The sequence below is a fragment of the Triplophysa rosa genome, linkage group LG7 (genome assembly GCF_024868665.1).
Source record: "Triplophysa rosa linkage group LG7, Trosa_1v2, whole genome shotgun sequence".
NCBI lineage: Eukaryota > Metazoa > Chordata > Actinopteri > Cypriniformes > Nemacheilidae > Triplophysa > Triplophysa rosa.
This window is the reverse complement of record NC_079896.1, coordinates 9,254,247-9,398,425: the sequence shown is the minus strand read 5'-3', so window position 1 is coordinate 9,398,425 and position 144,179 is coordinate 9,254,247. Positions and strand designations below refer to the sequence as shown.

The 144,179-nt window shown below is 38.4% G+C and overlaps 5 protein-coding genes and 1 long non-coding RNA gene across 31 annotated transcripts in view; 4 read left to right on the top strand and 2 right to left on the bottom strand.

Annotated features, from left to right (window-relative positions):
* The window catches only part of kank4 (KN motif and ankyrin repeat domains 4), a 50,896-nt gene extending 6,032 nt beyond the window's left edge, over positions 1 to 44,864 (bottom strand). The window contains exons 1-5 of one of the 5 annotated variants that reach the window (XM_057337075.1): positions 44,057 to 44,864; positions 9,034 to 9,094; positions 6,401 to 8,791; positions 4,389 to 4,482; positions 1,185 to 1,418 (exon numbers count right to left, since the gene is read on the bottom strand). In XM_057337075.1, coding sequence (XP_057193058.1) covers positions 1,185 to 1,418; positions 4,389 to 4,482; positions 6,401 to 8,791; positions 9,034 to 9,049 — 2,735 coding nt within the window. In that variant the 5' untranslated portion in view covers positions 9,050 to 9,094; positions 44,057 to 44,864. Of the gene's footprint in view, positions 1 to 1,184; positions 1,419 to 4,388; positions 4,483 to 6,400; positions 8,792 to 9,033; positions 9,095 to 9,970; positions 16,014 to 16,173; positions 16,243 to 43,388; positions 43,789 to 44,056 lie in introns of those variants that run through there. The other 4 variants (XM_057337076.1, XM_057337074.1, XM_057337077.1 and 1 more) reach the window with 4 other exon arrangements.
* A 915-nt stretch (positions 44,865 to 45,779) lies between these two features.
* Positions 45,780 to 50,647, top strand: usp1 (ubiquitin specific peptidase 1). 2 transcript variants are annotated; one of them, XM_057338621.1, is made up of 9 exons: positions 45,780 to 45,860; positions 46,305 to 46,483; positions 46,566 to 46,692; positions 46,814 to 46,909; positions 47,135 to 47,298; positions 47,400 to 48,061; positions 48,244 to 48,408; positions 48,529 to 48,730; positions 48,967 to 50,647. In XM_057338621.1, exons 2-9 carry the CDS (start codon positions 46,317 to 46,319, stop codon positions 49,724 to 49,726), a joined length of 2,343 nt encoding a protein of 780 aa, XP_057194604.1. In that variant the 5' UTR covers positions 45,780 to 45,860; positions 46,305 to 46,316; the 3' UTR covers positions 49,727 to 50,647. The 2 variants fall into 2 exon arrangements, with proteins under 2 accessions (XP_057194604.1, XP_057194603.1); XM_057338620.1 differs by having other exon boundaries at positions 45,794 to 45,920.
* A 46-nt stretch (positions 50,648 to 50,693) lies between these two features.
* Positions 50,694 to 97,679, bottom strand: dock7 (dedicator of cytokinesis 7). Of its 18 annotated transcripts, none has more exons than XM_057338600.1 (51): positions 97,551 to 97,679; positions 95,271 to 95,373; positions 94,895 to 95,070; positions 94,738 to 94,806; positions 93,336 to 93,465; positions 93,003 to 93,215; positions 92,595 to 92,680; positions 92,447 to 92,513; positions 91,375 to 91,524; positions 90,944 to 91,024; positions 90,670 to 90,832; positions 90,439 to 90,581; positions 90,167 to 90,260; positions 89,791 to 89,953; positions 75,636 to 75,753; positions 75,428 to 75,498; positions 75,018 to 75,156; positions 74,593 to 74,694; positions 73,602 to 73,688; positions 73,283 to 73,514; positions 72,948 to 73,112; positions 72,650 to 72,819; positions 71,158 to 71,250; positions 70,245 to 70,334; positions 69,812 to 69,907; positions 69,590 to 69,730; positions 69,202 to 69,315; positions 68,932 to 69,099; positions 68,181 to 68,332; positions 67,859 to 68,028; positions 67,602 to 67,741; positions 67,334 to 67,516; positions 66,969 to 67,125; positions 66,756 to 66,852; positions 66,228 to 66,245; positions 63,978 to 64,074; positions 63,757 to 63,891; positions 63,424 to 63,576; positions 62,261 to 62,419; positions 62,082 to 62,182; positions 61,773 to 61,965; positions 58,420 to 58,563; positions 58,162 to 58,293; positions 56,824 to 56,838; positions 53,059 to 53,184; positions 52,885 to 52,974; positions 52,555 to 52,791; positions 52,322 to 52,465; positions 52,094 to 52,200; positions 51,761 to 51,928; positions 50,694 to 51,119 (listed from the first exon to the last, which is right to left on the bottom strand). In XM_057338600.1, the coding sequence occupies exons 1-51, from the start codon at positions 97,586 to 97,588 to the stop codon at positions 51,077 to 51,079; spliced, it is 6,423 nt and encodes a 2,140-aa protein (XP_057194583.1). In that variant the 5' UTR covers positions 97,589 to 97,679; the 3' UTR covers positions 50,694 to 51,076. The 18 variants fall into 18 exon arrangements, with proteins under 18 accessions (XP_057194583.1, XP_057194585.1, XP_057194588.1 ...); XM_057338602.1 differs by having other exon boundaries at positions 68,193 to 68,332; XM_057338605.1 differs by having other exon boundaries at positions 53,059 to 53,193; positions 66,969 to 67,104; positions 68,193 to 68,332.
* Positions 75,942 to 79,226, top strand: LOC130557120 (uncharacterized). The gene is made up of 3 exons (XR_008963272.1): positions 75,942 to 77,673; positions 77,814 to 77,860; positions 77,970 to 79,226. It is a non-coding gene; the product is annotated as an uncharacterized LOC130557120 (long non-coding RNA).
* angptl3 (angiopoietin-like 3) lies at positions 83,287 to 88,685 on the top strand. Its single transcript, XM_057338622.1, has 7 exons — positions 83,287 to 83,835; positions 84,385 to 84,495; positions 84,591 to 84,708; positions 84,789 to 84,902; positions 85,010 to 85,105; positions 87,186 to 87,458; positions 87,678 to 88,685. Exons 1-7 carry the CDS (start codon positions 83,317 to 83,319, stop codon positions 87,851 to 87,853), a joined length of 1,407 nt encoding a protein of 468 aa, XP_057194605.1. The 5' UTR covers positions 83,287 to 83,316; the 3' UTR covers positions 87,854 to 88,685.
* Positions 97,680 to 97,846: 167 nt separating the features above from the next.
* Positions 97,847 to 106,739, top strand: atg4c (autophagy related 4C, cysteine peptidase). Of its 4 annotated transcripts, none has more exons than XM_057338625.1 (11): positions 97,847 to 98,174; positions 98,928 to 99,050; positions 99,163 to 99,246; positions 99,383 to 99,616; positions 101,142 to 101,466; positions 101,697 to 101,767; positions 102,767 to 102,927; positions 103,202 to 103,280; positions 103,968 to 104,044; positions 104,590 to 104,709; positions 105,380 to 106,739. In XM_057338625.1, the coding sequence occupies exons 2-11, from the start codon at positions 98,975 to 98,977 to the stop codon at positions 105,539 to 105,541; spliced, it is 1,389 nt and encodes a 462-aa protein (XP_057194608.1). In that variant the 5' UTR covers positions 97,847 to 98,174; positions 98,928 to 98,974; the 3' UTR covers positions 105,542 to 106,739. The 4 variants fall into 4 exon arrangements, with proteins under 4 accessions (XP_057194608.1, XP_057194607.1, XP_057194609.1 ...); XM_057338624.1 differs by lacking the exon at positions 97,847 to 98,174 and adding an exon at positions 98,500 to 98,569; XM_057338626.1 differs by lacking the exon at positions 97,847 to 98,174 and adding an exon at positions 98,524 to 98,594.
* Positions 106,740 to 144,179: the final 37,440 nt, after the last annotated feature.

Below are 144,179 nucleotides of genomic sequence, written 5' to 3'. Positions count from 1 at the left end.
CAGTTCTCTTTTATCCCGTTGTTTAAATAGCAAGTGCATTTGCACTCATTTGTGAGCCTGTGGGTGTGCTGGTCTAAAAAAGAGGTGTTTTCAGGAGCATTGTTGGCGCGTTGCTATTTTGAGGAACTGAAAATAGACTGCGCACTTAAACCTGGTCTAAAGTCTAAAGTCAATGGAACAATTGATTTTTTATTTAAAGAGCGCGTTAGTAGAAAATGCGTCTCTGGGCGTGTCCACAACGCGCTTTTACTTTACTTATTAGACAGAGGGAAGCGCAGCAGCACACAAACATGCCAAATATAAAAAATAAATGGAATACAACGTAAAATATTATTATTGTGTAAATAAAGATAAAAATACGGGTTGTCCTGTGGATGGACGCATCTGCTCGTGCGTGAGGTTAAAGCGCACGAGCAGATGCGTTTCCACTCTGGAGAAGCGTCAAGTCTTCGCTCTTGCAAATTCCGCCGAGTAAATAGCGAATCTGCCATGGCGCGAGCGCAAATGCAACTTTAGTCCTTGTATATATAGCCTACCACAGTGTTTCATGTGTCTGGGGTTGGTTATTGAATGTATGTATATGGGTTGCCTAGTCATGTTTTCTGTATCTCGTTTCATGTCATGGATTATTGTTCACGTTTGGATTTATTAAAGATGCTATTTGCACTTGGATCCTTCGTCCAGTTTCATGTTTTGGGCAACGTCCTTGTGTGAATCGGGTAATGTTAGGAGACTTATTTTTCATGTACTTGCTCAATAACTGATTCTTTCTTTTAATAAAAAAAAAGGTTACGGATTGCAGCTTTAATATGACAAATTAAATAAGATTATATTCTTTGTGATCCATTATTGTAGATCATTAGTATACCCCAAAACATAAAATTACTGAAGCCTGCCTTCTGAAACCTTATATCTCCATATTTGTATTTCCATACATGTTTATTTTTTTGCCATAAATCATTATTATTAGTCACTCTTTATGTTTGTAACTGGGTTTTGCAAATATCTAACCAATAAAAGTGTTAAAACGTGCTCGTCAACTTTGACAACACAGTATTTAATCATTTACAAATGTTTCCAAACCCTGAAAAACAGTGAATCTGGACATTCAATGTTTCGGAAGGACAGCGAAGAAATACCATAGTCACTTCAGCCCTTCTTTTCATCACGGCCCTTCATCTCACCTCACAGGCTGCTCCTCCTGGGGACTCATGGCTTTTTGAAGGGCATCAGGCTCCTCAGAGCCCTCTGTCACCTCGGCCTGAACCCCTTCACCTTGCTCCCCAGTAGCAGCAGCCTCCTCCTGGGCCGTTCCACTCTCCTCCCCGTGCTCCACCTCAGCCTCCGAGCTATCCACCTCCTCCCCCTCGTCCTGAGCCTCCTCCCCACCGGAGTCCTCACTGGAGGTGGTCTCATAGCTGGACACACAGATAACTTAAGTCAGGGGGTTCTTTTCATTTTAACCTCCTTTTCAATCTTTCAATGATCAGGGTTTCCTGTCGGTCAGTCAGTCTAATGTGACCACTAATATCACTTGTAGTGTGAGATCCAAAACATACAGCAGTTTATGTGTATTGAAACTGTCTTGAATTGAAAATATCTTGAAATGCATGGTTGAGTAAACACTTAGATTTAGTGAACACAGCGGGTTCCTTACCGCTAATGGCAAATGAATGTAATTAGCCTGTTGTGCGCGGACATGCAAAATGTGAGTGTTTATACAAGCTGTTTAAGTGAGAGGGGTTCTTATGTGATGAGTCTGTATGAAGAATGCTGCTCCTTCATGGATGTTTTTAGATATGCAGGGGGTACAGCATTCCCACAATTCCTAAAGGAAAGGGATGAATGGAGGTCTATAGCTGCAGGTCAGGTGACTATACATTTATTAGCGTGCTGAACATGAGGGCCCCTTCGGAGTACTTCAGATTAAAGACAGGGGCCCATGCATAGGTTGTTTGTGACAGTAAAAATATTTTTTCACTCTCTCTTTGATATTTATCAAAAGAGGAGCACAAGGACTTCAATGTCGCAAATTGCTCAGCTGCTACCATCAGTAGCCATGAATCACATTCCAAATGTGAGTAATATAATATTTTATTTTTTACAATGAAATGTAATGCAAAATTTGACAGATAAGGATCAGTGAAACAGCTAGTGAAAGACATCCAGCATTTTCATACTGCTGTTTGTCCTTGGCTGACAGCACTAAATAGCACTAAATAACACAGTAAAATTATATTATAGTGGTTTGGGTCAGAATGTGTGTAAATTCTGAAATCACCAGCTGTCATCTCATAACAGGAGCGCAGGGCCTTCCTACGGATAATCACAGACTATCAGACACAATCCAACATATCTGCCAGCACTCCCACACAATTTTCAAAGATACAAAAACAACAATAAAAAATTCAAAAGCTAGCACAGTACTTATTTACTACTGCAAAAGTCACAATTTAAAAAATGATTTTTTTAGCATGTTGTGTCATAAGATGACAAGATCACTTTAAATATCTGTGAGTTGGGAATTAATTAAACCCTTGCTGTATAAGGATCTAAAGCTAAAGAGATATTAAGCAATATTTAATTAAAGATATTGAGTAGAAGGTTTCATATATGTCGAATTCCCTCACTTCTGTTCATTTGCATAATGGTAAAAATTAGGGCTGTCAAGCGATCCAGAATAAAAGTTTGTGTTTACATAATATACTGTATGTCTGTGTACTGTGCATATTAATTTAGTATTTATAAACACATACATGCATATATTTAAGAAAAATAGAAACATAAATAAACATTTGTACACAGTACAATTTATTGGTAAATATAAATAAATACATGTAAGTATTTCTTAAATATATATACACATGTATGTGTATGTGTTTATAAATACTAAATTAGTATGCACAGTACACAGACATATTATGTAAACAAACTTTTATTTTGGATCGCGATTAATCGTTTGAAAGCGCTAGTAAAAATAAAAAAATACTTTGGCTCACTGCTTTGCCCTGTTCTGAATTCCAAAATGTGTAGTGGTTGGGGAGCTCCACGACAAGGTTAAATTGATACACTCTTGATTTATCTGATACACCCTGTTCTTTCTGAACAGACGTACGGAAGGCTGTTTGTCCAACTCTATCAGGATAATTATCTTATTGTTGAAGGGTGGTCAAATACAGCTGAGACAGAACCATCTCTGCTGCCAAGCTAAACAAATCATTCAGCACAAGGTCACAGGCAGATAGACAGCAAGCGAGAGACGGACACAGAGAGGGCACTTTGTTCTACGTGTTGTCTCACTGGGTATCACTCATCATGCTAATGCACTCACATAAAACAATGCGGACACCTCATGGCCTGTTTCTAACAGAGCACCAAGATGGATGAAACAGATTAAGGGATGCAGATGGATAAGCTTGTCATATTGTTATTGTTTTTTTTGATGCCACGGATGCTGATGAATCATCCTCCTTAATACTTCACATAAAACACCATCAACTGTGATTTTAGGGGAACTTTTAAATAAATCCATTTAGAAGTTGAAAGTATACCACCAGCATTGTTTGAAGAGATTGTTTATCAAAATCGTTTAATTTAAAACATGGGTTTACAACAATTACAGATCAAGCCCCATTTCCTATCTATACTGTTAGGCACAAAAAAGGATAAAAACAAAAAATTCTCTGTAACGCTTTATAATAATGTAATTACATTATACTGCTTAACAGAAGTTATAAATTTAGTTAATAGTTGGAACTTAGAAATGTCATGGAAATTTGATGTTTTATACAGTCTGATCTTCTGTCCTGTCCTTCAGATGAAAACCCTAGACTTTTCCACACAGATGGTGATTTTGTGAAAGCATTGCCATCAGCCATTTAAAGGGACACTTCACCCAAAAATGAAAATTCTGTCATCATTTACTTACCTTCGAGTTGTTCCAAATGTGTATAAATTTCTTTGTTCTGATGAACACAGAGAAAGATATTTGGAATAATGCTTATAACCAAACAGATCTCAACCCCATAGTAGGAAAAAAACAATGGTAGTCAAAAGTGCCCCAGAACGGCTTCCTGTCCTACATTCTTCAAAATGTCTTTTTTTTGTGTTCAACAGAACAAAAAAATTGATAAAGTAATTTTTCCTACTATGGGAGTCAACAGGGGTTGAGATCGGTTTGGTTATAAGTATTATTCCAAATATTTTTCTCTGTGTTCATCAGAACAAAGACATTTATACACATTTATATATTATATTTGGAACAACTTGAAGGTGAGTAAATGATGACAGAATTTTCATTTTTGGGTGAAGTGTCACTTTAAAACAGAAAAGTTTGTTTGCATGCAAAAACGCATAAAAATGTGCACATAAAATTAAGAAAGTCATACCCTCCGTTTACGCCAACAAACTTCAAGTTCTTCTTGGCTCCCCCATTGCCCTGCTTGTCAGGACAGTCATTCTTCTTCATGATAGATTTCAGGCCTGATGTGGGGGAGATGGTCAGATATGTGAAATCGTAAGCCAAGCTTGCACCTGTTCATCCTCCCTAACTCAACTCTATGAACTATAAAGTCCATTTGACCCACCTGAAAATAAAGCATACACTGTAAAAAATGGTTTGTCAGATAACCTATTTTAACTACATTAAGTGACGAACAAACATTGTTTTAAATAAGTAGATATACAGTACTGTATGTATAATCTTGTATAAACATGTTTCTGCTAATCTACAGTAAAACATACCCTAAATAAATCCATTAAAAACAAAATCAACCTTATTAGAATTTGTGCCTGTTGTTATCTGATTGTCATTTCTTTGAATACATCAATTTCAACGATTAATATGCATATTCAGTTTATAGAGGTTTGCAACTATTTCCAAATAATCTCCCAGAAAGAAAAATGACACACAAATGCTGAATCGTGAAGTTGCTGTGCTCGCATTGCACTCATTCATAATGTAGTGCACCAAGCTGTCAAAACAACTGTTTCAGCCTCAGAGGAACTTATGTTTAATTACAAAATGCTCCTAAAAATAGAGCACATCATTCTCGTCTGCCAGGAAAAACTCTCAACAATCATATCAAGCATTTAAAAAGGTACGTATGTGTTTATATTCGTGCAGAAAACAGAGGTGCATAACATACAATGGAGCCTGTGGGTGCAATTCCGACAAAATACATCAAATAGTTTGGAAAGCTTCTATTGTTTGGCAAAAGCTCTTAAAGTCTCATGAGACTCTGTGCATTCCACTAGAAACATGGAGAAAACCTTGAATCAAAATAAGTCTAGACACTATACTTGTACTAATATGTTCAACCTATCCTCCAACCCATACGACCATATAGGTAATTTGTTCCAGGCTTCAAATACGACCTAAAGGAGCATTTTTTTAAATTAGTGGTAATCAATCATCATTTTCTTTTGGAGGACAGGCTCATTTCAAAACCTGCATGACTCTTTTTTCTTTGGAACACAAAAGAAGATACTTGATTTTTGAGAAATGTCTCTGTACTTTTCTGTCCATACAATGGGAATCAATAGGGTCTAGTGTAATTTGGTTACCAATGCTCTACAAAATATCTTCTTTTGTGTTCTGCAGAAAAAAAGAAAGTCATACAGGTTTGGGATGACATGAGGCAAATTAAATGCAAGTAAATTATGTACAAATTTTTACTTTTCCACGAACTATCCCTTTAAGTGACCACAAACCATACAATTCTATGGAATTGCTATCTAATGTAGAAATCAAGGACCTGACAAGGACTGAAGATTGTTAAGTTAAACAACTGTGGTTGCACAAATAGCAACATATGCCAATATTTATCACCACAACATTTTACGAACACTGCAATATCAGTGTCAAACACTTAAAAAATAATCTTGGCATACAGGAAGCAGCTTCTATAAACCAACCTAGAGTTTCTAAAGGACAGATGCATCTATAATCTAATAATATAAAAGATGCATAGTTTGAACTTGTTAGTGTTCCAACCTGACTTTGTCAAGCAACATATGTTCTAGCTCTGGAGACTATTTTCACTGACTTCGCCTGACTCTCAAAACCTGCACATCAAACTTAATGAGGCTAAGGCCTATTTCCCACAACTCGTGTTTGCAGCTCGTAAGTGTGTATTTAGTGGCTTTTAAAAGGTTACAGAATTCACACAATTTACTTGTGCACGATGCTGAGTAGCAGAAGCTTGCCAGTAGAAACAAAAACCTCATTGAAAAAACGTTGCTTTCGATTGATGTTCAAAACGCTTTTGATAAGATTGTAATGTACTGATTGTACTGAGCTGACTAAAATTTCCATCAACTCTCATTTAATCTTAGTTAATTTCCTAGATACTTACTAGAAAGCACATACATGACAAAATGGAACAGAAGTTCATCCTACCTGATTGTCGTGCTGCCCCTCCTTTCTGAACAGGTGAGTAGAAAGCCGACAGTGCACTTAGGGAACCTCTCAGGTGGCTTTGAATGGAGCTTATTTTGGAGGTGTGAGGTTTCTGGGAGCTCTCCCCTTTTGGATCTTGCCCCCCACTTCCCAGGCTGGCCCACTGCTCATTAAGAAGACCCTGTATACGATTAACAACCTGGCCGATCGCAGCAGGAGAGGCTGTGGCTTCAGATGCCCTCTGAGACTGAGATTCCTGCCCTTGTGTTTGCAAACCGGCACTTTTTTCTCCTTCACCTTTATCCGTTACTGTGCTTTGAACACCTGCAATCCCAAAAGATTGCGTCGCTGGGACTGTGGGCTCAGAGACCTCACTTTCACTGGCCATTGTCTCAACCATGGCACTTTCTACCATCACAAATTCTTCATTGTCACTCTCTGCAACCACATTTTCACTGACTTCCACATCTCTAATTGGACTTGACACATAATCTTGAATATCACCCTCATTGATTTCTACTGAGTCTGTCTTCCCTAACCGATCGGAAACTTCCTTAAGACTGCTAATTTGTAGGTCATCCAGGACTTCAGTCTCTATTGCCCGGTCACAAGTAACAATCTCTACACCCACAATTTTCTCTGATGTAGTGACTTGGGCTAAGATTTCAATATCTCGTGCTTCTACTATATTTGTCTGAGTGCTTGAGCATTTAGAGTCTGCTTCTGTGGGACCATCAGCTGGTTGAGGTTCTGTTGAGACAGCTTTCTCCAGGACAATTTTGCTATCTGTACTGACTGATGCATCACAGGTGACAACTGGTTCTGGAAGTGGCTCCATAGGACCTTGAAGATTTTGCTCTTTTACTCTATCAATCAATTCATCTATCCTCTCATCCTTTATCTTATTCTCATCCATCTGCTCTCTTAATAAGGCATTTGTCTTTTCCAATTCATAACTAGCTTTGCTTAGACTCTCTTCCAACGTTTTCAGTTTTACTTGAAGCTGCTTCTGATTAGTGAGAAGCGTCTGTTCACCAGGTTGAGCAACTGTACTTTCATCAATTATGATTACACTTTGTCCCTCAACAGTCTCTTTTTTCTCCACATCTTTTTGAATTGATGTACATTCAACTGTAGCACCAGATTCTGAAATCCCTTCCAATACTGTGGACTGCTTTTCTTCTAACAAAGTCTCTGATGAACTCTCCTGCTTGTTAAATTCCTCAGAAAGACTTTCTAATGCTTCTTCTTGAGGTGTGGACTCTTGCGAAACTCTGTCTGATTCATCTGAATCAGTTGGGGTTTCCGCTTTGTCTATGAGTATCACTGGGACGGACATTGGAGTCTGAACTTCTTCCTTTTCTGACTTTGTCTCAGTTATGTGTTCACGTTTTTCGGATTCCTGCTGTACGACATCCTGTACCACAGGAGTTTGTTCCATTGCTTGTTGTTCTGTGGTTCCGTCTGACTGTAGTACTGCAGCAGCAGTAGTGATTAGGGAAACTGAGGGAGCATCATCCTGCTCAGTTGTAACTTGAGGAACGGTATTGTCTTGAGATTCAATCTGAGGAACCTTAGTCTCCTCCAACGGCGAAGGGCTCACTTGCTTGGATTGGTGTTGCTGAATCCTTTGAAGCAGCTGCTCCCTCTCTTCTCTAAGAGAGCATATTTTAGCCCTGAGCTCGGGGATAGTCTTGACTTGTTCCTCTAACTCACGCACCCTTTTTAACGCAGCTGTGATCTGTTGATGTAAACTGGCTCTGTCCTGGGGAATACTGCCTCTCCTGTCACTTCCATCCACCGGTTTGAAAAGCTTCTCCGTCGAGCCGTTTTGTGATTGAGAGTTCTGTTCATCAGTTGAGTCTGAACCTTTCCTGCGGGGGACATTAACAGGCATGCTGGAGGCTCTTAACAGGTGAGGCCTAACGTTAAGGCCCATGGGTGCTTCACTGGATGTCTGTAGTTGAGATTCTTCCCCAGACTTCGGAGAGGGAAGAAAACCACTCGCAGGAATCTTTGTCTGACTGGAGGTGGAGGTTCCACTACTGCTACTACTAGTGGCATCACTGGCTCGGAACTCAAAAAGCTGCTGGACTTCAGTAACACGGGACTTGGGTTTTGACCCTAAAGTGGAAGTATTGGCCCACGTGTCTTTGGCTAGTGGTCGAGCACCATGCCCGGGTAGGCTGAAGTTGCGTGGCAGTGTGCTGTACTTTGGGCCCCTGTTTTTGCGCTGGATGTGCACCCTCTTGATTGTGTTACCCTTCTCTATATCATCTACGTATTTCAAAAAGTCCAAATCCAGGTGAAATCCATAGGGTGTCTCTACAGAATATGGCAGCTGTTTTCTCTGCACCCCGCTCTCAGAGGCTTTAGAGGGAAAGCCATTTGCTGAAACACAAGGTACACAATCAGACGTTTTGCATTCTCTGTTTGTAATTCCATTTGAAGCAGACATTGTAATATGGAGCATATGGAGCGTAATTAGACCAGACAGCAAAGCAGCTGATGATGTTATTATTACATAAAGATTTGGAAAGCAGGAAACTCAAATACTCTTTAGCCTTGTCATATGTCTGTTTTAAGAGAGGGCAGAATACATTTACAGGTTTTCAATGGGAAATAACTCTTACCACTTTTCTTGTCCATTATTTCTGTTTTAGCAGTGTCATAGATGGAATCTGTTGTAAACCTCTGGAAAGATCAAAGACACACATCATATCATCACCTAATGCTAAAACGTCATGTGACATCAAGTTCCCTGTGAGAAATACAAAATGCAATCCACACTTCCTGTAGAACACCAAGGGTCACTTAAAACCCCTACGCCACTAACCCCACAGTGACATTGCAGTATATTTTATTTACTCCAGATGGGAACGCTAGAAACTGAGACAGTTTTTGTGGGACTGATTTAGGCAATGGAAAACTATTTTTGCCATTTTAGATTTAGGATTCTTCAGGGAACTACGTAAGACAGCTCATCACAATACAATCATGTTAAAACAAACTGAAAACAGCAATAGGCTTCACATCTGGAGATCTAATTTCTAAACTAATATGTCATATTTTGAAGTCACACTAACTTACAACAAAAAAAACGTTGAACGAAAAGACAATTGCAATTGACAAAAAGGTTCTTAAAACAGATGCCACAGAAGAACCATTTTGGCTTCCCAAAGAATGAATTTCTCAAAGGTTCCTATAAGAACCATTTCTTTCTTACTTTTTTATAACATAATCTTTTTGTACAACAAAGAACATCAGAAGACCTTCACATTTTAAAAGTTATTCATGGAACTACTGTATTTAGCCAAAAATGGTTCTTCTATGGCATCATGAAGCATCCTTTAAAAAAATAGTTTAATTCCCCATGTCTTTGATTTAGCAAAAATTACTTTTTAAAGAGTCATTAATTTTGTTATTCTTGGCAACAATCAGATAATATCTCATATAATTTTAAAATTTGTTTAACTTAAATTATTAGTCTTGAGATGTAATGACATGTAAATGGTGAAATGATACATGTAAATGTAAAGGTTCTGTTGGTGAAGAAGACACTTCTCATACCTTTTGCTTACTGGAACCACAGTAAAACCTCTCCGGGCATGTTTGCAGAACTTAACTATGCACAGCGCTTATGGGAGAACGATTACTCAAAGATTTGTCATCTGGCTCTGATTTCAATGTTGAAATCTAGGCCATGGGCTTGGAATTTGGACTAAGGAGGGTTTTGGACAGTTTGGAAAAAGGATTTTCTTCAAACGTGCTACTTTACCATGTCTCAAGAAAGCTGGATCATGGGATAGCTGCTGGATGTCCTTACCAGGAGGTAATGGTACAGATAGAAATATCTAAGCTGACATATTTGGTAAAAATCATTCCTCCGGACAGCTCAGAGTTGATGTTTGCATTGAACTTTGCCTGTGAAGTTGTTACTTGTTTGATAGATGTATTTCAGAAAGCACAAGCAGGGATAGAAAAGTGCCTGGGTTGCTTTTTTAGAAATGGCTTCGAGCCATGGTTTGGTTGGGAACTCAAGCCCTAAGCATTCTGAAGAGTGGAATAACAGAGTGCCAACACAGCATTTGGTGATGAGAACATCAATCAACTTCCTACCGTGATATCCTTACACAATAGATTTACTTTAGAAAATAAGGTTTTAAATCAATGCTACTGTGAAAGAAATAGGAAGTTGGGACATAATGTTTAAAGCCCCAAGGTTGTAATCAAAGCAAAACTACAAATGCCATGAGCAATCACCATTGTGCCCTTGTAATAACAATGCAATCGAGTCCTCCTGGAAGTTCATATTTACGAGCATTGAAAGTCATAATCACACCATGATGTGCATATAAAATATTATGTTCGTGAAGTATGCAGAGGGGAACTGGTAAACCTTATAGATTTATAGGGCTACTATAACAAAACATAAACCAATGGATGCATACCTAATACTTAACATACATTTTATAATTTTGGGGAAATGTAGTTTAGCCACTCAGGGCTGTCAGCTTTTTGGTAAGTTTTATCTTGCATAAAATGCCAACAAACTACATTGTATGGTTAACTTTCACTATTACAACTTATTGTTATTCATATCAAAATAGTTTCTGCTGTGATCCTTGACACATCTCCAACTGAGACATCTGGAAGAGATTCCAACTAGTTAATATATCTTGAATTTTTGCAATTAAATGCGCTCATCTTGTAAATATGACTATTCGGACATTCATTTAATGCACAATAGATGCACTGAATCTGATTCAGGACGTCTAAATCTTTCTGTAGTTTAGGATTCCATGTTTGGGTTGCAAGCCAGCAGTTGAGTATGGAGTGCTATATGACAAATAAAAAGCCTTTATTAATAGTAAATTGTGACAGGGCAACAGGTCTTACAAGTTACCCTTACATTGAGAAGGCATATTGGCCACTGAATTGTAACCTAAAAAAGCTACAAAACCATTGTCAGTTGTTATGATGCTAAAACCTCATTGCTACGTTTGTAATTAAGGAAATATCGAGCATCTTAATTAGACTTGTCAGTGTACAGCTTGCATTTATCCCCAGGATTCCGCTCAAAGCAAATCCATATAACAGTAGGAGTTTGAGCTTGACTGACAGTTGAATCCCCAGAATCCGACACACTGCAGCAAGCATGGAAAATGTACTGCTTCTTAAGACCTCCTGCGGAAGGAAGGAATAAGGCAGTGACGGCAGGGGATAAGGGGCATCCCCAACCCAACAAATGTTTAATGCGATCCAAATACACTGGCTGTCCTTGAGTCTTAATTAGGCAGAGCTGGAATGCGGCTTGTAATTGCTGAGGAAAGTGAGGCCTGCTCCCTTGTCAATTATCCACATGGAACAGAGGGACACAACACTGCCTATTTAATTAGATACTGAAAAAGAGAGAGTGAGAAAGCGGGAGAGAACAAGAGAAATGGCAATGGTCACTGGAGAGAAATTACTTTAATAAGAAGACCTTAACACAATCCTCTGTTGGCCTTACTTGGAGGAATCGCTTTAAACTTATCAGCGGTGATGCTATTTGAGTGAACACAGCTCTAGACTTCATTAGTATATGCATGAACGTCAACACCTTTATTTATTTATTCCTTTTTTTATGGGGCACCAGTGGCCCACTTTGTGCTCTAAGACACGCCTCTTTCTCATCTGAGAGGTGCAACTTGATTTGAAGGAGCAAATTTAGATTTTGCTAGTATTTTAAACATGCTATTATCACTTTTTGGCATAGTGCTTGATGCTTGTATGTTTATTATTTTGCGAACATTGGATAAAAGGGATAGTTCACCCAAAAATAAAAATTCTGTCATCATTTACTCACCTTCGAGTTGTTCCAAATCTGTATACATTTCTTTGTTCTGATGAACACAGAGAAAAATATAACAGTTCTTAGACCCCATTGACTACCATAGTAGGAAGATTACTTTGTATTTTTTTGTTCTGTTGAACACAAAAGATATTTTAGGTTTGGAACAACTAGAGAGTGAGTAATTCATGACAAAAAATTTTGGGTGAACTATCCATTTAGTTAGTTTAAATATGCATACTTTACATTTCAGTTTAAACGTTTAGGACATTTTTCATGGTCCTAAAAACTTTTTGATCTGATGAGTGCTTAAATAGAAATATAAAAAAAAATGTGCTAACATATAGATGGGAACTCATTCAATACTTTTTAAAAGCATCCCAGGGAGAAAGACCTCAAAAAGCTAGTTGAAAAAATACCAAAGGTGGTTACTTTAAAGATACTAAAATACCGCAGTTTCTTATTGTTTTCCTCACAATATAATTCCTGTATTTACAATTGTTATTCTACAGTTTTAATAAGTTTACTATTATCCCAAAATGTTTAAAATATAATAATGTAAAAATCTACATGATGAGTGAGCGACCTTAAAATTTTGAGCCATAGTGTAAATCAAAACAAACATTTCTTAAATGCTGATTTTAGGTTGTCCTATGCCATCCTTATAACTTTAAGTTAAAGGAATAGTTCACCTTCAAAATAAGAATTTTGTATTTTGCTTACATGCCCTCTTGTCATTTCAAAACTGTATGACATTCTTTCTTCTACAGAACACAAAAAAGATATTTTGACAAATGTTGGTAACCGAAAACCTGACTTGCATTGGTTTTGTGTCCATACAATAGAAGTCAATGGGGACCAAAGGTTTTTCGTTACCAACATTTTCAAAATATCTTCTTTTTGTGTTCTGTAGAATAAAGAAAACCAAACAGGTTTAAAATGACAACAGTGAGTAAATGATTACAGACTGTTCTGTTCCTTAAAGTTCATGTTAAGCAGTTGCATCTTGCAAACAAAATTCTATTTGATTACACCAACTACCCCATGCACATTATAAATATAATTGGTAACCTTTTTATCCTACTTTAGTTCACAGATACCCTAATAGGCCATGTGTCAGTGAACATTAATGCAAACTCACTGTTTGTTTAGCTATTCACAGTAGATTTAATTGAATCTTTCTAATCAAATTGGAGCCGAAGGAACGGAAGTGAGGGAAGGAAGGAAATCAATCTCATTTGCTTTCTTCGTGACTGTTTAGACACACACACACACACACACACACACACACGATCCACCTACAAGCTCAGCATCTCGCTCTCATTAAGAGTGCTGAAGCCTTGAAAAGAAATCGAACCAACCACAGCCACAAAAGGCAATAGAAACCGCCTGAACAGCCAACAAAACAACATCTGTGGGCATTCTCAAGCATGCCAGCTGGACAAGCCGGGAGAGATTGTTAATATTCCACATGCCTGTTATCAGTGATACTCAACATAACCCTGAGAGCTCTGGTTTCACAACACAAACACACACGTACAGTAAATGCAAAAAAAAAAAAATTCCATACATATGGCATGCTTATATTAAACATTTTCTGGTCCCACTGATCTCCCCCACTCAGTAGCTCACGTCTCTTCCATTGCTCGCATCTAATGACAATAAACAGATAGCAAGGGGGCTGTCTGGCAGGAAGCAAAGGCCTGCTGCTCTTCCCCTCTTTGATGGAAGGTTCTAGATCTACAGTCCAGCTCTGCAAAGCTTCAGACATCTGGAGGAGGTAGAGAACACACAACATCTGTCCTACTGAGATTGGAGGCCAACTCAGGAATGAAGGTTGGACCACCGGAGAGAAAATGTTTTTATACAGCTGTCCACTAAAGTATAAATACTTACATACACACGTGGAAACAGATGCAAATACATTAAAACTAATGAATGTGTATTCATGCATGGCCACATATCAAGAACAGGTCTTGTTGATAAAGGTCCAGTATAGTATTTTTTGGAGGATCAATTGACAGAAATGCAATATAATATACATAACTATGTCTTCAGAGGTGTATAAAGACCTTACATAATGCAGAGTTGTGTTTTTATTACCTTTGAATGAGCTATTTCTATCTAAATACACTGCGGGTCCCCTTGCATGGAATTAACCATGTTGTTTCTACAGCTCTAACTGCTCTATAGGGTGTGTTTCGTAAATACGTAAAAAATCTCCTTCGGCAAAGAAACGAAAACGCAACGACATCTTAGTTCTGTGTCAGCCCCCGTAGTGCTTCGAAAGGGAGGGGTAAGGGGTGGAGTGAGCCGTTGGTTGCAATTCGCAAACCTGACCGCTAGATTTCTACACTTGACCTTTGGGAGACATTGTCAGTCAAGTCCTATGTCAAAAGTGAAAATATTGAATGATGGGTATTAAAAACTTCCAATATCAACATATTTAATTTTATTATAGCTGGCGAATAAACAAGTAAACATAACAAATCTAGACTGGCGTGTTTAAGTTACTACATAATGTTTATTTATTGCTGTTTCATTAAGTTATATTTGTCACAATTGTTTCAGTACTAGAATCTTACCCCATGTACTTGCTTGCATTCTGATAGAAATGCAAAGGTCATACGTTTGATTCCCAGCTTAACGCATACAGTATATAAGCTATACATACTGATAAAATGTATAGCCTGAATGCACTGCATGTTGATTTGTATAAAGTGTCTAATATAAATGTAATTAAAGTGTGACAACATGCGGTGCTATGTTCAACAGCTGAGCATATTTGAAAACTGACAAAAAATAAACCTAGCCTGAAAAATATTATTTGGAAAAAAAGTGTGACAACAAGCCTCGGTCACCCCTATACATTTAAGTGAATTACTTCCTGTTTCGAAAGCTGTAAATAATAGCTTTAGATTATCCCTCAGCCGTGTGCATGCTTGCTTTGGGTGACTGCGTGGGAGCAAATGACAGGAAGAAAACGTGCGAGAAATGGAGAGAGAGCTTTCATTAAGAATGTGAAGCAAATGTCGATAAATTATTCAGTTAAAAGCCTGTTTGTAACGCTCTGAGCAGAAGTGTCCTATGTTCTTATTAGCACAGAGCTAAGATAGCAACGAGATGTATGAGACAGAAACAGAGAGATAAAACGTCAACCCAAACGTACACACGTAAGGCTATAAAGCATCTGCAAAGCCTGCAATGTATTTCAAGGGTGTTTTCTCAGAGCGACACACAGAAAACGGCAAATTGAAAGGGGGGAAGGGATGGATGGATACAGGAAGATGATGAGAGGGGTTGGTGGCGACAGACATGAGACCGGAGGAGGGGTAATCGAGCTCCAGCGAGTGACAGCCAGGTGCAATCTCTGTCTGTGTGGATCAGTCACATCTCACAGAATGCAGAACAGCGCATGCGTACTTCCAGATTCCAACAGAGATAAGACACATGCCCCACGTTGAATAATCGCTTACAAATGCCGAACATGTTTATAGCTGTGAGAGTCCGACAAGTTCACCACCTCTGCCAGGCTAATCGACCACCTCTCCCAGGCTAACCACATACAAATAGAAAACACCCCCTGACTCGTACCTCTTCTGTTTTTGCAATCACTCTCAAAAACACACACACATACCAAAACAAATGCACAACGCTCTCATTAGATTCCGCTGAAAGTCAATTCTAGCTGTATCAATTCCAGAAAAACAACACTTCTCCGGCAAGAGAAATCTATAAGATCCCAACCACATACATAATACACATACATATAATAAAGGAGATGAGCTGGCTATATTCCAGAGAGGGAATACTGGTGAAGAAAAGAGCCTGATAATTATTTCTGCACTGCAGCAATAGCAACAGAGCTGCTTAAAAACCAATCGATCCAATTCCGACTCTGTCCAATCACAAGAGCGTTATGACAGGCTGAGATTCTCACCTGCATCGATGTGCTAGAAGCTTCCCGGAGCGTGCGAGAATGAGTGAATCATGGCAGAGAGACAGAAAGAGATGGGGGAAGAGATAGAGAGAGGGAGATACAGAGACAGCCCCAGAGTGATGGGGGGGTGGGAATTCCTCTTACCTAGCATGTGCAGTGCTGCTCCCTCCTGTCAACCCAAAACATGCTACACCCCCCCTTCCTTTCTTTCTTTGAACTTCAACCTGACAATGCAAGAGCAATTTAAGAGCTACAAGGAATGTGTTTGGTTATGGAACAAGGAGGGAGAGAGAAAAGCAGACACAACACAAACATTTTTCTTAATCAGTATTTCGGTCTTGCTTTCCAGTAAAAATGTCTAAGCAGCCTTTAAACATGATATATTTACTTGAGAAACAAAACTGTCTAAAATAAGACTAGATTATTTAGAACTCAGTTTATTTGTGTTACACTATTGACACTGGCAAACATGTCTTAAAATCTTAGACATTAAGCCTTGTTTTTAAAGAATAAATCTTGAATTAGTTCTATTGTTTGTTTTTTCAGTTGGCAAATACAGTTGGTGTGTGTGGAAGGGATAGTTCACCCAAGAATGAAAATTATGTCATCATTTACTCACTCTCAAGTTGTTCCAAACCTGTGTAAATTTCGTTGTTCTGTTGAACGCAAAGAAAGATATTTGGAAGAATGTTTGTAACAGATCTGGGGCACTATAGACTTCCATAGGGAAAAAACCTGCTATGGTTGTTAATGGTGCCCCAGAACTTTTTTATTTTCCCACATTCTTTAAAATATCTTTTTTAATTTTAGTACAATTTTGGAACAACTTGAGGGTGAGTAAATGAAGACAGAGTTTTCTTTTAATTTCCTTTAAGCAGAATTCCACCAATATTTTGTGAGATTAATGCCTTCAGCAATACAGATACAGTATTGCCAAGTTATGGTCTTTTATGCCGTAATATATTATAGTTTTCTATCCAATTTATGTAAGATATTCAGATATTTACCTGAAAACACGACAAACATTCTGATGAAGAAAATCTTTTTGCAGCGATACACTCTGTGCAATCCGACAGACTGTTCAATTTGCCATTGTGAGATATTGGTCCTGAAGGAAAATGAAAAACTGACCAAATGAGAAAAAAAAGAGCAGCAAAGATGAGTCAGAAAAGTAAGAAAACAGTCCTCACACCCCAGAGCTGAATGCAGATGAAATGACACAAACATCAGAGGTCTTCTCTTTCTCTCTTCTCTTCAATTACTCTCTATTTACCCACTCACTAACTTCCTCCACTTCCTCCACTCAAGTTATCTCTCTAGCTCGCTCTCATTGTGGCATCAGAATTATGTCAGAACCATTGGTGAATCCCGCCACAAAGCAATAGAATTATTAGTACTGGGTGGAGGTTAACCATTAACAATGCTATCTCCACCACAACTTATCTTCTCACAACACTTGGACATCAGCTACAGGCTTGTTCTAGATATTTTTATCATCCATGTGGAGACAAAAAGCATGTTTTAGCTGAGTACACATACAGTACATTATGAAATTGTGGATGCGAGCCCATGTCAGCCATTGAACATTCTGTCCACATCTTGAATTAAAAAATCAAATTACTGTCTATTATCAGGGCTGTACATTGCGACATACGTGCTATGGAAAAATCGGTCTGTGCAGGACGCGTGCGATACAGTTTGGCAGGTGCATTAGACAGAGCTGCGTTTTTGTGTGAAGTGCGTTTGTCGTTGTGCTTGTTTGTGTGTGATATTAATCAATGGTGCACCGCTATTAACTTAGTTTTAGTCTATTTTGCTAGTTTTCCTGCTGCATTTAGTCCATATAACTAGATGCGTGCTTGCGTACGCGGAATCCTGTTATGTCATCTGGCTGTTCTGTGTGTCTAAGTGAATGAACTACACAGTTTAACCTGCAACATGCATGGCGCTGTAGATTTGTCTGCATCTGTACTGTGTGAGGATATACGTAAACACATTAACTTCATCTCCAGAGTTGCTCTGAGAGTTTATTTTACAAGCATTTTACTGTTTGAGTGAAGCTATCGTCAAACATACTAAAACTCAAGTGTCTTCCCGACGACCCGTCAAAATAAAAGTCCCGTTAACATGAACACTCAGATGAAAAAATACTGTCATGTACTATAGTATTTGCTTTTGAAAATTGTAGTACCCTTGTAGTAAATTGATAAACTGTGTACTATAGTAAGGTTCAAAAACACTATAGTATCTAGGAATTTTACTGCAGTTTACTGTAGTATACACTTTAGTGCCCTACAGTAATTTATGTGGTTATTTATTTATTTATTAAAACAAATTTAGGTAAACTAAAAATGATATGGCCCTAATGTTCGTTCACGAGAGCACTTCGACGCATGCGCATTTGGTGGGGGCAGATGCCGGCCTTCTGACTGACAACCCCGGAAGCGCAACTCTGTGTTTACAAGCAGACGCACGCTGTGTATAAGCTGATCTTCGCAAAATGTCTCATGATTTCGATATTGAGGAAGACTTGCACTTTTTTGCCCAACCGCACAAACCAAATGCTTATGCGTCGAAGTGCACCATAGACTGACAAGACAGAGGAGAATATATTGATTGAAGTCGTTATTTTGGTTTGTTTTTCGCACATAAAGCATTCTCGCCACTTCAAAAAATTTCAATTGAGCCACTATGAGCAGATGGACCAATTAAACGATGTCTTTAGTACTTTTCTGGACCTTGACAACAACTATAACCATGATGTCTATGAGGAGGCCTGGAAATCTCTAGGATGTCACCGAAAATATCTTTATTTGTGTTCCGAAGACGCCGGGAGATCTTAAAACATGTTGAACGTCATGTGGGCGAGTAATAAATAACACAATTTTGATTTTGAGATGAACTTTTCCTTTGATGACAATTGTCAGTTACCTGCCTATTCATGTGATGAACTGCACTTGCATGTTTTTTTTGATGAAAACATTTTTATACTTGTGCTACAACTGTTTGGCCTGTGCTACAAAAAAACTTTAAACCTAGCACCAGCGCTATGTGCAAAAAAAGTTAACTAACAGCCCTGTCTATTAAACTGATTTAGATGGATTAGTTCATAGATGGTAGAGCAGTGCATGTCAATGTTTATTACTTATATATTGCCTCAGAAGTAGTATGATGGTACCATGGTACAGTACGTTGATGGTATCATATAACATGGATGCCATTATCCTGAATGAACATTTACCATGGTATTTATTTACATGTAAGAACACTGGTAAATGAGGGATTATGGAAGGCTGCAGCAGCAGACGCCGTCAGTATTACCATGGTACCATGTCCAAATAACGTAGTACTTTTTCTGGTGCGCATCTGTGACATATAAGCCAGTTTGTACTCATGTCGCAAGTCGTGCCATGCCATTGCGCTTTGCTTTTTCATTTGACATAAACAAATTGAAGTGGCCCCTTAAGGAGGAAGCTATTAAACTGTGGCTGAGAGGTCTGTCTAATCAGAGAATTGAGATGGCCCTGCCATGACCATATTTCACCAGGGTCCAGGAGTGAGTCATCGCCCAGTGTCAGAGCCGAGATTAAAACCAGACTTGAAAAGGGCCCAGCATGTGCAGTGAAGACTGGCAAAAAAACACACACCCTGTAGACATAAAGTGCTCTTCCTACTCTAGTCTACAGTCTTGTCCAGACGCAAAAAGAAGTGAGCGTTAACAAACACATACTGTAATGCTCACCCACATCTTCTCACTATCTCTGATGCAATCAAAAATATCATACACATTATCAACTCCCATACAGATCATCTAGTACGTGAATAAGAAACCCTTTGAATTTTAACCCTTTCACGCATAGAGGTCACCGCAATAAACAGAAAAAGTACAAACAAAAACTCTTTAAAATTGAACGTAAAAAAAGTTAAAATCTTGTTTTACATTACGAGCTATTAAAACACACATATATATGAAAATCCTGAATAAGCTTGTCATAAATTCGTGCATAAAAGGGTTCATATTTAAAATGCAGGGTTCATTCCATGACCTACCTAAACAGAATCTCAAGACCCGCTAAAATTTATTTTAAAGGGGTCATATTGCACGGCTAAAAGAAATATTATTGTTTATTTTAGATGTAACGCAATGTGTATACACCATTTAAAGTTTAAAAAATATTGTATTTTCCACATACCGTGCATGTTTGTATCTCCTCTTTGCCCCGCCTCTCTGAAACACGCTGATTTTTTACACAGCTCATCGCTCTGAAAAGCGAGGTGTGCTATGATTGGCCAGTTCACCAGTGCGTAGTGATTGGTCAAATACTGCAAGCATTTCACGGAAATGTAACACCTCTTACCATATTCGGAACATCAGGTTCCAAAGCAATTGTACTGACAGACGATACAATGAGATTTACAATTACGCCCACCTTAACTACGTGTAGATTTGGGCGGTCTTAGTCAAATCATGTTACGAAGTTACATAGATTCGCCGGGGTGTGGTTACACGAGGCGTTTCAGGCAAGTCTGGTTGAGCATTCGCTTTTAGATAGAATGCATCCCACACTTTGTTCCCACACTTTCATTTGTGCAATTTTACGTGTCTAATACATGCATGGGCAACTTATAACACACCAAAAACACAGAAAAACACATACTTTCGCCATATGACCCCTTTAATGGAAAAATAGAAAAATTGTCCGTATCATCGTATACATAAAATATAAGTTTAATTGAAATATTACATCACTTTATGGCAAAATATGAAAATGTTCATTGCTTGTCATTTATTAGAGTAAACTGTTTAAATATAATTCACTGCAACAACTTTTACACAAACCATTTTATCCCATTGTCCCAACCCACAAGTGGCCCGATGTACATTTTGAAAACCACTGCTCAAAATAATTCGAATAAATCAAGTAGCTAAAATGATTAACAAACCAGCATCATCTCAACTTCCTGTAGCTACTGAAAAACCTTCCAACTACACTGTCAACATGCACAGAGCCGTGAATGCCCTCTGCTGGCTTTAACCACAATCCTGTATCAAATTCTGCTCTCTGCTTAAGGCTTCACTGCACACTGGCATCTGTGTCATGTGGCTCTCTGAAGACATGAGAGGAACTGATGTTAATGCTCACACAATGTGAAGTGAGCTATGTGAGCATCCTCCAAAATTAGATTACAGATTATATGGCAATACTCATCATCTGCTGAACCTTAAAACCCTGTCCGGGTGGAGTGAGGGTGACCAAACAAACTCTTTAACTCTTACACTGGGAACAAAGTTCCCGCATGATGACATAAATGTGTTTACTGAGAGTGTTAAAATGTTAACTCTTAAAAGGGATAGTTCTCCCAAAATAGAAATTCTATCATCATTTACTCACTTTTATATTTTTCTGAAGAACACAAAAGAAAACATTTTGAGAAATGACCATACATTATGACCATACAATGGAAGTCAATGGAGGCCAATGTTGTTTGGTCACCAACATTCTTCCAAATATCATCTTTTGTGTTCTGCAGAAGAAAAATGTTGTGCAGGTTTGGAATGACATGAGGGTATATAAAGAATTGTAAAGAAGTTGCATTTTGGGTGAACTATCGCTTTAAGAAGAGCAGTTTCAAGACCCTCAAGCAGAGGGAGGAGAGAAAGGAACCCTGGCATGTGACTAGCACAGACTTTCACAATAAAAAGGTGAAATGATGTGGAGTAATAAGGGCATGAAAAAACTGAACACATGAGCTACACATGAGAGATATTGAGAGAGGAGCGAGACAGACATAGCCACAGGTGAAACAGACTTCGATTTTTTAAAATCTTTTAACTGGCTTTCCCTATTCAACTAAGGTATAACCTCTCAAATGAAGAGAGGCGCGAGAAGGAATGTGAAGGGTTGCGCTTGTGAGAATAGCTGCAGCTGAGGAAGAAGCGAGCATGTGATAAAGTGAAGATTGAGCGGGTTTCCTGAAGAGTGCAGTGTGAGAAAGACTGATAAGAACCTCGGCTGTTTGTGTTCAAACTGCCATGTCTGAACCAGGACACAGACTAATGAAAAGTCTGAGAAAGAGAGAAAAAACACAACAATAAAACAATGCGGCCCTGTCAAGAGTATCTTGCAAAGATTTAGTTATGAGAAACTTGTACGCAATTTGTACGCATAAACATATTACAAAAAGATTAATGTTGTATTGTTAAACAAACAAACCCCAACCGTTATAGACTTATCAGCCACCCTTAGGGACTTTTTGTTTGTTTATTTTAGGACATTATTTTTTTTGTTTTTTTTATAGAACATGATCACTAAATGAATTAATGTTGAACAGTAAAGATATTTTTAGAGCATAACTATTTAAAAGATCCCATGGGTAAACTCAAATTTATACTGTATTTATCCTGTATTTACTCATAAAACCATGCACAGGATGACGGAATGCAAGTGGTTCAACAGAAGCGTCCCCATCTTCACATCAAGATGACATGAGCTGACAAAATCACAAGAGAAATAAGACACATTTGACCAAGAAAAGGGCTTTTTTCATGCAGCATGAATAAGCAGCAGTCTATCATTCAGAAAACATGACATGTTCTCTCGTGCCATCTGTCCACCATCAAGCAAGAGTAATGGCACTGACTCAGCACATGCTGAGTAGAATTTTAACTTTGCCAGAGGAAAAAGATCCGTGATTTTTTCACTTCAGAAGGAAATTTTAAAGAAAACGATTTCCGGGGTATGTGTAATATGTCTTAATGGATAGTTCAGTCAAAAATGAAAATTCTTTCAAAGGTTACTCTCCCTTGTGTTATTCCAAACCTGTATGACTTTCTTTCTACTGCAGAACACAAAAGAAGATATTCTGAACATTGGTAAACGAACAACATTGACCCCCCAATGGAGACAACGGACATGGACACAAAACCATATTTCTCAAGGCAAACTGTAGTAGTACATAAATGTAATAAATACAAAATATATTCTGTATGTTACTGTAGAAAATATAATACAGTTTATAAATATATGAATATATTGCATTATAAACCTGTAATATAAATATATAAATCCATTCATCCAAAACCATTAATATTACCATTATGAAAAATGTGACATTAAATTTGATAGTCCCTATATTTCTTATGCCAAAAGAGAGCATGAAGATCTTTCATAGTCTGTGAGTTGTTAAGTTATCAAGTAAAAAATGTTACAATTGGTTCTTGTGTCTCCTCTACTTAATAACGTATATGTTCAAGCCTTCACCATGAAGAAAAGAAATGCCTTGGGCCACACATACAAGGGTAAGGGCAGAATAATGAAAGTGTGTGAGAGATGGGGCTGTCACTCAGCTGCGATAAAGATGCTCGCAGGAAATATGACTTGATGTCAACAGATGAAGAAAGGTGTATGTGTGTGAGGGAAAATGCACATGTTGCGTGGCTCATTTTTCCATCCCTCTAGCTCGATTTACTTCTTGACATGATACTGCAGTTTATTGGCCCATTCACCAAAAGCTTACTGTCACTCTTTTCTTTATTCTCTAGCTTTCCTATATCTGTCGCACTCAGACTCCTACGGTCTGTCCATTACTCACATTAAAGGGGTCATATGGCGCGATTACATGTTTTTCTGTGTCTTTGGTGTGTTTTAAGTTGCCCATGCTTTTATTAGACACGTAAAATTGCAAAAATTACTACCTAAAAGCGAATGCTCACCCAGACCTGCCTGAAACGCCTCGTGTAACCACACCCCCACGAATCTACGTAATTTCGTGGTATGACTTGACTAAGACCACCCAAATCTATACGCAAGTAAGGTGGGCGTACTTGTAAATCTCATTGTATCGTCGCCGAAGCCATGTTGTGGAGAAGCTGTGTGTTTCATTGCGAAAAGAAAGCCTCTTTGTTTGCCCTTCCAAAAGATGAGACAACTAGAAACGAATGGTTACATTTTATTTACAATACTGTTTCAGAACAGTATAATACGAATATTCAAGTGTGTGCAGCGCATTTCACAGATGATTGCTTCATGAACCTGGGAGAGATCAAGGCCGGCTGTGCACGAAAGCTTTTGTTAAAAAGTGGGGAAATTCCAACCATTACAACTTCGCAAGGACAGTCTGGCGCAGCCTGTAAGTATATTTTCATTGTAAAAGACTCTGTTACGGACTAACGCGAGTTGAGTTTGTCATGTGTTTGTAGCGCATGTTGTTTTTTGTGTGATCTGCAAATGCACGCACTCGTGCAACGTGAAAAAAGACAACATAAGTCCTAATAATCAGTAATTATGTTCCAACTAGAGGCAACAAATGTCGTGTTTATAAAGGGGTTTATTGTCTTTGTCGAGTTGCGACGAGACATAGCGTAACACTGGTTGATCACTAACGGCAAATATTTATAACGTCGTATATAAAAGGTAAAACAGTTAGCTATAGTTTATCTATTTAACATAATATATTTTTTAAAAACCTTACCAATCCTTTACATCCTGCTCAAGTCGCAAAGTTGATATATCGGCTTGATCATCTTCATTTTCCGGATCAGATTCGGGCTCGAATTGATAAGGAAAGTACCGATGACATTTTATCACCTGTCAGTACAATTGCTTTGGAACATGATGTTCCGAATATGGTAAGAGGCGTTACATTTCCGTCACACGCTTGCAGTATTTCACCAAGCACTACGCACTGGTTAACTGGCCAATCATAGCACACATCTCGCTTTTGAGAGCGATGAGCTTTGTTAAAAATCTGTGCGTTTCAGAGAGGTGGGGCAAATAGGAAATACAGACATGCACGGTATGTGGAAAACGTCTTGGTTACGGATGTAACCTCGGTTCCCTGATGGAGGGAACAAGACGTTGTGTCGAACCGACAGAATGGGGTTTGTCTTGAGAACCTATCATCTTCTGAGTATTTAGAAAAGGCCAATGAAAATTGGCGAATGAAATTTGCATGCCGGGCTCCTCCCCGGATGTCCGGGTATAAGAGGGAAGCCGGCGTGCTCATTCATTCACCTTTGGTCTGAGGAGCCTAAAGCATCCTCCCCCGACCGCTGGGGTGGGCGGCCAGTGTTGTGGCATGAGGGACACAACGTCTCGTTCCCTCCATCAGGGAACCGAGGTTACATCCGTAACCAAGACGTTCCCTTTCTGTCGGTCTCTCGACGTTGTGTCGAACCGACAGAATGGGGTTTCTATGGAAAACGCCACAGCACTGAGCCGCGTCACAATCTCTGCGGAGCGACGTTGACTGGCCTGGGCGAGTCAGACGAACACGCTAACGCGAAATTATGACCCTCCAGTGGAGAGGAAGGGGGACCCAGAGCTTTACACAAAGTTGGGAAGCCCCTGTCACCGGCCGTCACGGGCGGAGGCCTAGTTCTCTAAATGGCGAGAAGCCGCCCGGCACCGTACGGGCCACTGGGTAAGCATTATTCCCCCCTGGGGGAAAAAACCTGCAGAGGCCACTACCTACCGTAGGGAGGAATTAGTGGAGACACCACATGGTCTCACCATCAGGGGAGAACTCATGGGAGGAATGTGCGGACTGCAGGAGTTAACCGCAAGGTGGGAGTCCACCTGGGGAGGTCATGGGTTGCCAAGGTGGGAACCATTCATGAGGATACATCAGACGGAACAGCCCACGGAGGGGGGGTTACCACGTCTGGAGCACTAGGTCCGGTTAGAGCTATGTGGGAGATAACTCAACTGTTCCCCGGCCTAAGGGGGCAGGGCTGCTCTGCCCAGCCTGTCCCCTGGAAGGGTGCTTAGTGATGGATGGAATGCCTGTTCTTTACCCGAGGGGAAAGAAGTGAGGCGGGATCGCCACTGCTCCCCCCGGAGGGGGAAGGGCTTCCGCAGGCGTATGCCCTACCGGCTGCCGGTCCCACACCTTGCCAGGATGCGGGCTGACACCGGTTCCGCGCGTAGGTATTAGAACCTCACGGAGTTGTTAGGCATAGCCCAACCCGCAGCTCTGCAGATGTCTGCCAGAGAGGCGCCCTGAGCCAGTGCCCATGAGGGGTGTGCCTCACTCCCAACGGGCAGGGGCGAATAGAGATCGGTATGCCCTAACGAGGGCATCCACGATCCAGTGCGCCAGCCTCTGTTTGGAGACAGCCCTCCCTTCTGCTGACCTCCGAAACAGACAAAGAGCTGCTCAGAGCTTCTGGGCTCTGCGTGCGGTCCAAGTAGAGGCGCCGTGCGCGTACTGGACACAACACGGATAGGTTGGGTCTTCCTCCCCGGTGGGGAGCGCCTGCAGGTTCACCACCTGGTCTCTCGGGAGAGTGGTGGGAACTTTGGGCACGTAGCCGGGGCGGGGTCTCAAGATAACGTGAGAATCCCGGCCCCGAGTTCTAGGCAATCTGTGGACACGGAGGGTGCTTGCAGATCCCCTACCCTCTTGGAGGTGAGCGCCATGCGGAAAGCCGTCTTTATCAAGACTGAGAAAGAGCGGCAACCCGGAGAGGCTCGAAGGGGGCGGGGCCTCTTGAGGCCCGCCACCTAGGTCGCAAGAGGGTACGGGGCGCGGATAAGGTGGTCACCCTCTCGCGCCCCTTAGGAACCTAATGACCAGGTCGTGCTGTCCCAGAGGCTACCCAGCACTTGGGTCATGATGAGCGGCCGTAGCGGCTACATACATTCCCAGTGTGGAGGGGGAGAGGTTACTCCCCCGTCTCTCTTGAGGACGGGACAGCTCGTACCCGACCGAGCAACTCCGCGGGTCTTCTCGCCGAGAAGAGCACCAGGACGAGAAGAGGCGCCACCTATGGGCGTATAGCCGCCCAGTGGCCGAAGCCCTAGCCTGAGTGACGTCCCAACCGGACCGGGGGTGGGTCACTCAGGATCTCCTCGTCCCGTCCAGACATGGAGACCAGGTTTTGCCTGGGATGCCGTAACGTGCCCCTTCCCCTGGGGAAGCTGTCCGCCAGGGGGAGCGGCCAGGGGGGAGTTGTTGTCAGAGCCTCAGCTCCGAGAACCAAGTCCTGGTTAGGCCGAAGGGGCGTAACTAGTACCACTTGATGCTCCTCTTCCCTGGCCTTGCACAGGCCCTGTGCAATGAGGCTCACTGGGGGGAAGCGTACTTCCGCTTGTCCCGCGGCCAGCTGTGCGCAAGGGCATCCGTGCCGAGGGTACCTCGGACAGGGAGTACCAAAGCGGACAATGGGTGGAGTCCGGGGAGGCAACAGGACCACCTGTGCCTGGCCGAACTGCCCCAAATGAGCCGGCTGCGCGGGGAGGGAGTCGCCACTCTCCGCGAGGCGTCGACTGACGAGAGAGCGCATCGGCTGTCTGGTTCAGGACGCCTGGGATGTGTGTGGCTCGCAGGGAGCTGATCACCTGCTGACTCCAGAGGAGGAGGCGTCGGGCGAGTCATGTTAGCTGCTGTGAGTGAAAGAATACGCCACAGCAGCTGTGCTGTCCGACCGGACCAGCACGTGCTTCCCTGCACGAGAGGTAGTAGCCTCCTCAATGCAAGTAGCACAACCAACAACTCTAGGCAGTTGAAATGCCAACGCAGGCGGGGGCCCGTCCACCGCCCCGACACTGCTTGCCCGTTGCACACGGCACCCCAACCTTGCAGGGAGGCATCCCAAAGGGGACCCCTGTCCGCAAGAAGGTCATGGAGACCAGGGGGTTAGGGTGTGTCGGCAGAAAAGCGTGTGACCATACGCCTGCTGCCGGTGTGCCACGCTCTCCAAGGAACTTGACTCTGCAGCCAGTGTTGGAGCGGTCGTATGTGCATCGACCCGAGGGGGACCACCCCCGCCGAGGATGCCATGTATCCCAGGAGCCTCTTGTTACAGGGGGACCGCTGACTGTCTGATCTTCAGGCAGTTCAACACTGATCGGGCGCGCTAGTCAGTCGCGCTGCCTCTGGGAGGCCGCGAGGGTGCGGGCTTCCTCGTCGCGGGTCTCGCGCCCCCCCCCCGGGGGGTGAGCGGGGCCGCTCGTGAGGACAGAGTCGAGTTCCATACCGAGAAAGAGGATGCTCTGCACCGGGGAGAGCTTGCTCTTTTCTCAGTTGACCTGTAGCCCCACCGATCTAGGTGCCGGAGCACCAGGTCCCTGTGTGTACACAACAGATCTCGAGAGTGTGCCAAAACTTGAGCCAGTCGTCGAGATAGTTAGTACCCGCACACCTCCTTCCCTACGGGGAAGGAGGGCGGCTTCCACGACCTTCGTAAAGACTCGTGGAGACAGGGACAGACCGAAGGGGAGGACCCTGTACTGATATGCCCGTCCCTCGAACGCGAACCGTCGGAACGGCCGATGTCGAGGGAGGATCGAGACATGAAGTACGCGTCCTTCAGGTCGATTGCCATGAACCAGTCCTGACACCTGACGGACGTCAGGATGCGCTTCTGCGTGATCAACCTGAAAGGCAGCTATTGTGTAGGTGCCTGTTCAGAACACACAGACCCAAGATAGGGCGCAACCCCCCGCCTTTCTTGGGGACAATGAAGTACAGGCTGTAAAACCCGTTGAACATCTCGGCTGGTGAGACGGGCTCGATCACTCCCTTCACCAGAAGGGTGGCGACCTCGGCCCGAAGTACGGGAACATCCTAGCCTCTGACTGAGGTATATCGGATGCCCTGAAACTTGGCGGGCGTGAGGCGACTGGATCGCGTAGCCGAGACGGATCGTCTTCCCTAGCCAGCCTGACAGTCTGGGAAGCCGGACAGGCTCCCAGAAATGAGACGGGGACTAAAGGTACGATCTTTTTCATCGTCCCCCCGGGGGGTGGTTCGATGGCTAGCAGTACGGATTCCTTGCCGGGGGAGGTCCCCCGGGGAGGAGATCGGCTCTGCTGTTTTTCCTGCCTGGCGACTGCGCAGCTCAACGCACTGTCTGACTGAGAGTGCTGAGGGCTGGTGTTTATACTCGACATTGCGCTTCGCCATGACGCAACGTCGAGTTTGCCGTTCACCGTCGTGCAGAGGGTGAGAGCGGCTGTGGTAACCCAGAGAGAGAGGAAACTCTCCTTTTTGAGAGTAAGTGGGCGCCAGCCCCCCAGAGGGGGCCAGCAGATGGAGGGACGGGGCAGGAACCGTCCCTATCCGACCTACCAGCGCTGTGGCTGGGGTCGGGCCCAATGGTAGCCTCGATCCCCCTGAGGTGATCCCATGACAGCCGCTGCCCGCGGCTGCTGATGGGGCGATGGTCTCCTCTTCGCTGTCTCCTCCAGGTCACTGGAGGGCGTTGAAGAGGACCAGGGCTGCTGGGAAGCAGACAGTGCACGGGACTCGACGGCCGAGGCGGCCGAGTTGCGGCACGGAGGACTGCTTTTTACTGTCGAGAACCCTCCACAGTAACACCAACCAGCCCCCCCTTGCGAGACGGGTACGTCGAGAAAGCGGACCTTCTCAGCGTTACTCATCTGCGCAAGTATCGGCCAGAGGAGTTCCTCATGGACCACAAGTGTGGACATCGTCCGACCCAGGGCCCCCGTGGTCACCTTGGTCGCCCGTAGAGCGAGGTCGGTGACGGCGCGGAGTTCCTGCATAAGCGCTGGGTCGGTCTTACCCTCGTGGAGCTCTCTCAACGCCCTGGCCTGGCAGGAGCCATAGCGTGGAGAGAGGAGGCAGCCTGGTCCGCCGCAATGTAAGCTCTCGACACCAGAGATGCCGAGACACCACATGCTTTGGACGGGAGTCTAGGTCGAGCCCCCCCAGGTGGCCGCCACCTACGGGCACGAGTGCACCGCGGCGGCAACTCCACCTGGGGACACCGACGCATCCTCCAGCTGTCTCAACCTCGAGGGAAGAGAGGGTGACAGAACTTTGTTTGACGTGAAACGTGCCGGAAGGGGCGTTCCAGGTCTTGCAAAGTTCCTCATGCACTTCCGGTAAACACGGCACTGGGGGCGGGCGCGGCTTGGAGCCGCGCTCAAACCCGAGGCGCCATGTAGCCAGCCGCGAACGCCGGGAGAGGCAGTGCGGGCACTGCAACCCAACACTCACGGCGGCCCGGGAAAGCATGGCCGACATCTCGACATCCGCTTTTTCCTGGGCTCGACCCCCCGAGGGAGGGAGCCCGAAGAATCGTCGGAGTCGGATGGCAGTACGTCACCCCCCGATGCTGCAAGAGACCTCTCATCATCACGCATCGTGTCCGAATACGTGATTGAGGAATAAGACGGCGGACCGTCTTTTTTGGGGAACGGTCAGACGAGCGAAACGAGGTGTGAACGGTCCGTGAGCCGTGGCTGGCGGATTATCGCTCACAGTAATCCTCATCTCACCCTCGCTGCTTGCCATAGCGGACGGCAGGGCCGTAGTCCTGCCGCCACGGAACGGGGAGCAAACGAGGTGGTGGCTGAGTCCCGTGGGAACACAGCCACCTGTGACGCAACGTCTGAATCGTCACCGCCCGCAGTGCGGGCAGGACGTATCCACAACGTCTGCCCCAGCGTACTGGAAGCAGGCATTGTGTCCGTCCCCCTCCTCGATGAGTGTGTTGCACCCATGAGAACAGCGGGACAAGCCACGCTGGAGAAATTTGCTCTTTTAGAAAAGGAAATTTGCTCGAACACCTCCGGAACTGCCGAGACGCCCAGGGGAGAGTCACTGCAGGAAGGGACCGTCCGCTGTCCACGTCGTAGATTCCAGCAGAAAGAATGATCACCCAGATCGTAGAGAAGCTCACCAGATGCGTAGGCTCTGAAGAACAAAAGGTGAATGAATGAGCACGCCGGCTTCCCTCTTATACCCGGACATCCGGGGAGGAGCCCGGCATGCAAATTTCATTCGCCAATTTTCATTGGCCTTTTCTAAATACTCAGAAGATGATAGGTTCTCAAGACAAACCCCATTCTGTCGGTTCGACACAACGTCGAGAGACCGACAGAAAGGGAATACAGTGTTTTTTAACCTTAAATTGTGTATACACATTGCATTACATCTAAAACAAACGATAATATTCGTTTTAGCCCTGTCATATCACCCCTTTAAAAGAGCGGGAGAGACACTGTAAATGAGACTTAAAGACTTAAAGGGACAGCGCACCCAATTATGAACATACATTACTTTTTGGGTGAACCACTCGTTTAAGAGAATATACTGTGGAAAAGAAAATCTATTTTACAGACGTGATATGAACCATTATGTTACGAACAAATAAAAATGATACATTGTTTATGTCTTGTAGTAATTTTCCCGCATTCCACAAATTCCAAACGTCCACCGAACGACCTACATAGGCTTCAAAAGAAATATGACATACCTGAGACTAAATACATTCACTATGTTCTAAACACATGCAGCTAGAGAAATCCTTAGTCAAATACTAGTAACACACACATTCTTTTGAACACTTGCAGCTAGTGTTTGCTTGTGTGATGTGGTGACAAAAAGATGAGAGCTGAGCATGCTCCCTATTACTGCGTTTCATTTTATCATTCCATCTTTCGCCAACTGATATGTGCACTTATACACACACACACACACACACACACACACACACACACACACACACACACACACACACACACACACACAAAAGCAGCTGCAAACAAGCAAGAATGCTCATATAGAAATGTGAGGAGAGACGAGCAAATCCCAGTGCGACCCGCTCACATGAGCTCTATCAACAAGAATCTCTAGCCCCTGGACAAATAAAACAGACAAAAAATACAATAAAAATATACAAATATGAACAGACGGACTTGTACAAATATGCTGACAGTTATGGCTAAAAACAACAACCCTTAAGTAATAAACAAAACCTATGTCACTGTATGTAGGTCCATATAGATTTGTTTGGGTCTGCCTACAGGGGGAACAACGATGACGATAAGTTCAAAGTCCAATCTTTGCTTGTGGTTTTATGCTTCTGATCAACAATTTTCATTTTAGACTAGCAAATTTTTTATCGTCATCATTATGAATCTCAAAAGGCTGCATACTCTCTAGTGTGCTTCTTGTTATTAATGGGGGAGGAGTGTGGAATTGATTATCCTCATTTCTGTCATTTTGTCAGTGGCTGTTTGCTATGTTGCAGCATGGGATGCATTAAAGTGTTGAATTAAAACATATACTGTATTATGTGATAAATAATATGTTTATTTAATAATAATAGCAAGGCTAACATATCTGCTTTGTCTTACATACAGTGACAATCATCCTATTCATAGAGATACAGACCATCAAAAAGCCTTACCATCACATGCCAAAAATATAAGATTTTGTTATGTTGATATACTGTATGAATCGTTGTGTTGATATACTGTATGAGTACAGAAAAAGACCACTTTAGTTGCCATTGGTTGCCATTTTGTCTAATCCTCATATGTCTTATCTGGGAGGAAAATGTCAGGGCGATATCCTGCATGTACCAGCTAAAAAGCTTGGCTTTGACTCATTAAAATGATTGACAGCTTTCGGAGTCCATTTCTGCGTTACCTAAGAACAGCAAGTACCTGATATACAGTAGCCTCAACCCCCCATAAACACATGTATTGGATTTGAAGGTGTCAATGATTAACATACCGTAATAGGTCGTGTTGCTCATCCTAGATAGTGGGTAGGAGGGTTTCCACAAAGTTAGTCTTTTAACAACTAGGCTTGCGGGAAATAAAAACTTGGTTGGTTACATTTCAACGGGCATACACAAGAACTTTCAGGAGATCTCAAATGTTTTGGCGGAGAGAGCTGCAGCCTGCTTTGACCTCACACAGATGTGTGTACTCTGTTTCCTTGCTTAAATAGTTGAAGTCTTTAAGTAATGCTATTTACTCCTTTTTAGACACAAATTGCTTTTGGAAAGTGCAAATGCCTATTTAATAAATTGGAATTCTTAGACACATGTTTTAATGCTTCTTGAAAACGAGGCTTCTAATTCCTACAAATGTAAAAGTGGGAAACCAGTCTCTTTTTTGACCCACTGCTCACAAGCTTTGGCTTTTCCTTCTACAGCAGACCAGCAGCATTGTGCTGTTCTTTGATCTGCCCACTTCATCTGTCTCTTTTCTTCTCTTTCCTTCATCTTGGCTATTCTCATTTTTCCAAAGGCTGGGAGCTTCCAAAAGTGAATCTTTTAGATTAGAGGCATGAGAATGTTTGAGAGGTAAAAGCTTGGAAAAACAGACTGAGAGTTTTAATGGAATCTTCTCTAACACCTGGCACCATTTCATTTGCAACTTGAACTTGAAGTGCCCTTTGTTATCAGTAAATGGCATGTGCTGCGTATTTTTCTTCATAGGATGCCAGGAAATTTGATAACAAACCTAATGGAAAAAGAGCACTGAACATATCTGGAAAAATATTTGATATGTTAACAATTGATAGGATTGTAACAATCAACGTTGGTCTATCCATTGCTTCAATAAATCGTCACTGCCTCTGTTGTGGATCAAACTGCAGAGGATCATTTTCGGTCTTAGCATTTTTGGCATGCTTTCCACACTGTAAAAAACAACCAATGGGATATACTTAATTTTTGTGTTATTTGTGCAAGTTTTTGCACACAGTTTTTTTTAAAGTAAATTTGCTTTAAAAACGTGTGCAAAAACTTAAAAAAATTGCAAAAGTAAAATTTACTTTAAAAAACTGTGAGGAAATTTTTTTTACAACATTTTTTAAAGCTGCCATAACACGCACAGTTTCTGCCAATCTCATATTAATCTTGAGTATCTAAAGAGTATTACTGCATACTTTGTATCTTCGGAGAGTATTTAGTTTGATAACATTTATAAAAGATAGATATACAGCTGTACGATTATTTCCGGAAAAATACGACCTCCTGGGGGTGTGCGAGCACACAATACATCATCGCAATACATTATCCCTACATAACTATTGATTCACTATAAGTTCGTGTTGTTTACATTATGCACTTACGCGCCGAGTGACAACAAAACACAGACATATGACTTAGTTTCACTTACCGCATGTGGTTCATGTCCGGTCTCTTTTAGCGCTGGGACCGCACCATCTATCAGTTTCAAAAGATCTCCAAATCCAGCGTTATATCCACCGTTTATATAACATCCATCACTGAAATGCCGTAAACAAACAAACACACTTCGACTTCTCTCTCTATCGCAAGGGTAACGAGCTGCAGCTGTAGGCCCACAGCGCAGCCAATCTTGATGCAACGTTGCCGACGTGTTCCTCGCTTGTCGGTTGACGCGTGAGCAGGCTATTTCTTTCGCCTTGCCGTGGGCGTGCTTTTCCGGGAGAATTGCCCAATAAGGGACTAAGAAGAGTTGTTACAAAATGGATTTTCATGTTCTAAAAAAACTTTCCGAAACCTATATGAACGCTGGGGGAGTGTATCGAGCACAGAAATATACGTAATACGTCCAATTCGTTTTTTGACAAGTTGACTATGTCAAGCATGAGAAGCCAGCACGTTTAACATTGTAAAAAAGTCAGAATGCATTCAACACCGTTGCATGGCTCCTTTAAAGGGGTAATTTTACACGGCTCAAACGAATATTATTGTTTGCTTTAGATGTATTACAATGTGTATACACGATTTAAGGTTAAAAAAACGCTGTATTTTCCACATACCGTGCATGTTTGTATCTCCTCTTAGCCCCGCCTCTCTGAAACGCGAGGATATTTTACAAAGCTCATCGCTCGGAAAAGCGAGGTGTGCTATGATTGGCCAGTTCACTACTGCGTAGTGATTGGTGGAATACTGCAATTGTGTGACGGAAATGTAACACCACTTACCATATTCGGAACATCAGGTTTCAAAGCAATTGTGCTGACAGGTACGCCCACATTACTTGCGTGTAGATTTGAGCGGTTTTAGTCAAATCTCCACGAGCTGACGTCAAGTTGTGGGGGTGTGATTAAACGAGGCGTTTCAGGCAGGTCTGGGTGAGCATTCGCTTCTAGATAAAATACATCTTTTGTTCCGACACTTAAATTTTTGCAATTTCACGTGTCTAATACATGCATGGGCAACTTATAACACACAAAAGACAAAGAAAAACACGTACTTCCGGCAAATGACTCCTTTAAGTATAATGAAGACCAAAAAATTAAGTAAATCCTACTAGTTGTTTTTTACAGTGGTAAAAATAACCCTTAAACAAGATACAGTCATTTAAGAAGCAAAATAAAAAAACGGATAAATTGACCAAATCCCAGGAAAATGTATCTTGTTAAAATTAAGGACTGATATTTTTTAGAAAACAAGACAATATCAAGCTTCAATCTTTGCTTTTTACCAATAGTCCCCCGGCTATCACTTACTTAAAAGATGTTATGGTCAAGTGATTTTGACGCAATCACAGTTGCTTTCAGAATTCAAAGCAAAGGACTTTTTAATCTCTCAAGACTGAGGAAAAATAAAATACACAGAGAGAAAGAAAAAAATGGAAGGCCATTTAAAATGCAAAACACCTCCAGCTCTTTCTGGGAGGAAATAACACAAGGTTCTCAAGGTCACATTTATGTAGTCAAGTCAGTCTCTAAGGAACTGTGGGCAAGGCTCCTATTCCATTTCCGCTGATGGTGAAACATAACATCTGATCATTATGTCTCTGAAGGACAAAATAAACCCCACTATAGACGGTCCCATTTAAGCAAACAAATTTTAAGTAAACTAATTTAGTCTTTTAAATTAATCTTTTAATCCTGGATAAAGGTGAATCATGCATGTAAATCATGCATGCTGATCTTGAAACAGGAAAATGCACAGAACCATGACTGGGATACAAAACATAAATATGATTAAAACTGTTAATTGTGAAATGATTTTAAAAAGGAGGAATGTGGTTCTGATAATTTATGGCATTAAAATATTTAGTGGAAGATTTCATTTTCCCTGCTGTAATCAGCAAGAAAAATGTAAATGTTTGCATGGCATTGTCAGAAATTGACAATTAAACAGCATGTTCAAACCATAGGAAGCCATCTGTTTCTAATTTAACAGTTACAGTACATGTTGCTTTAAATAGAACCTGTCTTCTAGTTTCTAAATTGTAGCAGCTATCTTTGCACGTTGCTGAACTTTAAATGAGTATTGGGTTATTTCAGGTATTTAAGGAGGTGCTGGTCAATCAGTATGGTGAAGCTGCTAAGCACCAGCATTCAAAACACAATATTTGCTGTTTAAAACATCATGGGTTGATTATGTAAGAGGGGCAATACTTTAATACTTATAATGGATTATAACTAAAAAGACTTCAGGCAAATGCCAACCTGAATGGTTTGTTAAAGGTCTAATATGTAATATTTTTGAGGATCTATTGACAGAAATGCAATATACATAACTAGGTCTTCAAAAGACCTTACATAATGAAACTTTTTTTTAACTTAGAATGAGCTATTTCTATCTACATACACCGCGATTCCCCTTGCATGAAATTCACCATGTTGTTTCTACAGTAGCCCTCGCCTAAACGGACAAACTGCACAGAGCGCGTTTCGTAAATTCGTTATCTCCTTCTGCAAAGAAGCGAAAACGTGATGACATCTTAGTTCTGTGCAGCCAGCCACCATAGTGCTTCGAAAGGGATGGGTGGAGTGCAATTCGCAACCTCGCCACTAGATGCCACTAAAATCTCCACATTGCTCCTTTAAATCAAAGCATCCTAATTAAGACAAAACAACCTCAAACTATATGGTCTATTTAGAAAATGTGATTTAATTTTGAAAAACAAGCCTGCAGTGGTATAAGTTGTCATGATTTAATTTTAGTTAGTAAAACATTAAAGGAGTAGTTCACTTTAAATTAAGCCCTCGTTGACTTTCCATAGTAGGAATAAAAATGTAAGTGAAATATTACTTTAAATTTCATTATTCATTTTCTATTTCATAACCAGAAATATTTCTTGATTTGTGCCATAAGCGGACCATATAGGGGAGAAAACAAAGACACACGGACGTTTACTAAATAGCCTCACACCATTAAGATACATACAACTACTAAGCTAACAATAAACCACAACCTTACAGAAAGCATTTCAATTTTTCAAAAATATTCTGAAAACTGCTAGGCATATATTTATCCACAAAGTATTGTAAATAAAGTACACACATACACACACTTATACACTTACGACTACACATCCACAATCCCAAATGGGGAAAACTAATTAATTCCACATAAGCCCAGAACAAGTGGTTGGGAATTTATTCAGTATATTTGTTCTCACACAGACATAAACACATCCCCCTGTTTGTGGCTGGAGTTCAGTTACCGGTCACTCCAACAGGAAGCATCTGGGACTCCTAGAATCTTCCATATTGTAAATTCTGTGATACCATTTTAAAAGACCAAAGCAGAGCTGCAGGCAAAGCAGTACATTATAACCATCTTTCTTTTTAATCGCTCTTTCAGTCTGTCTCAAATCATTTCATTTTGATCAGAGATGCTCTCTGAAGCAATTTCAGTTATCCACTCATGTCACTGCCTCATGTCATTTTCACTCTTCCTTTTCTTCGTGTCAGATATAGGTTGGATGTGGGCTTTATTTCAGACAGGAAAGATTTGTTATCTAACTAGGGCAGCTGGGTGGTTAGGCCCAGAGGAAAATCACTCAAAACGCAGTGGTAGCATATTGTACTTTCTCTGAGGTGATTATCAACAGAAAACTCCTACTTATCCGTGAAGGGCTACAAAATAAAAACCACATTTGTTGTCCTAAACTACAGCTTGAATTTTGTCTACTGGGATCTTACTGTTGGATCGTGAGAAAGGGCACAAGTTGTAAAGCTAGGATGTGGCCGAATTTATGAGCAGCATAAAAACATCTTCCTCCTTCCTTTAGTATCAACAGTATTTTAATGTAGACTTCCCTTGTCTCCAGAAAATTTCTGACCAGTAAAAACACGATAAAAAATACTGTGCCCTTCCTGCCGGAGTTCTGTGGACACTAAACGCTTGTTTCTAACTCAAGTGGAAACATTTATCAAGCTTGAAATTAAACAGATAATCCCTTCAAAATGTACAACACTAAAGGCCAGAAAGCCAGAAAATAAGAAGAAACCTCTACATTGTTGAAATCTCAGACAAACAGTTCAGATTTAGGTGCATAAATATTTGTTATAGAAAAAATAAATTAATGTACAACTTCACTTCTTATTCTTATTTTCATTTTAAAACTAAAATTCATGAGACTATTTTTGATTTTTTTTTAGTATTTATTTCTTATTATTTAAATATCCTTGTTAATATTTTGCAGTATGTCTGAGCTGCTTTGCATGTAATAAAAGTGGATTCTTAATATCAATCTGAAATGAATAAACATAATCAGAATATGACAAAATTCTGATTTGTACTATCAACATTTTCCTGTGCATGTAAACAAAGTCATTCTAAAAATGAAGCATTGCCTTAGTAGGATGAAGATGAAAGGATACCAACAGGAATAAGCTGCAAAAGTGTTTGTACCATCTGGACAGTTGTAAATGTGTATGCCCATCACTTAGGATTAGTGTCTAATCAGTTTCAGTACAGATGTCCTCTGCATTGACACGACTCTCAGTCAATCTTTCTGCTTTGATGCAACTGAACTCTCATCACCTCTGAACCATCAATGCAGTGCAAAATACCACACTGCAGACAGCAACAACATGCAACACAAGCTAGCGCTAATAAACACATAATTATTAACAACATCATGCCCCAGAACACTCACAATAGTGTAATTGTCAAAAAGATTTATTATCTAATGAAATAAACAGTATTCCTGCTATTCATTATTTTAACGTTAAACCATTTGTTTGTTGATATGCTGAAAAATGAAAGGGCTGAAAAATGCAGAGGTGTCTCGCTACAGCCTGCAGTGGACACAAAATGGGAAAAGGTTTTGCTATGGTAAACTAATGAGAATAAGAAAGATAAGGATGTGGCAAGCAAACTGTAAGTTATTTCCACTATCTTTAAAGATGATAATCCTATTTTTCTCAACCGCCAAGCATGCAATTTTTTAGCCCATATGAAATCATTAAACAAGCCTATAGCAGTTTATATCATGGATTATATCATGCATGGTAAAGGTAGATCAATTGATTTAAAATTTTACTAAGGCTAAGATTAATCACATTTCTGTTTAGCCCGAAGCTAACTTTAATGACTAATTCTTCAAATAATTAATCAGTTCATTTCAACTAATGACTTAAAGATGCAACACCCAAAATTACATCATCAGTAAGTATGTACAGTAAACTGCTCTTTATACAATATAAGTGAATCTGTAAAAAGTACCAAAAAGCACCCTAAAAGCATTATTAATATAGTTATTTTTTAAGGTCATATAATAGCCTTGGCCCCCATCACTTGGTTTCAGACATCAGTTGCATTCACTTTATAAAAAGAGGTACATGGTCAATCTGCTCTAATCAAATCGATAAAAAAACGATACATTTATGACATAACTTTCCACTAAATATATTATATTAGAAGCATATAAACTGTCAACAGTATTATCAAAGCAGCAGGGCATCAAGAAAAAACTAAATAGAAAACAGCTGTAAGACAAAACAATGCAACACAGCAACAGATATTCCTTGTTCATATTAATGCAACACCATATGACTGACAAATCTACTTGGCAAGTGGCAAAATGACAGACAAGAATGTATAAACGTGACAAGGTGAGCTTTATAACATCTGTAAAAGAGCTTTTCAAATCTTCTTCTTGCTTCCAGAACATTTGTCTTTTTTCGCTATTCATACAACAAAGACGCAGGACAACGAAATATAGAGAAAAGCCCAGTGTCACACATTCCATTAATAAACAAAGGAGTACTTCTCTACATATGACCTACATCTCTGACGCCAATACACACCCAATGCTCTGGATGAATAATATACCGTAGCTTTACCAGGGATGTATTTACAACCAGCATTTGAACGTGGATATACTAAAAAGTCAAAATATGTAAAAGGTTCTTGTGAATGTATTCTTTATTCATTCCTTCTCTGTCTGTTGCATTATCCCTGTGCTGGAGACTGCTGATGTCATTGCATATTTGCAACTTCAAAGATGGCAACAGACAAGCCCACGTCTTTTCAGGATTTCACAGTACGTGACAGATCATATCTATAAAGACATGGATATCCAGTCCAGGTAAACATGAATAAAGGTGTGGTATGTGAACAAAGAATGTACAAAAAATATTTAATAACAATTTCTGAATTGGAGATTTGGAAGTGACTTAATATCTTAGATTATGTCTTTCTGCTCTAAGGAGTAAATCTTTACAGCATGTCTACTTTCATAAATTCCACTGTTTTCGTAAAATAATATTGAATATGACTATGGCTGGACAGTTGTACAAGTGTTTTTTTTAAGGCCAAAATACACATAAACCAGACCAAACTTCAGACAAAAACATGGAAAAGCAGACACTACAGAAATTATTGGCTTTGAGGTGAAAAGCTTTTAACTTCTTTATTCGGCATCTGTGTGTTTCTTTAGACTGAAAATAAATAAATGGGAGGAAAGACAAAACATCTGCACCTCAAAGCTCATGCGTTTCAACTTATAATGTGAATTAGGCTTTCATCTCTAACTGTTTAGATGAATCGCAGGTTACTTAATTGAATTGGACATTTTATGGAGAATTCAAGCAAAAAGACACACATCAAGACAAGCATTTGTCTTTGAACATGCACAGAAAGTTTGTGAGTGCATATTAAAGCATGCAAGTGCTCACATTCTTGATGTTGTGATATAGCGGGTGATTTGCTGATATGGAGAAAGTTTATCTACATTCCTTTGCTCGATAAAGCCCATTTGTTCTGCCCCCACTAAAAGACAGTTGGATGAGAACTTGTTTAACATTAAACGGGTCATATGACACGGCTAAAACAAATATCGTTTGTTTTAGATGTAATGCAATGTGTATACACGATTTAAGGTTTAAAAACGCTGTATTTTCCACATAAGTGCATGTTTGTATCTCCTCTTTGCCCCGCCTCTCTGAAACGCGCAGATTTTTAACAAAGCTCATCGCTCTGAAAAGCGAGGTGTGCTATGATTGGCCAGTTAACTAGTGCGTAGTAATTGGTCGAATACTGCAAGCGTGTGACGGAAATGTAACGCCTCTTACCATATTTGGAACATCAGGTTCCAAAGCAATTGTACTGACAGGTACGCCCACCTTACTTGCGTATACATTTGGGCGGTCTTAGTCAAATCATACCACGAACTGACGTGGATTTGTGGGGGTGTGGTTACACGAGACGTTTCAGGCAGGTCTGGGTGAGCATTCGCTTTTAGATAGAACGCATCTTTTGTTCTGACACTTAATACATGCATGGGCAACTTATAACACACCAAAGACACAGAAAAACACGTATTCACGCCATATGACCCCTTAAAAAAATTCCAATTCCACACAATAACCATCTCTCTCTCAGCTGCACTCCAGAGTCAGCTCGGAATCTAAAACATTTCTGTGTGCTTGTTTCATAGATGACTTTATATATTTACCGTGTAATAACTAACTAATTGTATTAATACAGCTCAAACTTGTTTTTGAGAATTCCAAGTTTCCATTTGTTTATAACAAGGAAATGACATTTACTGAGCAAGCAATATCCAAAAACAAATCACTTGTCAAGATGTTTTCCTTTCACCTCTCAAAGAAATCATGTGCTCACATTGTCCCTCTCTAATGTTTTTACCCTATGCTTATACGAGGAAGAAATCTAAAGGGCAGGGGCGACATGCAAATTATGTTAGCTATTGTTTCCATCTCCGTTCTGTGAAAAATGTCCTTCTGCAGAAAACAATGGACAAGGAATCGCCCCCACAGAGCCTCACATGCACAACCCCAAGAGACCTCGCTATGCCAAATTCCATAACCTCCACAACAAGGCTCTCTCATGCCCAACACATCCAAGAAACGAAGAAACTTTCCCCACACAATCAAACCATTTTGGTAGAACATCATTAGTCAAAAGACTGAAAACTTATCTGGCAGATTCAAAGTTCCCTAAAATGTCCTTATAGTCACTGTTTCCACTAAGGTCCTGTCTCAGAGCTCCACTTGGAGGCCATGTAATTACAGTTAGTGCTGCAACAAGACCCACATGACATGAAGCATGTCTATTTATCTCTCTAGAAAATGCTTTGCAAACACAACATTCTGCTATGTAATGCTATGACTTGAAGTTGTAAGAAATGTTACTGTAATTGTCCATATAACATATGTATATATACCGTATAACAAAATACAATTTTGTTTATAGTGAACATAAAATACAAATAGTATACGCTACAATTCAAAAGTTTAGGGTCACTTATTTATTCCTTTATCCATTATTTATTAATATTTTTCCACATTTTAGAGTAAACTCATCAAAAAATTACAAATTACATTACAAATGTTTTCACTTTATGGGAATTATGTTTTATTATTTATATTTAAAATATTTTTTTAATTATATTTTAACATTTTTAAAGTAGCTGGTATTCCAAACAATTTGTAAAAATGTACTTTATCGAGTCTCACCCTGTTGTGTTGTAGGAGTTCCCATTTATTTTGGGTTCTTATTGTCTAACTTACTATTATCTTAAATTCTTAATTTTTCTCCAAATCATGCATTTCAAAAACTTTTTAATAAAATTGTAGTTTAATGAAAGAAATTAATATATCGGTATTTTTGTCTAAAATAATTATTTTGAACATTGGAGAATTCAGATTAAAAGTTTTTAAGATCCAAGAAGCTATTCAGTCAAGTGAACTTCAGTGTAAAAAATCAACAAAAAGTATACATATACTTATACATATACAGGCCTAAACAAATAATGAATTATATTTGATCATTCTTAATCCAGTAACATGAATGAATGTATTAATGTAACACATTACGCTGTACATACTGCATATTATATTATACTGTACACATTTTAAACAAATAGGAGTTCAGAACTTCTGGGTGGCCCTTGGGTCACATGCTTACTGTATCTCAGCATTCCTGAGAACATCAAACAATCTATAAGCTCAAAGGGAGACAGTCCTGAGATAACGCTGTGTAAACGAACAGGTGAATACATAATGTATTCATACAACATACTTTTCAATGCATATCAGCTTTGTATACCATACATTGATTCACTATGGCCGGAAGCAAACCATGTTAGTCAAAGTGACGTGTGGTATATTTCAGAACGCCTTAAGAAAGCCACCTGACAGTGGTATGCGCTAATACACGTACATTGCCCAGACTACTGTCAATTTTTAAGGCTGAAGGCGAGCAATACACACGAATCTTAGAAGACCACAGAGCGATTTACCAGATGAGCTCACCACCTCTGGATGATTCAAAATAAGCCGACCACCATCGCAGGTTCCTCGCGGCGCAAACCATCAAAACAAACGCGCGAACCAAACAGCGCAGCGTCATGAGCGCAATGCTGCACTACGACACGATCAAACGCAGCGCTATCTGCCCGCGTGTCGCGCATCTCTGCCAGACTGACACACAGCAGCAACAACAACCAGCTGGTCGACATTACTCCAACCCAGCAGGGAGGTGAACCGAAACATGGCACAGCAGTGCGCGAAATCAGATGGTAAATCTGTGCTATGAAGAGGGGAGATTGCATCTTCTACTAGACAGCATTTGCCTATTACGCTCAAAAATGCTGTTAATGTAGGCAGCTTGGCTAAAAACCTGCCACATAATGATGAAGATCAAAGAGCCAGGTCTGCAATGAGTGATATGGTGTGTTGGCGAGCAAAAGTGTGTGAGGAGGGAGCGAAATAACGTTCTGGACTACCAAATAAAATCCGAGCTATATTGATATATTACCTGAAGAACAGCAAATAATACATTACAGTTGCAAAATAGAAATAAATAAGGGTTAGGGTGGGTGTGTTGCATATTGCAAAGGTAAACAAGAGGTAAAAAGTTAAATAATAGAGCTGACAGAGGTGTAATGTAGTATCTCACATCACTTACCTCAGTCACTGAGGACCCCTTATTTTTGGGCACTGCAGAGGCGAGACAGACCTTCAATGAAATCCAGCACTGGGAGGCAGCTGCGACAGCGGTAGAGGCACTCCTCACTCCCCTTCACACGCACGCACGCGCGCGCACACACACGCACGCACGCACGCACACGCGCACACACACACACACACACACACACAGTCTGTGATACTGTTGTTATTGAGGTTTGTGGAAGGGGACGGCAGCAGGCTCTCATAACACAAGCGCTATACTGTGAGCCTGAACACACCCCCTCCCTCAGCTCTCATCCAATGGCAGTCACAGGGTTAGATGCACATATACACACAGACAGCCAACACACCTCATCCAGCTTCCCCATCACTTTCAGAATTTCTTTGCAATGCAGACAATCAAGAAATAACATTAAAATTGAGCTCTGCTTCATGAATTGCGTGTTATTTAGCAGGTGTGTATAGTGTGCAATTTGGCTGGTGTAACTCTTGACAGTATATGTCACAGACAATGAGGCAGGTTGAGGTTTTGTGTGCTAAAGGAGGCTGCTGTGCTGATTTAAAAAACAGCACACAGCTGGGGTCGAAAAAGAGCAGTACATACCTCTCATTCCTTTTGTGCGCTGGTCTATTTCTTCACATTTCCAGACTCGTGATGTTCAATCCCGGCTTGTTTTGCATTTGAGGGTAAATGCCGGAGGATTGGATAGTTTACCCAGAAATTTTAATTCTTGTGTTATTTACTCACCCTCAAAACAGACCACACTCGTATGCCTTTCTTCCATTGATCACAAGTGAGATCAGCATGTAGCCAGGTGAGCCGTTCAAACGCATCTGTAACATACTATACAGTAAAATACTATACATAAACAGCATGTACAAAAAAGCTACAGTAGGCTATATGAGATTCTTCAGAAAATATATTTTAAATTATTTAAATATTTACAGATGCAGTTGGCCTCACGTATTTTATTTGTGACACCACAGGACAATGTTCCAACAAAAAGAAAATGAAACAAGACATTTAAATTGCAAATGATAATACAGCATCTAAAATATATACTCACCCAAAACAATTATATGGATTTTGACCTAAAATTATGATTTCGTCAAAAAAAATGTCCGTGCCATTTGCCAAATAACCACATTTAATTTTATTATTTGTACCATAATAATCGTACGTTGTTCTTGATGTCCATCTGCTGGTGAAGGTTGGAAGTGAACTTTTTAGGACAAATTAAGAAAAAAACATCCTAGTATGAAATTATATTTTCACGTATTTTACGTATTATATTTTCACGTATTGTTTGCTTGTTTTTCAAAAATATATATTTTTAGTTTTTTTATTTTCTGAGGCAGCCTACACGAGAAAACATTGATTTTTTAACGATTTACTACTTTTGTTATTCTATTATTGTTTAAATTTATCTAATGTTGTTTATTGTAACGCCGAAAATACCCCTTAGATAGACATACTACTGATAACGATCTATAAACCTGAATATAACTGTTCTAACAGCAACATTTTGTGTGGGCTGGGCAGCAGGTCACATAGCAAAATGGGTAGTCTAAAATAATGCCTGACAAACGAAATACATTTTTATTCATAATTTTAAGAACCCTGTATTGTTAGAAACAAAAACGCATCCAATCGTTAAAAATGGGCGCTTTTTCGTTAATCTCAAGCAGTTTATTCAACCATCTTATTTTATTCAGGCAGTGGCGGAGGAGCCTCACTAGTCGAAAAAGCGCCAAGTTCCACAGTAAACGGGCTTGTCAGATTGTTTACCTTTGATACGAAAGTGCGTATTTTGGATATATTTTTTGCGAAAATGTAATTTCTTCCGAATAAATCCAAATAGGTAACGTTAAGACCTTCCAATATAGTTGAATTTCTTGTTAGGTAACGTTAGAGCTTGTAGAATAAGCCGGCGGCGGCGTGCAGGTTTGTGTGGGTTGGGCGGATACTCGGTTAACATTAGCCGTACTGCGATACATGTGTAATAAGCACACATTTAAAAATGCAGATACATCTGCAAGTCTAGAGACGATGTAATGTAAAGTTAATTAGGCTAGTTAATTATATGTTCGAGTAAACGGTGGATAGCAGAAAATGTTCCCTGTAACGTTACTTAAGTTACTATGGCGCACGAGATTCACACGCGGTTGGTAGTTATGTTGGCGCGAAAGTGTAAATGGTAACTTCGCTTTGACATTGGCTGAAGTGTTTTTTATGTTTTGTTCAGTGAGTGGTTAAAATGTCCGAAGTGCAGTGTGAAGGTGGTGGGGTGGCTGCCGCAAGCAGTCCAGGGAAGAAAAGCAAACTCTCTCTGAAGTTCTTCCAGAAGAAGGACACCAAACGGGCCCTGGACTTCGAGACCCCAGCGGAGGAAAACAGCGCCGCTGAACCAGAAGAGGCTACGAAGTACGTAATGCATTATAGCGGTTATCAAACACAGGTTATCTTAAAGAAGGTGATGTGTTTTTGTAATTGTTCCCTCTTTTAGTCATGAACAGGTCGCGCTTACGTCTTGCCCTCCAATTCCTCTAACATGTGAGAAGCGAGAGTGCCTGGTCCCTTTTGTTGGTCTTAATAATTTAGGGAACACCTGCTATCTGAACAGCATCCTTCAGGTATGTGTCTGCCATGTCATCAGCTTACCTACAGTTCATGTATTTTTCATGACACTCAGGTCTTAATAATTGCATATTCATGTTACATTCGGGCTGAGTTTGTCTTTGTTATAAATTTCAGGTCTTGTATTACTGCCCTGGTTTCAAAGAGGCCATCAGATCTTTATGTGATTTGGCTAAACTGAAAGACAAACAAGAAGATGGTGTCAAAAATGAGGTTGGTCTTCATTTTCACTTTTCATTTGCATTGTTTGTACCGTACATCACAATACTTCCTTGTACTCTCTATAGCTTAAAGATGCGTACTGTAATCTCCTGCATTGTAACATTCCTATTTTGATAGTCATATTGAATAAAAGCATTTGCTAGTTAATTAAATGGAAACGATTCAACTTCCTTGAAGATTTGCTTAGTAAACTTTTTTCTTTTTGTGGGTAATCAGGAGAACTGTAGAGAGAACATACCTGCTCATATGGAGTTGCTGGGCAGTTTCCACAGCCTCATCTCATCTGTGGAACAGCTACAGTCCAGCTTTCTCCTTAACCCAGAAAAATACAGCGACGAAGAGCTGGCCACACCACCCCGCAGGCTGCTTAACACTCTCAGGTAATGCTGCAGACCAGAATGATACCCAATAAAAGTTTTTTTTAAATATTTTAAAGATTTTTTTTATATATTCAGCAAATCTGCTTAATTCCCCTCTGCAGGCAGCTAAATCCTATGTACGAGGGCTACCTGCAGCACGATGCACAGGAAGTACTGCAGTGCATCCTTGCAAACATCCAGGAAGCCTGTGACACCATTAAAAAAGATCAAGGAGACCAAAAAGATGCCACTGAGAGCAACGGAACTGGTGAGTCCACCCACGAGGAGGACGGGAACGCTGATGGTCAGCTGAGTGGAAAGAGAAAGAGTGACACAGAAGCGGGCAATGCTAAAAAGAAGCCAAAGTCTCGGAGCAAGTCCAAGAAAAGCGCGGAAAGCGCGCCTATGACCCGATCGAAACGAAAGTCCTCCAGTGATATAACCACAGAGAGTTCTCTTACCGACCAGAAAGATGCAGATGAGCAAAGGGAAAAAGAGCAAGAGAATGAGAGAGGGAGCACGGCAGAGGAAGAGAAGATCGACAGTTCCCCTAAAGAGGTAGGCAAGAGGACAAGGAAAGGGAAGCTTGGCTGGTTGAAGCCATCTGGGAAGCAGCCCAGCATCTTCTCAAAGTTCCGCAGCATGGGACGAATTACTTCACATGTTGGAGGGAAAGAGGAGAGCAAAGAGAAATTGAACTGTAGTGCTCAAGAGAAGCAGAAGAAGGATACAATAAAAACTGGGAGGACAGCTCAGGAAATTCAAGTTCTGGAAAAGAAAGAGGGTAAGTATTGAATTTGAATAGTGTGTAAAATACATAAATCATATGTAATTATGTTTATATTACAACGCAGTAATTGTTGTAAATAGTTAATTTACTAAATCTTTAGTTGGTTTAATAGTTTCATTTAGTAGTAATAGTTTCATTTAGTAGTAATAGTTCCTCATTTCATCTTGTGCAAACAGAGCGATCAGGCCTAGATGTGCTGAAGTGGATGTTCCAGGGTCAGCTGGTGCTGCGGACACGGTGCCTGGAATGTGAGTGTTACACAGAGAGAAGGGAGGACTTTCAAGACATCAGCGTGCCTGTGCAGGAGGACGAGACCAGCTGCTCTGACTCCAGTTCTGAGAGTGAGTACATTTAATATAAAAACACATACAGACAGATGAATTAAAAACAGATTTAAATATACTCAATCAACACTTCTTAGACACATCTTAGATGCTTAAAACTGCATTCTTGTTCTTCAGTTTCTCCAGATCCCAAGCCCGAGCTGAAAACTCTGAAGTGGGCCATTTCTCAGTTTGCCTCTGTGGAGCGAATTGTGGGTCAGGATAAATATTTCTGTGAGAACTGTCATCACTACACAGAAGCTGAGAGAAGTCTTCTGTTTGACAAAACCCCAGAAGTTGTCACAATCCATTTGAAATGCTTTGCTGCCAATGGCTCAGAGTAGGTATCCTTTGTTGGTTTTGGTGCTCAGCAGGTTTGAAAAGTTGTTTTACCGAAACATGTCCAGGTCACGTGTGAAGTGCAAAATGATCTAAAGTGTGACTTGATTTTGAGGTGACCTGGTCATGTTTTTTTAAGCCCAATACTGGTATTAAATTAGCTTGACATGTGTTGACTTAACCAAGTATGTGTAGTAGTTTATCCAACAGTTCCTATCCAACTCTTATTTTGCACAGGATGGACCCATATGCCGGCCTTTCTAAGGTGAACACGCCTCTGCAGACTCCTCTTAGACTCTCACTTCACGAGTGGTGCATTCAACCCGATTCTCCAGACCAGAGCCATCAGTACGAGCTCTTTGCTGTGGTCATGCACAGCGGAGTAACTATCAGCAGCGGCCATTATACCACTTACATCCGTATGATGGATCTCCATCAAACCAATCTCAAGCCGCAGCCTCAGGATGAAGAAAATGAGCAAGAGGAAACTAAACATCAGAAGACAGATGAGGTACCTCAGACTGACTATGATGATGGAGAGGTGTCTTTTAGCTTGTCTGGCAGGGGAAAAAACGTGACAAACCGGGCCAGCGTCACGAGGATGTCCAGCAAAGCAGGCAGCAAGAGGTGCTCAGAGGGTGTTGGGCTCCTAGGAGGACAGAGGAGCATCACCAGTTACGAGTTAGGCAACAGCAAGCAGACCAATCCTGATAAGGCTTCCAGCTTGACCAGTCGTGCCTCCAGTACTGTACTTCAGAACGCTGGAGTGAAGAAAGAAATGGAGGAAGAGGGAGTTGATGCTTTGGGTGAGGGGACTCAGGTAAGCTTTGACTCGGCTCTGCGGAACCTTTTGGACTTTGAGGGAAAGTGGATGTTGTTTGATGACTCTGAAGTGAGACTATTTGAAGAGGAGTACTTTCTCCGAGCTTGTTCCTCCGAGACGTGCTCCACCTCTACACCATACCTGCTCTTCTACAAAAGAGTCTCTCAGCCATAACAGGCCATTGGATATGGACAGGAATTGTGGCATTACACTGGTCCATTCAGATCTGTGGTTTTACTGTTAGGATGTAGACAATAAAGTATTTTTGCTGATTATTAGACAAGTTAGGATATTACGTATGCTTGTGTAACAGATGTCAGTCAGTGTAAAAGCAGAGCAAAGCTGCGTTTGTTACCATTTATATATGTATGAGTTTTGTCTCACTATTTTTGTACTTTACTCCATGTATGTTGTGCTTTTCCTCACGCAAACGCACCTTGGCACTTACTGTAGTGCATGTGACAGATTTTTCTGTACATTCAACCATTCCTTTCAGATGACTCTGAATGGCACAAAATGATCTTGTGCATTCATGATTTTTAAAACCAATTAATTTTTGATTGTGTGAGTTTTTTCTTGAAGTTTAAATTCAAATGTTTGACCCTTTTTTCTGACTAATAGGTCACTTTCACTTCACTTTTTTGGAATATATTAATTTGGAAACCCAAAATTTAAACATGGTTGTCACATTTTGGGTGTCACATGGCAAAGACAATGCTGTAGTGTTGAAATCAGATTTTTTGTTTGCAAACACTGCATTACATGTACTCTGTACTTCAGCAGTTAAGCTTAACCAATTTTCAAAGTATAATTGACTATATGAGCACAGGAATAAAGCAACTTATCTTTCTAGTTTCTATAAATCATACCTCATTCCAGTCAAAGAAGCTTTTTTGCCTTTTCCACATGTAAGCAGGTTTGGGTTTCTGCTAATACAGTTAGATCTGATAGCAATAAAACATTCTTGGAAATTATTGGGAACATTACTATAGTCTGTCTGAGGACAGAGGTATTAGTTTATATGTAAAAAAAACTATTTTATTTCATATTTGGCTGTGTAGATTATTTACCACATTAAAACACCAGCATATAAAAACGTCTCTGTTCATCATTTTTAACACCAACATGGCACACAAATGACCATTAGAGTATTTATTTAGTAAAATATTTAAAATAAAGGTACAGAAACCTACATAATGCTGAAAAATGTGTAACTTTTTTGCCTTTTACATTAGGATTAAATAAACTTAAGTTGTACCATGACTATTAAAAATGCACTGGAATGAAGTAAAAAAACATTAAATAAAAAAGTGCACACAGGAAATTGAATACAGATTTGACACATTGTAAGCTAAGTTCACGCTCAGTTCATATATAGTCATGTAACAGGCCATTGTGTAAACGAATACAAAATTAGAATGATGTACCAAATGTTTTAAACACGTTTTTTACTTTATGGCAGAAACACTTATATCATGAGGAAGATATATACAAATAAATAAAATTGCATTTTCTCCTTCGTCTTCACAGGTCTAGCTTGCGAAGGCTCACTCTGCTAAACGAGTCTCTAAAAGAAAAAGAAAAACCATGTTAGGAGAGAAAAGTGTCCTGAAGTAAAATAAAGTGACACAAAAACCCTTGCCACCATTTTGCTACCTGGTCAGGCTGTCCTTTTGCTGCTTGTTAAAAAGGAAAGCAGGAGGTTAGACATTATTAAATACCAGTTAACACCTATTTGGATCATCATCTATTATGAGTAAACAACTATCATGCATTACCATACACCCTTTAAGTATTAGCACTCATTTAAATCCCTCAAGTCTTGAGGTAATTGTGATTCATTCAGCAATGTTCCAATACCAATTCTGTTTGTGAACTGTACAGGCTAAGCTTCTAAATTACTGAAATATTAATGACCCATTATTAAAATATTAAGGCTTCTTATTGGCAAGCATATTCCTGTCATTGCTCACTCATGCAAACAACATGATGATGTAAGCTCTTTAAAAGCTAGTTTAGCAGACATTTGGCACAAAGTGACATGCAGAATGGCATATCTTCAAAGGCACAGATCGTAGAAATATCTGCCACAAACAACATGTTTCCATTTTGGTAGCATATACACTTGACTTTTTATCAGACAGTTAACCAATCAGGTTACAGTTAGCCACTTTAACACAGCTTCTGACGTCAATCTTTCTGGCTGACCTGTGGTAGTTGACCTGTAACACAGGTTTGTAAAGCTGTGGGATCTTCCTGTTAATAAGAGGCTGCAGAGCTTCTTTCAGCCTGTGGTAGTTCCTCTCCAGCTCCCTCTGATACTCCTTCTGATCTGGTCCAATAAGACTCTTGTTTTTGCGAAGGGCATCTTCACATCTGGTGAGATTTTAACAGGAAAAATATCAACACAGTTTTTAACACAGGTTACACATTTAGTAAATTTGAGTAATTCCACTTATATTAAGACAATAATAGTATTATCAAGACAAAACTACATTATTGCAGTGCATATAAAGCAAATGCTGTATTGGAGAATCTAACCTCTTGGTGAAGTCTTTAAAGCACAGTCGAAGTTTATTATGGTGTCTGTAGAGTTTAGGATCACTTGGGATCTCAGACAGAAACACCTGGGCCACCTCCAGAGGACCCTATAGAAGCACATACAATACATGCATTGGTTGGCAAATGGCAATACTGATATCTGGTTATCCTTGAATAGACAATATGTTGATGATTACTATTACTTATAAAAAAAATAGAAATAGTCACCTGGTTAACAGTGGTGCCAACAGACCCATGCAGAACCATCTGCAACATTTTGGCATCAGATGGGTCCTGGTGAGTGGCAAAAGCCAACTCTTGTGTCTTCTTCTGCATATCCTCAATGGCTACTTCAATGGGTGTGGAGATGATCTGAACATTATGCAGAAGCAGAACAGTCAATGATGAAGAGCATGAATAAACAGAAGCTTTCGCATGTATACATTTATGTGTTATGTTACCTCCTCTTTGTGGATGATGTTGATGCGTGTCTTGATGTACGGGAAGGCGTGGGAAGTTGTGAGGATGGTCTTTCGTTTGAACTGTTCGTGCAGGTCACCGTGCGCCCTTCCATCCAGCGTAAATGGCGTGCAATAGACAAACCGCCGCAGGTTGTAGTTCTTATCGAAGTACGTGATCCTGTCCTTCATTTCGTAGGTGTCAAAATACGGTTCAACATACGTGATCTGAATGAAGGCCTGTATAAGAGAACATTTTGTAACATTATTGTCTCTCAAAACTAAGCACAGGGAAGTAAAATGTAATTGTGATGTCAACATTGACAAACATACCTTATTTGGATCCAGTTTACACTTGTCGACTGGATTAGAGTCTTTGATGACTTCTACTTGATCCTCCCCAAACCGTTCACCGTAGAAACCCTGTCAAGACAAGGAAAATGTGACGAAAAAAGTCAGACATTGATTTATTCGCACACACTTCGGATGCATTTAACTGTTTTGTACCTCAAGGCGATGTGAGATTTCTGCCAGCTTGGTAATAGCTGGCTCTTTGTACACGTACTCCTGCTCGTCCAGATCGCCAAATTTGGAACCGTAAAATCCAACTCTGAAATAGGTGCCAAACATTCGCTTTCCATCCTAAAAAGGAACAAAGTTATTAATTAAAACAGCAATAACTACCAGTCACATATAAAAAATGGAGATCCGTAATGTATACTTGTAAAAAAGTTACTCATGAGGAAAAAGGCAAAAAGACAAACACAGCAGTACATCTTGGCAGTATTATCAAGTGAAAACAGCAATGCATTGATTATAGATATTTAATAGGGCTGGGACAATATATCGTGCAATTCTTATGCTCAGTTTCTCAATGAATTACGGTTAAATTCCGCCACATCCGAAAGCCAGTCGGCGCTCTCGAGCAGAAACTCCAAATACGGGCAGTAGAAGAAGTACAATTTGCACACGTAGTTCCAGGAAATGCCAAAGGGCATATTTTATCGCTATTGTTCAAACCTTTCAGGTATTTTTTATCATAATAAAGTATATTTATAATGATGATGGTTGACGAGTGTCGCTTTTTCAAATGCACGTTATAAATGACTCGTATGCTTAATCTCGAAGTGATTTTAGATCCTGCTGAACAAAAAGCTGCAGTACACGGAAGAGCTGTGCATAAAACACAGAATCGAAGCCTTGCGATTTCAGAATCACCCTAGACATGTCTTATAAATGTGAAGAACGATATATATCGTCCCAGCCCTAATATTTAAACAATAGATATTTAACAGATATTAATATAGAATTATAATATTACAATACAATCTGCTACCATATGCGAGTATATTGTAGACAAAGTAAAAAGCAGACTTTGTCTTTCTTGGCATTATCAAGAATGCTAAGGATGTGTTTTTGTACTATATGCTTCCCTATTTTTACCAAGTCTAGATATACACTTTACAGTACAATGTTCAATTAAAATAAAAGTTGTTTTTTATTTTATTGCATTTTGGTATCCTTTTCAATGAAAGTATTCAGACTCAGGACATAGTTTACCACAAGTCAAGTTTAAGGACATTAGAGAAAGCAGCTTTAAACAGCGTGAGATTTTTGTCTGAAAATTGTATTAGCAAGGCTACACAAAACAGTAGAAAGACCAGAGAAAACCTGTTGTTCTTAAACTCTGAACAAATTATATTCAGGGGAATATCTAGAGAACAAAGCAGATGAAATTGAGGTTGGAGTATCTTCCTCAGGTGAACATAAAGACGCTGCAGGCAAAGAATACGGAATGTCAGGCCGAAAAGAATTAGTAGCTACTGGTTTGACAGGACAGGCCTTAGAAGTAAGTGCTGGGTGTATATATACAGAACAGGGAAGATATCAAGAAGTGTAAATCAGGTGTAAGAGAGGGCTGAACCAAAGCATACTAACCATACAGCCAATTCTTGGTTAGTGCAAGTGAAATGTTTTTACTTACAGAGTCTGGAATATACAGAATATTCCAAAAGAATTTTCTAAAGAACAAATTCAGTAGTGGCCAAACGTGATGTCTGGCCTAGGAACACTGAACACTGTCTTCACCTTATATTCAAACATATTAAAGCAAAAGTTCACCCAAAAATGGTCCCAATTGACTTGACTATAGTTATTTTTATTCCTACTATCGAAAGTCAATGGGGACCCTTTTTAGGGTGAACTGTTGCTTTAAAAATATGTATTAAGGATTTGGTATGCATGCTGTGTAGTTGTGCTTGGAGGGTAAACTGAAACTCTGCTTTGAGACAAATTTTAGGTCTGGCAAAAAATGTACACCACACAAAGCTTACTCAGTCAAAGCCCAATGTTTAATCAAAATATTTATATTTTCTAATCAAAATATGAATACCTGATAACTGTATGCAATGTATATCTTGGTCAATGTATTCTTTCCTTACTGTGAGTATTTTTTCTATTCTTTTTTTGCATATTTAAATTAAACCTATTTTTCCTGATACTGCATTTTGCTATTTTCCCAAAATGTTAAAAATACAATAAAGGTTTTTTCTCCCATTGTATATACTAATATTTAAGAAGTTTTACTCAAATAATTGGTTATAGGTTGTCTCAGACGGTTTAGCCCCTCTATGATCCATTACAATCAGTTTTACAGTCATGTACAATCAAACGCTAAGGAAATAAACCCTAATACTATGAACTTACCACAAGACACAATAATTAAAGTGGGAAGAAGAGGGGTCAGCAACCAGGGAAATAAAAAAGGAGAGAACAGAACATATTTTAATCAGGAAGCCAGGAAACTCTCCAAGACGAACAAAACACACACAACAAACAACAACACTACCAAACACCACAAATAAATACTACACAAAGGAAAAAATACACAAACAAAATGACAAAAAAAAACTAAACATGCAGTTAGGGAGAGGCAGGCAGAGAAGAGCGCACTAAGTCTTTTTTTATTACATAAACAGTTAAGAGATGGTGCATTCCTGGTTTAATGCTTCAATACAGTAAGTGTGTCAAAGACAGAGGTTTTGTCGAGTCGCAGCCATGCAATAATCCATGTGAGAGTGATTAATACTAGTTTACATACAAACGTTGGTGGAAATGAGAACTCAGGGGTCGATTTAGTTTTAAATAAAACTTTAGCTTAAAGAGCGACGTTGGCAACTTTAAATCTCATTGGTTTCCTAATCTTGAAATATCATGAGGGCTAGTCACAAGACACGAGACCCAATGAAGTTTGAAGTTAGCGACAGGTTGCCATATTTGAAATGAGTGCTCCTATGGGTTTCAATTTTGATAACTAAGCTCCAAATATTTATTGTTTTCTCTCTCTCACACGCACACGCACGCACGCACGCACGCACACACGCACACACGCGCACACACACACACACACACACACACACACACACACACACACACCAGTCATTTCACTTTAAATGACATTTATTGAGCCACTAAAGTTTGTTTGAATTACTTTTATGATGGCTGTGTGATTTTTGGAGCTTCAATATATTGGAACCTATATATGGACATAAGGTCATGGATATTTTTCTAAACAATCTCATTTTGTGCTGAACTCAAGAAATGAGGATAAGTAAATTAAAATATGATGAACTAATCTTTTAAATAGGTATGAATTGTAAGGTTTCCATTTTTGGAATACTTATTTTATCCCTGTGCTGCATCAAATGTCACATTTATTTTAGACATTGTATTAGAAGTACATTATTATAATTTTTTACTATATAATTTTTATATTATAATATTTTTTTATTTTACTATGACAAGATGATTTGGTATGACAGGAACATTCTGAACGTAATTTATGATCTTCTTCATTTGTCAGTTATGTCAGGTATGGCCATCTACACATCTCGCTTAAATCGAACCCTGTGCTTGTGAAGTCACGACAAGATGCAGATGGCAGTGCTAAAACAGAGAAATGGATGTCATGTGAGACGAATGAGGAAGGAAAATGGCGCATTCCCGAATAAGTCTGGTCATTAGTGTCAGACAGTGGCTCCCATGCATGGCCTGTCAAAACTGACAATGTTAACTTCACTTCTCCTCGAGAAAGAGAAGAGAGATGGTGAGATAAAGGAATGCCTCCGCAGAAAGAGAGATGAAAGGATGGACGAAGAAACGAAAATGTCTGTAAAAAGGTTAATGGGTCGAATTCACAGCAAAGAGAGTCGTGATAAACGCCCACAGCTTGCAGATGTGGGACAAGCATTAACCATGAAGTTCTGCACCTACCTCCCAGCCTGTGCTCTGTATGACAGAAAAAATACAGCAAAAATCAACTTACACCAGTCACAGTCACACCCCTTTGGTCTTTACTGCAAAGCACTATGGGAAATAACGACACTTGTTTTTTAAGTGTCATATTCATGAAGCTATTCTGTTTTTTTCCACAGCATGCAATAACAAAGGCTCTGTTTACACATAATATTACAAATAAATAGAACCAAAAATAGTTTTTGGTGATCACAAGTGTTAAGGAAAGCTAAATACAAAAATTTATTCTAAAAAATCAGATAACAAAAAATTGTACAGAGCTAGTCAGAAACGTGTCATTTAGAACCACCTACTTGCTGTCAGTCTAAAACACTGAACTAAAAAAAGGATTTTTATCTTTCCCAGTTACATGCAACATTTAAAGAAAATAACTGTCTTATCTATAAAGCATACACGTATAAAAGTGAACGGCTTTAAAGAAAATCTTCAGTATGTCTGATCTCAAAGTGCAGTGACTCACATCTGAAGTTTAGTTAATAGAGGTTTTTCATTGATATAATCGAGAAATCGGATTAAAACATCACGTTGTGATTACATTTAATAAAGTATAATTAGGAAACGAGGTTATTTTAAGTTTACTATAATTGAAACTATGAAAACATTTCTGTTTATTAAAATCAAATAAAATATTGGCCTAAAAATTAGTTGGAAATCTTAAACTAAACGAAAAATTTCAAAGCTGTCTCAGAAATGATCTGAAATAAGTTTAAGGCACTACATGTTTAATAATAAACTAAACCTAAAATAAAAATAAATTAATCTTATTTAGCAACATAAAAAATAAACAAATAAAAAATAAAATTTTAAAAAATAACTAAAATTTATACCTAAAGATAAAACCTAATTTAAAATGTTAACAAAACTAAAAACAAAACTATAATAACTCTAATTGGAACTTTCTTTTTATTTCTTTTTTACTTTTATGCCAAGTAGTACCACCATAGTAAGGAAAAACAAATAGCACCACACACAGTCATTCTTGTTTCAAAAAACAAACTAAACATGTTTCAGAAATCTATGTAAATACACACATTTCATCTACTAAACCTTCTGTAAACTATATAACCTTGTGTTTGTTTGTAGATTACATGTCTGTGTTTATTCACATGCAAAATGTTGCCAAATTTGATGTCCCTATGAGACATGTCTGCCTGCACGAGTTGGCAGGTTGTTACATTGAGCTCCTAACGCAATAATACAAAGTCCTGTTGTCTTATACTAAAACAGCAAGCTTACGGTACTCATCAAAAGCCTGTTTTTAGAATCCAGAACAATAAGATAAAAATGAGCATTTACCTGATGCACAATTTTGCCAAAGGCTTCCTGAAGTTTACCATGAATAGTGGCCAACTTTTTAGCATCCCTGTTGGCCTCGTGTACAGGGATGAGGACTTTGTAGACCTCGTTCACTGCTTCGTACATACCAGCCTAAAGATGACAAAGGAAATTATGTATGGTATTTATTAGTAGCGAGGCAATAATCATTTTTAATGCTTTTATCTGGAGAGCAGGATATAATCTGGTTAAATGCATTAAGAATGTGATATAAGTCACCATAGAAAAGGAGGCTGCAGCCTGTTCCAGCAACCCAACCAAGCCAGCCTCAGTGAAGTACTTCCCCGAACAGATACCCTCCTCATCTGGGGACACCACATCATCCGACACGGCTGACTCCTCCAGCACATTAGATGAAATGTTCTGTGGCACAAGAAAAACAAAATCTCATCACTATATTATTTCCATGACTATGATGATAAATACAGAATCGCTCGATGACATGACCAGCAAATTGGGCACTATTTTCTCTAATACATTAGAAGCTGTCGCACCTATGAAGTCAAAAAAGATTAATGAGAAAAACGTAGCACCATGGTACAATAGCACCACTCGCGCCCTTAAAAGAGAAACACGTAAACTGGAGCGCAAATGGAAACAAACCCAATTAGAGGTCTTTAAAATTGCGTGGAAAGAGAGTGCAAACTGTTATAAAAAGGCACTAAAAGCAGCAAAGGCTGAGCACCTCCGTAACCTCATAGAAACTAAAAAAAACAATCCAAGGTTTTTATTTAGTACAGTTGCTACACTAACAAATAAACAGACTTCACCTGACATGGGTATTCCGCCGCACCTTGGTAGCAATGATTTCATGAATTTTTTTACAGAGAAAATCGAAAACATACGAGACAAAATAGTAAAAACTCAACCTCCAAGTCTGTCCTATAAATTAGTACCAACCATCGCCCCAAAAGAAAGGCTACAGTGTTTTTCACCTATAAAACAGGAAGATTTAATTAAACTTATTGCAACATCTAAACCTACAACTTGCTTATTAGACCCCATACCAACTAAATTATTAAAAGAGTTATTACCCGTTGCAATTGAGCCCATCTATAACATTATCAACTCGTCAAATAATCTAGGCCATGTCCCAGCACCCTTTAAACTGGCCGTCATTAAGCCTCTTATCAAGAAACCAAACTTAGACCCCAATGAACTAGGAAACTATAGACCGATTTCAAATCTCCCTTACCTGTCTAAAATACTAGAAAAAGTAGTGTCCACTAAGTTGTGCTCTTTCTTACAAAATAATGACATACACGAAAAATTCCAGTCAGGCTTTAGACCGCATCATAGTACTGAAACTGCGCTCGTTAAAATTACAAGCGACCTGCTTATAGCATCAGATAAAGGTAACATCTCACTCTTAGTCCTGCTTGACCTTAGTGCTGCGTTCGATACTGTAGACCATAAAATACTTCTAGATCGCTTACACAATTATACCGGTATTCAGGGACAGGCACTACAATGGTTCAGATCTTACTTATCAGACAGACATCAATTTGTCCATTTAAATGGGGAATCATCAAATCTAACGCAAGTAAATTATGGATTACCTCAGGGATCGGTTTTAGGACCCTTGCTATTCTCCATATACATGCTGCCCTAATTGGAAACATTATTAGAAAACATGGAATTAGCTTCCACTGTTATGCAGATGATACTCAGCTATATATCTCATCAAGACCAGATGATTCCTTCCAACTATCCAAATTGGCAGAGTGCATCGACGATATAAAGCATTGGATGACTTGTAATTTCCTTCTTTTAAATTCTAATAAAACAGAAATATTACTTATCGGACCAAAGACACGTGAGCAGAATATTTCGGATTATAACCTGCAAATTGAAGGCTGCACTGTTACTCCAACAAATACAGTTAAAGACCTCGGCGTTATATTAGACAGCAACCTGTCATTTAAAAATCACATCTCAAATGTCACAAAAACAGCCTTCTTCCACCTTATGTTGCCAAATGTTGCCAAATTGCGAAATATTTTATGTGTGGCTGACGCAGAGAAGCTTATTCATGCATTTGTGACCTCAAGACTTGACTACTGTAATGCACTACTTAGTGGTTGTCCTGCATCATCAATAAACAAACTACAGTTAGTTCAGAATGCAGCTGCCAGAGTTCTAACCAGGTCCAGAAAATACGATCACATAACCCCAATGTTATCAACCCTACACTGGATACCCATTAAGTAACGTTTTGACTTTAAAGTTCTTTTAATTACTTATAAAGCCTTAAACGGTTTAGCCCCTACCTACATAACAGAGCTTCTACCACACTACAACCCATCACGCTCTCTAAGATCTCAAGACTCCAGACTTTTGATAACACCTAGAATAACTAAATCCACCAAAGGGGGTAGAGCTTTCTCATACGTAGCACCTAAACTCTGGAATAGCCTCCCCGATACTATTCGAGGGTCAGACACACTCTCCCAATTTAAATCTAGATTAAAGACACATCTTTTCAGCCAAGCATTCACTAATACATAGCTAATGAACAGCAGCTACGCTAATTATTCTCTTTCTGTTTCTGCCCTCGCCTCGGGATGCCCATCCCGAGGTAGGGAGAGATTCCGCCAGGCCCAGATGAACGTCATATGCCCATCCACAACTAGAGATTACGCCAGCTACATCGGAAAATCCCGTGCCATCCTCCTGCGAGAGCCTGCGGACTGACTGACCATCCAGCTCCATCCAAGGCAATTCCATCACCACCCAAGAAAAAGGCGACCATCTGGCCGGCCCAGCTCAGACAATTCCATCCCCAACCGAGAGCAAAGACGGACTACCTGTCACATAAATGCTAAATTTACAATACTTGGTATTTAATGCTAAACTTACATCACATGACAGCAGTTTGAAGTTATGGCTGCACTCAGTGACTTTGATTGGAGGTAGCTGGGTGGGTGTTGTAGGGAGTGGGGGGGCTTGTTGGTTGTGGTTCGGGGCGTTTCATTTGTTGGGACTGTGTGGGTCTGGTCTGGTTGGTCTTGTTTTGTGGTCGATGTCGGACAACAGAGGAATAAAGTTAATTATGCCATTACTACTTTTCCCTGGTTGTTCCTCTGTTGTCTGTTGTTGATCGCGGAATGGGACCGGGTTGGACCTGCACGGTTTCGGCGGGTGGGGCTTCCTGGGTCGCGGCTCGTGGGCTCTCCCTGTTCTTAGTGGACGTTGCTCGGTGGCTTTGGTTGGGGTCACTGAGTGCAGCTACGACACATCAGAGGAGATCTGGCCCTCCCGGCTGAGCCTGGTTTCTCCCGAGGTTTTTTTTTCTCCATTTATTCATCATTGGAGTTTGGGTTCCTCGCCACAGCAGTGCAGTGTTGGCATGCTCACCGGGAGACTGCATTTATTTATTAGATATTATTTATTAGAATGATCTTGCTTGGTCTATAAACACCATGCACTGTGCTGTGTTTTACCTTTCTGTGTTTTTCTTATTTGCTCCTGTAAAGCTGATTTGGAACAATGCACATTGTGAAAAGCGCTATATAAATAAAATTGAATTGAATTGAATTGAATTGAATGACTATGTTGACTGCAGCACGGACCTGAAAAGTGACACAGCCCACAGGCAGGTACTTGCGGTCCTCCAGCATGCTGAGATATTCAGCCACCAGGGCGGCGCTGTGCACCAAACACTGTGCTGCCTCTGCATGGTTATTCCTCTCCGAGTGCTTCCCCGCCATATTCTGCAGCCACGTCAGACGTAGGTCTGGGGATGTCTGATAGCCCTTTGCAATCCTATGAAACACAAACCAGCATTCTTTTTATAAAACATGCTACAGCAAATTTAGAATATGAGGGTGAGCAAATGAAATATATTCATCATGTTGCGGATACAATGCAAGTAGCAGTACCTGAACATGAGATCAATAAGCATCTCTGGATCTTCCTGATGTTCCTTCATTTTCACTGTGTCTGACAGAATCATATGCAGGTTGAACACCAGATCTTGAACCTGAAACCAAAAGCCAGAATTAGCTCCCCGTATTTAGAATGTTGCGATGGACGGTGAAGAGAAATTTACAGGCTTCACCTGGTCTGGAAAGGTGGTTTCTCGGAGCTCCAGATCTTCTTCTGCATAGGTGAGGATGGTCTTGAGTGAGCGGCGCAGAAACTCCTCATTAAAGTTTTGAGACGTACCCACCAGAGATGAAAGAGACATGGTCACCTGCATTTTGACTCGTGCAAAGTTCTGAAGAAGAGAGAACAAATATAACCAAAATTAAACTACACATGTATCGATTAAGAGACTAAATACTGTACACTGGAAATTGACAAATATATTGTAAATGTGTCCTATGCAAAAAATGTCCTAACAAAAAATTTACAATGAAGATAAATATATATATATATATATATAAAATGTAAAATAATATATTATTAACAGTGTTTTCTATTTTTTATCTTAAAAACCTTTTAGTCTAAAGACAAACTTAAATGTTTAAAGTTAGTTACAGTAGCCTATGTGGAGAAAAATATAACTGTGTCAATATATTAATTTCTTCCATTACAAAACAAATTTATTTAAAATGTTTCCGAAATGATTACTTGGACCAATAGAAGTCCAGAATAATTGGAAAAAAGGAAAAAGAAGCCAATAAGAGTCCAGGATAAATGCAATACCAGAATCCCAGAAAAAAAGCTGTTTGATAGAATGTCAATTGAACTTTTCTAGACTAGAGATGGTAAAATGTAAATAAAATGTAAATAAATTATATTTTTTAAGTTACATTTGTTATTCCATAGTTTTGGAGCAAACACCAAAGCAAACAAATGTTTTCATTGTAGAACACAAGAAAAAAATACTAACGAGACAAAAAACCCTCAACCTTATTGTTATAAAAATATAATAATGTGTTAACAGAACCTCAGATGCTTGGATTGTTTTTATTGGAAGTTTTCCTAAAATAAAAAAAAAAGTTTGTTATTCCATGGTTTTGATGAGTTCACTTTTTCACTAAAACATAAAAAAAAGAAAAGAAAGAAGGAGTAAATATCTCACCGGTAGTGTTTATATTTTTTATAGAGTGCAACAGAACTGACCAAAATGCCCTCATATAAACATACTTTGTGTCTTGACATAAATGCCATAATGTGTTGCAGGAGGTGTGCACTTGTCAACAAACAAATGTTCAGGACCAATACAAAAGTACAACATCTATGGCAATTAACGCAAGGTGTGTGAATCTGTCTCACGTTTCCGATCTCAAAGTTCTGTCTCATGAGGAGGTAGAGAGATGCGCTGGCGTGGGCTCTGATGGTGCTGATGCTGCTGCTACAGTTTCTGAGGAGACGCAGACACAAATCGGCACACTGTTCTGTCTCTTCCTCAAACAACAGCTCTGGAAACTAAACACAAATACACAGCACAGCCACAGAAACAAGACATCACAATCTAAATCAATATGAACGACATTTCCAATAAAGTGCAGGTGTTAAATTATGCAAAAGGCATAATACTGCTTTAACTGTGTTGATTTATGATACATCATATAAACAATCATTTGAACGTAAATAGCATCCGCTCACCTTGGACACGAGAGCGCGCTGTGTAGCGAAGCAGTGTTGCAAATAGAGGGCGCTTTGGTTACAAGCCATACTGTGTAGCAAGACCTTCAGAACTCCTCCCAGAATGCTTTCTTTGGATTCTGTCACTGACACAGTCTATACAGTGCATAGAAAGACCATTAGATAGTTACAACAAATGTCATCCATATTAAAATATTGACTGTAGTAGTCAAGATAACTACCTGAACTATTATTTCTAGTGTATCCAATATGATGAGGTTAGCTTCGGTTGCCAGATTGCCATCAATAATAGCTTCATGCTCCAGTTCGGCTCTGGTCCTGGAAAACAGTTTGTTAACAAACAATTAGAAAAGCACAACAAATAATGCAAATAAGCAGTGAGGGAAGCCTTGAATGCCACAGCAATCTCCACACAAGCATTCAAGGAAGTGTATACAGAGATGAAAAACATCCCTGTATACAGAGATGTATCAGTTGTAGCCTAACCAACCTATATGGTCCAGAAATATATCAACATATCCTAATGGGCTCACAAACCTATCTACTGTAAGTAGGGCTCCTGGCTTCTTTCATTGCACAGTAGGGTTTCCTTAAACCTGCATAGTGCAGTATATAATTCGTTCAATGCCACAGAACTTGAGATATCTGCATCATAACATATAACAATAATGCACGGAGAAGGTGAGAGAGCCATCACCTTGAAAGGGAGGGAGAGGGGTAGAGTGAGCGGTTGGTTGCATTTCGCAACCTCACGCGGCTACATGCCACTAAAAATGACACAATGGCCCTTTAAAATACATTAAAAATTAAGTCGATCTAGTACTTTCTTAAAATTAACAATAATTTTGATATAGTACGTTTAGTGAAATATTTTTACATTTTACAATATATTTTACATTTTTCGAGTATCTGTTTTTACTTAAAAACTTTATTATACATTCTAACACCGTGTCTACACCGGACGCGACCGCATCCAGTGTGGACAAAAATATAAAAATTATAATGGGTTCTAATGCGTTCTATTGTCTTTTGTCGTGTCGCATCGTGATGTGTCCGGTGTAAAGCATATATGACAATCAAGCATATAATTGTAAAGCACAATATCATACTTTCTACGCCACTTCATTTCATAAGCACATGTATATTTTTTACCTTTCACACTTCTAATACTTTCTTACTTTTACACAAGTTAAATTTATGAGGAAAAAAACTTGCGTAACAAAGTATTAGATTCCAAATGTAGTAAAAACAGTAAACAAAATGATATGTATTTATGAAACGTAGTGGAATAAAATGTATGACATTATGCTTTATAATGTAGTGAAGTAATGAAAATATAATTGAGAGTAAAAATACTTTACTAGCGTCAGTCTCTGGTAGTAACTTGAGGTTTTAAGTGGATTAATTACCATTTGTATTACCCTAGTTTTACTTAAAATATCAAAGTTAAAGTGTGGTTATTGTAGTAAAACATGGTTAATTTGTGGTTTTAACTACAAACAAAACAAAAAAAAAGTTAATTTTCATAGGGGTCTCACTAAAGTGAATATTGTTAGAAGCAGACAGAGTCTTCATTTAAAGGATGTTTAAAAACACATTATAATACTACAATGAACAGTTAAAGAAAATGATGTATGTACTTGCAAAGATTGATGACAATTGAGTCATTATAAGTGACCCACCTGTAGTATCAATTTACATGAAATGCATAAGGAGCTGAATGTTACTCATGGAGAAATCTCAGAATTTTCTCCAAAAGCACAGGTTAACATTCTGTATTAGCATTTAAATGGAATTTAACAGCAAGTCACATGAAGCACACACCAAAGCAAACGTTTCACTATAGAACGCAAGGAAAATACAATCAACCAACTTCATCAAACAATATCCAAAACAAAAAAGTCATTGCATAACCGTAGTGCAGCAACACAACTACAACATTTTCGATTTAAAAAACAAAAGTATAATCTACTAAATTAATTTGGATGCTGGGGGACCATCAAAGTTAAGAAGCACTACTTAAGACGACACCTCACATAAAACAATAGCCATCATGTTAAATCCCTAAATTAATTTGTAAACAGATCTTTGCTTGGAAAGGGTACTGATACTTCAAAGGTACAATATTGATGCTTATGTTATGCAGTGAATATTAGTGAAAGTCAATTCAGTTGTAAAACGGATCTAGACTAGATTTAGTAAACCTGCTAACTTTTAACAAAAGAGAAACTGTTAAGTATTTTGTCTGAAACACACTGTTCAGAATTACAGAATTCAAACGGAAACCTATTCAATCTCTCACATGAACACACACGCACACACACATAGGTCCGGAGGCAGCTTCCAGACCAACCCAAGCCCCTTTAAAGCCAGGAGAGCAGGATGAAGCGAAGGGAAGGGCTTTAAATTCAGATCTACAGCAGAGCAAGGCTCATTTAAAGCAAACACACTTCAGAAATACAGTACAGTACCTGACTGATCTCTGGACCCTGAACACAGTACATAAAAGAACAAGGTAAAATAAAAGTGTTATTTTAAAGTCAAATAATGAAAGGTTGTTTCTAGGTGACATATTATCCATGTGATCAAATTAATAAAAGCACCTATTTAAATATGGACAAAAATAAGTAATACATTCAAAATACATACAGTAATTATCAGTAATTATCATAGTGTCTTATTTAATATTCTGAATGAAATTAATTAATAAGTAAAAACACAATTCTGGTTTTAGCGAATAATGATTTATTTTTGAATATAAAAAAACTTGCTCTTCCTCTAAAACGTCTAAAATGATTTTGTAATAATTTTGTATTTCAACCGGAATTATCACATGTAACATCAATCCACATTGAAAGAACTGATTTCCTCCTAATGCACTTATCTGGTCAATAGACTGATAATATTTGAACTTTATAAGATAAGTTACTAACTGTAATGTCCACAAAAGCTAGTCTACATTAATTTTGTGCAAAGAACACACACGCATAAGAACATACTTGTCCATTTTTTCGCTGGTCTGACGCCAATGGGTCATGTCCTTCCTCCAACGCAGGTTCTCCTGACTGCCAAAAGCACTGCCCGATGGACTCCTTTCTGAGGAAAAAATGGAAGGACAAATATACATCAAAAGGTGCATTTCAAAGGACCACCATTCACCTCTTTATTCTTTGCATCTTGGGAACCAAATAATCTATTTTTTATTTACTAACCCAGCTGCCCCCTGCTCCGCCGCACCATCTCCTGTCTGGCTCCTATACTGCCAAGGATGGCTTCCTCCAACTTTGCCTTCATGTCTTTAGATTTCTTGAAAGTTAGACTGTTCATACGTTCAAATGCCTTCTTGCCCTGCATGAACAAAAAATGGGCCTTTTTGTATGAGGTGGATGGACAGAAAAACACATAAACAAATTATTTAACACTTGAGAAGCGACAGAGAAGCAGAAGGAATTATCTGCGAAGCTGGGCATGGAAAATATATTGAACACAGACGTGTCTTGTAAGTTCAGGACAGGATCGAGATTGATTTGATTGACGTGAGCGTATTGACTCGCTCAAATATGATGTCTGTTCAGACCTTGTATTCAAAGCAGGAGACACAGAGGTAAAGCAGGTCCAGTAGACGGTTTAGCTGAGAGACAGACAGGTCAGTGAACCATTTCTGCAGCACCATCTCATCTGCATTCTTCAGCACCCACAGAAGACAGATGAGCAGACTACGGCTGGACTCGGCGGAGAACGAGCCATGTTGGCGAGTGGCCTGGAGAAGTGGATGTGGACACCAATAAACACATAGAAAATAATACACATTTAATCTATAAATGACATTTAAGTGAAAACACTACCTGCGGATTGAGAAGAAAACTACTAGGCCGTGACATCTGTGGAACAGAGGTCCCTGCTATCGCCATGGCAACAGTCTGACTGATCATACCCTCAGCTTCCTGTTCCTCGGTACCAGGACGACCCCACTGATTATGTGATTCTATGATTTTTAAAAAAACGATCAAAATTCAATCGAAATTGGAATTAGAGGGTGTGTTCAAAATAAATTTGAAACAAGAAAAAATATACCAAATACACCAAAAGGTAGTAAACATACCAGTGAAATCATGGAGCTGTGGAAGGGTTTCCATGACAATGCCAATGAGTGGCAGGTATAGCAGGGCAACTCTGGCTTTGACCTCGGGGTCAGCATAGCGTGGGTCAGAGTCATGACTGGAGAGCAGATTATGGACCACGCTTATGACCTTCTTATGGAGACCAAACATCCTGAAGAAAGATTAAAGAGTGCAAATTACACATTTTATATCTAGTCAACCGGACAACCCTCATAAACTAGGAAATATTGATAGTGTATATAAATAAACACTAATGCTAAGCTAATAATTAATCAAGTTCAAATAGAAGGACCGGACACACACCAGGGTACTGACCCATCAGCCTCTGGGTCTAGAATGACAGCCAGCTCTGTCAGGGCAAGACCAGCTAGATAATGCTGCTCTCTGAAGGGCACAGACAGCTCAAACATATTGGCTATCTTTTGGTCCTGCACATGGGTAGAGAAACCAGAACTCTGGAAGGAGATATTGAGAAAGGACAAAAAAGGAACACTGAGTTCATTTTACCAAAGGATTACTTAAATCCGTAAAATAATATATGAATACATTTTTATAACAAATTAATTAAATGGATGGATAAATAATTGTGTATATATATATATATATATACTGTATATATATGTGTGTGTGTGTGTGTGTGTGTGTGTGTGTGTGTGTGTGTGTGTGTATGTATGTATGTATATATATATATATATATTTATATACACTGTTAGGCTTTGCTGTAATTTTTGCAGTTACTTACTACAAAATGCCCAGTAAAATACTATAATCTTTTTTTTACTGTAAATATAAATATATTATTTATAACAATACTGTTTTACTAGCAATTATTTATCGTTCTAAAATTTTTTAAACATTTCATAGTCTTTACAATAAACAAAAAAATATTTCGATCAAATTATAAAAAATATTCAATTTTGATAAAGTAATACATTTAAATTATGCCTTTTAAAAAAACTTTGTCCAAAAATACTGAAAAAATACAAAAAGTACATCCGAGTGTATCTTTCAACTTTCAGTTTGGTGTATCTTATCACCGGATTTATGTTTATACCTGAGATGTGGCAGAGGACACAGAAGGAGAGGGTGATGCTGGCGGTGTCAGCAGACTGAAGGGCAGATTTAGGGTGACATAGTGTTCATGGCTGCAGATGATCCTCAGGAAGTCCAACCTCAGAGACTCCAAAGTAGGGTTCTGTAGTGCATAGAGCTTTGTGGACACCTTAGTGGAATAAACCATGAAAACTGAACATTAGAAAATACCTCTAGGAGAGATACCTTGTTGACAATAAACAGAATTTGTTTTAGCTAAATTGTACTGTACCTGCTTCCAATAGGTTTTGATGAGAGTGAAGACAAATCCTCTATCCATAACTGACAGGAGGTCATTGAGGAAGAAGGCCAAACTTGTGTTGAGCCTTTCTACCAACTCAAGATCCTAAATGGATGGTCAAATAAAACTGAGCTCTATGGAAAATATCATTTCATACAGAGATGGAGCTATAGAATTCTATCACAGTCAAAAGTTACAAAATGGCAACTTTTTTGTGTAGACAATGTACAGTTTTAAACAGTTCATTACTGTAAAATGACCCCTGATTGGATGATCGAGACCCCGACACAAATTCAAAATTGACTGTGGTTTATTTCAGGTATTTTGATAATTAGTCAGCCAAAAACGGATTGTCTTTCAATGAGTATTTACTTCTCACCTTCTGAAAACGCGAGACGATGTCACCAGCAATGGTGCTAACCAGAGCTGTGATGTCATCCATGAAGCGCTCAGGAAAGCGGTGCTTCCTGGGAGACTCCAGACGATCGGTGAAGTATAAGTGATGGATGATGCTTTTAACCTGAGAAGGGAAGAAAAAACTATGAAAACCCTCATGCTATTCTCTTGAGCTTTATTCAGGAAGCTATGAGGTAGTTCCTACCATGAGCTCAAAGAAGAACCAGGCCTGTTGGAGAGCTCCTTCCCTCACACAGCCACTGCTCACCACCCACTGCAGGGCAAGCTCCTCATGGAAAAGCTGAGGAACAAGAAGGAACCATCAGAGATCCAATCACCATTCAAGCAAAAACACTTCCTATTGGTTAGTCTTAGCACTACTACGGGATAAGAAAAGGTGTTGTTTGACATAAGGTCCACTGTGTTGCTGCAAGAGTGGGGAGGATTCATTATTCTACAGACAAGACAAACAGCATACTTCATACCACAAGTGACACATCATTCCCCTTTTCTACACAGTCCTCGGGTGGCATTCACAGCAATTATGATATAAACAACATTCAGTCATTCACAGACAGAAAGGAGCAGGTGAGGCCAGGAGAGGGTTGGACTCCTGCCTTCAGGGTGTCGGTCTCTACCTTTTTGGTCGGCAAGCGTCCTGTTAATGTTTGCAAGAAACTGGCGCTCTCAGTGTGCGATGACATGCGATTGCCACTGCGCTCCATGGCCTACGAGTGGGGATGAATGGAAGGGTGAAAATAGATTAGTGTGGAGACAGAGGTGTGTGGTGTCATTCAGTCCTCATATCTACACACACACACACACACACACGCGCACACACACGCACACACACAAAACATGATAGGACAAGAATTCAACTTATCAGGGATAAAATTGCAAAATTATAATTACACAGAATAAAAAAAGCAAAACTATTTCATTTTAAAATGTAATTATATTTTGTTCAATTCATTAGTTTGAGGGAGATATAAGATGTAATGGTGCAATATAGTCTGCTCAATAGTGAGACATAGGAGAAAAAAAATGAATTGTTATAAGTGGATTAAAAATAAATAATAAAACAATAATAATAAATCAACATGTATGTATGCTGTAATGAATTACAGGCACTAAAAAAATGAGGAAAATCATCATTATTAGCATTAACCAGGTGCCAAAATAACAAAAATGCAAACTTACAGTTTCACAAGACAAACAAAACACCCACACACACTCATACATGTACATGCAGCATATCTGAACATATCAAGCAGAGTGAAAATTGAAACCGGTTAGTTATGCCCATGCAATGCTGTTCAGACTGAATAAGAGCGATGAGAAGTTTTGAAAATGACTGATTATGGATTATGAATATGGGGGTTTCAAGGGTTACATGTGTTTTAACTAAGGATGTAATCTCGTGGATAAAGGAAGCATGTTTTTTTTAGAAGAAAAAGCAATGAAACTAATTGACATTATGGAATTAAAAAGGGACTTGGTGAAGTGGGGTATCTTGCTTTGAATTAAGGGGGTCAGGGTTTTTGGAATGACCTTCTTAGCATCAGATGTTGAGCCAGGGCTGGTCCCCCAGGGGGAGCTTTTGCACCCCATGGTATGCACCCAGGAGTTGGAGCGATCTAAGCCCTGCAAGCCGAGCGTGGCATCGAAAGGGTGACAGACAGAAGCAAGCAAGCCAGGGAACAGTGAAAGGTTACATGTCAATGAAACAACCGGGAGCAAGTTAAGTTGTATTCAACTCTTATCATTGTGCAGAAACAGGTTAGAGTAACAAGCAAAATTGGTTACAGAGGATCAAAGGCTTAGATTGGCAGCACAGAGAGCGTGATAGTGTAATCATTGAAAGAAAGTCAGCACACAGACATTTAGATAAACATACACATTGACATAAAAACATTGTAAGAGGAAGCACTGACCTCCACAGACCTCAAAACCTCTAAAGATATGATAAACCTTTCCATATTTCTATGTGAAAATTGATTTATGTGAATATTAGTGTATGAAATGTTTAAGCAAAACATTGTCATTTCAAACCTGTATGACTTCCTTTCTTCTGCATAACATAACAGAAGATATTTTGAACAATGTTGTTCACTGGCACCCATTCACTCGCATTGGTTTTGTGTCCATTCAATAGACGTGAATGGGTGCCGGCGCTGTTTGGTTACCAACTTTCTTTAAAATATCTTCTTTTGTGTTCCGCATTAGAAAGGAAGTCATACAGGTTTGAAATGACAAGAGGGTGAGTAAATGATGACAGAATTTTGGGTGAACTATCCCTTTAACTTAATTTGTTAGGCAATTCACGTAATGTAATGTAAAACTATATATGGGGGTTGGCAAAAATAATGTGAACACCAGATAAATAAGTGATACTATATATTTTTTAATAGTTTTGGACATTCAAAACTACACAATTAATATTAACCCATATAACAATGGGTGTTCATATTATTTTGTCAAAGCCCTGAATAAGCCAGTTTCAACAGTTGAATGTGTTTTTAAGCGTTTATAAACATTCAAAAATAAAATCTTTACAAATACAGGAACTGGAGGGAATTTGGTCATCCAAGCACACATGTACAGTATTTAACATAATCAATTTTTTTTTTTTTTTTCATTTTGCAAGATGGTGTAACATACGAGGTACCTACAAAGTACATAAACTGTTCCAGTTTGCATTGCTTGTGTGAACTGTAGGTTGTCCTGTTATTAAGACATGCTGTTTAACCCTAGTGCATAAAGTCAATGAACTCTACAATAATAATAATTTACGTGATTCAATTGAAAAATATAATAAATAACAATATTCCTAAATAAATGCATTTGTACATAACTGTATATAAAAATGAAAATGTTTTGTTATTTGTTATTTAAACAACATATATATATATATATATATATACAGTTATATAAGCCATAACCAACTGTGTGATGTAATAGTTGTTTAAATGATTGCATGCATGATCACATAAGTCTCATCTCCCCTCTGACATGAGATCCCTGCTGCAATGCGTCTACCTACCTTACTGCCGATGATAGACCGTACTTCATCATCTGGGGATGTGGGAGTGCCAGAGATGTCTGGATTACTGTTGCTAAGGCTACGAGAGCGGTTTAGGTTGAGGCTTGCGGGTCTAACAGCAGATCGGGCCATTGTGGCATAATGCACAGAGCCGCCCAATCCTCCCGGACCTATTGAACAAAACACGACCAATCAGAACTGATCACTGGATTATTTAACAACAAGTTATGGTAGTACTGAATATTTCCCCACTAACAATAAGATAAATATAAAGATAAATAACAACCTTAAACCTCACCTGGAGAAGGGGAGTTGGGATCCACGTTGGGCAGACGGAAGACATAGTGGATATATGAGGAGAGAAGGCTGTTTCGACCATGCATATCCTGACTGGTGTCCAAGTATTTGTGCAGACGGTTGACTATAGATGCCATCACTTCAAAAGATGCCTGACCAAGATTCACTACGGTAAAGATGAAACCAAATAAAGATCGTCAAAAACCAGCCACCTAACAACTGACATAACTAACGGAATAGTAATCTGGTATTTTTGATCGCGTTTAAGTATACAAAGGGCTTGTTGGCTCTTTGGTGACGAGTATGTACTGTGGACATACTTGGAAGGGCTTGTACCTATCTGGCCGGCTATAACAGGTGGTCGCACCATCAGCAACACCAGTTTATCCAGCAAAAGGTGGAGGAAGTGCACCACAGGATCCAGCTGAGAGGAATTCAAAGCTGCAATGCTGGATTTCAGCTCGGCCTCCAAGTTATTCTCCATAATGCGCATATCTCCTATCCTCACAGGGAACATGTGCTCATCCAGAGCATGCACCAGAGCAAAGAACTTATCTAAATACTGGTCCTGGGAAAGAACAGAAACGTGTTAAAGAACATATTTTAAATAAGGGAATTCGGCTTAAAAAGTAAATGCTTTGAGAAAATGTATCACCTGTGTGTGGATGGTGGACGCAGCCACAACGTCAACATTGAACACTCCTCTGTGGTTATCCACCCACTTCATGCCAGGTAGAGGAACCTTGAAAAACATCAATTAATAAAAGTGTCAATCAATAAAAGTTCAAGTAATACTAACTTCAAGGTAAGGACAGAGCATTCAAGGTATGATTTACATTTTAACAGTTCTCTGGGAATCAAACCTACAATCCTGGCATTGGTAGCACCATGTTTTAACATCTAAACCACAGAAAACACCCGTTCTTCCAAGTATAGCACATTTTCACATTTCTGTAGCAAGTTCTTCAAAACAGACATTTTTCTTGATGTCCTTTTGTTATCTTGGCTGATCAAGTTATCGTAACTAAGTGACACTACATATTATGTTAAACAACACAGAAACTCTTGTAATCCTCAAAGCAATGGAATTTAAATGCATAATGTAACCCTGCTTTGTTCAAACACATCTCACTATTAGATCTGTCTTTAGGGCCGTCAAACGATTAATTGCATCCAGAGAAAAAGTTTGTGTTTACATAACTTACAGTATGTCTGTGTACTGTGCATTTTAATATGGTATATATAAAAACATACACATACATGCATATATTTAAGAAAAATATAAAAATGAATAAATATTTATATATTCGCTTAATAGGACTAGGTGTTATAATCCGACTATTTCAGCATAGTTTAATTGCCGTCAACAATATGAATAGAGGAAAGGAGGTCTGAGGTTTCACTGGGTTCGTCGGGTAGGCATCCTCTGTATATATATAATTTAAAGTATTAGTAAATATAAATAAATACATGTAAATATTTTCGAAATATGTATACATGTATGTGTACGTGTATGTTTATAAATACAAAATTCATATGCACAGTACACAGACATATATTATGTAAACACAAACTTTTATTTTGGATGCGATTAATCACGATTACTCATTTGACAGCCCTCGGGTTTTTAACAGAAAGAGACTCACATCGGGTGACAGAACAGAATAAGATTGAGGCGGTTTCTCCAAAGACACTGGCAGGCAGAAATGTCCCGTTCTTAAGCGTCCATTCTGCAGCATGGGAATCCACTGAGAGAAAAAGAGATATGATCATCATTAAGTAGCCGCTGTCCGCTGGTTTTGAGCTGTTCTTGTTATATTTGTTAGTTTCAGCCTTTGTTTTGGCGCGATTGCATGATCGCACTGAAGTGAGAAGCGCAGGGGCCGAATGATTTTAGTGCATCACTATCATTAAGGTTAATTTGCAAACACTCACACTTTGACAAGATTAATCGAATGTAGCTGAATGACGTGTAGTCCAATAGAATAACTCACAAACTGAAGTCACTTCTTAAAATTAAATGTAAATATATGTGTGTGTGTAAATGGGGTATTTGGGGTACTGCGTGTACCGTGTATCCAACAGGCGTCTCCAGCGGAGTGTTCTGTTTCTGTTGACAGCTGACGTGGTAGAAAGTAAAGAGAATGTGATGGTGGTCGGTCAGTGAGGCTGGCAGCTTTATTTTAACTTCGTCATGGAGGTCTGGCGATCTGAAGAAACAGAACAGAGGAATTCACTGTCACACACCGTAAACACAAACATCAATGTTATCAAAACCATATCTTAGGCATGAGAAAAAAACCTTGACCAACTATTGTTTTAGTGCCTCAAATTTTTGGAACATACGTTTATAACAGATATATTTTTATTTAAAAAAATGTGTTCAACCAAAGAAAGCAAGGCATGTGCATCTGGGATGGCATGAGGGTGAACTACTTTAATAGAACTTATGGTAAATGGTTAAACCAGCTATAAACTCACCGATTATGATAGACCACAGCAGTGTACGCCTCCTTGGAATACTCTGCACAGCTGGATTTACCAAATATTACCTAAGAAAACAAGAAGGGAAGAACTGTAGTACACAAATGCCATTGATACCATTAAGCCATATCAAGAAGAGCCCTCTACTATGCCATCCTTGGACATGTGAGGGGTTAGAAATGTATGTGCATTCCATAATACTTACAGGCATTGCATTGCTGGGATCTTCCCCATTCATGAACTGTACTTTAACTGTAATGTTCCGAGCGGAGCCTTGACGATTGGCAAAGTTCAGGCTCTGTGAGTATACATACAAGAGATTCCTACAAACACAGGTAGAAACAAAATGTCCACATAAGATTTTATATTGACTGTTTTATGTATATTATGTACACTTTGTAGTTCTCAAACTTTTTGTTGTAAGGCCCCCTTTGTGTACACTGTAAAAAAAGATTGTATTTTAACAGGAAAAAACCTTAATATTTTACTGTAATTTTTTCTTTTTTTAAAATTGTATACAAATTTCATTAAAATTACAGACAATTATCTGTTAATTAATAACCCACATATTATTTTACGTGTTAAGACAATAATGACAAATTACATGTTTTTCTTGTTTTTGTAGAGAAAAAATACTGTAATATTTATACAGTATTTTTACTGCTTTCTTAAGTAACATACAAATTTATGTAAAATTATGATAATTTTCTGTAATTAAATTTGTTGCTCATTATATAAAGGTTTATTTCTGTACAAATAATTTAACGGTTTTCTTCCATATTTTTAAGTCAGATCTTAGTTTTTTTATTAGTGTATATGCATATTTTTACGTTAAATTTTTTAGCAAACTGTTTAGTTAGGCTACAGTACATTTAAACAATACACAGTCAAAATTACAAAGCTGCACTACTCTTGAGGTTGGAACTTTCATGTTTCCTGAAAGTGATATGACAGCCCCGTTGAAAAAAACAGCATATGCTGGTTAGGTATGTTTTGAAGCATGGTAGCTGGTTTAAGCTGAGAACCAGCCGGTTGCATAAAGCACCTTAAGTGTAATTTTGCCTTAAGTGTGTCCTTAAGTATACCTTAAGTTTTACTAAAGTTATTCTCCTATTGTCTTCGGTAAAGGGAAATCACCTCTAAAGTGTCATACTTAAGGGAAAAAATTAAGCTGCTTTATGCAACCGGGCCCCGCACATGACCAGCTCAAACCAGCTACCATGCTTCAAAACATACCTAACTACAGTAGCATAAGGCTGTTTTTTTCAACAGGGAGAGAAAGCACATGGCAGTAAACATGACAAAAGTTGCAATAGTCTAGCCAACAAAAACATGATTAATGATAATCATTAATAAATTCATTTTTTCTCATATCATGAATGGCTATGGCCTAACCACTACAGTCCATACATTAAACCTGGTTAGCTCAGAGAGAAAAACCTTAAAGACAGGAGAATGGACTGATTTAAAACTGCAGTTAAAGAAACATATGAAAACAAACGTAATCAGTATAGAACTTTGGAGAATGTGGCCAGAGGCTTAACAGATTTGTTCAAATTCAAGAGGATCATTCTAGGACAATACATCGAGCTGTAAGTTACCATAATGTTAATACATTTAGTAATGATCTTTTCATATAGGCCTGCAGTATGTCATAAGCATCTTGTTTGCTCTTTTGCTATTTTGTAAAAGTAGTGGCTGCATTTTTGTTGATTGTCGTCAGCCCTAATTTTGTTTCATGTAATGGCACTGAAACATTTTATATTTGTGTGCCTGTTTTTTAGAAACCACTTCCAAGCACCAAACGTGTGTATTCATTAAACTTGTACCATACATTAGTTAATTTTATTCATATACTGCAATGAAAACATCTGACCAATTAAATATATAGCAACATTCAAATAAAACTAAACACGTTTATTTTCTTTTAAAAACAACCTATCTTAACTATAGCTGTTGTTACTACACTTGCTATTGGTAAACAGATGTCATTGGTTGACTCCCCGTGCTGCTTTGAGCACGATTGGGTAAACTTACTGTCATTCAGGAAACTAGCCAATTAGAGCTGTTCGCGCCCTTCACTGGTTCATTTTGAACATACGCGAGGAATTGATGTCTGTCAGTTAGTTTCAGTAGTATTGATGGTCCAGTTATATGTAAACAGCGCTGAAGACACGAAGTCGTGTGGAAGTTGCAGGCTGCTGGAGAATAATCACACGCATTAACAGCTTTACCAGCAGAAGGTAAAAACTTGTTTTTGTATTTTCGTCTAGTGTGATGCTAATCGTGATTAGCGATATTAGCACTAACTTCAATGCTATAACATTCTACATAATATTGAGCTTAAGTAATCTTCCTCTTCTCACACGTGTTTTTCTTTAAGTACACAGAAATATATGATAAGATTTGCCTGGGCAGTACACACACCTGGTAAGTATGTGTAACGTTAGATTTCTTTCTGACTTTCTTTTGCATTCCATTTTAAACACTAATTTCAACAATAACTGTTAATGATAAAACATTTGCTCTCATTTTTTAGATGAAGGGAAGAAAAGCTACCCAGGCACCCAAACTCCATCGGTAGTAAGTGTTTAAACATTCGACCTGAGTATTTGTATTATGTTGTTATTAACAATTGTGTAATATTATGTATGCTTAATACTGTTATAATGTAACTCTGTAACCGTTTGGGTTACGTATTTCTTGGGTTAAAACATAACAAAATAAGGGACTTTTTATTTTCTAACTCTTACAATAACAATCACGTACAGTTAAACATTTACATCATTTGTGAAAGAAAAATTGTCCATTCCTTTAAACTGGTGACTTGTTTTGCTGATTTAATGATGGAAGTTATAAGACTTACATTTAAGTTAGCATTGTAACTTGTTTTCTAACAGTATACTCTGTATTCACATTGCCGTAATGTATAATGATGGCAGATTCAGTCCTTTATCTAACGTTACTACATTGCATATTTGCCACAGACTCATTTACTTTTTTGTGGTATGTTTTTACTTATGGTATGATTTACTTATTCTGACAGTTTGATGTTTGTCCAAATATACTATCAAAACTTCCTCCGATACCTTTTTGTGACCCTGTGTAAATGTTTTCAACACCACTTGAAACTGTTGTATTTCTCCAGGATTAAAAGTTTGTTTTATAAGAATTTGATGAATGTATTGTATGGGGATGTACTTTTTATTTATTTATTATATTCAACCATTTGTTTAAAGCATATACTGTAATTCTGTACTGTAAAGAAGTCAATCATTGTGTATTTCGAGTGTACATTTACAAATTATGGTGATTGTGTTCATATGATTAATATGTTTACCTAAATAAAATGTTATTCTACAATGCTAAACATGTGTTTTTCATTTTATTGACAGTATCTGACTAGTAATTCATGGCCAATATATGTAAAGTTACAGAGCATTTACTGTATTAAAAGTATTTGACTGAAAAAATTCAGGAAAGAAACTGTAAAATAACAGTGTTTTTCTGCAGAACATTAGTACTTTCACATAGTTTAAAGAGGTTTATCATTATAATTCAGAAAAAAAAGCATAAAATAACAGTATTTTTCTGTAAAACATTATGTGCAGTCACTTTATTGAAGGTGTTTGATCGTAATAATTAAGGAAAAGTCTGTGAAATAACTGTTTCCCTGTAAAACATTTAAAGAAAAATTACGTAAATGTAATGTTTTTCTCCATTATTTGATTTACGGAGTTTCATCTTAATTTTATGGTTTTTGTTTGGCAGCCGCTGCTGCCAGTGATTTGACCGTTTTTTTTACGATATTTTTTTTTACAGTGTAGGGTGCATCGCTTTGCGCCCCCCCCAAATAAAGACTTATACAATTAGACAATAAAAAAGAATAATTAAACCAATAACATATTTAGTTATACAATACTGGAACATCAATACTTTTGGTTGGTGGTCTTGTTTTTTTATGTTTGCGTGCATAAAATTTATTATAAATTTCTATATTCTATAAAACGCCAGAAAATCTGTGGCCCCCAGGACCCATCTTGGGACCCCAGTTTAAGAACCACTGCATTAAAGGGGATGTGCTATGGTGTTTCATGCATTCTGACTTCTTTACAATGTTAAACGTGCTGTCTTCTCATGCTTGACATGGTAAACTTGTCAAGAAAACGAGTTGGATGTATGACGTAGTATGTCTGTGCTCGATACACTGTCCCAGTGTTCGTATAGGTTTCGGAAAGTTTTTTTCAAACATGAAAATCCGTTTTGTAACAACTTTTCTTAGTCCCTTATTGGACAATTCTCCAGGAAAAGCACGCCCACGCGTCAACCAAGGAGAGCGGGAGAAGGAGCATGCGCACACGTCAACCAGCTGGAGCAAGAGAAAGAGAGCACTGCGTTTGCAAAGTTCAGCGGTGTTTGTTTGTTCACTGTATTTCGGTGAGGAATACCGTGGCTATAACGCTGGATTTGGAGATCGTTTGAAACTGATAGATGAAGCGGTCCCAGCGCTAAAAGATGCTGGACATGAACTGCACGCGGTAAGTGAAACTGAGTCATATGTCTGTTTTGTTGGCAATGGGTGTGCACGTGCTTTAGTTCCGCCCCCCATCCCCCCGGCAAATAATCGTACAGCTGCATCTATCGGTCTTTTATAAATGTGATCAAACTAAAGACGGATATTAGACGGGTGTACGAAACTATTCTATAGTACTCAAAATTAACATGAGATATGCAGAAACTGTCTGAGTGACGGCCACTTTAATGAAACAAAACTAGAAATGGGACACAATACAGAAGAAATGGTTGGTGATTTGATCCACATATAAATTCAATTTTAACTACAGACAAAACAAAACAAAACCATTGACCACAGACGAACAGATTAAAATGCTTTAGATTTTGTCAAAGTTTTAGAGTTTTTGTTTTTGTCAAATCTTAATAGAGCAAGAACAAATATTCTCATGATCTGCCCATTTAAACTCATAACAATAACAAAACTTGAAATGTAAAGTACACTTTTAAGTAATGTTAAAATATTTGAAAAAATGTTGTTTTGAAAAAGTAAAACTATGACCTTGGTGTGCAAACAAAACCAAAATTACATAACTACCAAAAGCACAAGGAACTTCAAACAGTTTTTGTTCACATGTGGAAAAAGTCTTAAAATAAAGAGCTCAGGACAAACCCTTAACATTAATGGCCATTGGCTTTAGTTATAAACTTCCATTTCCGTTCTGTGGTTACAGTAGCTTCAGAAATAGACAGAAAGACTGCAGTGCCGTGGAACCCGGTCTCCTGGGAGCCCTCACGGACCGCAGAGGTCACTCAGACTATCCAGGGAGCACACATCTCCCATATTTCATCTTCTGCAATGTGCAGCTGATATTACTTTTATACATACAGTACTCTGATCTTATGTTTAAGACGGAGGAGAGAAAACACTGCTTTCACGTGGTATATTTCATAATGAACTGTCTTATTCCATTACTCTGGTTCTATATGAGTTTTACAAACATATTCTAAACCAGTGGTTCTCAAACTGTGGAACGCGTAATTAAAAACTCTATATACTAATTTACATTTCGTGAATTTCAAATGTTTAATACATGATATATTAATACGGAATACATCTCAGTCTATGTGCAATTTTAACATAGTTATATGAATTATTGTTGATTGATCTTTGGTCAATGTAACTCAGCAGCTCAAACACAGAGCGGGAGCAGACAGGTGCTCGTGCGTCTCTCTTCCAATGAGCTGCGAGTAAATTAAGCTTCTTCTGTTTTTGGTACTTGGAACAACTCATTTTATTAAAGGTGGTACATTATCTGAAAAGTTTGAGAATCATGCACTGTTCTAAACCAAGTTTACATACAGCTTGATGTGAAACGCTTCGATTCAATAAATTCCCTCTGTTCTATCTGGTTTGGGGACTCTTATCAAATAAAAGCACAGGTTAATAATTGTCTATTCGGGTGGATCCAGGGGCACTGAAAAGGACATTTCTATCATCCAAACCTCCCAAATAGCTTACACACAAGCTCCTACAGTCTGAAAGGCCTTTGGGTACATAAAGGGAGTGGTTGTTATGTTCACAAACATAGACTGGGAGGCCAAACTGTCTACATCTGAACAGGACCAGTTAGCATAAGCAAAGATAATATATGCTGACAGATGTATGCAACACTATCAATAACTGCTTCAGCACAGAGACCATATAACATGTTAGCTGGCAGGCTCGTTTTTGCAGGTTTATGAACCCTACCAAGAATATCTACATGGCAGTTTACAACATTTAAGTGTGTTTGAACATTTTAATGTTTCAAATCGCAAACTGTGTTTAGGAAACGGTCATACCTCATTTAGCAACCACTTGACAAATTGGTGGTTAGTACTTCAAGATAATATAATAATATCAATAAGCTCTCAAAAGCAGTCTGCACAGTAGGATGTGCAGCAAATAAGAACAACACTACCACCCAACAATATCCGATTTAATAGTATTTTGTACCTTTCTTTAACAAGATAACATCTTGAACATGCAATACCTTGCCACGATTAAAACACCAAAACAATATGCAATTCCAAAAGTAAAAAGTCAGACTTTGAGGAAGGTACAAATGTAAGGTGTCCGGTCAATTTTTGAGATTTATACATCTTTGAGATGTATAAATTGAGATTTAGACATCATCTATATATCTATACATATATATACATATATATATATATATATATATATATATATATATATATATAACACACACACACGCACACACCACACGCACACCACGCACACACACACACACCGCACTCCACGCACACACACACGCGCACACGCACGCACACACACGCACGCACACACGCACACGCACGCATGCACGCACACACACGCACACACTAGGCTTGTTTTTGATCCCAAAACAAGCAAAAAGAAGTCTCTACATAATGTAATATGATATACAAGCAAAAAAGTATTTATATAATATAATATAATATATACTGTTTATTATATGTCTGTGTGTGGTGTGTGCGTGTGTGCGTGCGTGTGTGTGCGCGTGTGTGTGTGCGTGGAGTGCGGTGTGTGTGTGTGTGCGTGGTGTGCGTGTGGTGTGTGCGTGTGTGTGTGTCATATATATATATATATATATACACACATATATACACATATATACACACACATGTACTGTGTGTGCGTGCGTGTGTGCGTGCGTGCACATGTACTACAATACATTATAGGTGGATATATATGTATATATATATATTACATTATATAGAGACTTATTTGCTTGTTTTTGGGATTAGAAAGACAATGTTCAATGCAGTAGGGGGAGACTAATATGAAGCTGCAATAAATAACAAGCTAACACATATCAGTGCAATGGCACAAACTACCTCAACTTTCAGTCATCACTCATTTCTATTACTGCCTCAATCCAGCAGGTCTGAGCTCCAGCAACAATCCTGCTTGTGCATGCAGACCTTCTTAGTGGCACCTGAGACTGATGCTTTGCTGATTCAGGGACCATTAAATCAAACCCATGACCATAAATTGCATATTTTATTATTAATTTGCATACATGGTGCACCAAGTGGCCAAAGCGATGATGTGATCGATGAGCTCAATGATTCATCAGCCTGCCTGTACCATGGTTCATCTTTGCTTCTCAGTTGCAACCAAAGGGCCAGGTTATGGATGTGTGTGATACTGTAAATTGTTTGCCCCGTGTAAACTTCCACAGATTCGGGGAGGACACACAAGCACAACTAGCTTAATGATCACCAAAAGTTCCCTCCCCTCTCACTGCAGCAGTATATATATGAGGAACCTCTGCTGCTTTCACTGTTGTTCTCAGAGTAGGAGATTGGACATCTCCAAACCAGCTACAATGAAGATCGTCCTTCTGTTTTTATTACTAATCTTGTCTGTAACTAATGCAGCGTCTAACCAGAGGAGAACACCCACGGAGGCACCCATCCTCAGCAGCACCGTGCAGCCACCAACTGAGACTAGATCCCGCTTTGCTATGTTAGATGATGTACGACTGCTAGCGAACGGTCTGCTCCAGCTCGGCCAGAGTCTCAGAGAGTTCGTGCACAAGACCAAAGCTCAGATCAATGACATCTTTCAGAAGCTCAACATTTTCGACCGCTCCTTCTACCAGCTGTCGGTGGTCACCAGTGAGATTAAAGAGGAAGAGGAGAAGCTGAAGAAGACGACCGTATACTTGAAGGAAAACAATGAAGAGATTAGAAACCTGTCAATGGAGATCAACAGCAAAATCAACAACATTCTACAAGAGCGAAGCCAGCTGCATAGCAAGGTTGGAGGACTGGAGGAGAAGCTGCAGGGTTTGTCTCAAAGCATTATGCCACTGGAGCAAATTCAGGAGATCTCTGGTCTTAAGGTGATTTAGATCAGATTGTCTCAATAGTTGAAATAGGTAAAAAAAAAAAAAAACTTCTGAAATCAAAAGGAAAGTTCAACCAAAAATAAAGTTATATAATTTGTTCACCCTCGTGTGGTTCAAAACCTGTATATGACTCTTCTGTGGAACACAAAAGAAGACATTTTAAGAGTTTTGCGTCCATACAATGTAAGTCAATGGAGGCACATGGTTACCGACATTCTTCAAAATATCTTCTTTTGGGTTCTTCACAAAGGTTTGGAATGACATGAGGGTGAATAAATGATGAAATTAAAATTTTGGGGTAAGCAATCCCTTTAATGTATTCCAATGTATGACAATATCAGAGACAAATCAATAAGCAAATGTACCGTTAGAAGCTACTGTATACAGTTTAAGATGTAAACATGACTCGGTAATGTACAATTGTTCTTTTAGCTCTTTGACAAAATGTTAAATGCTTTCATTTGGAAGCTGCATTGAATAAACGTGTTTGCGAATAAATGTAAATGTAACCTTTACGTGCATTGTTTTAAAACGTTGTTGCAGGAAGTAATTGAAACACAAGAAAAAACCATTACAGACCTGCTTAAATCTGTAAAAGAGCAACACGAACAGCTCAACTATCAGAATGTCAAAATTAAGAGTCTTGAGGATAAGGTAATTCATTGCGTTATTTAACGTATATTTTCTGACGCATCTTATCTTTATTTATTTGCATTATTGCAAGTATATAAACATATTCTTATTTTCAGATGAGTTATGACAATTTTCAAGACACCGCAGAAAAATCGTTGGATTTAAGCCCAGAAACACCTGACCCCTTTGGGTACTTGACAATCAATTCCACCAATGGAACTATGGACATAAACGGTAAGAAATTAACAATCAGCAATGTCTACATTGAGGTTTTACTGGGTCCAGACTGATCAGTTGTGTACTTTGTTGCATAGATTATCCAATGGGCTGCAGTGACGTGTTCAAAAGTGGACAAAGAAAAAGCGGAATTTACCCAATAAAACCCAATCAATCTGAACCCTTCAATGTGTACTGCGAGATGAGCTCTGGTAAGACACCAGTAACTCTTAAACTTAATAAATACATTTAATAAGACTAATATTATCGAATTTAAAATAAGATTCTCATTCAAAGATTAAAAATACTTCTTTTTAAGATGGAGCATCTACAGTTATTCAGAGGAGGGAAGATGGTTCTGTTGATTTTGACCAGTCATGGGGAAAATATGAACATGGATTTGGCAAACTGGAAAGTAGGTTTTCACCTTTGTGTAATGTCAAAGATGTTCCCTTAAAATGGATTTATGGAGTTAGTTTATACAAAAATGAAACTGTTGTTGTTATTTATTCACCCTCATATTCCAAGTGTCCTGGGCACACCAATGGGCTTGGTAAACAAACTAAAATATTATACATTATTGTGCCAGAACTTCATAGTTTGCACATTTTTTGGATGTATACTTTTAAGTAGGGTTGTCAATGTTAACGCGTTAACGCATACGATTAATTTTTTCAAATTAACGCGTGAAAAATATTTAACGCAATTAACGCAGCATCCGTTTGTTTTGACATTCTTTGTCTAGCGTTACATTATGTAATCACGCTCTTATTCGTGTACAGGCTTTTAAACCACTTAAGCGCGATTTTAAACAGTTGCTTTGACGCGTTCAATGAAGATAGACAGCTTCTAAACTGTGGAACGCGGCAAAACGCAACGCGAGGTCCAGTCTGGTGTAAACAGTCCCGGGCTGAAGGCTGCGTCGGTGAATCTCTGTCAGACAGCGCATCCGTGTTAAGTTCTCTTTCGTGCTTGAATGGATAAAACCACACAAGATTATGTCAGAAAGCCCGTTTTGTCTAGCATTTTCTTAAGCACAGACTTCAAAGTGTAAAATAAAATCTTAAATGAATGCAAAGAGTTGTGAAAATGGGAGTGCGGTGACGGTCAGATCTGCGTACTGAGACAGCTCTTAAAGGGGCCGCGTTCTTAAACCTGCTGCTGTGACTCCTGTCACTAATGTTAATCAAAGAACAAAATAAAAGAAGAAATCAATGTGATTTTGTAGCTTTAATGAGAATTCTTCTGCATTTAATTTATAATTTAGCATTGAAGACTGTAAAGTGTTTGAGAACTTCCTTCAATTTCTGTATATTTCATGATGGCTCTCAATTATATTGTTGAATGGCTATAATTAATGTTAAAATAATCAATTTAATAGAGACAGTTACAGTACTAATATCAAAATGTTTTCTTTCATTCATAAAATGACGCCGTTAAAGAAATATGTTGTTTCTACATCAATTTGAAGATTAAATGTGAAATTATTCAAATGTAAAAGTATATTTTAAAATATTATTGTTATGTGTGATTAATCGTGATTAATCACAGAAAATGTGTGATTAATCAGATTAATTTTTTAATCGATTGACAGCACTACTTTTAAGTAATGCATAGCATCCAGAACAACAGCGATATCCACAACAGGAAATTAGAGTAGTGTACTGCTTTGCTGCGTACGCAAGGGTCAAAACTTTCATAAAACGATGCATCCCATTTTAATTATTTTTCACGAAACCCTTTCATATGCCTCCAGGACATTTGAAATACACTGCATAAGTTACTCAGAGTAAAAGTTAGCATAAACTAGAACAAAACAAAGGTTTTTCACTTTTGGGTAAACTATTGCTCAGGTCTTTCCCGTGACTTTTAAAGGAATAGTTCACCCTAATAATTTTTTTAATTCTGTCATCATTTACTCACCCTCTTGTCATTTCAAACCTGTATGACTATTTCTTCTGCAGAACACAAAAAAGATATTTTGAAAAATGTCGGTAACCAAACAATGGCGGTGCCTGTGACTTGCATTGGTTTTGTTTCCATACAAAAGAAGTCAATGTGTACCGCCGTTGTTACGGTAACCAACATTCTTCAAATATCCTACAGTAACTCCAACAGGTTTGAAATGACAAGACGGCGAGTAAATAATGACAGAATTTTCAATTTTGAATGTGAATTGTGGGTGGGTGAATTATCCCTTTAGAAATGACACACAAAAAATAGTTGATTGAAAATTGCATCAAATAAAGAAAATGGAATATATACTGACAAAAAACATATGTGGTCTGTTTTAAGTATATATGGTGACATAAACGCAAACTATGCGGTATATCTAAAGCCATACCAGCAAGTGTAGTTCCACTGCATTACAAGTTAATGCCTCCGGCATCAAATGCTTTAGACTTAATAAACTAGGCTTCAAATATGTGGTAGGGGGTAATAAGGAATGTTTACAGTATCATACATGTTACGATGTTCCGTATGGTGTGTTGCAGATGAGTTCTGGCTTGGCCTACAGAAAATCTATTCCATTGCCCAGCATGGAGAATACATTCTACACATTGAACTTGAAGACTGGAAGGAGGAAAAGAGGTTCATAGAGTACACGTTCACCCTGGGCGGCCCTGTGACCGATTACACCCTTCACCTGGCACCTCTGTCTGGAGATCTGCCTGATGCCATGAGTAACCACACAGGCATGAAGTTCTCAACCAAGGACAGAGACAACGATAAGCATGACGAATCCAACTGTGCCCACAACTACACAGGTATCAAATTCAGATTTTATTGTGTCCATTTTAGTCCAAGAGTTTGGCTTCAACCCTTGGGGTACCTCATGTAGCTCACAACAATCCACAAATCTATTCTTACTATTTGTTACAGTGTGAAATGATCTTGAATGAAATCAACACAAGTTTCAGCCCACAGTACAGTATGTTTATCAAAACGGCTTCCATTAACAATAATAAAATGTTTGCTGTTCTCAGGTGGTTGGTGGTTTGATGCATGCGGAGACACCAACCTAAACGGGAGATATGCCTGGATAAGACCAAAGGCTCGGCTCCAGCGCAGGAAAGGAATATACTGGAGGCCTACCAAAGGAAGCCCCTTCACCCTTAAATCCACAAAGATCACTATCAGACCATCAACCGAGTTTCAATAATCCATGACCGTACTTTCCATTGGGACATTCCATTCCAGATCAGAGGGGTCACCGTGGCAACTGACCCTGACCAACAAAGCATCTCTCCTCTATAGACAGTCTGAAATTGCTGATTTCCACAACAGAATGATGCAACTACAACAAGTCACTGACTCCAGCAGAAACTGAGTCAAAGGGGAGGTTCAACATGCATGTGATATTTCGGAAGATCCATTGGACATTGGATTAAAAGCTTAGTAAAGGCTTTTTATTTAAAAAATATAAAAAGACAGAGGTTCAAATAACCCGACAGTAAAGACGCGGTGCATGTTATTACCAAGAATGTTCCGTTGTAGACCATATGCATACTGTAGTATAGAACTATACTGTATTCAACAATAGAGCTTCTCATTGTCTTGTTTGAATTGTTTTATGGTCATTTAAATAGTGTAAGCAAAATTCCTAAATGTGCAACATTTAATCATTTCTAAGCAAACGTCTAATGCTCACCCCAAAGTTATACAAGTATCAACTAACCAAATAAAAAAAAAGAAACAACATAAGGGTTAGTAAAATCTGAATATATATGAACAAGTATGAATCTGATATAACAACGTTATTAATGAAAGCTAATATAAAGTGTCACCAAATAATTGTATTGTCATACTGGTTAAAGTTTGAGTTTCTTTTATGTTACTGAGTCATATTGACTCCTGTTTACACTTTGTGCATACAAATACTTTGTGTATTGTGTATATATATTTAGTTTACAGAATGTTTTTCAGTATGCTTCATATTTATAGCAAAACTTTCAGACATTAACACAAAAATAAAAATAAATCTTTATTTACCTTTCACAGAAGTGCAATGAGTGGATATTTTTTATTATACCTAAACTGACAACAACTGTCCCTTTCCATTACAGCTGGCTAAAGAAAAATGTGGTGCATATAAGTTGCTCAATAATACTACAGTATATTTACATTTATGCATTTGGCAGACGCTTTTATCCAAAGCAACTCACATTGCATGATACTATACATTTGTATTTGAGTGTGTGCAAAGTCTGCAAACCCATGGGATCGAACCCATGTCCTTGGCGTTGCTAGCGCCATGCTCAAACCACTGAGCTACAGGAAAGCTTATGCGACAGAGTATTTCTTAAATTCTATTAAATCAACTTAAATTATAAAATAAATAATAACTGAAAATTATATTAATAACCTACCTGTTTTACATTCCTTCTGGAAAAGGAAAACACACAAAAAGTCATATTGTATTGTTGCAGTATAACAACAAATCTGACCAGGTTATCGCAAACCATTCTGTTATGCACATTTGTAATATTTTAGAATTTTGTGCAAAATATTTCATACAAATGTCAGCAAAAACTTCAAAAAAGGTATACATAAAAAAATAAGAGCACCTTACTGGTGGGCTCAAGAAGATGTTCCCATACAGTTTAAGGCATAGTTCACACGAGACAACAAATATTCAGCAGATAATAAATTTCCAGCAGTTTAAGCACGTCTACCCTGCCTTGAAAACCAACCTTTCCTAATTAAATCTTACATGCCGTACACACACATAAATGTCTCAAATTAATTTTCAGCAGTAAACTATGTCAAAATGCATTAAAGTCCAAAACCCTCCAGTCAGCATCACCCAAATCAAGGCCGATTATGCAGAGCACCAGTCCACTGAATGATAAGGCTGGCACCGGCTAAGAGAAGACAAACATGTCCTCTGAATGACAGGTTATGTCAACATATGCACAAGATAAGCATTGTTGTCTGGCTGACCTTGACTAAAATAGCATCCTTAGACAGTGGGGTTGAATGTGACTCTGGCTAATTTAGCGATACATGTCAGACAAAGCATTCAATTTCAAGTAAGAAACATGGCTTGTGTTTGAGTGCAAGGACTCGATGAAAAGATCGTATGAAAAGAGGAAATACCTGTATGTGGTGCTGGGCACATAGACGTCCCTGGCGGGAAACTCCAAGATCTCTTTCGTTGGCCGTACTCGACTGTCTGGGTAGGGCTTAACTTGGAGTAGATCGGGGGTCAGGCAATAGTGAGGGCTCTCAGGGGCCGGTGAGATGTCGATCTTTAACTGAGCTGAGGGCATAAAGGAAGCAAGCTATTACTAGGTAACTAGGTCAACTGATAAAAAAATGACATGATGAATTAATTGCAATTAATTGCATATATCAATAATTGTGGAGAAATCATTGAACATAAATGATAACTGTCCAACAGTCCACACAGCATCTATTTTGCAATGAGGTTTGTCAATATGGCCATAACCCATTGATGTCAAGCCAGCTCTACCTGTAATAGGCCTCAGTCTACGCAGCACAGAGGATGGACGCCTCATGTCGGCTAAAAACTTGTACAGGTCTTCATCGCTCAGCCGATCTCCCTCCTAATACAGTAAGGAAAGAAAACTAATGTCAGAAACACACAGGCTGTCAAATATACAAAAATAAAAAATATAATAACATTAGCGGTCTAACTATGCAATGACCAGTAACTAGAGCACGATGAACTGAGATCCAAGTTTAAATCAATATTGGGCAGCTTTTCCAGAATAACAGTATGACCTGTTTGAAGAAGTTGGTGACAGTCAGGGTGGCAGGCCTGAAGCTGGTCAGACTGCACGATTCGTCTCCGCTTGTGGTTCTCTCCAGCGAGCGGCGTCCCACAATACTCGAGTTCCTCCGCTCTGACCATGAGCCTTTCCGCTCTGTGTGACCGACGACATGTGATCAGGCAGTTCAAACAATTCAGTGGTACTGCTACATGAGTTCAGCCTAAACGATTTGTAGACTCACCTGACAGACCCATCTCCACCTCAGTGTCTCTCTCCAGACTGCCTGCACTGTTCACGATGTTCATGAGGTGTATGGCCGTCCAGGCGAAGGGCATGCGGTAGCGCCCCAGTCGCTGACAGAACTGGTCCGCCTGACCACGCAACTTCTCGAGCTTTTCCTTATTCTATGAAACCCATAAACAGTAAGTACAACTAAATCCCAGCAGGAATTGGTGTAAAATGTATAAGGTGTTTGGTGTTGCGAATAAGATTGGACAGTTGATGGAAGATCTTACTTTGGCTGTGTCAGATTCTTTGAAGACCATGTAAGGTTCGGCAGACTCTCCGATATCTCCCTGCTGTAGAACCTTCTCGAGCTGCAAGCAAACACAGTAAAACATATCGACATACTTCTATACTCCAAAGCTTCTATTTATGTCATCTACTCTAAAAGAATAATGTACTTTTTTATCCACGTTGAAACTTTATCTACAATATTTTATGGTTGTGAAGAAATAAACCTTAAAAAAGGACATTCAAAAAAACACATGAAAAGGAAAACTTCTTAAGCTTTTCCTGAAGTCTTAAAGACAGTTTTACTGCACCTATGCATTGTTGTTCTTTCGTTGCACAATTTGCTTCTATTGTTTCCCCCTACGTCGCTTTGGATAAAAGCGTCTGCTAAACGAATAAATGTAAATGTAAGACATGAATGTGAATTGGTAACCTTGATGACAAGAAAGACGTCTTGTGAAGGGTAGGTTATGGAGAAGACAGCAGAGCGGGCCAGGGTGGAGATAGCAGCAGATGGGATGTGTGGCCGGAGCATGGCCTTTGTTTGCTCTGAGTTCAAATCAAAGTAAAAGTTCTCTGATATCTGAGGATTAAGATAAGAATAAAAACAAATGTCAGTATAGTTGCAAAGGAATAACTAAAAACATCTAGAAGGTGACTATTACCCCCTAGTGTTGAAATTGTGAATAACACAATGAATTTTTTTCTGTAAAGTTGTGTTTCGCTTTAATTTTTACTGTTTCTTTATGAAGTTTAACATGCTGAATACAAAAATCACCTTTTTCCCCCCATCAACGGTAATCACAAAAAAAACTAAGCACATTTATTTATACATTTCGGTATTATAACTCGTACGCAGAAATTACAAGGTACTGGCATAACACTGAGCTCAAAACAACAGTTTAACATAACAGTCACTAAAAAGGAGTTGTCCAAAACTTCAGAAGTGTACATTTGATCGTTTTGGTCTTTTATGACTAATACTGTCTAATACAAGTTCCAGATGTAGTCACCCATCATCGCTTCATCCCCCTACAGATATTTCTAGAATTTTCAGACAGTGACGTTTGGAAAATAAATGTTAAAATATATGAAAATTTGTACAGTTTTTGTTTATTTGCAATATACCAATATATTGTAATTAATGATATAAGCTCAAAATGTACTTGAGCTAATTATACACTAAAACATTGATGCTACATGAAAATTAGTATTACCACAATAATTACTACCACAGAATTGTACAAGAACTATAAAAAGGTCGGTCAAAACAAAAATTTGTTACACTGTGTATTCAGTTTAAAAAAGCGACAGGACTTTTTTTGAAAACACGGTTTCCTCCATAGGATTATAATGTAAAACAGACGCAAGCAGCTTCAAAACAGAAGTCAAGTGTGAACATGGCCTTAGGCTTTCCTTTTCACTATACAAGTAAACTGTGTCGCGCTTTGCTAGCTTTCTACTTTTAAACCCTGAACAGCACAGAGGTAATCATAACAGCTCACCTTTTTCTTTTCCTTGACATCATATAAAGCCAAACTTGCGAATATTGGCTCAATTTCTATCTCAAACCTTAAAAGGAGAGAAGCAAGTCAGCAATACTGTAGCCATTAATGTTACATTTCAGTACAGAAAAAGCAGTTCCAGACTTACTTCAAGGACAAGCACTTGACTAAAAGCCTCTGACCAAAATGCTCTTTTGGAACATCAGGAACACAGTGGCGCTCAATTGGCTCTTCCTACGACAAGAAAAATACAGATACAAATAAAGTAGTCTGGACATGATATGCTGCGGGTTTATGTAGTCAAACCCTATTCAGTGCAAATATGGTGTGCAGTGTCCACTACCGTATTTTTTATTTATACATATTAAATTATTATATTATCAAACTTATTTATAATTATTTATCTAAAAACAAGCTGAGAACTGTATTCTGAATGACTTAAATGCTGATGTTTAATACATCTATTAATCTATACAGCCAATATCGTAATACACATTAATTTTGCATTCCTAAAGGCACCATAAAGAACTATCAAAAGGACTCTGTTATACTCTACCTCATCCAGAGCGGGGTGCAGCGCAAAGAGCTCTCGATGACGGTTTGACATGCGCTGGTCTTCATTGTGACGGTCGATCTCTTCATTAGGCACTCGATCTAAAAGGTGTGGCAGCAGAGCATCAGGCTGAGAGTTCTTCAGGTCAAATATACTGCAAGCCCAACTGCCCCGTGGGGTGTCATCTATGGACATGGACCTCCGCTTTAGATCATCCTGTAACACAAAACACATTCTCAGTTATATTCGGCAAAGCCACAGTAATGTTATGCACAATTGTTCAGGCTTATCAGGTTTAGCAAAAAAACATTAGATTATGCATGATGACAGGTTAACCTGATCGTCCTGATAGCTGCTGTGATCTGGCAACTCATCTGACTCAAAAACCTGTTTTGGTAAACCTCTCTGCCTCTCCTTCTGCTTGTCCAGAGTGTTGGGATTAAACGCAGTGCCAAGCTTGTGGTACCTGTGCATCCAAAATACATGTTATGACCTGTCTGCTAGCATGTATGGATTAGCTAGTGCTACCACATGACAAAAAAATGTAGCATTTAATTAAGGACATTTTTCTGATAGACCCGTAAGGCGTATGCTTAAATGGATGAAATTGGTTTTGTACAAAAAATGTTTTTGAAATGGTTGTCTTTGACTCAAAATTCAAGAAAAAGTATCCAATAATAGCCCAACATAGATTAACTCCTGAATACTGTTTGAAAAGCATCACAGGGTGAGGTTTTTACACAATTTGGTCACAACGTAGTTACATTTGTATTATTTTATAGCTTTTGACTTTATTATTATTATAATATATTTTATTAAAATATCTAATAATAAAATATAAAAAATAGCATTAAAAGGATATTTCAGCCAAGAAACAAAATTTCCCCATGTTTTACTCACCCTCAATGCATCCTAACTGAATATGACTTTTTCTTCTTGAAGAATAATGCAGTTGGAGTTATAATACCACGTATCCTTTTACTTTCAAGCGGTAGAATGGGAGTGAATGGGGGCAATTTTTTGAAGCTCCAAAAAGTGCATCCATCGATCAAAGAAAGACTCGACACGGCTCCGTGGTCTTAGCAAAGGTCTTCTGAAGCGAATTAGTGAGTTTGTTTAAGAGAAATATCCGTATTGACAACGCTATTAACGATAATGTCTAACCTCAGTTATCCCTCGGCTGCGCCATATTCAGTCATATTCAGTTAGGATGCCTTGAAGGTGAGTAAAACATGGGGAAATTTTGTTTCTTGGCTGAAATATCTCTTTAGTATTGTTTTTATATATTATTATGTATTCATATAATTTTTTTATATTGTATTACTATTAATTATTAATAAGTAAGTTAGTGGTATATAAATTACGAAGTGTAACTGTAACTGATTTACAAACTACGCCCTATGAATACCCATCTACTAGAAAAGCTCTTAAATGGATAGTTCACCAAAAACTGAAATTCTGTCATTTAATCATCCTGTTGCAAATACATATACATTTCTGTTGTTCTGCTGTACACAAAGGAAGATATTTTGAAGAATGTGGGAAACCAAACAGTTGTGGGTCACCATTGACTACCATAGTAGTTTTTCTTCCTACTATGGCAATCAATAGCACCCCAAAACTCTTTGGTTATTAACAGAATTTTCATTTTTGGGTGAACAATTCCTTTAAAGAGCAAACAGAGATAAGAAGGACATCTAGTGAAGCAATAGAACTTGTTCCTCTCTGAACATCATACTTGCGGTTAACAACAGCCCAGTCCTCAGTATAAGAGCGAACACAGTCTCTGACGTGAGCATCGTTGTCACTGTAAAATTATTTTAAAAGGAGAAAGTACACTGTTTGAATAAAAGCATCAGACAAAGGCATAAATGTCACATGAAACACACACTAACCCTTCCTCGGGCACAGCTTGGCCAAGAGTTCGACACTCTCTTGGAGTGTACAGCACTTCAATATCATCTGGAGGAAACTCAATGAGATCTCTCAGAGGTCCTGACTCTATAACAGGTGGATGTGTGATTAAATAGTCCTCGAAATCCACCGGCTCCACTGCTTCTGTCAGGGGAATCTGCATGAAGAACCCCAGCGAGGAGCAAAGAATGTCAGTTTCACTGTCAAGAATTAATTATCCCTTATAAAATCATCACCTGAAGGTGAAAGCACATGGTGTTTTTTATCACTTATTCATTTAACTCAGGTCTAAATGATCAATTACTACGAAATAATTTAGAAATAGGTGATATATTGTTGCTGAAATATAATACTCACAGCATTGCTAGTTGCATTGCCACTCACGCCGAGGTTTTTAAGAAGCTGAGGGGAGCCTCCATACTGACCAGCAATCTGTTTCCTGACCTCAGCTGCTACAGTCCTGGAAAACAGAATGACAGGAAAGTTTAGGGGTAAGGAGGATGTGCATGTATATGTAAGTGTGAAGTGTAATGGGACAGGCAGGTCATCTCAGGATCCTATGACCTGACAGTCATCATCTCACATTAAGAAAAGCACAGAACTAATGCTGCCTTTAAGTCAAATTGGAATCCTCGTATTTGCAAGATGAGCAGACATGAACCAACGCTACCACTGAAACAATACATTTGTCAGGTGACAGAATACCAGGCTCACTGAAATAAAGCTATTTAATGTCAAAGTGTCATTACTATTATTGGGTATAAAACATCATTTATTTGTTTTTTGCTAAATGTTTTTGATAAACAAGATGATGTCATCTCAAACATCAAGCACTGGTCAGGTCAAATAAAAATTACGCTTGAAGTCAAAGCAATTTGGTTTGCAAGCTTTGGTCTTGAAGTCCGATTCACAATGTTATTAAATTGCCTGTGTGGTTACAAACTGACGCATTACAAAAATCATCAGGAAGTGACATCATAGCGATTCTATTTAAAATTTGAGTCCTGGTCTAATCAATGCAGTATGATGTACAGTACACAGGCCCTTGTGCTCTTGTTGATTCTGTTGGGACCTTTATTTAGGCTGGACATTCCTGAAGAGAGAGCAGATGATTAGCCCGCAGACGTGTTGTTTACAAAGGCACAGTGACTTTCAGTGCATATTTTACACCTCCTCTCAGAACATCTTTTAGAGATTCACAGAGTCATGAGAAATGGTTTCTGTTCATTTCCAAAAGGGCTAACATACAAGTATCTAATTAAATTGGAATTAAATGAACAAAGCTAAAAAGATTTCAATTGTACAGTCAGTAGAGCTTTCAGTTTCGCTCTGATTTTTTCAATAAAATATTACTGTAAATCTAGATTTTTTGTGGCCTTATGAATAGTTCTACTACTGTGTCATGTCTCTACAAATGAAACAAAACTGCTTTTCCTTTATCATATCTCAATCAGCACACTTTACTATGTGGGTAAGTGACAAATAGTGATCGGAATCTGGACAGCAGGTGCCTCCGAGTCTCAATTTAACTGATCTGATCAACCTATTGCACATCACTGACAAGACGACAAGGCAAAGGCATTCCTAAGCATCTGGAAAATGCCAAGAGCGTAGCAGCCACAGGGGAGCCTAAAAGGTCATTTCCTTTTTTTAGATCCATTTGAGGTCTAATCTTGCGATTTAACATCATAAAAGACATGTCCATTGAAATGAAATGCAATTTAATCCAATGATGGGACTTGATTGTATAGTCTATTATAAAAGCACCGGGCCCCTTATTCACCAAAATCCTATTATCCGAAATCTGAGTAAATCAAATGCAACAATGAAGTAACAACATCATGACACATTGTCATCACAGGTTATCTGCTTGAGATTTAATCGTGCTTTGCATTTATGGATCATTCTGAAATGGTTGGGGAGAAGTATTCTTGGTGACTACATAAAAACATGTGTAAGACCCCTTTTCTTGACAAATGACAATCATACTATATAATAGTCGTTGTTTACATCTAAACATGCTAATTTAACCCTAAAGTGTTTTTTTTTTGATACATCAGAGTCAACTCAAAAACCAAAGCCACGCACAGCGATACGCGATTACATATACCGTTACGCACATTTGACAGCATTCATCTCACGATCATCTGATGTGTCAGTATGTCAAGGCAAGCCATCGTCTCGTAAACCCCAATGCATTTCACTGACTCCCCAAAATCATTACACGGGCTCAACAAACAATGCATCTATGTATTATAAACCCTACGATAGAGACTTACTTTAATGCACACAGGCACAAAGGCATCATACCGCTGCCTTTCAGTTTGGGTGGGTCACTCGGGCATCTCTATGGCTGTGGCTCAAATCATAGTGAGCTGCCTAACTAGACTACCTAACTAGCGTTTATAACAAGCCTGCTACGCCCAGAATGCACTCTGGAAAGGGAGCTCACTAGGATTCCTGACACAGCCTTTATAACTCCGCGTCTGCTCCAGCTATCTCAACGTCTAGGCCTTATTTGGAAAGGCTGGCATGCTCGCCCACTGCATTAGGCAGCAAATAAAGAATGATCATACGGCTCAGGGTGAAGACATGTAAAAGCGCAATGAGGTTTTGATTTGCGAAAGATCTTCTTACCTGCTGATTTTCTGTGCGAATGCGCGGCGTTCAGCCATGACTGTAGCCGCTGAGTGCTCGAGTACTCCAGCGCTCCAGCCGCGATATTCCTTTCCCACCCGTATCCCGACAAGTCCCGCCTCCTGCGACTCCCAAGAAGACTGTGATTGGACAGTTGAGAAGTCATTCACAAAGTCGTAGTAACCATAACAAAAAGCGGACTAGTGAGGCGGGACTTATTATTGGTGGAGGGGAAGCAATGAGCTCAGTCGCACATGAGAGAAAGAAGAACGGTACCGTAAAACTGGACAAATAAACGCCCCTTTCTTTACAACCTCGGTGTCATTCGTCAACATAACACAAAATGTAACAGTTACAGTTAGTACACTGAAAGAATGAGATGTTTTAATTATTAATATAGTAAATGTGGTTTCTATTTCTGGGATTTCTAGAAGCATAATATTTTATTGGATATCAGGCAGTTGAAGTTCATTACAGTCTTATAGAGTTGGGAACGTGGGCTGGAGACCTCCCAATATGATTCATATCCTGTGTTACACAATAGAGCGATCTTTTACAGGAAACTATCGGTGTCACCAATCGGTGTGAACTGCATCCGTTTCCACTTCCACCGGAATGTAATCTGTAAGCAATAACATTTATTATATTTTTATGTATATATATATATATTTTTTGTAAAATCACATCTTAACGGTTGTGTATTTTTGACGTTTCTGCTTATGAATAATGTAACTTATTGAGAACAAGAATTGCATAGATTTTTCATGTTTATAATTTTATTTAATCATTTTATGTCTTACATCTAATTAAATAAAAGTTGCAAACAAAGCAAAATATTTAAATTAATATTACATATTTTTATTTAAACATCTAAAATATCTATTTGAGACAACAAAATCAAAGGCAGGCAGTCTCTCAACCAGAGAATAGATGAAATACCGCGAGAGCGAACGAGATCAACGCTTCCTCAAAATGTAAACAGAAGAAGTGAGCAGTTGCAGAGTTCTTCCGTGTAATAAGTAAGCAGCAAGTTTTAAAATATAAGTGCGTTTATTTATTTTTTTCATTTGTCTACGTATTTCTTTTACAAAGCATTTGCGGCGTTTGCATTTAGGTTTATTGAAGGTAACTGTAATGTTTTAAAGGTGTACAAACTTACGACTAACGTTACTTAGCATGCTAGTCAGCCAACAGAACAGAAGTGAACTGCATTCTGGTCGTGTCTACAAACGTATCTCTTCCCTTTCCTATTGTTAACCCATTTCTTGAATATCGAACAAACGCTGGGTATTGAATAAAACTAATATGTTATCAAGCCAATTCCAAACAAAATTCAGAAGTATATAACTTGTCTTGTTACTATTAAAACATTTACAGAAAGTCCAGCGCGGGGCTGTTATGGGTTCTGCTCTGTGGATGATGATATGGAGACTACAGGGACCGACGAGGTGGAGAAACTGAAGTCTAAGTTCATGTCAGCATGGCACAATGTGAAATACAGTATGTAATGACAGATTCCACGTTTCACTTTTAGAAACTTTTAATCCCTCACAAAAATATTGCCTCACTGTGCTTAAAACATCATGACACAAATGTTCTTTTACCCTTATAGGTTGGGCTCTCAAAACAAAAACTGCCTTCAGCCGTAATTCCCCTGTTTTCTTGTTGGGGAAATGCTACCATTTCAAGGCTGTGGGTAAGTCATAACAAAGTTTGTTTGAAAATTAGTTTGAAAAGACCAATTTTTTATATTTTACAAACACCAACATTCCAAAACCCTGTTGCATTTAAAGGAAAAAAACAAAGTGTATCAGCTATGTTTCTGTTCATAGATGATGAAAGCCACACAGAGAGTTGTACAGCTGAGGCATCAGATGATGATGTCATCACCGGCAATGTTGATGGTTTTCGGAGGGACTTCACCTCACGGGTTTGGCTTACTTATCGAGAAGAGTTTCCTGCCCTTCCAGGCTCTACCCTCACTTCAGATTGTGGATGGGGTTGTACGCTCCGGGCAGGGCAGATGATATTGGCCCAGGCTCTAATGCTTCACATCCTGGGAAGAGGTGAGGTTAGGTCAAAAGTAAATAGTTTATGAAAAGTATATTTTATCTGCTGATTGTGAAAGATTATGGTGAGAACTACAAATGAACTAACAAAGAAGCAACAATCTATAAAACTGTGTGAATTACACTTAGGCATTCTTTTCGCAGTACATATTGATAAGAAATTAGACATTTTTATGTGCTCATTTAGAGACTGAAAGCGTAATTGTATCATTTTTCATTGCATAGGTTGTGGCTCTCTAATAAATATGATCCCTCTGACTGAGGGTAGTTTTATGTTATAAGATGAACAGGCCACCTTTGCCAGTTAAATACCTTCATTCAAAGTCAACATTGAAACGTCATCCACTACCCATGTCCGTAATGGAATATGTCATTATTGAAATCTCTGTCCATAAAGAAGCTAATAAAATGTTCTTATTGGATAATTACAGGTCTTAACACTTATCAAGGTCATTACCTAATGTCCCCAAAGCCAGGTCCAGCACCTTTATGACCCTTAGCACTCCTACCCACACAATTTCAGGCCCCCACCCTGTTTGTGAGGATAAAATGTAGTAAAAGTGAAATATGGACTACATGGAATATTGTAATTGAACTTTTGTTCTTAAAGAAGTAGCCACACTGCCTTATTCAAAGTCATATTTAAATATGCCCATGAAGCTTGGAGAAAAACTTCCAGGACTTCTGAAAGACATCTGTTCAATTATTTCTTAATGGTCCATATGGATATAATTTATGAGCTCATGAACAAAGTAAAGAACATAACTAATTAAGTGCATGTAATTAAAGCAGATTTGGAACAGTAAAGGCAAACCAAGATGGACCTATTATAGCGATACTTCACCCAAAAATGAAAATTCTGTCATCATTTACTCACCTTCGAGTTGTTCCAAATCTGTATAAATGTATTTTTTCTGATGAACACAGAGAAAGATATTTGGAAGAATGCTTAAAACCAAACAGATCTTGCCCCCCATTGACTCCCATAGTAGGAAAAAATACTTTATCATTTTTTTTTGCTCTGTTGAACACAAAAGAAGACATTTTGAAGAATGTAGGACAGCAAACAGTTCTGGGGCATTTTTGACTACCATTGTATTTTTTCCTACTATGGTAGTCAATGGGGGCAAAATCTGTCTGGTTATAAGCATTCTTCCAAATATCTTTCTCTGTGTTAATCAGAACAAAGAAGCGTATACAGATTTGGAACAACTTGAGGGTGAGTAAAGGATGACAGAGTTTTTATTTTTGGGTGAAGTGTCCCTTTAAGAAATATCTCTATGCTGTAGTCACTTTAAGTACAAAAATAGCACACAAAGTAACTTTAAACATTTTTAATAAAATATAATAACAGACAGTATTTGGAAATATCTTGGCATTATACAAGGTGTTCCTGCTCAACTACTAGAGCATAATGCCAAGATTGTGGGTTTTGATTACCTGTAAAGCGATATGAATACATTTAAATTTAAGAAAGCCTATCACCTTTTGAAGCACAAGTCTCACAATTTTCTGTCATCAGACTGGACCTGGCCTGAAGCGATGACCCTGGAGCCCTTGGATACAGAGACATGGACCAGCAGTACTGCACGGAGACTGGTGGCCACATTAGAGGCCTCTCTTCAGGGGGATAGAGCACAGGTCACTCACTCTCTCTGCCCTGCTCAAGGAGGCGCTGAAGAAGCAGACTCCTACCTGAAAGAGGCACATCACCGCACCATTGTGTCCTGGTTTGGGGACGGAAATTCAGCCCAGCTGGGCATCCACAGATTGGTGCAGCTTGGAATGACATCAGGAAAGCAGGCCGGAGATTGGTACGGACCTGCGGTGGTGGCGCACATACTCAGGTAAGAGTGTGTTATGTACGCTATATAGCTTACATTGTGCATCAACCATTCCTCAGTGTGATTTAATGTTATATAGTGGTTTTTAAATATTTCATTGGCATTTAGACAAGCAAATGTCCACACAGGTTATTGAAAAGGAATCTGCAGCCAGATGAAAAAAGAATGTCAAACTAAACTCTTTAATTTCTCTTACTCTCTCTCTCTCTATTACTTTTTCCCATGTCTCTTAGAAAAACTGTTGGCGAGGCAACAGACCCTATGCTGAAAGGCATAAGTGTATATGTAGCACAAGACTGCACTGGTATGGAAAATTTAAATGTATAATTTTTTACAAAAAAGAAAGATATTTAAAATTCTCCCAATATTTAAAAATCGCAAGAACAATTGAAAAAGGAGCATATTGCCTACAGTATCTCTACTAAGGCTGTCACTCACAATATATCGGTATTGGAAAAAACTATGATTATTGATATCATGTTAATTTTACACATACGATATGATAATATTGTAAATAATTAAACATTTTAAACGTATTTCTTAAGTTACAGTGGTCACAAACTCTCTCTCGCCACCTTACTACACCCGTATTTTATAATTCAATGGCCAAAAACATAAAATAAACAAAATCAAAGATAAATCTGACCAATAGTATTGTTTGTTTATTTTTTGCAATAGATTCTATAGTCTTCATTAATATTATAGAGTAATAGTAAATTTATCAATACTCTGGAATAACAAAAGTGTAACTGTAGGAATTATGTTTAAAATAAAGAAAATCAAAATGTATCTTCAATGTAGTCACCCTTTGCTTAGAATTTGTAAAGATGTTTTTATGGCATTTTATCAACAAGCTTGTAATGTAAAGTAGCTTTTTAATGTAACGCCCTGGGATGCTTTTTAAAGGGGATGTGCAACGATGTTTCATGCATTCTCACTTTACAATGTTAAACGTGCTGTCTTCTCATGCGTGACAAAGACGAGTTGGATGTATGACATAGTATTTCTGTGCTCGATGCACTCCCCCAGCGTTCGTATAGGTTTTCGGAAAGTTTTTTCCGAACATGAAAATACGTTTCGTAAAAACTTTTCTTAGTCCCTTATTGGACCCTTAGATTAAAAAAAAGTTTAAGATCACGAAAAACATTTTAAGTCAAGTCACTGTAAAACTTTGAATAGTATTGCATATTGTGGGTTTAAATGACATGTATGGATGATTAAGTGAGAGCTGAAGTTGTATTACTCAAGTAAGATGGGACAGAAAAAGCACCTGATTTTGACCATTGTGTTATCACAATTGCAGTGTACAGTGCTGATGTTATTGACTGCCATTCAGAGCAGACGGGCAGCCCCAGTGATCCTCAAGGACTCTGTACTATTCCTGATGGTAGAGCAGTCGTCATACTCATTCCTGTACGACTGGGAGGAGAGAAGATCAACCCAGAATACTTCAGCTTTGTCAAGGTTGATTTTTTGGATTATTACAGGAACGCCCAAATGACTAACTGGCACACCCAGATGTTATGTATTAATATATTAGTATAAGTACAGCTACACCATGTTGCTGTAAAGATATGATCCTTGAGGACAATAACTTATTTTTATGTACAATTTGACCATTCCGTAGATAGATATTTCTACATCTAGATTTACAAACTTTGCAGACCATATAAAGACGGAAAAATGTGACTGTTGACATCAACACAGTAATTATAAGATCTCATTTTGTCTTCCCCAGAGCATATTAAGCTTAGACTACTGTATCGGCATCATTGGTGGAAAGCCTAAACAGGCCTACTATTTTGTCGGATTTCAAGGTGAGGTCGAAAGAAAATAAATAAAGTCGTTTTGCCCACTGGGTTGCTAAAATAGAGGCAAAGCAAATTAATGCACAAAAAAGGAAGCAAAGTGCCATCAGAAAGCTTATTTTATTTCTCTCAAACCCATCAAAACGCTACACCATTCATCACACAAGAATATCTTAAGCAATAGGCTTTCTGCATTTACATAGCCGGCGTGCATAGATTTCATAGCTAGCCAGAGTGTCCCACTTTTCATCACCCTCAGCATCCAGTTTAAACCTTCAGTTGTACATGTTGGTAGTCAATATTTACCCATTTACATTTTAGCAATTTGCAGCACACTCCACGATGATGTCTAAATGACAAGCAATACATCCTCCTCGCCTCGTCTGCTCTGCCATCCGCATTCATCATATGCAAATGACGTAATATAATTGCGTGTTTGTAAAAGTAATTTCGCCGTACTAAAATTAAATGACAGCCCCCTCTGCGGCATAAAGAATGTGTTTGTACGACTGGATTCGATTGCCTGGAGTTTAATCCGTTGGAGTTTAGAAAGGAGCGAGAAAAAATACTTGCGTTTGATTGTTCGAAGCCGAGGTGGGGGACTTTGAGCTGCTCTGCATAGAAATTGAGCAAGGATATGCATTAAAATAATCACTGTGTTTTTTGAATAACTTGTCTTTTGTTTTGTCCTTGCAGATGACAGCTTGATTTACATGGATCCTCATTACTGTCAGCCTTTTGTAGATGTCAGCACAAGCGGTTTCCCTCTGCAGGTAATGTGGAATTACAAAAAGCTGACCATCGCACAGTGATGTGAATTTAATAGTTTCTGTACTTAAGAGTATGAATCTGAATGCAGTTCTCCGCACCCAATTATCGAACACAAGAGATTTACACATCCTTCTGTACTTTGTATCAGCTTCCACATATTTTATAAAGCTCCAACCATTTTATATTTCAGCATCATAACTTATTTTTATGCTTTTTGTGCGCTGTGAGAAGTGGCCTGACAAAAGACAGAAATATTGGGTCATACTTTTGTCTCAGCTGTCTCACCCATTCAGATCTCAGGCAGAATTCAACATTTGTCTAAAACATTGTCAGAAAGTAAAGCCTTGCATTTCTGCTATCTGTGTGTTTCTCATGAACATACATATCACTCATTTGGAACGGTTCTTGCTCTGGTTTATATCACACACACACATTACATTGTAGATGGACCTTAAATGGAAATTTGAGCATAATGCATAAACAGAAAAACAAATAGATTTTTTGACTCATTTTAATAGATGTATTTGATCATTTTTCTCCGTTACAGTCTTTTCATTGCCCGTCACCAAAGAAAATGGCTTTCAATAAAATGGACCCAAGCTGTACCATTGGATTCTACTCAAAAAATGTTGAACACTATGAACGAATAAACAGTGAATTGTCAAAGGTAAGTCATTCTGAAAGCCTTAAAGCATTGGTGTACAGCTACACTGTTAAGACCATTTTTTTTGTTTTGTTTTGATGATTAATGTTGTTATACTATCTTTTATGTGTACTGAAATTGGCCAGAAAACATTTTCTTTTGAGCAGCATTTTGCATTTGTGCCAGCAGGTGGCAGCATTTAACTATGTAACTGGGAACTGACTGTCAGTTCCCCCACAGTACTCTTGTTGCCCACTTTTGAAAGCACTGTTGTGTATTCCTCTGACCTTCTTTATTATACATGAGAAATGAGAAGTTAAAAATAAATATTGTATAATATTTCGGTTACACTTTACTATGTTGTATTTGTTAACATCAGTTAATGCATTAGTCTACATGAACTAGCAATGAACAAGTACTTCTATAGTTTATTAATCTTAATTCATGTTAATTTCAGCATGTACTAATACAACTTTAAAATCACACATTGTAACTGTTAACATTAGTTAATAGCACCATGATTTAATATGAATAATTGTATTGAGATTTACAAGAATTATTAAATGTTTAAAACTATATTGCTCATGGTTAGTTCATGTTAGTTATAGCATTTACAAATACAAACGTATTGTAAAGTGTTAACAATATTTCATGTTATCGGTGATTTTGCTAACTTTGTTTTTGTTAATGGCAGATACTGCAGACCTCTTCTAAAGAGAAATACCCTGCATTCACTTTTTTGGAAGGACATGGGAAGGATTATGAACTTTCAGTTCCTGTGGTCAAAAGAGAATGGCCCTTTATCAGTGATGCAAGGAAAGCAGGAGCAACATCCGGAGACTTCGTGCTGCTCTAAGAGAAGCCACTAACACAGTCAAGTGATACACACAGTTTCTGGGTCTGTCTTTCTTTACACAACACTGTGGGAATAAAATGTAGGTACTTATGCTACACTGGACAGTCAATTCAGAATAAGTGAAGTCAAAAGACTTCAGCAGTGCATAAAGTTTTCAAGGTATCAATACATATATATGTATTTCTCCATATGCTATATGAAAGCTCACAGGTCATTGCCTTTCTTACAGACTGCTACATAGAGTTTGGATTCAAATTATACATATTTCATAATATATTTGATTAACGCAATTACAAGTGGGGTTAAAATTTATTTTTTTATTTTAAAGAAAACATTTTTCACTAGAATCACATTCTTTCACATTATTTTTCTGGGGGCATAAAGTTTTTTCTGAAAATAATGATCGAAACATATCTAGTCTACTTTTTTAAGGATCATAACTTATATAGGGATTTGTTTTATGTTGACTTATTTTGTTAACTGGAAAGATAATGTGCTTTTACCAGGGAGTAGAACACTGTATCTCATACGCCTAAATAAATGTCATGGTGCCTCCTGAAAATAAATATTTAACAGTGAAAGAAGTGTGCTATCTGCATTTAAGGAAGATTGAAAGTCACTTAAAATGCGGAACATTTGTTCAATATAACATGGATTTGTTTTATAATATCAGTTAACAGTACAATAGTTTATCGCCATGTTTAAAACTATAGAAATTCAGAGCTGCTAAGATCCCATTAGTCTTTGACTAACTAACTGTAGTATTTTAATGGTCTAACTCGGGACATTAACCAGTATGAATCAAGTCATTATACTCAGTTTTCTCTCTCAATCATTTCAGATGTTGGTTTATTTATATTGTTAACGTAAAATATTTTGTGCTTACACATCCAGTGGTTGTGAATAACATTTTATGTTATTATTTTTAGTGGAAACACCTTTGGACCAAAGCACCTCTCATTGGACATAATTGTGTTCACACAATAGATGTAATGGTGTTCACGCATTGTATTTAACCAACCAAATGTTTAAATCTGCTACTTATGCAAACCTAGTAATTCTGCTATTTTAAGGGTTTTGTAAATTACCACAGTGTATTTCAATACCACACTTTGCCAAAATCATTTTGCACAATGAACATTTCAGTTTTACAATTTGTTGACTTCAGAAATGTACAATAAATCTAACATGATTAAATAGACAAAACACTGATTCTACTTATTTTGTTGCATCCTTTATCGAACAAGACAATCCATTAGCTAATCTTTTCCAACAAACAACTAAAATTACTTGCACTTTCTAAGTCCTGACAAACCCATTCATTCAAATGGAACAAATCTGTATCTGATTATGCCATTTTCCATTGGTAAGAAAATATCCCTGTGTTGGACTCAATGTTGCCATGGTTAATTCCTCTGTTTCTGTTCCGTCTGAGCAATGCTTGTGCTATTTTCATGTTAAATACAAATTCTTATATTAATAAGGTTATGACCTTCAATTATTAGCCCTGGCTGGAGGAACAAGTTACCCTTCAGCGGAACAGAGCAGAATAAACCACGGCCTGTTTTGACCGTGCATGTCGTGAAGACCGAAGCAGAGGAGCACAATAACCCCATCGTCTGTGATCAGTAAATTCCTACTGGGCTGTTTTTAGGAAACAAGACACGGAGGAGAGGAAAAGGGGGGAGTTTGGGACATTATGGGTGAGGCGGCATTCCGCCTTTTCTGTCAGCGATACATGAAAGGGCGCTTGTGCTGGGAGGCATGACAGCTTTAAGGAGACTTTGTGTTCTTGCTCGTATTTACGATGCTGCCTGTATGAATATTTGATTAATGAGTCATGATCTCCAGGGGAGAAACGCTGTATCCCAGCAGCAGCGTACAGCAGCACACCAGACCTCAGAGCTCTGTTGTAGCCTGTAATGTTGTCTGTCTGTTGCTGCCAATAGAGGCATTGATTCCGGCAGATTCCTCCAAATCTAATCTGCTCTGCTGAATGAATTCCTCAGATGAAAGAAGTGGAATTCTGTGAGAGACTCCGTTCTGCAGGCAATTTGGAATGAATAAAGTTTCTCTCTCTTCTCTCTGTTTTTGATACCCGTTTTGACAAGATAGGATATGACATAAGGATTTGCCGCAGGCGATAATGGAGCGGGCACGGCCATTCATGCAACAATCAGTTCAGTGTTTTATTCAGTTTTGCCTTCATTCCAATCTTTTCATTCCTTCATTTCTAAAACAATCTCTTGGGCGAGACTAAACAAAATTGGGACATGCACCTGATCATTTTGTTCAGACGGAGAGGGATAACCAGCATAAATCTGTTTAAGGCCTTTTCACACAAGCAAGGACCAAAATAAAGATAAATATAGCTGCAAGCAGCAATTACGGGGTCAAGCCTTTCAAGCGCATGAAGGGAAAAATACGTGGACAATTCTGATGATGAGTTTTTTTTAAAAGAAACCTGGAAGCAAATTAAAACAATAGCTAAAAGCACTTAAAATGATTGTACACCCCAAAATGAAAATTATGTCATCAATTACGCGCCCTTTTGACATCTTTCGAACCTGTTCGGATTTCTTTCTTCTGTAGAGCACAAAAGAAGATCATTTTAAGAAAGTTGGTAACCGATCAGTGCTTGCACGCATTCACTTCTATTGTATGGACACAAAACCAATGCAAGTGAATGAGTGCCAGTTATCTTTATTTATTTTTTTCTTTATAAAAACAATAAAGGAAACGAAATGTCTTAGCTTTACCATAAGTCTACAGCTACGGTTAGACCTGGGCTGTCATGTCCTTGCGCTGCGTGCGCTTGGAAAACCACATCGGTTTAGGACCAGAAAGGAGTAACTGGTCTGACAGCACAAAAAACTCTCTGTGATGGTGTTAGTTGCACAAATGCATGTGTAGTTGCTAGGGACTTTGGAGATTGGTTGCCAGCCCAAAGTTCCCAAGCTGAAGTTCATTCATTTATTTTATATTCGTATTCCTAAGCGCCTTTTGAATGACAGTAAATGGAGTCGAAGTGTCGATTCCATCGATTCCAAATGTGGGAGTCGAGAATCGGAGACAACTCCAAAAAACCCGGAACCGAACACCCCTAATAGAGGGTATGCACGTGTCATCACTTTCCCACGTGAGCACGCCGGAACGCGCCTGCTTGAGTGGTAAAACACTGTGCAAAATTAATGGTTACAATATCATTAAATGCAATTCCACGCAACATTTCAGTGTCTAAGAACACGTAATTCCTTTCTAATTCATAAGGTATTCGTAAGGATCACCGTCGAGTCCAGCTGCTTGTAGTTTCAGCAAATAATTGCGTGTTTTAGTCCGGGTTTTATGTTCCTCCGATTTGAATGCAGCCATTTTGCCTTAGTTTTACCACTCAGGGGAACTTATCCCGGCATGTTCACGTGGGAAAGTGACGTCAATGCATACCCTCCATATTAAACTTTGGACTGTTGGTGACTGTTGGAGGGTTTTAGTTAGATACTCCAAATTTGATTCAGTATGAGACTGTCCTCTATCTGTGTGCCAAATTTCATAACTTTCCTATGTACGGTTCTATGGGCTGCCATAGACGCAATGGCGGAAGAAGAAGAAGAAGAAAACTAACACTGCAAAAATGAAATTTTCTTACTCCGTATTCGTGTCTTGTTTTTCCAGTACAAATGTCTAAACATTCTTAAATCAAGATAAACGTACTTGAGAAGGAAAGTGAACTAAGATATTAAATAAAAACGAAGTAAGTTTATGCTAAAAACAACCAAAAATATTTGCAAATGGGTTAAGAGAAATTTCTCAACTTAAATTTCTCACTAAATATTTGTACATGTATTTTTCTTACCCCAATATGTTGCTATTTTGAGCATAAACTCACTATACTTGAAAACAGGAAAAAAAGCTAAGAAATCATTTTTAATACTTACACTGCAAATTATGTTTCTCACTTACTGTATATTGTCTTGTTTTCTAGTACAAATGTCTAAAACCAACGATATTAAATCTAATCGCGACCAAATCTGTGCTTGTCGAAGCTCGTTCATTATAAACAGGTCAGCAACGTGATCCGGACCTGTCTCGAGCTATCCCAGACACTGCGATATTTTCAAACCTGCTTGATATTATGGCCAAGTGATCTCGTTGTGTTTGACACTGTGGAACTAATCCAGCCAATCACAGCGCAGAAGGTTTACGTCAAATTATTGCGTGGAGGAATTAAAAACTTCTGGCATTATATTCATGAACATTACAGAGCGTGTTAAATGGCTGCTATAACAGACATAAAGCTATTTTAAACTATCCTAAAGCAACAAGTCTGTTTAACAGAATATGAAAAACCCTTCAATAACACTTCAATGTTTCACGCTCCATTCCAGTGGATGGCATAAACGCACCAACAACTCGTTTGCCATCCACCATCAAACTAGAAGTTGTTAGTGCACTTTGTCCTCGTTGTGTTGTGTGCATGCTGCTACAACAAGAAGATGAAGGATGACAAGAATCCTTGTTGTGTAATGTAAGCACCATAGCAATTCAACTAGTCTAACAGTCCCGTAGTGTCAGCTCGGCTTTACTAAACTAGAAAACAGGATAAAATACTGAGTAAGAAACCTTTTTCATTCTTTTTTAATATGCACACAAGAAAAGTACAAATGTCTAAAAATATATGTTTACTTGAGAAGAAAAATGACATAAGATATAAAGTTGTCAAAATAACGTGTTGTCAAGTTGTCAACATTACATGCATGTTTAAAACAAGCAAAAACTTGAATTAAGCTTATTTTGTTTACCCCACTGGCAGAAATTTTTGCTTGTTTTGAGCATAAACTAACGTTATTTTGGTCATTTTTAAGAAAGCAAGACTATAAATCTTATGTAATTATGTAAGTATCTTGTTTTCAAAATTTTCAGAAAATCATTTTCTGCAGCGTATATACAGTATATATCCACACCAAGGGACAATAACATGGTCTTAATTCTTGTTTGTGCACTGCAATTTCACAATTTTTAATGTGCAAGTGCTTCAAACACAAATGGATTTTCATTGGTTGGGAACAATACAAACAGATACAGATCCTCTGTATCATTAGTTGTTGTGTGGACTCCACTATTCTCTTAAATTAGAGCATGTTTTTTTACTTTATAGTTGTCATTCTTGGTGTGAACAGACCTTTAGAGCTTCGAATCCAAAATTCAATTTCACCACCAACTATTAGTGTGCATCAATAACTCCTCCCACAGCATCTTGGCACAGTAGAGCTTAATCTAAAGCATTTATGAAGATTGCTACTCAATTACTTGTGACCATCTTGTGCTGCTGCTATTTTGTGAAACTAAGGGTTCTATCTAACAGAGACAATGAGTCAAGAAACTGCATGTGACAGATGACCTTAGACATATACAGTACATGGGGATACCATAACACCTGCAGAAGATTAGAGTTATTGGTCTCATGGGTAACTTGACCAAAGTTTGTATTAAGTGTCCCAAACAGCTCATATTTAAAGCTTCTGCATACTTCGTGTCCACGTGTGTATGGTTAGTATTTTTGGATCATACATTTGGTTACACACTGACAGAGGACTGTGTTACGCTATGAGCTCAGGTGGCAGGGTTGGGCGTCTTACACCAGGTGCTCTGCAGCTTGATTTATTCCCCCTGTAGAACCATGGAATGCGGAGAATCTTCAAACAGGTACATGACATCTCATACAGGCGTGAAAGGAGTGTAAATATATCTGCTCACATATGTAAATACTGCATGTGTGTATTTGCATGTCAGTCTACTGTATATATATACGTATGAAGTATTTGACGTAAACATAGTAGCAGATGCCTTACATGGCGATCAGATTCATGATCAGCAATGCTTGCAAAATAACTCATTAAAGGTACTTTCAGGTACCTTTTCCTACCCAAGGGCATCAGAAACATTTCTGGAACATACTAACTGTACTTCGGAAGTGGACAGTGAATCCCTTGGATGGTCGATGTCCCTTGGTCAGGCGAGTGATAATATAGCCTATCGCCATAGCATCTTCACAAAATTTGTAGGTGGTGATAGACGTTGCACCAGACATCACATGTCGAAATATCAATTTTTGGTGGTGTGTCTATAACTCATATCCACCATCACCCCGCTCCGGCATCCCTGTTCCTCACTCGAGCCCTCTCTCGGGTAAAGCATTTCACTCACGTCTTTAGCGAACAGCAATTTCCCCCCGACGTGACAACACAGGGCGCCTGGAGTTAACATTTGGATAACAGATGTGTGTGCCTACTTTCATATGCTTTTCAGGTGACAGGACATCACAAGGTCTGTTTCTCGCATCTCTCGGGCGATACGGAACAAACACTTGTTTCCTCATTCCCCTCTCCTCTCAGGCATGGCCGACCCCCTGTCACGATTTACTAACCAAATCCATCCAGAGCTAGCAAGAGCAAAGGCTTGAAAGCAGGGGATATTGCCTGCTGTTGGGCCTGTCGAGTCAGCTATGTTTGTTCCACAGTTGAGGTGGAGGCTTTGGGGGGGGGGTTAAGGAGGCTGTGGAAAGGAGTAAAACCAATGCACACACAGACATTCATTCCAATGAGAAGAGACACTTTACAACACAGAGAGGCAGCACATCTATCTCACAGACACACCTTTGTCATCCTGTGTTTCCTCGTAGTATTAAAAACATATCCAAGGGCTGGTTTTCTGCACATTTTAGTCAAAGTAAGAATTGTTGCTGCAGGAACAGCCATCGGAAATTCAGATGCATGATGTTGCTTGTCTCGTTTTTTTATTACAAGGCACAGTAAAATGTTCCTATTAATTAACAGGGATGTAACTGTAATTGCAACAGTGAATACATTTTAATCAGCTGCTGGTTTAAAAGGTCCACTTTCTTTCAATACTTTCTTTTAGACATTTGTTGTAAAATAAAATGAAACATAGCTAATATGATTAATTGATATATGGATTATGTGTAAAGATAAATATATTAGTGCTTAGCTAATTTATTAGCTCACCATCACCTCAATGTAAGATCAATGACTAACAGTCTGTAATGGTTCATCCACCAGTATGTGTAAGCTCTTCAGTCACAGCAGTATTTCTAATGCTAAAATATAATTATTGTTGTTATCCATGAATGGAATTTACTGTAAAATAGTAAAGCACTTTATTTTTTTATTTAGATGCCCAATAAAAACAGAGATTGTGAAAAAAAACATTGCCTGTTATTAAGGCCAAAGGAGGCCGTATACAGTAAAATATTGTTTTTTGGTTATTATATAAATATAAAGACTATTCAGTTGTTTTAGTTTGATATTTGTCTAATAGTTGAAAATAAAATGTTTTGTTTTAATATACGTTTTTGGCAGATTCCTTAACTACTTGTACTTTCTTTATTTTGACAGGTGGTCTAATAAATTTGTTAAACACTGTGTATGGATTATAGATATAGATTGTGTAGAGATCATATATTGATAAGTTAATTTGAATAACTTTCATAGACAAAATTGTTGACAAAATGGTTTGCATAATAAAATGATGTTTTAATGAAAATGTGTTATTTCATATCTTAATTGGGCCTATAAAGTAATAGAATACACTGTGTGTTGCGTCTAACCATAATTTAAAGTGATAGTTCACCCCAAAATAAAAATTCTGTCATCATTTACTCACCCTCTTGTCATTTCCAACCTGTATGACTTTCTTTATTCCGCAGAACACAAAAGAAGATATTCTGAAGACTGGGTGTTAACTGGACCCCATTTACTTACACTGTGTGCCCATACAATAGAAGTGAATGGGGTCGGTTACCAACTTTCTTCAAAATATCTTCTTTTGTGTTCTGCGGAAGAAAGTCATTAAGGTTTGAAATGACAAGAGGGTGAGTAAATGATGACAGAATTTTCATGTTTGGGTGAACTTTCACTTTAATATTTTAAGCATGGCCTTGAGTAACCTATAGCTTCTTAGGGTACGTTTACATAACACAGTTTTTAACAAAAACAAACAAAAAAACTGTTTTAGCTGTACATGACAGTGGTGTTTTGCAGGTATGCAATGCAAACTTTTTAAAAAATGGGTCTTAAAGTGCAAGTGACATCACCAACTATTCGCCTACCATGCATAATACAGAACAGTGTTTTTTTTCAGTTCTGACAAAATGTTTGTCTCTTTGTAAGACGTTTCAAAAATCACTCTTTTTGGTTTTTAGTAGTACATTGTTGTTGCGCAAACGTACCGTACAAGCTGCAATACGTATTTTGGCCTCTATATCGCCATCTCTGTTTGAAATTTAAAATTGCAGGTTACTCATACTTATAAATATAAGTTTAGGGAGACACTTTTTTTTATGGATTGCAACTTTAAATGAAAAATGCATAACAACAAAGTAATATTCGTACTTCTAACCTTAAATGTAAATACAGGACAGATACACTTGGTTAAATGCAAAAGACCCATAACTTATTCACAAGGCGACTAAAATAGCATCCTACAACCAAAGAGAAAAGCCAAAAACATTTATCTATTAATGAGCCATTAGTCTATGCACTGCTGAAATATTGGCCTTCTCAACACATATACCTATATACTAAAAAAGGCCATTTAAAATGATTCAGTGGCCCTGTGTGGGGGGCATTAATTTTCTGTACTAAAAATATATTTTTAAAGCAGCTCTCCGTCCCTACTTTTTCTTGTGTGCGATGCATAATGGATTTCCATCTAATCCATTATGGCTGTGGCGCCTTGTCCTCACCAAGGTTTTGTCTTATTTAAATGAAGTTTTAATAAAGCACAACCGAGGGTGTCCAAGGTCAATTATAATCTGCCTTTCCCCAGGTACAGATACTTGTGCTTAGTTAAGCATAATATCTGTCAGTCATAGACCAGTAATCCATAATGTCTGTGGAGGCAAGCGAAGGCTGAAGCGATCTAACAGAAATGTTTTTGTGTGTGAATGTACTGTGCTAGTGGGTGTGGGTTCGGTAGCGTTGACTATTTTTCCCTTTGATTGGCACGTAAGGTCAACATTTCCTGTTAACAGGTGGACTGAGAGGCTCACTTCATTCCTATCATTTACAATGCATGTCAGTTTTGGGGAATATATCTCTATGCATCATGAATAGGTTGAGAGTCAAGAGAGAAAATGGGCGAGAGATATCAATTTGATACAGCGGGAGAGAGGGTGTGGAAGAATGTGATTTAGTAGCTTAAAGGTGTGCTCATTTATTTTTTGTTACGCTGTGCTGACTGTCAAGATAGTCATTTTGAGCTTTACTGACACCTAGTGGCAAAAGATAGTTTTCGTAATTTTCTAATGCAGTAGAGTAGGCCATGATTTATTTATATATTTTGTGAACAGAAGTGTCTGGTAATTGGGGTAAAATGAAACCATAGTTTTTTTTAGCTGGACATTTTATCTTAATATGGTGGCCATCATGTTAAGTAAAACAGTATTTTTTTATTATTATTTAAGAGTATAACATTTTTATGGCAACAAACTACTAAGTGCCAGTCCATCTCTTAAAAAGTTTAAATTTAATATATTTGTCATATGTCCTGCTATCTTTCTAAGTAGAGTGTAATTATAATCTTAGGCTACAGACAATAATATTTTACAGTTAGTACTGCTAATATGTCCATTCCATTACAATTTGACATACTAGCACTAACAGAGCCGTTAGATTACAAAATTTTAACCTAAAAACTTATAATACAACATTTTGTTAATGTGCATTGCATTGGGAAAAATGGCAATAATACCTTGTATCCTATATTTATTTTTACAAAATTGCATTGCTCCACTTTAGTTTCTAATATCTACAGTGACCTCCACTATTATTGGCATCCTTGGTAAACATCAGCAAAAAAGGCTGTAAAAATAAATCTGCATTGTTTCTCCCTACAATATTCCAACATTTCATTAAAGTAAAACAATTTTAAGTGGGGGGAATGTCACATTATGATTTTTTTTCTCTTATACACCCTGGTCACAATTATTGGCACCCTTGTTTTCAAAACTTTTTGCAACCTCCATTTGCATGAAAAACAGATTTTCTTTTATGTCTGATGAGGTTTGAGAATATATGGCAAGTCGTCCGAGTCCATTCCTTCATACAGAATCTCTTAAGATCCTTCAAATGTTGGTGCTCCCTCTTCTTCAGTTCATATCACTCATTTTCTATAGGGTTCAGGTCAGGGAACTGGGTTGGCTATGGCAGGATCTTGATTTTGTGTTCAGTGACACATTTTTTGTTGATTTTGATGTTGATTTTGAACCAGTGTGCTGATGGAAGATCTAACCATGACCCATTATAATATTTAGAGCAGAGCAAGTCAGGTTTGATTTTTTTTATTTGTTGGTATTTGATAGAAAACATGATGGCATGTATCTGAACAAGATGTCCAGGACCTCTGTTATAAAAGTAGGTTCACAACAATAAAGATCTGGCGACATATTTAACTGTGGACATAGGACATTTCTTATCCCTGTGTGCACCGAACCTACCTTGTGTTATTGCTGCCAAAAAACACTATTTTTCATTTCATATGGCCATTGAACCCAGTCCTGGTTGAAGTTCGTGCATGCCAGATTAATATGGTCGAGTTTGTTTTTGCATGAGAGCAGAAGATTTGTTTCTTGAACAGTGTCTCAAACTAAAATAAAAAAAAACCTAAAAGCTTTCTGACCCCAAAATTCAACTGATTACTGCAATTTTCCATCTGTGCTCTTTGAAGAGTCTTTGGCCACTCAAATTCTTCTCCTCGCTGTGCATTAAGACAATATAGACACACATCCTGTTTCAAGCTGATTTTCAACATCTCCAGTCCATTAAAACGTCTTGATCATTGCCCTGATGTTGGAAATGAGATTTTTTATTGTTTTAACTATTTCCTTTAAAGCCATTTTGTATTTTGTGTATAGCTCAACAGAACTATATTGCACATCGGAACTATATTCTTTGGTTTTATCCATTGTGATAAATGATTAAGGGGTTTTGGGCTTTACTAATATTTATTCTCCTGTGCAACAAGAAGTCATGACTGGACAACATCATGTTTCAAGTCACCTTGGTGTGCTAAGAAAATGTAAATATCAGTGGGAATATACTTGGGAGATATTTTACTCATAATAATTTCTAAGGATGCCAATAATTGTGACCAGGGCGTTTAAGAGAAAACATTTTTTTCTAATGTTATTTTCCCCCCACTTCAAATTGTTTTATTTTAATGAAATTTTGTAGTATTGTAGATTTTTTAAATAAAAGATCAAAAGGAGAAACAATGCAGATTTATTCTCCTGCTCCTGTTTACCAAGGGTGCCAATAATAGTGGAGGGCACTGCATGTAAAGGTGTTTTTCAACAATGCAAAATTGTGAAAAGTGCTATAGAAAGAAAATTGAATCAATCTTTAAAGGATATTGTATGCACTTACAACTTTATAAGAAAAATGTTAGTGAAAAAAAGCAATGGCACCTAGAGAAGTTACATAGAAATTGAAACATGCAAATTTACATATAATTCCGAGATGGCAAAATGTGTATGTTCTAAGATTCTCTCTGCATTCTGAGCAGTTTTGAGATATTGAGTTTTTGCATTCATTTGACTTCGTAGATACAACCTTATTGTTTTCGGTAAAAGTCCCAAAGTGACAACAACGTGAAAACAACTTCATGAACATAAACATGAACAACATCAAATAATGTAAATAAGTCACAGAATAAGAATATGTGAATAACTCTATTTTGACAAAAAATGTCAGATAGAACCTTATAATTCCAAGGTGATGAAATGTGTTCAATGTTAGTATAATGAATACAATGAAAACACTTTCCTATTTCTATAGCTAAACAATTTCTCAGCTAGAGTGTGTAAACAACAAAAGAGTTTGTAAATAAAACAGTAAAAGATGCTTTTATTCAAATGTGCTTTATGAATTAAATAAGGTTGGTTTAGTACCAATCTGTATTTGAACTGCGAGTTAGCTGTGTGAGTATATATGCGTAGTGTTTAGGACCCCAAAAATCTCCCCACCTCTCTCTCTCCTCACTCCCATCTATGTACAGATGGGTCTTTGACAGGTCTGCAGCTGTTCCCCTAATTGTTCATTAAGTGTTCTATTGATTCCCTGATTCGCAGTACATGTGTGTTTCACACCGGCTCTGGTCTAAAGAGGCAGATCCGCACATCCAGCCCCCGAGATGACAAAACCGGCTCAAGCCGAAAATGCAAGCTGTCACTTTCAATCCAGCCCGTTCCCTGCAGAGGATGCGCTCAGGATTGCCTCTGATCACCTGCTAGTTTTTTATAAGCTAAACTTTTACCATCAATCAATTAAAGCGGGGGCAGTAGCACCAAAAACATTTAATTCCTTGTTAGGCCGGCTCCCGCCTCAGACTGCACCTGGATGATGGGCGAAGGTTTTTGTGAGTGTTATCGTTGAGGAGAATCAGTATGCAGAGTTTACAGAACGTGTCATGTTCAGGGGAGGGTTAAGGCAAAATGGCGTACATATGGCTTCCCCGTGTATGAGTGAGGGCATATAGGACACAGAAATAGAGAGAGAGAGAGCTCTAGCTCATCCCTGCCGTCGACTCCAGGCAATTTTTAAAGAGAAAAGATCATTTCCAATTGTGGATTGTGGCAGTCAAGCTGGTCTCTCCTCGGGCTGATCCAGATTTAATCTCCAGACAGGGCAGATCAGAAACACGGACGCCCTCACAGGCTCACCATAAATCTCCTGCCTAACAAATAGACCCTGATAAAACTGTAAAAGTTATTTAAATTCTCCTAATGGACAGATTTATCCATCCCGGTGCTCTTGGCTAGCCGTGCTCAGTCTGCTCGACACGGCTGACTTTGACAAAGTCATCCTTACCTATTTCATCTCCGCAGATAAAAATGTAGAGCAGGTGAACAAGATTAAAAACAGACACAGACTCGGGGGGAAAACGGAGATGTTTTTCTCTTACACAAGGGAGACGAGAAAGCGAACACGTAGGACGTAACGGCACATCATTTTATCCCAATAAGAATGTAAGGAATAGCGATTGCAAATGTGGTCAAGATGACCCAGACCGACAGCAAGACAGCGTTACATTTTTCAGCCAGGCTTTACGGTTGGACGTATACTTCAGCGAATTCACTCTGTGTATCTGTATGTGTGGCGAAAACTCTTACGCCACCGAGGGACGGATAATGTTCTCTGTTAAACACAATCATTCACTCCCGCCTCTTCTTTGGATAAGTCTCCAGGACCCCAATCAATATTACACGGCTTGGTGACTTATCATCTTGTAACGTTTTGTAATAATGGATTACCAGCGGGATGGTGGTAATCCAGTGGTTAGGCAGCTGGAATGATAATGCAAACCTGACACGATGAAGAGAAAAGCAACGTACAGATGCACTGAAATCAAAATGTATGTTTATGTGCTAGATTGATACTTTTAGCATTTCTAAAAATGCTAGGTTGTTTTCATCCCACGGTTGTGTAAAATATAGACAGAACCAACTGTTCGGTTATAAATAAACCTGTGAGGCATTGTTTTATCGAACCAGTATTTTGAATTGAAACAACCCAGCATAGCTTAAGTTATAACCCAACAAATGGTTATGTGCAGGTTATTGCCTAGCAAGATACAATACGCATCTTAAGTTACCGGTCATTGCCAAATTTTTGTCTAATTACTTGCCAAGTCAAAGATACTTTTAACTAGAAATAACAGAAAGTAAATCATGGTGCACAGTGGTGACAAACTAAGGGCTATTGGTTTAAAAAAGAATGAGCCCTTAACATTGTTTTGCTCTATTTTGCGTGAGCCCTTGACAGATGATATGATATATGATATGATATGATATGATACGTGGTATTTGATATGGTATTATTTGATATGATATGGAACAAGCTGTACGATATATGGTATATGAAATTATATTATACATTATATGGTATGATATATGATTGCTATGATATGATATATGATGGTGTTTGATATGGTATGATTTGCTATATGAAATTATATAAGGTATGGTATAGTACACTATGATAAGATATATGATACATGGTATATGATATGATGATACAATAAATTGTATGACATGATGTGTGACTTGGAGTATAGAATATTAATTGGGTATGGTAGAATTTTAGCTTTAACAAATTCATCACTAATAAATGCATATGCCATAAATGACCGAAATCATGATATACCAGACGGTTGTTGCTTGGTGCTTCCACAATATTTTTGGAGATAAGTCCAGTCATTATAAGTTTTCCTCCTGTGCTCTCTCTTCTTAACTCAGGGCAGTGCAACAGAGTTTTATTTTCTCTGAAGGCCATGACCTTTAGGTTGCTAACTGCAGCACCCTAGGTTGATCACACACACACGCACGCACGCGCGCACACGCACACACACACACACACACACACGCACACACACGCACACACGCACACACACACATAGAATGATAGGTGGTCATGAACCATTGCTCTATGGCCTTGCTTGCCTTTGCAGTTTCGTGGCAATACTTACAAGGCCTTTTGATTCTCAACTCCTCCTTGCCAGCTCTGTTATAAACTGCTCCACAAATTACAGAGGAAAGAAAAATGAATGGTTGGCACATTTGAGATGTTATCCTTACATTTCCACAAACGGCTGAGTTCTGAATACAGTATGTACTGGATAAATTCCATAACCAGGTTATTTACATTTAATAAGATAATATTAACTAACAGTGGATTCGTATGAAATTTGATGAATAAATGTAATATGCTAATTATATAATGTATAAACGCAACGTTTTTTTTCCTAAAACAGCAGTCCAATTCATAAATAAATATTTTTATTTATTTTATTTTATATTATGAAAATATTTTTCATAAATAAATAATTTGAATCAAAGATTAATACTTGAAATTGCTTTGTTTTTTATACAACATTATCACAACATATCACATTATCCGTATGCTCTGATGCTGAGTACAGTAATAGTGTACATGACAGTAAAGACGCCTAATATCAATAGCAAAAAGAATAACTAATTACAATAAATAAATACAATAAACAATGCATGTTCATCACATGGTGATGTTAGATGGAAGAACATCATCAAACTATGACACCTGAAGCACACCCTTATATAAAGATAATGTATCATGATCATCATTGCAAACTATCTAAACATTCACATTTGGCCTTTTTCAGACCTTATGATCTGGAAATGTTGCCTTGTTATCCTTTTTTATCCAGACCATGTGATGTTGTCATACAACTCCTTTCTCTGTCTTTGTCCATCGCCCGCACATGTTTCTCTTCTCAGACTAACCAGCTCTGTGTTTAAGCAAATACTCGCATTTCTGCACAACGCTCACATCCACTCGCGCACACACAAACTCGACTCCTCTGATGCTGAGTGCATGGGCTGATTGGGGCTGATCTTAAAGAGAGCCCTCCAAGCCACTGTTTACCAACATTTCAGCTTCTATGGCTCATCTATCAGAGAGTGGAATAAAAGAGCGGTCAGAGGGGTGTTGGACTTGTCTTTAACCTTGATGATGTTTCCAGTGAGGCCCTATAATGGGCCCCTAATTGCTTTCGAGGAGAAGGGGGACGTGTTGACATTTCCTTTTGTGCTGGCAAGGGGCTGCGGCTCTAACCATTATGCTAATCCAACCATTATATATCCAAGGCTATTTATGGGCCTGACACAAGTGATGTTGCAGGTAAAGGGCTGTGAAATGGTCTGTAAACAGAGAGAATTGATTCCGGGCTCCGGCGATGGTCACAGGCTCTGAACAGAGAAAGAGTTGCCGTCTTCACACTCGTCCGAGCCCTAAAAATTGCCACAGACGGCTTCAGCAGACCTGTCTGCTGCTTGGCATAAAAACAAGAAACGTGAAAGCGCACTGGCTGACTGTGTGTCAAAAACAAACTCAGAATCGTTTGATGTATTTGCACGAGACACGAGAGCTCCACGCATGTATAAAATGTGAACAGAATGTGAGATCACGGATGGGCTATTTTCAAATATTCAATACACTCCAACAATTTTTATTGATTTAATGTAGAAGGACATAATAAAAAAAAGAAATTTATGTTGATTCTATATTCTGCTTTCTTGACATGTTGGAATGATTTCATTGAATTTCATTTGAATGACTAGCTTGTAACAAACCTAGTGAATTCCAGATTCATTTAGCCCGGTTTCTATTCACTGCTTTAAGAAGATTGTAAAACCTGCCCATTGGTGATTGAAAAATTGTATTGAATTTGGTCTGCTAATCTAATATTTCTGCAAAAAATGTTCATGTAAATATTATATTTTTATTCTGCAATGTCAACAGAATGAAATATTTATCCAACTTTTTTGATGCAAATTTGTTTGTTTCTGTGCCCATATGCACATATTATTTATTATTTTTAGAAATGACATTATTATAATTATAATAATAGGCCTATTTGAAATGAATTATTATTATTATCATGATTACATTTCTAACACTAGTTTAAATAAAATTATATTATTTATATAATATATAATCTTTGGTAAAAGTGACTTATTTGGGTGATATTTGAAAGGCCGAAATGAATTTAGCATATAATTCCACATAACTGTCAAAAGCACACTATCTCCCTTAATTACCTGGATCTATATGTGCTAAAATAATAAATCTACTGGATTAATCTAGCCAAAGCTTCAGCATTTCCCTAGTAAGATAGAATTTTAATAAGAACCACAAGGCTAATAAAAGATAGGGCTGTCATAATCAATCAGCCAGACCAGTGTCATCTTCACACTCACACACACATTGCGGGTAAGAACCTGACTTCACATTAAGGCCATTGGAAAGCCACATTATGTTAAAATGGTGTCATTTAGTCCAACCAGCAACTGACCTGTTAAACAGCAATAATCATAAAAAGTCACCATGTAACTTACTTTGAACTATATTATAGTGAAAACTATGATTTTTGTAAACAATCATATGCAGTATGAAGAGAATTACTGTTTTATAATAAATAGTCTATTCTCTATGTCCATCATTGTCAACACCTCCTCTGGTTGAATCTATCGCATTTCTACACTCTGAGATTAACTCTGAGACCAGAGGCAAACTTGTATTCTCTCCATTGCTGTGCCGGCCCCAAAGGGACACAAGACAGATTTGCATGTCTGCTGTTGTCCACTGCTGCTACCTGCTGTTAATGGATTATTGTAAAGAGACTGATCTCTCAACAACATCTTCAGCACCTGCAGTGAATATAATAACTGCAGGCAACCCACACACTACATGCACATCCTATTTAAAACCTATGTGAATAATAATAATTAATGATAAAAAATGATAATAAGTGGAAATGCAAACAAAATAATAAGTAATTATGAATGTAATTCTTCCTGCTATGGTAATCAATAGTGACCAAGAACTGTTTGGTTACAAGCATTCTTCCAAATATCTTTCCGTGTGTTCATCGGAACAAATAAATTAATACAGAGTTATACAACTCTAGGATCAGTTAATGATCCTGGGTCGCGGCTCGTGGGCTTTCCCTGTTCTTCGTGGACGTTGCTCGGTGGCTTTGGTCGGGGTCACTGAGTGCAGCTGTGACACGTCAGAGGAGATCTGGCCCTCCCGGCTGAGCCTGGTTTCTCCCGAGGTTTTTTTTTTTCTCCATTTATTCATCATTGGAGTTTTGGTTCCTCGCCACAGCAGTGCAGTGTTGGCTTGCTCACCGGGAGACTGCATTTATTTATTTATTTATTCATTTATTTATGAGATATTATTTATTATAATGATCTTGCTTGGTCTATAAACACCATGCACTGTGCTATGTTTTACCTTTCTGTGTTTTTCTTATTTGCTCCTGTAAAGCTGCTTTGGAACAATGCACATTGTGAAAAGCGCTATATAAATAAAATTGAATTGAATTGAATTGAATGATGACAGAATTGTTATTTTTGAGTGAGATGTCTTTATAAATGTTGAGTTTTCATAGTTTTGGAGATGTCTCACCTTCTACTCGTTTGAGATGTTTCTTTGTAAGACGAAATATAGAAATAGAGTACAGAGCTAAAAAGATAATGATTTTGGAAAAAACATAACCAGATAATTGGAGAATTTGATGAGAAATGTGAGCTCATAGTGAAATCTCTGAGCACAGTTTGAGACAATTTGAAGACTTTTGGAAATGGCTCCATTTGAGCTCCATTAAATCTCATTGCAGGCTATGAGTCGCAAACAAAATATCAAGAGTTCTCATTTGCTTTTCATTTCTAATAGGATAGAAGACACGAAGCCAGCAAGGTCAAGCATTTATTTACTGCAGAGATACAGACGCGAGGTTCCTAACAGAGGTCACGGCAGGTGCTTCGGCTCACCTTTGCTTCGTCCCCTACACGTCTGACCTAGTCATGCTGATTATCTATTATCTTGTTATTGGACATAAATTTTACAAGCTGTTGAGAGTGTGGCAAAATCAATACCTTTTAAATGATGTTTATGTGTGATTAACTGTTAATATCCTCACAAATTATTTAATATAATAAGGTCATTTGTCTTTCACATGGGCTCGGTACCTGGCAAAGAATAATAGAATAATAAATGAGAACACTGGTAAAGAGGAGATTTTCAGATGCTTCCTCCAGCTAGTTTTATCACCCATATCCTCTTTACAGCCACAAAGCAGCACTATGGTTATTTTATGCAAGTAATAAAATTAGCCCGAGATGGAATTAGCAGACTCGGGGCTCTTTATAGGTCAAGCCGGTGGTTTATGAGCCTGTGACTCCCTCACACTATTGTCAAGAGGCTAGTTAGAGGGGTCTTTAAGCATGATTTAATATGTCCATGCCTCAGAAAATAGTTAAATAGCTAATTAAATGGAGGAGTTAATTTACATATTAATTGACCTTCCAGTAATATTTATATTGATACCTATATGAGGACCCCTTGTCTTCATTGCCTTTCATCATAGTTAGTCTGGGCAAATATGGTGTAACTTTTTTTGTTTAAACTCAAGTTGCTCTTTATCGGCGCTGGAGAGGCGCCTCCGGTCCGCACGCCAAAGCTCTCCGGCACAGCTGGCGGGGGCCTGTGTGGCCCCGCTGCCTTTTGTTGTCAGATAATGGGATAGTACCATAAACAGCCTCGTGAAGTGGTCCCGAGGGCCCTCCAGAAGAGAGGTGGAGGCAAGGATAGGACACCGACGGAGGGCGGGGACATGCTCAGAGGGTTTTCTGGAACACTGCCTGTGTCAAAGCTACTCTTAATTATAACACTGATCGCTAATCAGCCTCTATGTTGAACAGTCCCCTGAGGCATATCATTACCTCAGCTTGTCAAGAGCAGGCATAACATTTTAGCTGCACTTATTCGCCAAGGTTATATACCGCCCTCGGTGCTACAATTTCCCACTGCGTGCGTGTTGTTTGTTGGTTTGAAATACAAAATATCACCAAATTTTCTTGCGTTTTTCTCCTCAGAATAGGCGGATGGATTGGACGCAAAGTGAATGCTAATGTTTCACGCTAACAATGTCTTGACAGTCGTGATCGATTCGCGCATCTATGTTTGTTTCCAACTCCTTTCACTGCTTATAGTGTGTTTCTGGCAACTGTGTCTGGCAGTGTGTTCTGAGGGTGTATCATTTGTCACCACTTGTCCCTCTTTTGTGTCCTCTATTCTCTTCAAACAATACACTAGCAAAAGGATTAGCATGCTGGCCATATTGGACAATAGAGAGACTAAATGGATCTCTGAAGCTTGTGTAAACTGAAAACATAGAGGGAAATGGAGCTGAAAGAGCTTTAAAACTTAAGTAGCCTAATAACTTTTGTATGTTTATTTTGCACATAAAGGGACAGTACACCCCAAAATTAAAATTCTGTCATCGTTTCCCTCTTATGTCATTCAAAACAAGTATGGCTTTCTTTCTTTTTTCATGGCACACAAAAGAATATATTTGGGTTTTGTGTGCATATGATGGGGCCAATGTTATTTGGTTATACCAACATTTTTTTTAAATATCTTTTTTTGTATTCTGCAGGTTTAGAATTAAACAATGTTCAGTAAATGATTTAAGAATTTTCATTTTTGGGTGAACTATCACTTTAAAATCTGCACGTTTGCCCATGCATTTAATGCAATGTGATATATTTTAAAGACAGGAGGTTCAAGGAAAATGTAGGGTGAGAATCAATTGCAAAAAATGATGGTATTTTAGTGCCACGTTTATAATAATAACATTACAATTCAGTGTTTAATTAAGTACAAAAATAAAATAGTTGCATTAAGTGATTAAAGTTCAATAAAAAATGAAGTTGTTAAATTAGGAGATCACTGTAAATGCATAAAACTGTAAAAAAAATTTTACAGAGAAAATAAGCCACCAAGGTGTCAACTTTATTAATGGAAATGGATGTGCGGGATTTAGTTAAATCACACTTAGTATAAGCATATGATTTAACAACCCTTGGTCTTTTGGCATCAGCACAGAATTTTCATAAGTAGGCCTGTCTAGATACACCAGAGGGTTTTCTCTGGAGAAACTTTGTTAGTAGAAACACATATTAGGAAATAATTCTCAAAGTATTATAACTTTAAAATCTTTTTGTGTGGGTGTGTTTTCAAGGGGAATCATAGAATAGAGCCATCACCCAGGCCAGATTCAAACCTGCGTTCTCAGGAACACAACAGGTCTTTGTGTCACATACACACATACACTGCCATGGCTATGATAAGTAGCCCAATTTCTTGCCCAAGCAGATATGTATTAAGGATGATGTATGTTGCATCACGTTAATGACCCAAGTGTGGGAGACTGAACCGATGTTGCACACTCCTGCTGGTCACCACAAAGAGCAGACAAATCTGCTTCAAACAACCCAATCCACACCAGGGGCTGAGACACTGCACCCTGGGAACTTTCGAAACACCTGTGCAACCTCACATGAAAATATCTGCAAACCAAAATGACACAAATAAAACCAAATAAATATAATTTAGTTCTGTGGTGCGAAAACTGCCCGTCTGCACAATCGGCTACAGTCTTTTAATTACGTTTGGTGAGTCAAGTGGAAAGGGCTCTGATGGATGTACAGCCATTTGACAAGACAGCAATTGCTGCAGCAGGGCTTAGAAATAAATTCACCAGAGCTACTGGGCTTCAGTCCAGCCTTTAGCCCATGGCAGGTTTGTTATTGCTATAGTGCAGGCTCGGATGCTAACAGTAGTTATATGGAAGTCAGAGGTTCTGGCTGGGGCAGAGGGAGGGGTGCGTGGGGAGGGTTTGTTGAATGTATCAGCTGCACGGGAACAATAATCGCAGGCTTGGTCACCGGACCGAGCATCCAGGCTTTTTTTCACTAAATAACTCTATAAAATGGACACCTGCCACGTCGGCCACATGTATCATCGGGGGCCCCCCCGTGAACGCAGGCCCGCACAAACGGCCCCGAGTCACGGCTAGTTGCCCGCTGATATATCAGATGTGAGCCTCCGCGGTGCAAGGTTCAGCAACCCAGCCAAATGTTGAAGTTATTTGTTCTTGTCATTAAACTAAACTTTATTGTGACCCTCTCAGGCTGTTATTGCACTGGTAGCACTTCTTCTGGGCCGGACTATATCATTCCCACAATCTATGAATCTCCCAGGTTTTTCCACTGCACTTCAGTGGGCAATAATTCCTGGGCACCCTCGCGCACTGTAAGGGCAGGGGAGAGAAAAAGAGAGCGAGAGCCATTGGGACAGAACAGATATGACACGACTTGTTTTTTCAATTTGCTCCAGTCTTGATTTGCAATTTAATACAACTTTCAAAGCATGGGTTGTGTTCAGTCATGTATGTCCTCCGTCCTGTGAGCTCTGTCCTGAAACCTAGTGAGCTTTCTTGCTGCCTGCATAGGTAGCTGCTTTCTTACTAATTTCAAACCCTCTACATACAAGGAGAGTCCCACAAGGGAAACATGAGTTTGACAATAGAGCTTGTTGTAGCTTGTTGCTAAGCTAACTATGACAAGAAAAGAAGGTTTCAGAGCAACAACATACACAAGTGCACATGCACACTTTTGTGTTCCAAACTTAACTTCTGGTACACATCTGTAAAGAAATTAGTCCCTAAAGATTCTTTCTGAAAACATGCAAAAGAAATAAGGAAATTACATTCTAGCAAGTTAAAATTGTGTTTATTTTGGGTTACCAGTGGAAGAACCGTTAGCCTACTTGGCTAAACTTAAATGTTAAATTCCATTCAACAAATTGCTTATTTAAAAAAACTGTAAAATTCAACAAATTGTTTATTTAGCCACTAGCCAGACCGATGAACATACACAGACCGGAAGTTCCCTTCCTTGCCGATGAAACAGTCTATAAAAATTCACACAAAATGGAAGAATGGGATTAACCTAAGACCTGTCTGGGAAACCCCCATTAAAAATGTGTAAAGCAAGGCTTGATTATTACATCATGCCACTTTATTACCTTATGTGGTATAAAGCTACAATATGTAAGACATTCATTTGATTTAAATAAATATCAGACATTTTTACAAACGAGAAACTAAGCTGCTTTCAAAGGCCTTTTAAGGCATTTAGATGTGCTTGAACACAGCAATGCATGTAAAGTAATACCAGAATGCATTGCATTATGTTCCGAGAGAAAAACATCCATTCAATTGAAAGAATGTATTGCTTTTGCTTAAGTGGTTTTGCTTATTAGAATAATCCCACTGTTGGCTTAGCAACATGCTAACATTGAACTCGGTTGTAGGCAATGAGGCATCTCAGGCTTTGGAACAGAACTATAATGTTTCCTCTTAAAAAACGAGATCACCTACTGTATGCTAAAACGATTCATCCGCTTGGTCAGTTTCTCACCGACAGCATGGCCTTGGCACACAGCCCTTCTTTTTCCTTGTCACCTCTTTACCAATCAGGTAAAAATGGCAAGTTTTTGCTCTTTAAGATGGCGGGACATAACCTGTCCATGGAACATAAATGTGTCAGGCCTTTTTGTCTAAGATGAACAGAGCCCTGCATGCTTGCCTTCATAAAAAGGTCTTTAAACCCACATCTAGGTTCCCTTTCCAGGGAAGCATGAGATTAAAGAACAAGGGCTTGGTAAACGTAATGGATTGCCAGCGAAAGTTTAAATGCGCCATCGGTCTGCGGTAGGGGGTGGAAGAAGGCCATTATGCAAAAGATAGCTGCGCAAGTAATCTGCACCTTGTCTCTCAGGCAGGAAAGACAAAGAACATATGACCGTGCCGTCGTGATTGCATCTTAAGAAACCTTCGCACACCGGCGCCGTGATGGATTTTCATATTTTGACTGTTAATATGTTTGAATGAAAATTATTTATACATTTCCGCAAGGCTCGCCTGCTTTTGTGATTACTGTCTACACAGATGGAAGCAGAGGTATTGGGGAAATTTCCATGTCATAAAGTGATGTATTTGCAGATTAAGGCCTGATTGTGCACCGGGATGAGTCCTGCGTGGAATGGTTTGCCCGACTCGATGACAATTCTGATCCTTGACAAGACATCTTCGCGTCTTCTGTTATTGATGCACTCCACGCAAATGCGTCCGGTGAGAGTCTGCGCATGATCTGCGTGTGTGCCGTAATACATTTTGCTACAGACAGCAAAGAGAGATAATTTCATCCATGAGCTGATCGAATCACACACATGCGATGTACATGCATGATGATAAAATGGTCAGCTGGGGAAGATGAGGGAAGAATGAGCAACAGAGGAAAGGATGCAAAATATACAGTACACTCTCATGTATGCATTCTTTGTAATGGTTGTTTTTTGATGGAGCGCTCAAATGAGGTAATATTCCCATATCTAGCCTGTTTGAGATTATCAGCAGATAACCAGTAGTCATTTTTATGGGCAGCGGTTACAGTGACTTTATTAGTTTGTGATTTTATGTCTTGATGTATAGAGAGTAGACTGCATTATCAACAAAAGGTGCTACGAAAGGTTCTTCATGTGATGACATAGTAGAACTTGGTTCCCCAAAGAACCATTCAGTTAAAAGAACCATTTCCCTTATACATCTTCATAATCTATATGACATTTTTCCACTGTAAAAAAACTTTTGTCAAAAAGAAAGGCTCTTCCAAAAAGGGTTCTTCCTAAAGCACCTTAATTTTATATAAAACGCCTGGACTTATTTGAGTTTTACTATGTGCATCCTGGACTCACTACAAATAAATTAGATGTAAAAAATGTATACAGAGTTATATGCGGCAACAGAAAAATTAAGAGACCACAGTTTTGCCTTAAACATGCAATTCCAGTCCAGTGAGAAAAAATGCCAAGACATGAAAAAAATAATTATTCCATCATATATTCATTCATCCTAAAATACACATGGAAAATTAGTATTTTGTTGTTTAAACATGAATGTGAACCGGTTTTCTTTGCAGTATTCAAGATCTGCAAACATTGCATCTTTTTGTTATCTCTTTTTGTTTTAATTTTCTGCAAATAAACACAAATAAAAACAATATTTTCTTTTTAAATTTGGGAGAAATGTTGTCACTAGTTCACAGAATGAAACAAAAATGATTATTTTACTTAAACACGTACCTAGAAAAATTCTGAAAAAAATGTAAATAATTTTGGAGCGGTCTTCTGATTTTCCTGTGTATGGTGAATAAGTTGTCACATACACAATGGTACAGAGTACAAAGGCAATGTTTAATCTATCCTACCTTTATTTAGAGTATATGCATTATAAGATAAAAAAATTAGGCTGTTAATGTCCAAAAAATGCACTGAATGTGACAAAACAGCCTTAACTGTCCTTGCAAATGTGTAGAAAACATAATTGACACAGAAACAGAATAAACCTGTGATAAGAAACCTAAAGAGCCTCAAACAGATGTTTTTTAACATTGTTGGCCTTAGAATTTATAACATTCTGACATATTTTTGAGCTCATTTACAATGTAATGCCAACATCAAATTCATTCCAAAACTTGGAAAAGACCACATAGGCAGAGAAATCTCCAACCATCTACTTTAAACGGATAGTTCAGCCAAAAATGAAAATTCTGTCATTAATTACTCGACGTCAAGTTGTTCCAAACCTGTATAAATGTGTTTGTTCTGTTAAACACAAAGAAATATATTTAGAAAAATGTTAGCAACTGAGATTTCTGATGCACCATTGACTAGAAGAGAAAAGTTAAATGGTAGTCAAATGTGCACCAAAACTGTTTGCTTTTCTAAATTATTCAAAGCATCTCATTTTGTTTTCAACAGAACAAAAAATATATAATATTTTTTTCTACTATGGTAGTCAATGGTGCCCCCGAAATCTCAGTTGCTTTCAAGTATCTTTCTTTGTGTTCAACCAAACAAAGATATTATAGGTTTGGAATAACTTGAGGGTGAATAATGACAGAATTTTCATTTTTGGGTGAGCAATCCCTTTAAACATCCACTCAAAGTTACATCTGGTCCCCAGACCCCCAACCCTTCTTCCACAGCATCCCAACATCAGACAAGCCCTCAGGCTGCACCCCTCTATCCGCCTCCCTTGACAGTTATAACCGCACTGAACCTTGTCTCTGGGCTCCGGTTTAGAGCTGATTTGAATATGGGCTTGTTTTATGGAGGCAGGTAATTGGAAGAGGGTGATTTACTACAGTGTATACAGGGCCTGCATCCAACAAAATATCTGGAAGCGGGGAATAATCACTTCCCCAGCCGCCGTGACATTTATCTGGACACAGGTATATTTTAAACACCCCGCGTTGACAGTGTTGACTATTAGCCGAGAAATAAATTATTCACCACTTACAAGGGGAGAAAAAATGAGAAAATTCTCCTTTCTACAGCCATAACAGGACAAAGCAGCACGCCTGTGGAAAAAAAGAAGAGCGAGGAAGGCAGTCATTTTTCGTTCAATTACAGAAGGCAAATATTTATTATTTATAAGTACTTGCCTTGTATGGGCTTAAATGTTATTTATGAACCTGTTGCATAGTGATTTCCAATGTAACTCATTATTTTTCGCCAGAGGGTGTTGTAAAGGAGCAAGGATATATTTAATGACACTCTGCTAGTCGGCGCAATTACACTGTAATCATTATGTAAAATGTGCTATTAATTAAACCAATTTTCTGCTGGGAACACTCTTTTCTCCAGGGCTTCATCTTCATCGTTCAGCATCGTCTCCTCTGTTTTTCTCCCCTCCTCTATAATGTTGTGACTTGGGCACATACATATTTATAAAAGAAATTTCCATTAGTACTCTCCGTTAATAGGACCGCATTAATATGGAGATGTACCAGAGATGTAACTTTTTTTAAGCAGGGGGGTGCTACTGTAGTAAACAGGTCTCTAACTAAATCTCCATTAACTTAATTTAAAATGTCAAATCAATATTTAGCTTTTACAGTACATTACAACATGCATCTAATGATGATGTAATGGTTTGCATACATTATAAATAAAAAGTTTATGCTTAGTTATGACAAAATAGTACTGAGTAGAAACTTATTGACACATTGTTTACCATCTGAAATGCACCAATGAAAGGTCACAGGTTACAGGTTATCCAATTTGAGACACACAGCACATGACAGGCATTGAAAATTATTATTATTTATATGTTTTGCTTTAAAGAGATAGTTCACCCAAACAAAAAAAAACTGGCATAATTTTTTCACCATGTCATTTGACTCTTGAACACAAAAGAAGATATTTTAAGAAATGTCTTAGTGTTTTTGTGTCCATATAATGGGGGCTAATGTTGTTTGGTCACCATTGTTCTGCAAAATATTTTCTTTTGTGTTCTGCAGAAGAAAGTCATACTGGTTTGGAATGAAAGTAGTGTGAGTAAATGATGAAAAAAGTAAAATTTTTGGTGAACTATCCTTTTGAAAAGAGAAAAAAAAACGTGCAGTACACTGCATCAGCACACTGCATCATAAGCTTTTACAAATAGTAGAAATTCGTAAAAATGTCCAGATTGTAACCTGCACTATTTAGGCATTTTTAGATGAATCATCAGAACACGTACACTGTCTGTAAACACCCGTTTTCAATTATGGTTAGCAGCTCAGTGCAATACACAATCAAGGGGCCCAGAATTCATAGCTACGACCCTGCGCTAAGATACGTGACCCTTTCGCTTTTTGCGGCTCCACATGATGTAAATGTTGTTGTTCAAGCATCTGCTGTTCGGACACAATTGAGGCGGAGTTCAGAGATCACATCAGTTTCATTGTAGGGTGGAACCACAGGCTAATGTTTATTCAATTAGTTACCCATTGATTTTCTTTCTACAAAGAAAAAGGAAGCACAAACAAACAAACAAAAAATGTTGTTCTGTTATTGTGAACTTGCTACTCTAGCTAAAGCATTGGTCAAAAAAACACGAAAATAGACAAGAATTAATAAACTCTGCTTAAATGAATGTCTTTTAAAGAATCAGGATTAGCAGATACAGCATACTTTGGTTTAAAGCTATACAAATTGTTTTTTAAAGGAATTATAAAAGAATTTCATTTTAAGACTACAAGAATTGGTTTAATAAAGAATTGTATACAAGATTTTTTTCCCTTATGCATTAGTGCGCAGACGTGATGTTTACAAAAATTACATCTTCCCCTTTAAAAATATATTATTAAAAAAATTGTTTTGTATGTATGTTTGTGTAGTTGTGCTTGGACTGCTGCAAACAAAGGATCACCCAAAAAATATATATATTAAAAACTGATAAAGTTGTAGTCATGATTTATTTCTTATGAACTTTTATATGGATTTAAATGCATTTTTATATATTAGAATAAAACCCATATTCTAATACTGTAGTTTGGTGCCAAATAATTTTATAATTATGCTTCAATTTTGGACCACAATTTTGCTAGTTTCGTTTAACCTGAGGGGGCATTAAAAGTAAATATTGTTCAAATATGCCTTCCAGACATCAATTTGGCCACTGCTCCCACCCACTTACTCTTGTTTTTCATTCAACACAATGGTAGGCTTTTGATTACAATCAGGTAAACAGACAACATTGTGCTCTTCATCGCAATCATCAATTACAATATTTATCCTCCGCAGTCTGTTACAGCCCAACATTTAAATGAACTGATCCCATTACAATCCATTTCCCGCCCGCCTGGTGTCACATTGGACTACATGATTAATACACTTACATCAAGACTATATTATGACTTCCTCCAACACGACAGGATGAGAGAGAGGCAGAAATGCACATGGGAGAGAAAAAGTGAGAGAGGTAGCCAGGGGAGGACACAATTGCATCAAGAGCATTATGTACATTATCATCATCGCCTCGTTACAGATGAGCAAATTGTTAGAACATACTCCTTATCTGTTTGTATAAGCAGAATGCATGTTTGTGATGGATGACCCTGTTTACAGATGAGCTGGGATAATGTTAGGGTGAGATACAACACCGATTGTGCCAGTAATGAGCCCTTGGCTGGTCAGGTGCACAATGAGGGCCAGACAGATTACACCGCCCGACCGGCAGATAAGGCAATCTTCCAAACGGCTCGAGATTGATAGAGTCACTGTCCTACACTCACAGATTGGAGAGAAGTGACTCCGGTTTACGTTCCTTGGCAAAATACGGAATTAGAGTTTTTTGAAACAATATGCCTTAAAAGGTATATTTATGGTTTACAATAGGATTTTTGTACTATTTGTATTATCTACATGAAACATACAAATGAAGAAAAAAAAAGATTTATTACATACTATACATAAATAATATACTGACTTAAATGTATAAATGATTATTTTAAGTTTACCAAAATCAGTTGGGGAAAGCAAGAACATTACTTTGAACATGAATTTTGCGTATACATGCTCAGTAATAAAAACTGGGTTAAAAAAAATCTTATGTATGAAATACTATTTATTCATTGTCTCCTTTAACACACTGACCCAAGTTCAAGTCCCGGCTTGTCATCCTACTATTTTTTTCTCTTTCAGCCGATAGGATTTCATCTGTTCACTGTGTAAAAAATATGTAAAGGCCAAAAAACTAAAAAAAGTTATCTATTTGTTGAATGTTTGATCAACTGTAGCACATTCATTTTCAAGAATATGAGGTGAAACCAACACAATCTCGCAGTAAATCTTAACTATTACAAGATGGCTAATTCATTTAAATTCGTACAATCTTATTCATATGTTTTAGTACGATTAGATTTGATTTAGCGCCAGTGATGTAAGGTTTAGGGGATGGCCTTCAGTGTTGCTCTTTTCTAATAATCACACTTTTTTGTATGATTCACAATGTGCAAATTCATACGAATTAGCTACCTTGTAAAATAGTTCTGAAATCCTGTGAGTTTAGGCTGGTGAAACTCAAGGAATTTTAAAAACATTCCAAAAATGAGAAACTGATGCACTCGCTCTAGCCTGAAGTTATAAATGACTTTATTTATATAATGACTTTATAAAAAATAAAATTGTATTTATTTTTATTTATAATTTTTTTGTTTATTGTAGAGGCTTTGTGCAAACTCAATTAAAGGGATACTCCACCCAAAATTACTACCCCAAGATGTTCCAAACCTGTATAAATGTCTTTGTTCTGTTGAACACAAAGAAAGATATTTAGAAGAAAGTTAGCAACTTAGATTTCTGAGGTAGTCAAAAAATGGTACTCAAAGGTGCGCCAGAACTATTTGTTTTCTTAAATTCTTCAAAATATCTTATTTTGAGTTATTATACACTTTTCTATTATGGTAGTCAATGGTGCCCCAGAAATCTCAGTTGCTAACATTTTTTCAAATCTTTATCTATGTGTACAACCAAACAAAGAAATGTATACAGGTTTAAAACAAATTGAGGATGAGTAATTTTTAGGTAGACTATCCCTTTAAACAGGTATTTGTTAACTTCAACAAACTAATATCATCAGGTTGGTGTCACATAACTTCTTATCTCTCTTTGCCTGAAGACCTGAAAATAAATGAAGGTAGCCGACACTTCTCGGACACACTTAATGTGATCAATATCAAAAGCACCTGTCTGGGGTCAATCTCAAGAAATAAATCAATAGTCCCGGAGAAAAATGGCGTAACAGGGAAGGTTAAGTGTGTGGAATAAAACGCGTTCCCTGGAGCATGCAAAACAAGTCATGGAATAGAGAGCAGGAGGTTCTCTGCATAAGTCAATGATGCCCTCATCATCTTTCTCCTCGTGTCACAGGAAATAGACTGATGGATCACTTCCTGGTGTCACTGCTTGGGACTGGTGACAATCAGCGAAATGATTGTGTCTGCCTGCACACATAAGCTCATAACTGATAGTCTAAACCCCAAAGACTCTACTCACCATGTGCAGTGATGGAGCATAGGATTAAAATCACTCCCGATGAGGAGGAGCCAGCACCATTTATTATGTACTTCCCCCGGCGCTCTGCCACGCTCCTCTCCTCCCTAACACCCCCGCCCCACCCCCCAAACCCGCGGCTGGAATTTTCACCACAAGAACACATTATGGTAATCAGACAGTATGTGTGTATAGGAATCAATCAACAGGAAAGCCATGGCAAAGAGTTATGACAGTACAAAGTCTGTTTGTAACTTTTGATTAATGGAATATTTACCATGGAGCCGGTCGAGAACGAGGCAAGAGGTGGACTTGGGGGTTAACCCTAAAAATTTCCATTTAAATGCAGGAATGGGCCATGCAGCCCGGCTCGCGAGATGCTTCGTCGTGGCCGAACCAATTTGTTAACGTTGGGTTGAATGAATAACCTGATTTCTCCCATCTTCATCATCATCAACATCACGCATCCAATTGCCTCATAGCCACTCGGCTGATTCATGCAGTTGTTTTCCCTTTTGTTACATCACGGCTTACAAATACATACGTCCCTGTAAGGTATTTTCAGCGGGCGAATGAAAAGCAATCAGTCTCGGAATGCGAAAAGCGCAGGGCTTTATGAAACTCCTATTATAGTATGTGAACCATATAGTGCTCCAACCCAAATGTAAACCATCATTTCTCGAAAACGAAAAGGAAACTGCTAATCAATAAAGAAACATGTTAAGAAAGCTGCCGTATGTAACTGTAAACTGTAAAATAATTCAGCCACTCAACACTTTATCGTCGCCTAATGTTCAATTTCACTCCAACGCTTTATTTTGAGCATATCCGTTAGACAGATATCAGATTTGCGAATCCAAGGTGCAAATTGTTTGCGGAATCTCCATTCTGGCCTTTCTAATGTTGTCATTAGCAATCAGCTCACTAGGAAAACAGGGGCGGGAGAGGGGAGGAAAATCATTTGAACTCATGATCCACGATAGATTGGCCCACGAGCCGGGGTCGCCACTGGGCCAGGATGACAGTTCAGGTCAATACTAAGGGGCAAAAAGGTGGCCACGGCAGGGCCCCGGGGGCCTCGTTCACAGCCCGAACTTAGGATGCCGAGGCTTAATGGTGGTTGACAAGACATTGGCAGTCTTTTTCTACAGAAGGAGTTGCACAGGGAAGAGGATTATCACAGAGCGACGGTGTTGTTGCTGCATGCTGACAGCAGCGACCTGTGGCCCCCGGTCCAACCCCTTCACCTGCAACTGTCGGGACCGTGACAAGATGCTGAGGTATGGAAGCCCGCAACGGCCCGTCAAGTTTCCTCCATTCTCTCGGATTCGCGTCCCGTGCTGCCAGTCTAATCCTATAGCAGGGCCCAAGGGGCATGGCACCTTGGTCACTGATGCTTGGAGTATTGAGTTATTGATATACTCCATAAAGAGCTTCATTGATCCCAGCACAGTCATGATGACACAGTACATGCATACTGAAGAACAGCCAGAAGTATTCAGATCTGCGACAAAAGAGGCAACTCACATTTATTCTCTGTCGGGAAGAGAAAAGGGTTGCGGCATGCAATTGTAGGATCAAAACAAAAGAAATGGAGTTGTATGTGGAAGTCATTAAGATATCTCAGTTTGACACATCCAATCCAGACAAAGGCTTTACTGGGAGGCAAAAAAGTAATGACTTCCTGCGTGTCCCACCTCAACCAGCCCGGCGCTTATGAAATATCACTACCCCGCTTGCTTTGCTACAACGGCTTAGGAGGTATTTGAAAAGTTTGGCAACTTGTCAAATGGATGGATCAGACAGATGGTGGCGGGGTCATTTCTTTCATGCTCGCAGGGTTCACCGCAGCCTCTCGTAATATCCCTGTCGGCTGATTGAGGACTTACTTCGGCCGACCGCCTCTAAAGCCCAGCGTGTTCCACAGACTGCCTGACACACGTTCGCAGCGTATATGTTATTCCATATTCTGTGTGCCGCTCCTGGGGCAAGGGGGGTCTCTGCAGGCTGGGATCCTTGCATGCGGCTAACCCCGACTCCATCACTATCAATTGTCTTTGAACGGCTCCGATCATCACCTCAATTATCCACTGTCCAGCCCACCTGATAGGTTTTTTGCCAACTATAACTTCTCTGTCGATGAACGTGGAATAATGACAGGTGAGGGAGGGGGTGTGGGGTACAAAAGGCAGGAGGGGAGATCTAACACGCGCACACACGTACATACACAACAAAAGACTATTCTACTACCTGTGGAAAAACCATTTACAGACCACCGATGTGGTTGCAGCTTTAGGGTGTATTTGACAATGGGATTGATAGGTGTTCTGGCCCTAGAGCCAAAGAGAGAGAGCAACTCATTTACACTGTAAATACAAACATTCATATGTATAGAGGTGCGCAATGGGACGGAGATATGACCCAGTCTGGATTCTTCACATTGGATTCTTCGCATTACTTCACATCTCTTACTGACTATATCGAAAGAATTCAAATTTCCTGAATACATTGAGTGAATGTTTGTTTACAGTATGGCAAATAATTAATGACACACAATTATGTTTGAAACAACAAAAACTGACTATGATCACTGTGTGACACATTTGTGACATAAATCATAATTATATCTGACATCTAAGATGAAAACTTAATGCCGAGAGCTCATACAATATATGTGCACTTTCAGCTGTTAAAATAACAGTGTATCATTCAAAATATAAAGCAATCTCCAGTTGTTTCATTTATAACATGAATTGTAATAATTTTTAGACACTTTATAAATTAAACACACACATAAATGTATGGTTTTTAACAGTACGTTCTTATCTTATAAAATAAATCCCATGCATTCCTCTTTGGCTTGTCCATTTATAAACATTTTGTTTTGGTGAAGGGTCATCTCTGTATTCCTCCGTCTCTGCAGGCGATAATAAACGAGTGTAATTACGGTGGCTGATTGGTTGGAAGGTCATTGCTAATCCTGTAATTTTTCATCTATGTTTAGATTTGCTTGTGATAAATCTTCCCAGACTTTGGAGTATTCCTCCTCAGATTACTCCATGCATAGAAATGCTACAGCAAATAAAGCTGTTTGCTTCCAACTGTTTTTCTCCACAGAAGATGTATTAGTAAATGAAGAAATGGGATGCGTCACATCACAAAAGTGTTTCTCATTGTTAAAATTAAGACGTTCTTGTTCAAACAATAATGGATTGATTGTTTAAACTTTGATATGAGATAGGCTACTATTCAAATGATATACTGCGTATCGTTCATGATTAACATGTGTTTAATATATTTCACGGCAATACATCAGGTTTAGGGCTTTATAATCCATTCATATTGCTTTAAATATAATAGTCTGTCAACAAAGTAGTCCACACACTGAAAACGTGCAAAAAGACCAAAACAGGTCTATCAAAAGTATTGCTTTTATTTTACATATAGAAGGTGTGATAAAAGTGCAAAAAGTGTCTTAAAACAGAAGCAAGAGAAGACGTTTCAGCCCATGCTTTTTTCAATGCAATATAACAGTCTGTAAAACAGTTCGACAAAAGGTTATCTTATAGAAACCTAAGTAGGCTACTTTTTTCCTGTAACGCTTATGTGAAATCCAAAATATTATTATATCAAACGATTAATCACATACAGAATAAAAGTTTGTGTTTACATAATACTGTATATGTCTATGTACTGTGCATATTCATTTAGTTTTTATAAAAGCATACACATACATGCATATATTTAAGAAAATATAAAAAATCTAAATATATTAAAAAAAAAACATTCTATATAATTTAAATTATTGGTAAATATAAACAAATACATGCTAATATTTCCTAAATATGCATGTATGTAAATGTGTTTATGAATACAAAAATAATATGCACAGTACACAGACATATATTATGTAAACGCAAACTTATATTCTGGATGCGATTAATCACGATTAATTGTTTGACACCCCCATTTATTACAAAATCTCTATTCACTTTATAACCTTTTTTGTAACTTCTCTTAAATTTTAAGTCGAATTCGCATGCATAATGTATTATACCTGGTATGGCTTCCCATTTACAGACATTTATTAATTTAGATACTATTGCTAATGTAAATTGATATACATACTAAATAAAAGCTACGAATATAACAATCTGGTCAAAATCCAACAAACAAATATGAATACTATCGATAACTCAAATCTTACATACAATTTTATATATGTACATACACAATGGAGTTATGACTATAACAGTCCGGTTTAAACCCAAAGACTATTCATAGATAGTGTTGATATTCTCTTGAACTTGCTAATCATTTGAAAGACCTGTAACAATACCATGTGTTTAACTCTATAATATAATGTATAATGCCTATATATGTATGTACAGTATATACATATGTGTGTGTTTGTATATGCATATGTAATTAATTTTAGTTACTTTTCTCTATTGTATACTATTTATTAGGGCAATATCTATATTAATTAAAATGTTTTTCCCTGTAAAACGTGCTACAAAAACTTAACTTGAATACAATAGCTATAATAACAGATGACCACGCCCATGAAAAGTCATTTTTTGTGAAATGCTGTTTTCTACAGAAATCCACCCTACATAATGTAAAGCACATTCTGTGAAAATATAACCCTGATATTTTTAATACTTACTCAGTGAAGCCATGTCAATTATTAAAGGGGTCCTATTTTACCCATTTTCAAAGTTTTTATTATGTATATGATGTGCTAAACAATAGGTGTTCATGTTTTAATTTTCAAAAAATGCTTTATATATTACACATTTCACCTGTGTTTTTCACAGTCATCTCAATTCTCAGAAAACAGGCTGTTAAGTTCCTGGTTCTATGAAATCCCTCCTTCCGAAGCGCTATGATTGGTCGAGCTGAGCCAGTCTTTTGTGATTGGTCTACAGTGTGTATTGAGATGTCCCGCCCATTACTCTATCCATTTTCCAGGGGGCAGGGTCAATGTAAATTTTGGGATTCGTGATGTTACTAACCCAGGAAAAAGTGTGTTGTAGTCCCAAGGAGCCGCTCATTGTAGTTTTTAAAAAGTGATTTCTGTTAAAGAAAATATCTTCCTTTTCTGTGAACTTTGAGCACAACATCTTGGCATATGTTGTTTATGCTCAAACAGCTATGCTACTCACTAACTAAATTTAAAGTGAAATTCCATTAGACCTCCCCTTTAAAATCAATGTTTAAGAAGCCAACTACTGGTTTATTCATATGTTAAGCACTTGTTTATCTAATAACATTGCATCATGGACACTCAAATGTGCTTAAAGCAGAAAACCAAACATTTTGCCTCGTCAGTTATAAAGTAAATGCATTCTCTCCGAAACAATGTTCTCGATATTACAGCTAAAAGACCCGCTAACTTTCACAGTACAAGCAACCCCTGATCATTCACAGCAACTTGTTTTATCAGACTGATCTTTTAACATGTTTTATGGTACTGATAAAGGGATGCAAATTCCGAGGTGTCAAATCAATCAGTCTAACTCTCAACAGAACCTTAAATACAGCAATAAAACAGGCCGAGAATGTAATTCACCTCGGCGAAACACTCAACATGTCCCTCGTGATTTAAACCACCTTTGGCATGGGCGCCTATCACAGTTGCAACACATTTTCTCAACCAATTGTGCATTACAGTCTCCTAATGGTCAAGTCAGACAGAGTAACTTATAGCAGCTCATTAAAAGGCTCCTCTCACTCTCCACCTATCTCTCCCCTTCCAAACTCTACCGCTCTTCCTCATTCTCTCCATTTCCCTGCCCTCAGTGGACACAGTGTCTCCTGTCTATTTGCAGTGATTTCCGCAGGTTGAATTAATGTGCTGTCAGGCCCGTTTCTGAAGCGGCAAGCTGGCAGCTTTCCTGATACTTGGCTGATCAGCTGCTCGCCTGCGGCAGAGGTGTTTGGCACGCTAGCCAGTGAGCTGGTCAGTGGATAGAGGAAGAAGAGATGGGAGGCAAGACGTGGGGGGTTCCCACCAATCCATTTGTCTAATGGTTAGCTGACAGGCTGAGAAAAGTCATGATGGACGATGCCCTTTCAAAGTCAGACAACATTTTCTCTCTATCCCAGAGCTGTGGCCAGGTTGTGTACAGGTATGCGGCGGCCTGGTCATCTCATATCTCTGTAAATTGCAGGCTTTTGGTTTTTCAGTGATATATTTACATTTATGCATTTGGTGAATGCAGCTGTGCATTAAGCACGGAAGATATTTTTCAGCCCATACGTGTTCTGTGAATCAAACCCATGACCTTGACATTGTTATCATATACTGCATGAATCTAGTTGGATTAAAATGGAAAAGCAAGGTTAAAATAAATTCTTATAAATGTTTTCATAACTTTTTCGCTCCGTTAATATACTCTAGCGCCAATGGAGTTTTGGGAGTGCGGTAGGGTTATGTATACATATATTTTAATGTAAAATTGTATAAACATAATGTTCAAAAATACATTTTTATAAAAACATTTACCATTATTCACAGGCTTTAGTGATGATATAATGTAGAATATTTTTTAAGAAAAAAACAAAAATACTCGACTATGGTCTGTTCTTGCTAATAATTACCAAAGGCTCATGTTTTCGCTCTAAAACCAATATCAAAGTCTCTATTTGGCCACATAAAATGATTATAAATCATTTACCCAAAATGGAGACTAAAAAGGCTTTAATCTCATTCGTTTAGTAATGTCTAATCAATGGCCAAGCAACATTGAAGGGTCTAGTTCAGACATCGATCACCAGCTCTCAATTCAACCTCAACAATAAGCTTTGTGGGAGGGAGAGATTGACCGAAACTTTGCATTAATAGGCTTTGGGTTCTTTAATCTAGACTTCCTCTTGTGATAATGCTTTTTGGACTCGGGGACAATCTGAGTCTTGTCTTATTACCCGGGTTGCCTGGTGAGATCGGCCCCTATTCCCCAGCGCCACGTCCCAAACCTTAATCCAATTTGTTCAGCCCCTTGTCTTTACAGGCAGCTAAATTAAAAGCCCTGTGCTGCAAAAACACCTTACATTTCCAAGATATTGGCTCTGTGTGCTAGACTAGAAACTTCATTTATTCTGGCTAACTTCTCAATTATCTTCCCAGTAGTGGAGATGTGTAAAAAGCGCAAAAATCAATACGATTCCATTCCCTTCGTATTGGAAACGGAAAAATTAATGAGATAGGACACTCTCTTAATCAGAAATAAATGTTTTAATTCAGATAATGACATAGTTTTCCCTTGCAGAGGGATGACAAATGCCGGGCCAGCAGCCTGCTCGCAGGCCGTTTCAATTTTATTGTAAATATAAAAGGTATTGATCGGAGAGATGTACAAACCCTATTGCTTACAAAAGCCATTTGGGGGGCCTGGGAAAACTATTAAGCGTGGGGTCAAAAATCAATAAACAACACTAAAACGTGGCCGCGCTTGCCCCGGTTGGCACCTTGGAAAGCAAAATGGCAGGCGTAGTGACAGAAATGTCTGTGGCGGGTAACGGGCAGGGATGATGGGGTCAGGTGTATAATCGTGCCGGGGGCTTTGACAGCTGCCTCACAGAGGGGCCTGACAGTCTGCCCTCTTCAACACACACCAGCTCATCAGCTTGTCGCTACACCAGGTCACTGAAGAGCCAGCCTGACACATCTAATGGAACATCTAATGACTGTCTGTCATGCACTTATCCTTATGAATATTCGCTGCTGTGGGAATTTTACATCAACTATAACTGATATTTTGTTTCAACTTAAAGAAATATACAAATTGATCCATCCAAATGTTCATTTATTTATCATTTCTAGATGTATTGCGGCCATTCCAGTCCAGTGTCTAGAATCAAACTTCAGGAGTGACAATGTCATTCAACAGCAACGTGGAAGACAGACAGCATAAAACACATGAAAACTGTGATAAAATCGAGGTTATCATACATTTTTTTTAACTTTTCCTAAATGCATGTACAAAACTGTTGTATTGCTTACAAGAACTTGTTTCAATTGCAATATTTGAGATCTAAAAAATAAACAGAGCATCTTTTCTGTTATTTTGACCTGTTTCTCCAGTTTTTTTCATTTTCTGCAAACAAATGCAAATAGAAACAATATTTTTATTTTGTGTTTGCATTTCAATAAAATGAATAAAAAAAGTACTAGATAGATGGACAGACAAATAGATTTCAGCTTCAGACACACGATTCATGAGGACTGCACTATATTTGTGATTTTGATGATCAGTACGTGAAAAAGGTCAATATGCCCTCGGGCACAG

What these genes read in the sequence shown, in the direction of transcription:
- usp1 (XM_057338621.1), top strand. Translation starts at nt 46,317, where the DNA reads ATGTCCGAAGTGCAGTGTGAAGGTGGTGGGGTGGCTGCCGCAAGCAGT. An exon ending in GAACCAGAAGAGGCTACGAA is followed by an intron (nt 46,484 to 46,565) that starts GTACGTAATGCA and finishes TCCCTCTTTTAG; the next exon opens with TCATGAACAGGTCGCGCTTA. An exon ending in AAGATGGTGTCAAAAATGAG is followed by an intron (nt 46,910 to 47,134) that starts GTTGGTCTTCAT and finishes GTGGGTAATCAG; the next exon opens with GAGAACTGTAGAGAGAACAT.
- dock7 (XM_057338600.1), bottom strand. Translation starts at nt 97,588, where the DNA reads ATGGCTGAACGCCGCGCATTCGCACAGAAAATCAGCAG. An exon ending in GTCAAGTGCTTGTCCTTGAA is followed by an intron (nt 92,514 to 92,594) that starts GTAAGTCTGGAA and finishes TCTCCTTTTAAG; the next exon opens with GTTTGAGATAGAAATTGAGC. An exon ending in GTAAACTGGATCCAAATAAG is followed by an intron (nt 52,792 to 52,884) that starts GTATGTTTGTCA and finishes TCTCTTATACAG; the next exon opens with GCCTTCATTCAGATCACGTA.
- angptl3 (XM_057338622.1), top strand. Translation starts at nt 83,317, where the DNA reads ATGAAGATCGTCCTTCTGTTTTTATTACTAATCTTGTCTGTAACTAAT. An exon ending in AGGAGATCTCTGGTCTTAAG is followed by an intron (nt 83,836 to 84,384) that starts GTGATTTAGATC and finishes ACGTTGTTGCAG; the next exon opens with GAAGTAATTGAAACACAAGA. An exon ending in TTAAGAGTCTTGAGGATAAG is followed by an intron (nt 84,496 to 84,590) that starts GTAATTCATTGC and finishes TCTTATTTTCAG; the next exon opens with ATGAGTTATGACAATTTTCA.
- atg4c (XM_057338625.1), top strand. Translation starts at nt 98,975, where the DNA reads ATGGAGACTACAGGGACCGACGAGGTGGAGAAACTGAAGTCTAAGTTC. An exon ending in CTACCATTTCAAGGCTGTGG is followed by an intron (nt 99,247 to 99,382) that starts GTAAGTCATAAC and finishes TTCTGTTCATAG; the next exon opens with ATGATGAAAGCCACACAGAG. An exon ending in TGTAGCACAAGACTGCACTG is followed by an intron (nt 101,768 to 102,766) that starts GTATGGAAAATT and finishes TCACAATTGCAG; the next exon opens with TGTACAGTGCTGATGTTATT.